At 39.2% G+C, this 144,179-nt stretch overlaps 1 protein-coding gene across 1 annotated transcript; it reads left to right on the forward strand.

Annotated features, from left to right (window-relative positions):
- Nucleotides 1–28,294: 28,294 nt before the first annotated feature.
- Ptchd1 (patched domain containing 1) lies at nt 28,295–82,992 on the forward strand. The gene is made up of 4 exons (XM_005077977.3): nt 28,295–28,957; nt 29,377–29,728; nt 66,122–66,782; nt 77,635–82,992. Exons 2-4 carry the CDS (start codon nt 29,378–29,380, stop codon nt 79,287–79,289), a joined length of 2,667 nt encoding a protein of 888 aa, XP_005078034.1. The 5' UTR covers nt 28,295–28,957; nt 29,377; the 3' UTR covers nt 79,290–82,992.
- The last annotated feature ends 61,187 nt before the right edge of the window (nt 82,993–144,179 follow it).

The raw sequence follows: 144,179 nt of genomic DNA on the forward strand, positions 1-144,179 counted from the left end.
ACCCCTAATTTATAGGACAATTAGTATTTATTATAACCACTCTTTTGTTCTATCCATGAAAAATTGGAAATTCGGGGATACATTTATCAGGCATATATGTGTGCCTGTGTAAATGCAAGTTTTGGTGTGAATTGAACTCAGGGCTTCACAGGTGATAGGCAAGCACTCTACCATGAAACAGTTGAAATTTGCTAGTTTAAATCTTTTCATATTTGCGTTGTCAATGATTGTCTGGTGACATCTTTAACATGTGTTAAACATGTTCGCCAAACACTGAAAGTTTCTCAGTAGACTAGAAAGAGTGCTAGGATTGACTACTACAACCTAACAGTTTGAATACAGAGTGAAAGTCCTCAATCTACTTGTTTGTACTTGAATATATCTGCATATGTACTGAACATTTATTATGCAAGTCCTGTAGATATGTCTTAATTATTATGAATTCAAACTGTAAGAGGTTACTTCCAGGGCTATGTCTCTCTCTTACACACACACACACACACACACACACACACACACACACACACACAGGCGCTGGCATGTGCAGAGAGAGAGTTTGGTAAAGCAGATATTGAAAACGCAATGTCTCAATGTTCATATTCAGACATCTGCACTGGCCTGTCCTTGGGGTTCTAACAGGATACATTCTTAGCTGCATCCACTAAGAGCACGACCTGTGCATATTCACTATGTTCCATTTTAAAGGGGCCCTGACCACCTCCCATTCTTCTCTCTCTCTCTCTCTCTCTCTCTCTCTCTCTCTCTCTCTCTCTCTCTCTCTCTCTCTCTCTCTCTCTCTCTCTCTGTGTGTGTGTGTGTGTGTGTGTGTGTTTATGTGTTATTCTCTCTCCCTCTCTCCCCTCTCTTTCCCCCTCTTTCTCCTCTCTCCCTGTCTGTTCTCTCTCCCTCTCTTTCTCCTTTTTCCTGCTGCTCCTGTCTCTAGAGGTTGGTCCCCCCTTCCCTTTCCCTTTTTATGAACCCTTTCCCTAATAAAAACAAACCTCTGCTTGAACCCTGTCACATGGTGATATTCTCTCGTGTGCCACTTTTCTTAAATTACAACACTAAACCATATCCTTTGCAATACAGTGTTCTCTAATATACCTATGACTATCTAGGAAAATCTCTGTGGCTTTCTCCCTAGGGGTTCTTTCTGGGCCCCAGAACATTCACTGCGTATACAGGGAGAAGCTGCAAAGGCCAATAGTTAATATTTATCCCCACAGTGACTATGAGCCAGTGAAGAATACTGTAATGTTTAATGCTATCAATTCAATATCACCTGAAATCACCTAGAAGATAAATTTCTGAGCATATGCGTAAGAGAATTTCTCTATTAGGTTCATTAAGGTGAGAAAATTCACCCACTTTAACAATGGACACCACCATTCCAGGGGCTTGGATTCAAGATTGGAAAACATGACAGAAAGCAGAGTACCAGTATATATTCTATCCCCCCATGTCTCTCCAGCTACCCTTTCTTTTTTTCTATCCTTCCTGTCTATGGATACAATGTGATCAGCTAACTCAAGCTTCTACCACCATGCCTTCCTAAAATGATAAAGCGTACCCTCCGACTGTGGGTCAAAATAAAAAATAAAGTCTTCCTTCCTTAAGTTGCTTTTATCAAGTATTTTGCTGAATCAATGAAAAAAATAACTAATATAGATACACATCCAGCTTCCTGACTCCTTGGTCAGGGCAACTCTGAGGCTGGTTGCACCCCACATTAGTTGCATTCCCTTCCTTGTATTACTTCCCATCTAACATCCCAAGGTTTCTTAGAATCATTTCCTAAATAAAAAAACTGGCATGAAATTATTTTGTAGTTGTTTTTTATATTGCTGGGGATAAACCCCGGGGCCTGGCAGTTTCTGATCTAATGCTCTGCCCTGAACTACACTTCTGTCTCTCCCATTGTCCCATTCTAATCTCAAGATCACCATATGTGGCACCCAACCAAAAAGGCCAACAAATATTTCAGTGCTATACATAGGTTTTTTTCCACACATAAATTGGGCCAATGAAATATCTCATTTAGGGAATGAAGAAATAAAATTACCTTGGATGTTTGTTAAAATATACTACCATTTCCCCTGTAGGAAACATTAGCAGGTACCAAGATCTACTATTATATCATTAATCATAAAAATACACTTTTGGTCCACAGGCCAGTAAAGTATTTTAATGGGAAAAAACCCTGAATACAATGGAAACTGGGTCAGAGTTAATGAACCTCCACTATCTCCAACCCAGATATCACTCCACTATTACTGCCTGGACAACTGACCCCAGTTCCTAGTTCTGGTAAGAATTGGTAACCAAGAATTTAGACTAGAGCTTAGGAATCTCTTGAGAATAATAACCCAAGATTCTGTAGGTGTGTAGGTCTGAACCCTTTTCAAGTTGGTCCTAGATACATAGATGATGCAGTAAGGTTATGAGTTGGTAGAAAGTGATCACTTGACTAATTTCTGCACCCAATACCCATTTCTGGGAAGCTGATGTCAAAATCTGTTCCTTCCCTAGGGCCTTTCTGATTAAATCTTTCATTGGAAGAACAAACAATCTCTATCAAAGTCCTTCAACAAATATGATGCTAGGTTAAGCACTGAGGACTCAATGGTTAATAAATCAGGCCTTTCTACTCTCTTTTGAAAGCGTACAGTGGAGTACACAGAGAAGCAGGCAAACTGGTAATTACCAGCAAAAACAGGTAATATAATTCAAATAATTCCTGTATCCATCAGTTCTCAGTACACAGTATGTACACAGCGAGCAGACTAGAAGAAATAACATATATAAATATATGGGTAACAAATGTTCAAGGAACAGAAAGGAAGTCCATATGGGTAAAGTTGGGAGGGGACAGTCTAAGAACTTTAAACAGTGATATATATATATTTATTATTCTACTTGTCACGACTACCTCGACCAGCAAGGAAGACGCGACTCAGGAATCCTTCTCACAAGCAGTTTATTCAGGACCTTGAACAAATCTTCTGACCCCAGGGAGTGCCCGCCCACAGCTTAAAAAGGCCCTTGGGCGGCCAACCCCGGTAAGCCATGTGGCAACAGCAGATAGGTCCACATACGAGGAAGCAAGCCTGATATCCAGCCTTGACCAAATAAGGAGTTGTTTATCACAGAGAGCACTTGCTGTCGGGCTAGCAAAAGGCAGAAGCCAGCACCATCTTAAGGGTGCGGCACTTCGCAGCTCTCTACAGTTCCCCCTTTTTTGTTTAAAATGCAACAGGCAAGAGTAGAGGTCTGATCTCTGACAATGACAGGGACATTGTACTGATTTTTGTTTGGCGTCATCCACCCAACAAACATCAGACCCGTCCGATACCCTTTTTTCCAGAGGCGGGACTCTTGGGTACCAACCCGCATGCAATCAGACATGCTCTTCTCTGGGTCACTATTAGCTGACTCAGAGTGCAGTGCTCTGCCTCGCATCCTGAGCGTATTTAATTAGTTCTTAAGGTGGCTAACCATGCCTGTGGGGGACTGTCCTGCTTCAATATCGGTAAAGGCCTGAATGACCATGGCTGCATTGCCTCTTTGTGTGACTCTACTCTTACATAGAAACCACAAGCAAACCAGGGAGACCAACACCAAGAGACCTGTTAATGCTCCTATACCCGCCCACTCCTTAAGATGGTTCATTGTAGAAGTCAGCCAGGATGATAATCCCGATGCAAAGGAAAGGTCCACTCTGGTGGAATTCACATGGACCACTGCCAGCCTCAACTCCTTCAAAGTATCTTCAAATTTAAGTGACCAATTCTGTAAAAGAAAACTGGACAAATACTTGGACAAATTTGTAGCTTTTGTAAAATTGGCATAATCCTTGCATTTTCCACTCGCAGCCTCCAGGTGCCAAGATTGTCACTCACTTCTCCTTAATTTGGCAGTGATTTTCCAAGCCTTAATGGCTATCTGATCCACCTGTTCAAACACCTGTCCTGGATATCCTGTCTGCATGTTTGCAAATCTACCTTTTCATTGCTGAAAGGGGGCACTGTTCATACCATGGGAATCATGACAATAGTTTGGAGTTCCTCCTCCTCCTCCTCGGAGTCCGTAGACTCTGAGTCTTCTAGAGCTGAGTACATCTTTCTTTTCTGTTTTCCTCCCTTTTCACCGTTTGTCTGCTCTGATCTCTCCTCTTGTAATTGTTCTAAAGCATTTCTCCCCTTTTTAACTGCCTCACTACATTTCTGATCCTCAAGGGAACTTTTTACTAGTCTCCAGACAGGCCGAACACCACCTCTGAGCGTTTGAAATAATTCAGCAGCATTTATCATCAAGTGTACTTTAGCAGTTGTTCCTTCCTGAGCAATCAAAAAACTGAAAAACACAATAGTATACAGTATCCAGAATTTTTGTGTATTTTCCATATTGTTCCTCAGTCCCATGTCTCCCTAACTTCCAAAAATCTTAGATTCTTAGAACGAAGCAGCTCATTCAGAGCCAAAAAATTGGGTGCAACTGAGAAGCGCCCATAGCCAAACTAACAATGTTTTTACTTTTGGTTTGCTGCTAGCCAAACTAACAATGTTTCTTTTAAGCTTCTAATGTTTCTTTTTAGCTTTTACTTTGGGTTCCCTGCTAGCCAAGCTAACAATGTTTTTACTTTTGGTTCGCTGCTCCACGAACCATTTGTCCTGCTCTCTTTACCTACAGAGAGGAGCAAACCAACTGCTCTTGTTCCAGTCCTTTTTTTGCCCCGTTCTTGTCGTGGTCCCTTTTTTAGTCTAAGATTCTTTGATGGCAGCAACTCATTGAGTGCCAGAAAAATTGGGCGGGATGTGGAATTACCCATGTTTTAATAACAAACAGTAAAAAGAAAACCCAAAAAATCCTTTGTTTCACTTTTACTCCGTCCGGGCTACTACTTTCCTTTTTGTCCCGTCCGCTTTGACGCGGCTCTACTTTCATTTTTATCCCATCCGCTTTGACGCGGCTCTGCTGCTTTGCTTTCCCGTCCGCTTTGACGCGGCTCTGCTGACCGTTCTCCCCTTCTCTACGGGTGAGAACAATAATCCCGCTCTTTTCGCGGATCCCCGCCTTACCTGGGGACTTACCGGTGCACCCCCTGACTGCTGTGAGTTCTGAATTCCTTTCTTCGTACGAGCATCCCCGTACGGGCCACCAACTGTCACGACCACCTCGACCAGCAAGGAAGACGCGACTCAGGAATCCTTCTCACAAGCAGTTTATTCAGGACCTTGAACAAATCTTCTGACCCCAGGGAGTGCCTGCCCACAGCTTAAAAAGGCCCTTGGGCGGCCAACCCCGGTAAGCCATGTGGCAACAGCAGATAGGTCCACATACGAGGAAGCAAGCCTGATATCCAGCCTTGACCAAATAAGGAGTTGTTTATCACAGAGAGCACTTGCTGTCGGGCTAGCAAAAGGCAGAAGCCAGCACCATCTTAAGGGTGCGGCACTTCGCAGCTCTCTACACTACTAAGGGACTTTGTGGGAAATCCCTCAATTCCTCAAATGAAAACTCTAGTTGAGATAACTCTTTATATGTTTCTAGACATGCTACTGTCTTCTTGATGACCACTGATTAAAATTAACCACAAATTTAACAGCTAGTCATTAGAAATTATAGTTCTAAGCTAACCCCAGAACAATTAAAGAAGTAATACTAGAAGTTGGGGCTTGGATTTGAATGTTTTTAAGTGTTCCTTGCTTGTTCTCATGAGTATCCAGCTTTGAGAAGCATTCCAATGCACATGAGTTAGTTCACTAATGAATAACTAGCCAGTCTGCCACCAAGCCAGGTCTCACATGGAGTATAAAAGAGATGAAGTGAGGGTGGGTTAAGTGAGAGCTTAATCCGGTAGGCATTCTTGTTACTTCTTTGATGTCTAATATCTTAGAGACAAATCCTTCCATCTCTTCTGAAAGAGGAAAAGGCATCACGATTCAGAGAATTTAGTTTCACAGATCATACAAGTGGAATCAGGACTCAAGAACCAGTTCTGTGTGTGCCAAACTCAACTCTCTACATAATCCTGGACTGTTTTCTAAGGAAGCTGCAGCCCTAAAGAAAAAGGAAATTTAGACAGTTAAGAGATGGTGAAATAGAGAAGGGCCACTTGGGGAAAGTATCAGAGGATGTAGGCATATTCACATCAAGCACAGTATACTCCAATAGCCATCATTCAGTCAAAAAACTTCTCCCTGTCCTTTCTGTGCAGAATTTTTAATATCCTTTGCCCCCCTGATACTGCACATCCAATTCATTAAAAAGCAATAATATTGCATGCAGATGCACAATGACTCTAATCTCTACCGACAACATCTACCGGGACAAGTACATCCCTTCTCGAGAAGTAAGTGTTGTTCATGCTTCCTTCCAAAACTCCTACATGAAAGCTCTGATTTCCAATGTGACAGTATTTGGAGGTGGGGCCTCTGGGAAGTAATTAGGCTTTGATGAGATCATAAAGGTGAATATCACAGTGGTAGATTTGTAAGTTTATAAAAAGAGAAGATGCCCCAGGAGCTCACCCTCCTTTTGTCAGGTGAGAGCACAGCAAGGACACCTTCAACTGAACTTTTCATCATTTTGACCTTGCATTTGTGGTCCTCAGAACTATGGGAAGCAAGTGTCTGTTGTTGAACCCACCCAGTCTTTATAATTGTGGTATGGAAACCCAAACTGACTACGAATACTTTAGTCAAAGTCTCCACAGTCCACCCAAAGCAACCCACCTCTGCCACTTACTACTGGCCAGTTTTTCTTCACACAGCAGCCAGAGTGAACAGTGACTTAGATGGCAGATCATATTGATGAAGCAGCTTGCTCCTCTTTTCAAGCCTGGAATAACTTCCCTCTTCAACCAGAATAAATGCTGCTACAAGTCTTCTGAGCTTTGAGTCCACATATTCTTCACGTACTATCCCTTGCCATGCTCTTTCACTCCCTGCCATGCTGACCTTGCCATCTTCGCCATTTGCTGCCAGTTCATGGCATCCTTATTTTCCAGTCCTTTCTGGAGTGCATCTACCCATATCTCTGTACAGCAATCAGCTTCTCATTTAGCTCTCAAGTTTAACTTCCCCTCCACAGAGAGGCTTTACCTGTTATGACTAAGGAGGAACCTTATCCCCACCTTGCTAGTTATTGGCCAGGCATTCATTAATAATTTGGCTACTAGTAGGTATACTTTCATAAATTCAACCTAAACCTATGGCCAGAAAAATTGTGACTCGTCCATTGAAAATGCTATTCACATTGCTTGACATGCTCCCCAGCCATAAATTCACCACTAATTCACATTCCTTGGTTTGCAAAGAAAGGGTAGTGATTAGAACAAGTCATGATGTGACCTTCTGATTGAGAGTTCAATATATACTAGTAATTGCACACCCAGTGTCATATTTAGAAAGATAAGGGACTTTCTAAATCCTTCCCTTGCACTGTTCTTTCTACATTTGATGCTGGGTTTTCATTTGTATTTAGCTTTTTCATAGCAGTGAGGTAGGAAACAAGCACATACTAAACTTGGCATTCTGAGAACAGCTATCGCATTCTTGACAAAACAAGAAAGCTTGAAGCAAATTAGCATGAGAAAGTATCCCAGGCTCAGATTAGACTCTAAATACTCTCATCTTCTGCAAAATTAAAGTCTAATGCCATAAAAATGCAAACATTGGAAGCCTGGAGAGATGTCTCAGTCAGTGAAATGTTTGCTGTGCAAGCATGAGGAACTGGGTTAAGATTCCCAAAACACATGTAAAAGAGTTTCACATGGGGGCATACACCTGTAGCCCCAGCACTGAGATAGGAGAAAAACAGAAAAGAGCAGATACCTGAAACTCATTTGCCAATCAACCTACTTGAGTCAATGAACTTCAGGTTCAATTAGAGACTCTGTCTCAAGATATATACATCAATCAAGGAAAGATGCTATGTCAGACTCAGGCCCTCCGCATGCCCACACACAATACCATGCATACACAAGGAGTTATCAACACCATTGTAAACTTGGCCTTATCTAAGCATTGAAACAAGACACAGTAAATGGAATATAACTTCTACATCAGTTCCCTCAGGAAGTGGTGGGTATTTCCTGGGACCAAGGACAAACCAGTCCCCATGATTAATGTTTGGGCTTTTGCTCATCTTCCTTCATTGCACCATGGTACAGGTCTCTTTTTACCCCTCTATGATAAAAAATTTATGAGTAGAATCCAAGGGGTGCATAACTTGGATGGGAAATTATTACCTTTCTATTTTCTCTATTTTCTATCTACAATTTGGAGTTTGCTTTGATTCGGTATAAGCACCAGGCTGCATCAATGACTATCACAATAAAATAAAAACCTTCCTACTACATTTCAGCGGTTAGAGATGCTCAAATTGAAATCCTGTTAACTGTCATCACTACTTTCAAATTATAACAGTTATTAGACTCATGGCAAAATCTTGTTGTGTAATATGTTAATAAAGAAGCATTTGTATTACTCTATCACAACATGGTTTTTATAAATATATTTTGATGGCTGAATTTCAATATAATTTATTTCCTTTGTTCTCCTGTATATTTGATTTTATACATTTAGAAACATTTTGTGAGCAAGAACTCACAGGCTTTAACAGCCTTACAAAGGTGTTGATGACAAGAGAGAGATTCAAAAGATGTAGCCTAGTTCCAACTACAGATCATACATTCAAACAGCCAGAAAAAGCTCACTGATTCATCAAGGAAGTTTCCAGCCTAAGGAACTTTACAAACAGGTGATATTTACTTATGCATCTTCACAAAATTATCCCTCTGCCCTTTTCACCATGGTTAGTAGTGTTTGTTATCCTTTGGGAGCCAGTGCTACTGTCTCTCTAATAAACACTCAGCCTGCCTTTAATGCTTTCTGATATGCAAAAGAAACACTGATGAAAAATTGCTCCCTGAGGCAAAATAATTCTTTGGTTTAAAGTATCTACTTGTCAGCTTGGCCAAAGGTCTACATACCCCCAGTCTCACCAGCAACCACGGGTGAGAATGCATGCCCCATCCCTACAGAAGAGCACTAGAAATTGCCCTTAGCTATCGTACTCCATATCTTCACCATATATTTTCCTTGCTAATCACACTGTTCCTAGGGGAATCACAAGCTTTGTCAGATTGACTTCTCCTTGCATGGGCAGTAAGAAAGAGTGTCTCCTTGGTATAGTATAGGCAACTTTTTAAAAAATCTTTTAGTTCTGAGAGTTCTGCAAATCAACTTTACCAGGACACTAAATGGAAAGGCAGAAAACATATAGAAGTTTATGCAGAAAAATGCAGAAGTCTAGCATCAAGCTTGTCTTCAGAGACAGATTTTTTCTATTTTAAATTAAAATATAATTACATTATTTCTACCCACTCCTTTCCTCCTTCCAATCACTTACATGCCTTCTCCTCTTGTTTCCACTCAAGTTCATGGACAAAGACATAATTTTCATTCTACAACTAATCCTGTGTGGCTTCACACTGACTCATTTGGGACTGATGGCTGGCTACTGGAGCCCCTTGTTGCTTTCCTCCTCTTTGTCTTACTAGGGCGTGGGACTGGTCATGTTGAACCCTAGATACAGTTACCTAGCTACTGGTTAACACAGCTGCCAGACCTAGTAGTAGCTCAAGGCTTCCTGAGTTTTCTCCAGCTGTGATCAAAGGGAGAAGACGCCAATGGCAGAATCCCAGAGAATACACTGATTCCAAGAAGCTGGAAAAATATAGAGTGCACAGTAGGAGAGAGAGAAGGAATGATGGTGCTGAGTAGCTACTTCAACAGTCTGAAAACGGGTATTTGTGAATCTCCCAGCTGAGTGCCCTTCTCTTTGGTTCCCCCTTGAGGCTATTCCTGGTACTGCGTCTATCCCTAAAACTTGATCACAAGTAATCCCAGAATTCCTACAGGAGCAGAAGCACACACAGATAGACAGACAACCTAGCTCCTTCCTGATCCTCTCAACACTTATTTCCTACCTCCTTTCTAATTTTTTGAGACTCAAAAAATTATTTTCTTTCCCAACCTCTTCAAAATTCATGAGTAGTCATGTACAATTAAGAAATGAGAGCTTGGGATATGGCTATGTCGGTAAACTGCTTGCAGTGCAAGCACCAAGTTTCGATCCCCAGCACCCATGTTAAAAAATACATATATGGTTGTTTCCTCCTATAATCCTAGCATGGGAAGATGAGCTATGGGTTCAGTGAGAGACCATGTATCAAAAAGCAAGATGGAACTCAGTTGAGGAAGACAGTTGATATCAACCACTGGCCTACACATACACATACATATGCATGTGTATACACATATCACATACACAAAAATAAAATAAAAAAGAGAAAATGAAAGGAAATTGCATGAAAGGAAATCTTGGGTGATTATGAAGAAATATAACTCCCCCTTTTTCTGGTATTAAATATGAATCTGATATGTAGAATTGTGACCATATTTTGACTAAAAACAATGAGAATGGTGGGAAATACAAGAAATGAGTGAAAATGCTAACCCTGACAATGTTGAGCCACTAAGGTAATGCCAGGGGCTACTTTTGTGTTGTAGAAGAGGAAAAAGAGATATGTTTGCCCAGTCCACTCTGAGTTAAGTTTTATTATTTGCAGACAAAACTCTTCTTAACTCATAGAAGGATAGCCCCTTCTACCCTGTATGTCTCTATTAATTTAAAATAACCATACAACTCTGTTCTTACCTGCATATTTTGTAAGGCCCCACCCCTCAGCTGTCAACTCTTTACCCCACACATGTACCAAGAACCCAGGTGACACACTTTGCATATCCAAGATAGATGGGCTCAGATTTAATGGCATCCATTCTCTTCTGATTGATGATATTTAATTTCTATCATCCTGGATCACAGGCTTGTTTCATCACCTCAACTCCTTACAGAAAGTCTCCATGGTACACAGACACAAAGTAGTCTGATCTGTACAGATTTGTACATCAAGTTTCTCACTCTAAATATCACAGTCTCTTTCTATAACCAGAACTAGGTATATTCTCCCTCCATCTGTGAACTTCACTTCTATTCTACCACTGTGCTACTGCTAAGCACTTATGGCATTGAGATGCATTGCTGTTAGTGTTCTTTTGCATTCATGTGTTGCACCCTTCCCCCATGGAGGTTTGCTGACCAGCTTGTGACTAGAAGCTTCTAGGAAAATACCTCTTGTCCTCTCCTCCCAGTATAGTCTGAATGCAAGTTCCTGTTTTTCTGCCCATCCTTATTGTCTAATTTCAAGTTCCTGTTGTCCGCCCCTCCTTTGCAGGTGGACCCTGGGAACGTCAGCACCTGATCTTGGTAGACCTTGGTAGCTTCCCACCATGTCTGCTATTGGTATATAACACTCTGCTCTTGTTTCAATAAACACCATTCTCTTTACAAGAATGAGGCACTGTCTTTGTCTTCATTTAAATCCTTAGCCCTTCGCCCGGATTTAAAAAATGTTGTAGTGCCAGGCGGTGGTGGCGCACGCCTTTAATCCCAGCACTTGGGAGGCAGAGGCAGGCGGATCTCTGTGAGTTTGAGGCCGTGCTGTACCGACAGCCTCCAAAACAATACAGAGAAACCCTGTCTCATAAAACCAAAAAAAAGTGTTGTAGCACCATAGCACTAAACCAGCTCACTACATTTAGGAAGCCTCCTTGACTTTCAGTCTGAGGTGGATACACCTAATATCAGCTGTTACGATGCAAGTGAAGACTTCTTTATCATTAATCGTATACTGTCAAATGTTGTGTTTCCAATGAACAATTTTGAGATAGCAAAGGTGGCTTACTTATGCACTGATCAGTTATCAAATAGGCCAAACACATATTAGTTGCTTAATAAACATCTGCTTATGTCCCACCTCACGATAGCAAGCTCCTTGACATCAGGACTTCAGTCTTTCATCACGTTGCAACCACCAACTGATATCCATAGTGAATTTATAACTATTAATGATCTGTATCAATAACAGAATATGTTTTACTTCAAGAAATTCCAACCAGCAATTAAGGAACATAATTTTTGTGTATATGTATGTAAATATCTAAGCATAAATGAAATACCCATGTATAAATTCATACAATATTAAATAAAGTGGTGTCAAATAAAAGCTTGGCCTGACAAATTTTCCTCATAAAACTTCCAGGTAGGAATTCAGCTATCTGATTGTTCCTGAATCATGCAGACATACTTTCAATTGTTTTCCTATGAAAACTTTCTAGAAAGAGATCATTGACAATTAAAAGAAGGTCAGAAGAGATGATTTGTCAATTAAAAGCACTTTCTGCTCTTCTGGAAGACTTGGGTTCTATTCCAGTACCCACATGGCAAGTCACAAGGGTCTGTATCTCCAGTCCCAGGGTATGTTACTCCCTCTTCTGGCCTCCACAGACACTACACAGACATATATGCAAATAAAATTCCCATGTACATACAACAAAATAAACCACTTTTTAAAAAAGAAAGAAAATAAGTCAAGCTGGCAAGATGGCTCAGCAGGTAAATACATTTGTCCTGCAAGATAGGTGAACGGAGTTCAATTCCTGAACCTCCATTAAAGCAAGAGGAGATAACTACTGTAACTACTGTAACTTCCACACATGTACATGGCACAGCCACTTGAACACACACAGAGAGAGAGAGAAAGAGAGAGAGAGAGAGAGAGAGAGAATAAATAAATATTTTCAAAAGAAGCCACTTTTGACGACCCTATTGACTTAATCTGAGAAAGAGGGCAAGACCTTATCACAATTAACAGCAAATAAATTGTCTACAAAGTTCAGGTGTATTTTGATAAACAGATATTATGATGTTATGCACAAAAAGCCTATAGCTAGAAAGACACTGCTAGCACTGACGTTCAAGACAGGAATAGGGGACTAGAGAGATGGTTCAGTGATTAAGACCATTGGCTGCTCCTGAGAGAATCTGGTTCCAGTTCTCATCAGCTGTATGGTGGCTCACAACTGTTTGTTTAACACCAGTTCTGAATAATCTGTTGTCCTCTTCTTGCCCCTGTGAGCACTACATGCATATTATGTACATACATACCCGTACACGTTAATTAAACACATTTTTAAAGAATGGGAATAGGCTTGAAAAACACAATTCATTATTTACAACAAGATGATGTTACAACCCAAGTATTCAAGATATAATTAAGAGGAGGACATCACTCTTCCTTCTTCCAGATAAAATATGGTAACTACATAAAACTCTCAAACCCAAGGAGGAAGTCATGTAATGGAGAAGATAGGGTGGAGATGAATGTAACACACTGGAGAAAATACAGCAAATAAGCCAGACAACTAAAGCAGTGTGTACTTAAATCAAAAGGATGATTCTGAACGAGCTTCTGAAAATTCTTAGAAGTGATTTACATAGTGCCTATGTGAAAGGATAAGAGTGAGAATGAGAATGAGGGGGAGAGGGAGGCAGAGGGGAAAGTGAGAAGAAGAAGAAGAAGAAGAAGAAGAAGAAGAAGAAGAAGAAGAAGAAGAAGAAGAAGAAGAAGAAGAAGAAGAAGAAGAAGAAGAAGAAGAAGAATCTTCAAGGATAGACTGAAAACCATATAAAACATCCAAGAAAACAATTTCCAAATTATAATCTTCAAGCCAAAAGAGACCCAAAGCATCAATATATATATATATATGTATGTATATGTATATATATATATATATATATATTCACCTAGGAACTCATGAATGGTGGTGCACACTTGGAATTTAAGCCCTCTGTAGAGACCCTATACCTCTCCTTCTTCCAAGACAAGAGAGAGGTTTTATTTTTTAACCACAACTCAACATTCCTCTTTGGCCCCAAGTTGTAAAGCAAGTTTTAGTATCTGTTTTCCAAAATGTTAAAAGAAGCGTGAATCAAAAAGGCATTAAATTTTTAAAAATAGGATTATATGCTCCTAGCATCCAGTTGACAGAAATTTATGAAAACTTGATTATTCTTTCTACTTTGATGTATCTCTACCCACAAACACCCAATCCAAAGTGCTTTTCAGCACAGCTTCCAGACTGTGGTAGGTCATATAGATCTCTTTCTAGATATCATAGGTTGAATTATATCCCTGTAGTGAGAGATCTTACGCACCTGTAGCACTGACCACTCCCATTTTGGCATGGTCACAGGTATATGGGAGAAAGAAGGACATAAAGAGTGAGGAGGAATGGACACCCTCCTTTTGGGGTTCCGGTCGAGACTTGGAGACAAGCAGAGAGATGACCTCAGGTTCTCTGCTTCTCATGTAAGTGACTCCCCTCTCAATAAATATTATATGACAACCTACCCTGTGTAGCTCCATATTCCACATTACATCTCCATAACATTCATATGTTAAAGACTCAAATTTCTATATTTCAGAATGTGATATTTGGAAATAGGGTCAATGTAGACATAATTAGATAAGATGAGGTCATATTATAGTTCTGCATCCTCTAGTCCAGTATGACTTATGCCCTTAAATGGAAAATTTGGATATGGATATACACGTGTACATTTATATTCACATGTGGAAAGAAAACACAATGTAAACATCAAAGCCAAGGTCAGCCTGACACACCTATCAGTCAAAGAAAGCCAAAGATTGAAGTTAGTTCATAGTCCAGAAAGATATATCCTCTCAGAGCACTTAAAGGAGGCACCTGATTCAACCCATGTTCCCACTCACATCTCAGACTTCTAACCTGTAAAACTGTGGATGAATGCTACTCAAGCTACCTAAGTTGGGGCTTTGTTATTCAAGTCCTAGGTTTTCAGAACACTAGATGGATAAGCAAAACTTGAAACAGGATCTCTCTCTGACTCTTTTGCCTGTCCTTCGAATCCTTCTCCTCCTATTAGGTTGCCTTGTCCAGTCATGATATGAAGGTTTGTGCCTAGTCTTGTTATACAGTGTTGGGTTAATATCCCTAGGAGACCTGCTCTTTTCTCAAGGGAAATGAAGAAGCAGTGGGTCTGGGGGAGAGGGAAAGTGTGGGAGAGACTGGGAGAAGAGGAGGAAGTAGAAACTGCATTCAGGTTATAATAAATGACAGAATAATAAGTAAAAGTTTTAAAACCAACGATAAAAACGCTTACACATATATTTTCAAGTGCTCTTTCACAGGTAGTTTTAACACCAATAATGAATTACATACTGCCTCAGTTTTCAGCGTTTCTCATATAGGTTGCCTTTTGCCTTTGGCCCCTCTTATGTATTTACTTCCTTTCCACAGTTAGAAAAATCTGTGTTTACTAATTTCTAAGATGATATTGATGTAAAGCCATCTGTTCGATGAAAAATATCCCTGCATATATAAGATAATCAGCAAACATGGTTCCAATTAATGACATTAAATTATTATTTAAATGTTGACTTGGATGGTGCCCATATAATGTCAAAATAGCTGATTTGGATGTGAATATTTGAAACAACTGTCTGTTTTGTTGATACGATAATAAATGTAATGCTGTAGTTGACTGTTGTTCTATGAGCTGACTGACTGAATTGACCACTGAGTTTTGGCATCATAAACATAGCTTGGATTCCTTTATGAATATCAGGAGAGCAAACCAGAGAAATAAAAAGGTCTTTCCTTTTTTTAAGCTCTTATGGCTTATTAATAATAAAATATTATAGTGCAGGAAATGTTCCATTTAGGAAGTATCACTTAATAATATTAGTTAATAGTCCTTCCTGTGGGATTTTTGTCACCACCTTATTTCACCTTTATTGTTCTTTGGGGAAGTTCATTATTGTGACTTAGGTGATGCTGTATTAAAGAGATCAAAGTATTACTATTTTAGATGAAGTAAACTAACTGATACACCTATAGAGAAAAAATAAGTAGGGGGAGTGGGCAAGAAATGGGGGAAGGGAATGAATACATGTGTATGATCTCAGTTTTCACTTTTCCCCATACCCTAATTTTGTTTACTACCCATCAGGCAATTTTATGGAAACTGAATGAAGAGATGTAGGGTAGAATGAGATGGAGTAAGATGAAGAGGAGAGCTTGAAGTGAGGAAAAGGGAAAATGTGAATTTGATATGTTAATTAGCTGCCACTGTAATGAAAAAAACATGAAGTGATTAAGTTACAAGAGGCAGAGTTAATCTGGGCTCACCATTTTGGAAATTCCAGTCCAAGGTTTGGTAGATCTATTTTTGGACCTTTGGTGTGCATGCTAGAATTGCAACAGCATGAAATATAGAGCAGAGCATACTGCCCACCTTTTGACAAGAAAGCAAAAGGTAGTGGGAAAGAGGTTAGGGCACCACAATTCACCTTAAGAACATACTCCTGTGGTTCCCTAAGGACTTCCCACTAGACCTGGACCCTTTAGGTTTTTCTTTGGCTGGCTGGTTGGTTGGTTTGTTGGTTGATTGGTTTGGTTTTTGGCTGTTTGGGACAGGATTTCTCTGTGTGTATTCCTGGATGTCCTGGAACTCACTGCGCAGACCAGGCTGGCCTCAAACTCAAATAAATTCACCTGCCTCTGCCTTCCAACTGCTGGGATAAAGTGTATGCCACCACCACCAGGCTTATTTCTAGCCTCTCAAAGGTCCACCACCTTATAAAGACATATACTGGGGACCAAATCTTTTTTGTTTTTAATTATTTTTGTGTGCATGTGTGTTCTGCCTGCATGTATATCTGAGTACCACTTGTGTGCTTGGCACCCCAAGAAATCCAGAAGAGGCTGTGGCTGTTTCAATAAGAATGGCCCCCATAGGCTCATATATTTGAGTGCTTAGCCATTAGGGAGTGGCACTATTTCAGAAGGTTTAGGGGGTGTAGCTTTGTTGGAGAAAGTTTGTAACCAGGGGTAAGCTTTGAACTTTCAAAAACTCATACCAGGCTCTGTTTTCTTTATTCTTGCTACCTGCAGATTAGGATATAGCTCTCAGTTACTGTTCCAGCAACATGCATGTTTTCATGTTCCTTGGCATGATGATAACTGACCAAGACTCTGAAAGTGTAAGCAAACTCTAATTTAAATGTTTTCTTTTATAAGAGTTGCCTTGGTCATGGTCTGTCTTCACAGCAATAGAACACTGACTAAGGTAGAGAGCATCTGATCTCCCTGTAACTGGAGTTACAGATGGTTGTGAGTCACCAGGTATGTGCTGGGAATCCATCCCAGATCCTGTGGAAGACCTGGCACTGCGCTTAACTATTGAGCCATCTATGCAGTCTTAGGACAAAATCATTAAAACATAGGCCATTTGAGGGCATTTGTCATTCAAGCAGAAGCATTGGACAAGCCTCCAACTGAGTCCAAATCACACCTACTGCTGCTTCTCAAGCATTGTGTTTCTGACTGCTATCAAAACTTGTAAGTAATGACTGTCACCTTCTCATAGATTTCTCTGATTTTTTTCTTTTTCTTCTGATCATTCCCCCTTCTTGATGTAAAATGAGAGGTTGTCATCATGGTCCCCACATTCTACTACTGATGCCCCATGGCCTAAAAGAATGTTTCCAAATTGAAGATTCCATAGAAGGTTTGGTCAGACACAGCAAGATGTGGACATAGCAGTCTGAAATTTAGGATTCTCAGACAAAGGTCTTCATATATCTACATAAGTAATAGATTTCTAAATTTTAATAGAGTTTCTAGATATTCTCCCTTATTTTATGTCATTATGAGATTTTCAAGTAATATTGCAAGATATTAAAAATTCCTTTCCAGCTGTGCGGTGGTGGCGCACACCTTTAATCCCAGCACTCGGGAGTCAGAGGCAGGTGGATCTCTGTGAGTTCCAGGCTAGGCTGGACCGACAGCCTCCAAAACAATACAGAGAAACCCTGTCTCGTAAAACCAAAAAAAAATACTCCTTTCCATCTCTAAAGAGAACTTATAGTACTACATATCAAGAATCAGACTGTAAGCCAGGTGTGGTGGCTCATTCCTGAAATCTCAGTACTGGAAAGGCTGAAGTACAAAGATTTCTCCTATGATTTCGAGGCCAGCAGGAGCCATAATGTGACCCCATCTCCAAAAACAACAAAAAAGGAACAAACAACAACCAGGCCCCGTGTCATATGTCTGTAATCCCAGCACTGAGAAAGTTAAGACTGGATGACCATGAGTTCCAGGACATCCGGGTTGCATTGTTAGTTAAAGGACATCCTAGGCTACATAGCATGATTCTTTCTCAAACCGAACAATCATTTAAAACTTTCGTTGAAACTAACCATGAATATTGCTGGGGTAATGTAAAAATGGTTCAAGCCCTTTATGGAGTTGCTATGTGAACCAAACACTAAAATGAAAACTTGCATCTGCTCAAAAATTAGTACAAAAATACTAACAGAGCTTTACAATGGGAATAAAACTACTTCATTAATGTGGTGTTATATTTACAGTGTTCCATACAGGTGTCAACAAATGTGTCTCACATTATAAATTATTGCTTTTATTTTCTTCAATTTGATTTCTGGATAAATCTAAGTGTGTGTGTGTGTGTGTGTGTGTGTGTGTGTGTGTGTGTGTGTTTCCCAACAGAAATAAAAGCTGCCATTAAGGAATGCAGCTTTATGGCTTTTGTATGTAAGGTATAGTCTTTGTTCACTTTAGGAATAGATTGTTTGAAGTCAACAAAATGAACATTCTCAGGAATGAAGGAAGTTGAGATGAATCAAAAGTAGGACATTTTCAAGAAAATCTCATCCACTAGCATCATATATTCTCCTCATTCTCCCTTGTTTGCTTCATCTGCTGCCTTTCCTTCTCCAAATGAAGTTTCTGAACCCAAGCAACTAGATATAAAGTCTAATGAAATTGCTTTGGAATTAATAAATGTGAATCTCCACATTATGAATTTGACCTGATGGATGTTAGCACAGCTACCGTGTGTGATCCATCAAGCTATTAGCCCCTATGCCTCCTTCTCATATGCACAATATTCCCCTCAGATCACATGTGTCATGCCATAGGTTATAGCTTAACACAGGGAGTCTTTCTTCCTCATCATAACAAGAAATTCAAGAGAGAAATATTGTAAGATTAAACTAGGAACATGGGGTTGGTTATCATATGCCTTGTGTGTCTAAAATGCTAATGTGTCTTCAGAAACTGAAATGCAGTATTTTGCCTTCATTTTTGATCATGTAAGTCCTACTAATGCCATGTCCCTCAAAAACATATGCATTTGTCTTTTTCTCTCCATCTCACTGACTTCTACCTTGCTACAATCCCAATCCCTTTTTCTCATAATTATTGTGTTTTCTATACTTGTTTACTGAGGTATAACTTACGTTGCATTAAGTTCACTAGAGTTGACTAACTGCTAACCTTTGAAACTCTATTTCGATGCCATCTCTTATTTTTTGTTGAGTACCCCCAAGACAGTTCCCAAAACAAAGAGGAGGATGTAGGTGGGTTTTTATTCTCTTCTCTTTGTTGTTTTAGATGTATAATTCCACGAAAAGAGAATGGGAAAGTAAAGGAAACATAAAAGCCAATAAAGGCAGTGAATGTGATAAACATGTGTCTTAATGATATAGGAAGCTAGAGATTCACTCTGCTGAAAATTCTTTAAAGACTTTCAGGAAATGCATCTTTAGATAGTTGAATGCCATCTATGCAACAGGTGATGAATGCTGTCTCTTTATCTGATTTTTCCATGGTTCATTGAGAATTGGTCCTAAGGATAATAGGTTTCTGGCATTTCCTGCCTGTCTCATAGCTGAAGAATATTTCAGACAGAGAGAAGCAAGAATCCACTAACATATATGAGAGTAATCAGAAGTAAACATCTCATGACAGTCCACAAGAATGATAGTGGAAAACAGAAAGCATCTGTTCACACACTCTTTAAAGCCTTCTCAACCCCCTCTCTTGTTTTTCAGGTGGGACTTCTTTAAAGTCCCATAGCACACTGAAGCCAAAGCTTTCTATTCCCCAAAGTTTTCTTGTTTCCCTTGGCCTCACTCTAGTAGTGAATGGATACCTTGAGGGCAAAGTCTTTGCATCTCTTTCCTTCTTTATATTTAATAAGGTGAATTAGATTAATCAGATCCAGGAACACAATCTTCAATTTAATGTCAAAACTCTGAAATATTGTGATGTAGCAGTTAGAAGAACCACATGGGTGGGTGTATCCAGGCTACATTATTTCCTGCAGGTTGGCACACTATAGGGTGTAGTGATAGTCACTTTAGGTTAAACCTTTCAGTGTATAGGAGGATAACAGTTTCCATATCTAGAATAAGCAAGAGCTGTCTGAAGATAGAAGTTAAGTAGATCTGGAATGCCAAGTCTTGTACTTTGTCTGAAATAGAGACTTTGATCTATTTTTTTCTTCCCAAACCTCACCTCTCCTAGTAGCTGCCTCCTGATTTAGCTTTTCTACAATTCTAATATTTTTATTATACAAATCAAATTTTACCATCAATTAATTCTATGGCATAATGCCACTCACTATAAAGAAGTGATCAGCCACTGGTAACAGGATGCTTTGTAATTTTGTCATATTTTTTTAAGTTAAAGCAAGAAGCAGCGCCGTTCTTATACGGAATGGATGAAGTGCTTTGTTCTTAGGTTTTGCTCTAGAGTACAATATTTGAAAGGATTAAATATATGAACATCAAAGGAAGACTGCCCTGAAGCTAAGAGTTGTATCAAAAAATCTCCTGCTTTGTTATGTCCCTTATGTTCAAATGTAAGACAATGGATCTGGTGATTGGAATAGTCTCTGCTTACTTTGTGCAATAAAGCAAAGAAAGAGAAATAAAGAGACATTCCCCTAGAAGTATAATGACTACCAGTAAACCACCAAGAAAAGGAAGAATTTCAACATGCATAAGGTCATAGTCTATTTAGTTGCTTTTTCTGTTATGCATTTTAGAACTATTTGACAGTTTTCCATTTTACCATTTTAAGGGATTTGTCTTGGTAGACTACAGAGAACTGCAGAAGTTTTGCCATCTGCAAACAGTTTAGGTTCCATAACAATATTTTTGTTGGTCCACAGATTCCCTCTAAGGAATAGCAACATCAGAAATGAATCCAAACACTGGAAAATTAATGGGAAGGCGACAATACTACCACTTTGCAATGTTATTACCTGATTAGCAAACAGATAAATAATATTAAATTCTTTATAATATTCATAGCACATTATGTTATCTGACTAAGATGTTTTTGACACATTATAATGGCCAGTCAAGGCATTTTAGAAAAGGAGTCAAAAAATTCTATTTAAAAACAGAATTACAAAACAGGAAAAATGCATGAATTTAAATATCAAGATAGTTCTGGGTTCCATTTATACTTCTATTAGTGTGTAACCCTGGACAAGATAGTTAATCTCCTTAATCCTTAATGTCCTCACTTTAAAATATGTTTGACAATTATTAATAATCCACAGAATAATTTTGCAAATTATATAGGCTGAGAAGATAATTGAAAGTATGTGGGGCTACATTTAGTATATAAAATATTCCTTATCTCTGGGCATTAGTGGCTCATGCCTTTAATCACAGCTCTTGGGAGGCAGAGTCAGGCTGATCTCTATGAGTTCAAGGCCAGCCTGGTTTACAGAGCGAGTGCCAAGATAGGGTCCAAAGCTAAACAGGGAAACCCTGTCTTGAAAAAAACAAAAAAATTCCTTTCCCCCTTTTCTTTTACTCTGATAAATTTTTGCACATTTATTCCTAAAACACAAAAGATTATTCTTTAGTCATTTCAAAAGTTCTTCTTTAAATGTTTTCTTTCTGAGACAAATGCATTCCCAAAGCATAAATTATAAGACATAAGTTGAAATAACATATAAGAAATGAATTAATTTAAATTCATTTCCAATTTAATTGACCTAGCTTACAAAAGGTGATAAGCTACTGAGTTACAGTAATTTACAGGAATCTATAGCTCTAAAGATTCTATGAAAGTAGCTTGGAGGTGATTGAAGTTGAAAAGGGTAAAGGTAGCCAGATCTGAAAGTGAGTAATGCACCTAAATGTTCCTCACTTAGATTCAATGGAAGGAAACAAAGTTGTCATAATAAAAACCCTGAATTACAAATTTTCTGCTATTAAGAAAGTGGTATTATTCTGGTACACCAAGGATAGGGGATGCTCAACCTTTGACCAAGCTCAAAAATTTATAACTATTCCAGAAATGAGAGAGGAGACTTCAAATAGTTCAATCCAATGACCAAAAGGCTATCAAATGCTATGAGCACTAAATTCATTTTCCTGCTCATTCACTTGAGTTCAAGATTAGTTTTGAAATGTGATTAGTTTGGAAATATATGTACACTTTTCTGTTTTCAATATGCCCAGTGCTTCAGACTGCTCTTTGTAAAACGTGACTAAATATTGTCCCATTCACTCATTCACCATAGAATATTTGCCCTACATTCACCAATAATTAGGAAAAAGATGCTCATTTTTTATTGACAACATTTATTTGCATATTAAAATGTATCCATCCAATTTAAGGGGTTTCTTTTAAATCAGCTCTCTTATTCATTTCTCATGCAAATTAACATATTTTGAACACATAAAGTCAGAATTGTTAAATTTTCCTTTTAAAAATCATCTATTGCTCGATCCAGTAAAGAAAGTTCAGAAAGCATTTGTCTAAATGTGACAATATGCTCAAATTATATGGCCAATTCATGTATTTCTCTGCAATAGGACACCTACATGTATTTACTCAAGCATTCTCTGTGCCAAGTCCTTCCACTGAGGATAGGTAAGATTCTGGGAATTAGGAAATTAAAACTATGTTAAGAAGAAAGGAATATCATATAAAAACATTTGTGTCACATTAAATATGCAAGAAACTCAAAATAGCAAGCAAGATGCTAACTCTGAGCTAAAGGTATTCTAATGCCAGAAACAAACCAAGTATCATATATGCCTCTGTGTGTGCAATTGTGCTGAGCTACATATTCAGTCCCACCTATGAGCCCATACACATTAGTGGACGGGAAAGTCTTCTCCAGCATTACTTTATAGCAGTTTATATTTTTAATTATTTGTATTTACTCTACCCAATTAGACTTCAAACTCATCATGAGAAAGGAAGTTCTCTCTGTTGTCCTAATTGCCAATCATAGTAGTGCCTTTCTTGCTGACATAATTTGCATAAAATTATTCAAAAGTTAAATTAATTGAACTTGGTGTGGTGCTCTGAGAAAGCTTACTAGATATATGAACCTAGTTTTTAGGAGAACTTGAAAAATTAGGGGAGTTTGGAAGGTGGAAAGCATATAAGACTACACTCCCTATTAAGCGATAAAAGCTAAAGGTTTTAACCTAGTCACCTAAAACAACTCGTTGAATTTTAAGCACAAATACACAATCAAATATTCTTAGCAACATATTCGTATCATTGAACCAATAGAATAAAGAGACCTCTCCTAACACTGAGTCCTGTGTTTATCTAGGAAAATTATATGATATGAAAGTTTTACTTATGTCATAGTGGGTAACTCTCAATGACTTGTATGATTCTGGAGATCCTACTAAGTTGGCAGAACATCTTTAAAACTTGGATGTATAATCAGCAAACATTTTCACAAGAATCATCTACACATAAAAATGTATATCTTCTGTTATACCCGTAGATCAGTGTCTCACTCAGCTTGATGGGGTTGCTATGCACATTTCTTAAATTTATTGTTTTTCAGTCAGAAAATGACATTGCATCTGAAGGCTGATAGTAATAGTTACAAGACAAGAGTGCACCTTTCTTTCTAACCTCATCAAGTCAAGTAATATATCCTTGTGAAACCCAACTCCACACCATAATCAATTTCTCTGGGCATCTCTGAACAAGCCTGAGGCAAGAGATTGATTTCAACAGATGACAGAATTCTCTGTAATGTTTGATAATTCGCTATTGTATTAAAGACATTTTTTATACATGTGAAGAGATGTCATTGCCTATTCCAACTTTACATTAATTAGAAAGGTATCTGCTTGGCCAGATGTGGTGGTACAGGCCTTTAATCCCAGCATGCAAGAAGCAGAGTCAGGAGGATCTCTGTGAGTCTGACGTCAACCTGGTCTACAGAGCGAGTTCCAGTACAGTCAGAACTATACAGTAAGATCCTGTCTAAGAAAAAGAAAGCTAGAGAGGGGGGAAGGGAGGGAGAAAGGGGAGAGGGACGGAGGGAAGGAAGGAAGGAAGGAAAGAAGGAAGGAAGGAAGGAAGGAAGGAAGGAAGAAAGAGGGAAAGAAGATTTAATCCTAAGAAAACAAATAGAAGTCAGTCAGAGACTATAACTTATACACATAATCTTCAGATCTTCGGTTCAGTATTATTTATAATGCCAGAACTGTTTGTAAAATAATCTGATAAAGGTTTAGTCACATGAAGGCATCTTATAGAGAGAGCCATTAAAATCTTCTTTCTGAATACTAAGTGACATGAGAAAATGTTCATGATTTTAATGAAAAAATGGGACTCATACTTGATATCCTCAAGTTTTGAAAAGGAAAATATAAACATGTGCATATATTTCAATGTCAAATGTCAATACTAGTATAAGCTACATTTTATCATGGAGATCTAAGGGACATTTCAATAAAAGATTATTGCATAGGAAATGGGTTTATTCTGTAGTTTGACGGTTTAAGTCAGACAGCAAGCAGGGATATTCTTATGAGTGGGTATCTTAATAAGTCTTTATCTGAAGAGAGAGAGGTTTAGAACAATGCTTTAACTGGTTTTTTTTTTTGAAAGACCACAATAGTCAATTCGATTAGTTAGGATAGTGACCTTTTTGGTCACTTATTTTGACTTGGACAAGATTCATGTTTTGTCTTGTGTTCAGACATGATTATGGAGCTGTCCACATTTGGTCTTAATCCATTACAATTACACAAAGCTGTTATTTGGCATCAGTGTTTTGGAAAACGGTTTATGTTTTCAAAAGAAACACCACAGCTTAGATGGTAGGTAGCACCAAGCCAGGTCCTAGCATCGCCAAGACCAGCTGACAACACTAGGGCAGATCCTGGATATCAGAGACTGATTCTCTTCTCCCTCTCACACAAAAGACTATAATTATAATTATTATCATTTCTTGGGGGTTTGTGAGATTGTAAGTACTATTTTAAGTGTTTTACATCCTTCCAAACTATTTAAATCATTACAGGAACTCCATGGAGTAGACACTATTATTATTCCCATATCCCAGAAAAAAGAATTAAAGTAAAAGGTAAATTCATTCACTTGACAAATGGTAGGTGGTAAGTAGTGGAGCAGTTATAAATGTTACAGCCTTAGTTCATTATAGTGTTTACACATCCAATAATATTAACAGAGTTGACATTTACAAGGTGGTGGGCAAAAAGAGATACAGGCATCTTCTCTTCTTTTCTAAATTTTACAGTATTAGTATGCATTAATATTTAATCAGATAAAGAAATCATGAATGGACTAATGGAAGCTCTGTTCCCAGTGTTACTGTCCCAAATCCAAACTAAAAGTCTTGGGAAGAAGCAGTGCTTCCCTAGAAGTGTAAAATGAGTAAAACACTGTACAACACACACACACACACACACTCCTCTCTCTGTCTCCTTTCGTCTTTCCCCCTTGCATCTCTTTTAGCTTGATTTAAGAAACACTAACTCTATTGCATATAATAAAATATTGTTGAAATTTTCACTATCAGGTTTTGATTCTGCATCAAAGTGAGCAAAGTAGAAGTCTGCACCCCCCCCCCGACCCGAGATATACAAGGATAGAGCTGGAAGAATGTGAATGCAATGCCTTGGTCTCAAAGAAACTGATCTGTGTGGGAGGGCAACACTCCCACCCAGAACAGCTGGGCAATGCGGTGTCTCCTGCTCTAAGATTCAGCCCTGGAACTGCAGAGAGAGAGAGAGAGAGAGAGAGAGAGAGAGAGAGAGAGAGAGAGAGAGAGAGAGAGAGAGAGAGAGAGAGAGAGAGAGAGAGAGAGAGAGAGAGAGAGAGAGAGAGAGAGAGAGAGAGAGAGAGAGAGAGAGAGAGAGAGAGAGAGAGAGAGAGAGAGAGAGAGAGAGAGAGAGAGAGAGAGAGAGAGAGAGAGAGAGAGAGAGAGAGAGAGAGAGAGAGAGAGAGAGAGAGAGAGAGAGAGAGAGAGAGAGAGAGAGAGAGAGAGAGAGAGAGAGAGAGAGAGAGAGAGAGAGAGAGAGAGAGAGAGAGAGAGAGAGAGAGAGAGAGAGAGAGAGACAGAGACAGAGACAGAGACAGAGACAGAGACAGAGACAGAGACAGAGACAGAGACAGAGACAGAGAGCGCATCCGAATCTTTAGTTTGCATAAAGGCTGACATAAAAAGCAAGGAATTCTAGGGAATTCAAGAGATGAAAGTTAACCAAGGTTGTAAGGAAAAACAAAGATTTCAGAATGAAAAGATCATAGCTCAAATGTTAAAGGTTCCTAAGTAGACCTTCATGTTGATTTCTGTTCTCTTACATTTGTCCCAGGGCTGGCACCAGGATTTGTGAAAGGGAGACAGATGTTAGGCCTCCTGACAGGTGCCCACCCACAACCTGCGAGTAGCTTAGTGGAAATGAGCTGGCTTCGCAATTTTTCCCACTGCCACCCCTACCCTGCGCCCTTCTCTCTTTCTTTGCCGGACTAAGTACTCAGGGCACCCACTCTGACTTTTAGCACCTCGACTGCACAGTGTATATGTGGGGGGGGTCCCAACCCTGGTGCCCTTGCTGCAACTCGTGCTACCTCAGCGCTTGCAGGGGCACAAGTCAATGAGGCTTTTCCCTCCGCGATCATCGTGAATCAGCAAAGCGCTGCAGAGCAGCAGCATCTCAGGGAGCAGAAATTAAGATGCTGGGGGGAAGGGCACAAACGGAATGTAGCAGGGGAATTTCTAGCCAGGCTCTGATGTCCTTCCTAAGAAGGGCAATGTAGTGAGTGTGCAAGGGGGATGTGGGTTGAAAGCTGTGAGACTCCAAGGAGCCTTCGAAAAGCCAGCTGGATTGCTTAAAGCGGGGACCAGCAGACAGAAACCCGCAGTAGACAGGTGGAAGGAGCTAGGAAGCAAGCTCAGGCTGAACTGGACAAGTGTGTCCCCAGGCTGGACAGATCAGCCTTTGCAGTCATTGCTGAAGGATTATGGTTGTGGTATAGGGAAAGGAACGGGAAATTTTAGAAAAGGATTTTCAGGTTCACGACTTCCTGTCTCCAACGTGCAAGTTCTCAAGTTCAGTTTGAGAAGTAGAGGGCTTATTGGTGTTGGAGAATCTAGGAGGATGGGAATATTAGGAAAACGCCTCTTTCAGTTAGTTGTGTTCTCCTACTCCTGCCTAGCTAGCTCGCATGAATGTCTCTGTCTCTGTGTGTCTCTCTGTCTCTCTGTCTCTCTGTCTGTCTCTGTCTGTCTCTGTCTCTCTGTCTCTCTCTGTCTGTCTCTGTCTCTGCCTCTGTCTCTGTCTCTGTCTCTGTCTCTCTCTCTCTTTCTCTCTCTCTCTCTTTCCCTCCTCCCTCCCTCGCCCAATCTCCCTCCTCCTCTTCTTCCCTCAGCTTTGATTAATATGCATGCCCATGCTTAGTAGTATGTGCCATACTCAGGACCGCGCCTCCAGCCACCGACACTTCCCACCTACACTTGGCATTTAGAGGTCAAGCAGACCGACCAGAGGTGTGGGGTGGGCAGACCAAGCTGTTGGAGAACCTGAAGACCCCCTCTTTGTGCTCTGGTTCGCACCCCCAACCCGGCGGGACAGGGCGCCTCAATGACCACGACTCGGTGGATCCCACTCGGTCGCACGGACGGATTCAGGGGCTCAGAGCGCTTAAAGAAACGCGCTAAATTGTACCTGTGCGTGGCTGCTCCCGCTGCCGCCGCAGGTCTATCCCAGGCCGAAGCCGGCGCCCGCCTTCTCGGGGAAATCTCCCAAGGGGAAGTGCGAAGGGAACCACAGTGTCTGCCAGCTAGCTTATGGCTGGCGCGCACACGCAAAAGCCCAACTTTGCCAAGCCTTCAGAGCCCCTCGGGCTCCCCCGCGCCCCCTGTGGCTCGACTTACTCAGAGACCAGAACATCTCCTGGTCTACGATAAGGATCCCCTCCTCTCATATTGTCGGGTGTGGAAGAGGAGCAGGTTGAGTGAGGGAGAAAATGGGCTCAATTACTGACTCCTGACCAGCTTTTCCTAAACAGTCTACACCCTTAGGGGCGCCCGCACCAGCTCCGCCACACCAGATCCCCCAGACCTGCCAGTGACAACAGAAAGAGGAGAGATAAGAGGCAGGATCTCTAAGGGATCCTGGCGACAGACTCCATGGACTGACTGAGCCTCATTATAAGCACTTTTTATTGGGGGACAGGGTGGGGAGGGTGGTGGAGGGTTGTGCAGCAGAACTGTCCAGTTCAATTCACTCTGGAACGACACAATTTGGGTCTCAGGAGAAAGACTGTCCTTGGCCACATTTGGGATGGACTTGCTCCAGACGCACACGGGTCCCCTGTGGTGCCCTAGGAGCTGCAGTGTTGGGGCGATCTTAAATGGCTCTTACTGGGGAGGAGGCGTGATTTCCACGCTTGAGCGTCTCAGTTCCCCACCCCCCTCTCGGCAACAGCCAGTGCGCGCCACCACCTGAGCCTGGCTAGAGCTGGGGCGCACGCAGTCCTCTGCCTGCTTCTTTCCGTGTCTGGAAGAGACTTGGCTCGAAGCGGGTCTGCCCGACGCCCCCATTCTACCCGCTAACGGGAGAACTCTTTTACTTTTTTTGTTTGAAAAATTCGGGCCATCTCTTTATTTATCTCTGAGTCTCCCTGGAGGAGGCGCAACGGGGGGGGGGGAGTGCGCTTGACCCGCCAAGCCGGAGGAGGGGAAGTGCGCTGAGAGGAGGGGACTGGGTGTAGCCTGGAATTCTCCGTCCTCGTGTTCCAGGCTGGCGCACAGAGTCTCCTGGCGATAGCGCCACAGCCGCCGCCGCTCCCCGCGCCATCCCGTCGTTGGCTTCGGGGATCGGGTGAGTGGGGTCATGACGCGCCGCGGGGGCCGCTCCCAGCCCCGCCCGCGCTAAGCAGGGACGCGGCAGTGTCGCGCGTTGCCCCCCGGGCCGGGAGGCGACAGGGGGTGGGGAGGGCGCCCAGGGTAGGGCGGGGTGGGGGCGGCGCGGAGACCGCCAAGCTGGGGGGCTCTCCGGGCAGGCGCGGCTGCGGGCAGGAGGGCGTGTCTCCAGCCGGAGGGGACCCTCCCGAGGCGCGGCGCGGGACTCCCTGATGGTGGTGCCGCGGCTCCAGGAGAGCTCAGGGTCTTGCCTCTGCCGCCGCCGCCGTCGCCGCCGCCGCTGCGGGCGCCACCACCACCGCCGCCGCCGCCGCCGCCGTCGCCCGAGCCCGCGCCGAGCGTGCGCCTCGCCCTCCTCCCGCGCCCGCTCTGCTCTAGGATGCTGCGGCAGGTTCTGCACAGGGGCTTGAGGACGTGTTTCTCCCGGCTTGGCCACTTCATTGCCAGTCACCCGGTCTTCTTCGCTTCGGCGCCGGTGCTCATCTCCATCCTGCTCGGCGCCAGCTTCAGCCGCTACCAGGTCGAAGAGAGCGTGGAGCACCTGCTGGCGCCCCAGCACAGCCTAGCCAAGATCGAGCGCAACCTAGTCAACAGCCTCTTCCCGGTCAACCGCTCCAAGCACCGGCTCTACTCGGACCTGCAGACCCCTGGACGCTACGGCCGGGTCATCGTCACCTCCTTCCAGAAAGCCAACATGCTGGACCAGCATCACACGGACCTGATCTTAAAGGTGAGAGTAGGGCGGGTGCGGGCAGCCCCTGGCGGCTGGGCTGCGGGGGCCGGGCTGGCTCTGCGCGGGGTCCCGGCTGAGAAAGCTGCCTTTGCTATCCCAGGAGGTGGCTGCCACAGAGGTTCCCCTGCACTGTGCGCCCCTGGGCAGCAACGCGGAGTCTCTCAGCCTCCAAAGGAGGGAGCGTCCTGGTCTGGGTCCGGGTCCTGGCCAAGCCCTGCCCTTATTGCCTCTGCTGTCACCCCACAGCTGCTGCAACAGTTGGGGCGGCGGCGGCCACAGTGCTTTAGTCTGTGCGCTTGTTTTGGTCGCAGTGGGCTTGGGGGCAGGGAAGCTTTGGGATAAGTGGGCCAAGAAGAAGCGGAACATGAGAATACATTCAAGAAAGTCCTGCTACTTGAGAACAAAATACTATGCAGGAGGAGGGAGGTGAGGTTCAGAGACACCCCATTTTTCACCTGCCTCCTCTAGTCCCCGTACCCGAAGTGTTTTGGGAAATGTTGGTGTGGGCTGTAGGTAGGGGTAAGAGGAATGTGAGTTCACATGGTAAGGAAAATAACAGCCGCTTACACCCAACCAAGAGGGCAGTCACTGGTGAGGACCGGGCAGCCACCAGCCCTCTCCTCCCGGAGCAAGGTAGCCATGTCTGTATTTGAGAGTAGAAAATGGTGCTTGCAATTCAGTTATTTCATCTTTCCTAGTACTTTCATTCCACTTAAATGCAACTTCTTTGGGAAAAGAGAGAACTAGTGGGTATACTTTCATCGGGGTTTATTAGAATGCATAAGTAAGGGGCAGCTCCAGAGGCAGATCAGGAGCCCAGATGCGGGCCCCGAGAACATCACAGGAACACAGAACAGAAACTGGTTGTCAGCCTGAGGTGGGAATTTGATGTGAAAAGTGGGGTTAATGGTGATAACTTTCATGAAGTTCCCAAGGAAAGCTGAGGAGTGATGACTAAAAATGAAAGAGTGGAGAGACCATGAGAGAAAAAAATAAAATAACACAAAAGTGAGAATGTTCCATCCGAATCTAGGTGGAGACTATGAGGTTTGTTTACTTCAGCTTCTGCTCTGGGGAAGGCAGAAAGGAACCAGTCCCAGCTGAGATGCCTGAGAGCTGATGGAAAGCACTGGTTTCCTGTGGGGTCTCTGGGAATAGTGGAAGGTTAGATCCCTCTTTCTGCCAAAGGGAGTCTGCTGGTGAGCTTGGGGAACTTTTATTCTGTCTCTTCCTCTCCAGGTAACCATGTGTCCCTAGAGACAAGCTCATTTTCCTCTATAATTTCCCTCCCTGTTTGTTGACACACTATCCACCAGCAATTAGTAAAGAGGAAAATCTGGCTGGGAACTAACTGGAATTAGAAGATTCTCACATCGGGCACACAAATCACCCCACATATTCAGTTATTGCAGAATCTTATTAACATTCGTTCTGAGATGTTTGCTTTTCTCTTAGGTTGTTTTTCAACATCAAAGTGGAGTTTCCTTTTTTCAATACTTCAGAGCATATATTGTGATACAGATAGATACTGTTAGGAATGGTTTCTCAAGAACGTATTAGTAGATCTATCACAAGCTTAAAGAAACTAGAATGTAACAAGCCTGGCCAGTTGGAAATGATTCATTTTTTGTAGATGATCTACTAAGTTATGTTTCTCCTTGGATTCCCCCCACACACACCCACACACTGAGATATTTCCATTAGCGTTTTTCTCCCTCTCCAACAAAACACTAATGCCACTGTGACAGGCAGTCACCAGTTACATTCACTCCAAGGTTAATGAGACATCATCAACAGGCACATCAGATATTTTGCAAGTATATTCTTTCTGTTTGCTTTTGATGGGTTCAAAACAACAGCAACAAAAGCATATCATAAGAAGGCTGGGACTGGAAAGAAAGACGTTGGCTTTGCCTACATGTCAATGGACAGTCTTGAAATCAGTGGACTGTTTCTAAAAATTGTGATGATTTTTCATGGTTTAGGTGTCTGGGTAAAATGAAAGCAAAGCCAAATAGTGGTCAGAAACTCATTTCCAGAGGATGGCTCTCTAGTTAAATCAGTTCGTACAGCACATAGCAATGCACACTTGTGAAACATAGGGAACTGCCTTTGATTTTAAATTGGATATCCTTTTTACTCTTTATAAACTCAACCAAACTCCTATTTTTGGTAGGTATGGAGCAGGGGGATAGGTAAATGGTTCTGCAGTAGTCATGGCAATGTAAAGTGTGGGAGTGAGAACTCCCCCCACCCTTTTTTCCCACTTAGAGACATGATGATTCGTCCTTTCCAAAAGGTATTGGGAGTCAAATTGTTACTGTTACTGTCACTGCGAGTGTAATTCTCATATTTTGTTATTAGCATCAAGGACAGCACCACAGACATTTAACATTGTACACTACACCTAACCGTCCCTGTGCATTTTAGAGCAATGCATTTGAAGTGAAATGAGCAGGCAGAGCTTGAGCAGGGCTTGAGTTTTCTGAGTACTGCCAAACTGCAGGAAGCAACTTGTAGGACTGCATAAAGCACTTCAGGCGTAATGTTTTTCTCTGCATAATACTATGCGATGAAGGACATTGTTCTTCATGTATGAGGACACCTACTTGCTGAACAAAAAGAGAGAGAAAAGGAAAGAAAGAATAAAATAAACAGATTGAATGTAGTCATGACAAAAAGGTTGACTTTTAAAAATGTAATTAAGAGAATAACAAGGAAAAGTCTGTTTCAAAATCTCATTGATCCTGGTTCAAAGGTGATTTCTCAAATTTGTGCAAATGATGTGATATGTTATTCTGGCACTGTAGTAAATAATTCAACCCCACACTGTGTAGGAGGTGGCTTTCCCCAGCAATAGTTGACTCTCAAGTCTACAAGGCAAGGTTATGATTTTATGGAGAAGTGGATAGGGTCCAATGATATTAAGGATGCCATAGCAGTTCATTTTCGCACCCCTTTAAATAAACACTAATCTTCAAAAGTCTTTATTTTACTACACAATTAAATTTAACTCTTTATACTTTTAACAGAAAAACAACTAAGATAGTATCAGCCTGTTTTAAAGTAGGGCCCCACGGGCTTCAGGATAAATATTTTCATTATTATATAAGAAGAAATTTAATTTAAGAACACCCCTTTATTAATTAACCCAGGCTATCGTCAACAAAATACTGAATTTATCCTAGAATCATCCATGTAAAGGGAAGACTTGGTATAATTGAGTCCTTAGGATGCTCTTATTATCCTTTCCCTGCTTAAAATGTATAAGCATATCCTGTGTTTACATATACTGAAATAGTGGCACTATTCCATCTTACAGAAAGACAGGGCACTCTTTAGAAGTTAACTGACTTATCCATGGAAAAAAAACCACAAAGACAGAACTAGAATACAGATTTGAACCTATATTCTAATGTTCTTTTCATGATATTGCCTTCCATTCAATTGTCTTTCATATGAAATGCTACTTAAATGATTTTAAATGAACATATTTAAATTATCCAAATGAAATGTATTTGATCAAAGTCTTATTTATATCTCTGCCTATCCTACTGCACTAATTGGATAATAAGGTTATTTCCTTGTCTAATTTTCTCTGATATATATATATATATTGACACCCAAGGCAAAACATTATTTTTAATAATCAATATATTAAAACATGAAAGATAAACATGACTATTTTCCTGATAAAATGTTTATACCCTGTTAGATTCCAGGCACATTCTATCCTAGGTCACCAAAAGCCCCTGTCAAATATTGATATTCAATAAATACTTAGTGAATATACCTTTCCTTGCTCAGTGAATCATTTATGCAACAGGTAAAGAAGAATCCATAAATTCTACCTTGAAATGTAACTTCAAAATGATGTTTCAACATTTTATTATGTTTATAGGCAGTTCCCAAGCAAACAGCAAATTTCCTTCTTTACTAATCTCTGCAGTCATATCAAAACATACTTTGGCTTTCAAGTTGATAGGAGAATTCCTTTGTATTATATATTATGTCCACATCCTCAAAGAAACCCCATAGGGCATTCAATTCCATACCATAAAAAGGACATATTCTCACTAAGGATGTGGTTTTTCATTTACTGGGGAATCTTATTTGGCTGAGATATTGAGTTTCCACTTTATTTAAGCTGTTCGTGTTTAAGTACATTTGATAGAATTAAATTGCAAACAAGATTAACAGAATTTTACTTAGAGGTATTTGATTCGAGCATTCTGAGAAGGGCAACACAACTGGTAGCTTAAAATACTAAAATCCCAGTAGCTAGATGAAGATTCCAGCTTATAGAAACTACCAGAAGAAATGATAATCTATTTTTAGCTAAATATTTTTAACACTTAAAAATGTTTTCAACAAAACAAAGCAAAAATAAACTATGCACCAGGGATTGTTTGAAGTCTGTTATGCTTAAAATATTTACCATCTGATTATTTACATATAAAGTTCCTACATAGTATTCTAAAAGTCCAGTATTGGAATCACTTAATGACATTAGTACTATTAAAATAACTCATAAAGCAGTATTTCTCAACTGGAGATGATTGTCACCCCACCAGTGGACAGCAAAATCTAGTGATATTAGTATTACTATTATTATTACTGTTGGAATAATGATGACGAAAACATCGTGCTACTGATAGTGGGAAGAGGCCAGAGACACTGCTGAGCATTCTAAAATGCACCATGTAATAGCCCTCTAAACATGGTATTATCTAGCTCCAAATGGCAATCAAGTTAGAAAAAACCTCCCATTTCTGTGTTTGTATTTATTGGGACATTTTTAGCTATACTACTTAGTGTGGAAAAATATCAAATAGAAGTTCATACCCAAAATTGTTACTTAACATTGGGGACTAATATTTTGATGTGTGAGATGGGCAGATACCAAATTTTCCAGTGTAAACTTCCTAAGATATGGCTATCCTGCCCTCTCCCATAACTTTATCCCTTTGTGTCTAACCATATCTGATGAAGGAGAACCAAGAAAGTGAATTTAATCTAACTTCTTGAATGGCAAAGCTGCTGACTTGATACCAGTCTTTGAGACTTGGCTGATAGTAAAGTGCCTATTATCAGTGTGCCCACTTAGAACAGGATTTTTCTGACTGTGCATAAGACCCCACTGTGAGTGTTAATCTGCCGAGAAGACAAGAAGGCAGCACTTTGCTACCTATTCCAGCTGTTCGGCAAAAACTACAAAAGCAGAGCTTCATCCAAGGAGCACACAATCAAAGAACCTTGAGTTTGGAAAGCACTGTAAAGGTCATCTCAAAAGACTCTGATTCAGGGATCTGCTTTTTAGCATCTCCGGGGGTCTTGTTTGTGTGACAGGTACTGTGACACCCTGGGTAGTACAGTTCCTACTGTCAGTTATACAGGTGGCAGACATTCTAAGAAATATAATTGCCCAAAGCCTTAAAGAGCAGCATTTTACATATTCTAAGGAAAAATTGAGTCCAAGCCTGAAAGAGCAGCATTTTTGCATTTGTCCAGTCAGTAAATTGCCTTCTGCATGTTATTTTTGTACTAGAGGAAATTAAGGGACCAAAGGCACTTGATTCTCATTTCATGGGAGGTACACTCAAAAAGCTGGAGTACAGTCTCATTCTGTGTTGTCTGACTTTTTAGTAAACTGCATTTGAATAGTTAGTGCGTCAAGTACCCATCCTACTTTTTTCATTTTAATTTGAGGAACATAAGAAGACAAGGTGGTACATGCCTGCAATTCTAAGACATGGGAGGTGGAGGCTGGAGGTTGAGGAATTGAAGGTCATTCTCCGTCTCGTGGTGAGTTAGTTGAAGGCCAGTCCAGTGTACATGAGACCCTGTCTCTAGAAACCAACAGAGATTTTAAGAGCAGTCATTTGCTCTCCTCTTGCAGGTAATCATTTTGAACCAACTTCGGTTATTATATGAACTTAAATTGACATTTCAATATAAATCCCTAATGGAAAGCCTAATTGTTTTAATGACTCCTAGAATCTTAGTAAATTCCACAAAGAAGGATGAATATTTTTTCAATAGCTCCCTAAACTGAACCTTTAAAGATTCACAAAGTAGACTGTAATCTTCACAGAACTATTAAGCGGTCAACTGGCGAGCCCTTATGATAATAAGAAGGGAGCCAAATGAAACAATTTATTTTCTTATTGAGGTTGCAGTATTCCTTGGAACAGAAGCTAGGGAAATCTGAGCTGATAAACTTTGACTGGGTGGGATGTGCCATCTGTTACCTGATTTGGGGGCTCAGTATGAGCCCTGACTGAAAACTGAGATAGGCTTAAAGTAGACCTCTGATGTCACCTGCTTGGTAGTATATCACAGCAAGCAGGCTTGTCTGCAGCACTGCCTGTGTCTCTGCCACGCACCCGGGAAGGCCACAGAACTACGGAGGTATCCTGCCAGATTGATTTAATGACCAGCAAGGGAGGTGAGTAATTTCTAACCTTTAAAAACCAAAACAAAACAAAACAAAATGGAAACCAACACAGTTGTTATTTCATGTGATATGCCCTGAATAACATCATAAATGTTGGGCCTTCAAGTCCACAATTCATATTTTGAACAAAAGGGGGCAATGAGGGACTAGAGAAGCTAATTTGTATATTACTGTTCTCTACGGAATCTTCTAGCAAAGGTTGTTTTTGTATTTTAAAAAATACAATTGCTCATCCAGGCGTGTTGGCCTATGCCTTTAAACCCCAACATTCAGAGGCAGAGGACAGCCAGTTTTACATAGTGAGTTCCAGGATATCCAGGGCTACACAGAGAAACCCTATCTCAAAACAAAACAAAACAAAAATCTAATTATTCAGTTGTCTACTTTAGATTTAAACTGTGGGCTCTAACAATAGTCAAGATGAAAATTTATTTTAGTTTAAAGCTACTTATCTTGGGAAGTGAAATTAGGAAATGTCAATGGGGAGTAGCAGGAAGGCAGCCAGGAAGACATTATCAAACAAGTGTCCACTGTGGGCACACAGATCAAATTCTCACTAGCAAAGTCAGGGAGACACTGGAAAATAAGTGTATGAGAAACAGACTTTTTATCCTCCAGTTCCAGCTGCTGCACCTGTGTATAGGAATAGTAGGTTATATGTATTTCTACATGCACAATTTGTCCCCACTTTTATATATTTTAAAGCCTCAATAAAGCACCACAGATGATTGCACTAATTGACTTTGGTAGGTGGAAACAAGTGTAAGCCTGGAGAACATGGCTGGGGCCACAAGAACATCTGTCTTAAGGTCTTATATCTAGCCAGAGTTATGCATTTAGGGATTTAGGGTTCAGTTCCTATGTGATACCTGTTCTTTCTCTCAACTAGATGGCTGTGACCTCATCTTCATGAAGCTTAAAGTCTTGAGACAGCATCTATGTTTATTCTTCAGTTTTCCAAGAACCAACAGATTTTGAATAGATGATTTCAGACAGGGCTGAGACACAACCAGATAATGTGGTTTTAGTTGCTGAGTCTCCACATCTAAGTGGCTCATGTCCAATCACTCATTATGAACTCTAAAGTCTGCAGGCCTCCATCTCATATTCAACATCTTAACACATCTATTATTGTTCTCTCTAGAATTTCCCCACTCCTTTTAAGACCCAGTTCCCATACCTTCTATTTATGAGGCTTTCTCAGATTTATGGTTCCTTCTTGTCCTTAAATCTGCTTGATATGGAATGGTATCCACATGTCATCAATGCTAAGTAGAGAATATTACATTTTTTTGTTTTCATGATACTTTCTCTAGGATGCTGATAAATATCTCCAAGATCCTGGCAAAATGTGTCATGTCAATCAAATACTTAGAAATTAAGTTATTGGCAATTGTTAACTTAGAGGATAGAAAACATACTCTTCTTCCCTCTTTTGTTCAGGTCAAAGAGTTTTTTCACATGATTTCTTCATTTTCATATTTGACAAAACTTGATCATAAGCATCCATTCCAATTCCTGAATGATGAGGAGAAATCCTGAGAAAAATTAAACAACATATCAACCTCCTCTGATTTGTGTTCAGCTTGGAAAGGTATAAACTTCCACACTGAACAATTTATCCCCATGAGGAGGTAGAACACTCTACAGTTCTCATCAAGTATCCTGCAAGTAAACTCTTCGCTCTTCACATGTCCTGTTTTTGTTTGGAGTAAGTCTCAAAATACTGGTCACTCCCGTACTCAAATGCAAACATGAGATAGTTTTTTCTCAAAATATGAGGCAAGTGATTTTCCTAGTTATAAAATTGCTATTATAGAGATCTGCATTTCTATGTTCCTTCTTCCTATCCTCTTAAAAGCAAATCAGGACAAGAGAAAACATTAGTCATAGAGATGAACTGGAAAGAAATGATAGTTACAAAAATCAACATGTATTCTGTGAATTGAATAAAATCTATAGGACTTTCAATTTTTCATGCCTAATCCATGCTGCTGTCTTGCAATCACTACTGCAAAAGCTTTGTCAGTTCTCTCCAAATGACTCAATAAAAACAAACAAACAACCCCTTTTATGTTCTATGGCTATCAGTTTAAGCATTCAAAAAAACTGATATTTATTCCCTTAATTTTGCAAGGTTTGAATTGTTGGCCTTTGGTTTTTCTCTTGTGCTTGTATTGCATATGGGTAAGTTACACACATACTTTTTAACTGGCATACACACATCACCTAGGACTATTGTTAAACTATAGGTTTAAACTATTCTGATTCAGTGATTTCTGGAGTGGGACTAGCCAATCTGCATTTCTTTTTTTTTGTTGTTTTCTTTCTTCTGGGAGATTTTATTTTTAAGAGAAGTTCTCTGACTTTATCCCAGGTTACTTCAGACCCTAGGCAATGATTCTACCACAGCCTGTCATCACAGGTCTGAGCCACCTTGTTGAGCTTAGTCAATATCTCTGTTAAGCTCTCAGGCAATGCTGATGCTGTTGGTTAGCAGACCATATTTTGAGGAACAAGGCTTTAATTTAGCTTTTGAATCAAGAAAGCAAAGTTCAAGCTCTCATTCTTCTAACGAAGTGTGTTTGTATGTGGGGGGGCAGAGACTTTGGACAAGCCACTGAACTTCCTTTCATTTGCACTGGGTGCAATGGCATCTTTTTTACCCATTTCAGGTAAGGTTACAATGAAATAAATAAACGAAAACATTATGTAACCATATCCCCCTACAGGTTGTGTGATTTTATTACTATTCGCTTTTAAAATGACTGTTATTTCTTCACATGATTATTGCCTGTTGAGTAAATGCACATTGCATAGTTTTTCTTTCATCCAATAAGCAATAACTGGTGCTAGATCTACATCCTCAATAGTCAGATTGACAATGTATTGGTCTTTCATGACTCCCTCTGGGTCATTACAGATGATTCGATTCATACTATCACCGAGCAAGTAGCAGCTTCTGCCCAAAGTCCTTAAGCAGGCAGGCTTGTAGATGGGATTGGGTGCTTGGAATTCCAAGTTATCTAGGTAGTTTCTCTGGGCTCAGAAGTCCCATCTTCAGGTTTGATGGAAGCTTTGCACACAAAGCCTTCAGTTCCTACCCAGGTAGATACCATTGACATTACAGTCTATGGGAGGCACTGGGTTCTGTTTTCAAGCCTTTCTTTCCAATTCTGAGCAGCCTGCCAAGAAAAGGGATTCTCCAGTAATTTATATGAAGGAGAACCTAACTCTTTTCTCTCGAATAATTTACATGTCTACAGTGCTTCCCTGGAAATCTTGCCCACAAAAGTAGGTCTGCAAACACTTCAAAAGGAAGAGAGTTTTCAGAATTGCCCTAGATCAGGAGAATCAGGCAAGTGATGATTAGACATTCTTTTGAAACTAAACTGTTGTAAAATTTTGCTGACTGGAGACTTTTATCATTTAGGTCCATGTACTTTCCCATCCACTCCTTTTTAAGATCCATTTTTATAGGTTCTAAAGGAAATCAATAATTAGGTTCAAAACAAATCCACCAGTGAAGATTAATTTGTTTACCTAGTTTTGTGTGCCTAACGATCTGAAACAAAATAATCTTCATAGTTAAATGAGGGTTAATGGTATTTCTGAAGTTTGAATGTGTTTCTTGAAGTCCTTGTGAATCTGTAGTTGCATAAACTCCCAGGGATGCTTATGCTGATCTACTGGCAACACGGTGGGCCAGAGGCAACTTGCTGTGTCTTTGTGTGTGCTTTTTAACTGCTCCTGTATGCTAAAGTGGTAGTTCTCTAATTTGTGCCTAGAAGGCTTGTCCACCATGATTTTGTGAGTCTGTACTACTGAAGTAGAACCTAAGACTATATTTCTACCAGTTCTCCAAAGTGGCACTATGTCTCTTAGACCAGGGACCATATTTTGAAACTTCTGATATAAAGCATCCCAGCCATTAGCTGCCATAATTAATTCCAAAATGATATTTTTGTCTTGTAGAAACTGGACAATAATACAAGTAGGATGTAAGTATTATTGTTCAGTAGTGAATTCTGAAAGATATTGAAATAACTGTTGTACAAAAAGTTCTACCTGAGTATAAATATTTGGGATTTGTAGCATACACCAACATGTATCATCAGTTGCCTGTCTCCAGGTGATATAACTTGACTCAAGTTACTGAATAGTATTAAGAAAACACCTAGACAAAGCAAGAAATTACAAACACACACACACACACAGAAGCAGACAGACAGACAGACAGACAGAGAATCTTATTACTACCAGTATCACATTTACAGCTACCAAAGCTTCCTCCCGCCCCCCCCGACTTTAAATGCTGTATTAGAAGACATTTGCCTTTATAGAAAGTTTCATCAAAGCAAATCAGTCCAGAGTAAGCACAGATAGTAATAACTGCATGCTATGTTTCTGAAACAGAACCTTAGCTATATAGTTGTGATGAAGAAATATTACTCATAGCATTTGTTAAAGGATATTAAAGCAGATAAAGACAAATGAAATTATTTCATTTGCAGGAAAGTGGATAGAACTGGAAATAATCATATTAGGTAAAATAAAATAGACTGGGAAAGACAAAATTGCATATTTTCACTCAGGATATAAATTTTATATATGAACTACATGAAACTAAACTGGGAACCAACATTTGATGGAAAGAAAGGAGACCATGAGAAGGTGGTAGTAACATAACATAAGTGTTATACAGGTTATGACCAAAATGAATATGTATATTATATATTATGAAATGTCATAATGAAACTGCTCATTTTGTATGAAAACCAAGAAACATTTGCTAGCTTAAATAACTGATAAAACAGACCTTAGTTAGAACCATTGAAATAGGTATAGGATTACTATAGTATTCTGTGGCAAAAGAGAGAGATCAGCATAGATTATTAGTACAAAGGAAAGTGGTAATTTATAGTCAAGGAACCAGGTGGGGAATGGTGGATGGAAACTTATTAAGAAGCATGAGGGAAGAAGAGGAGATTCTAGCTACATCAACCTGACACGATTCTTGATGGACACAGGTCAGAGTGATTAGATATTACCTGGAGCATTCAAGAAATGAAGAATTTAGACAGATGACTAGTGTAATACAGAGGAGGGAAGTGGGTTCTGGTTAGGCAGAACTCTTGCTCAAATTATCTGATGCACAGACAGATGAAGTCTCAAAGCCATAGTCTACTTGGGAAGAAACCCAGCTTGGCTGGAGTTTGGTAAAGGAGACAGTCTTGGTCAGGTTCCAGAAGTAAATTGTCCACATGGAGAACTCTGACAAAGAATGTTCAGTCTTAACTGCTATTGGAGTTTGGTGCAATTAGAGACAGATGGAATTAAGTAAGCTCCAATTTGGGCAGAGTAGAATAAGCAGTATTTCAAAACCCTATAGGTCTGTGTTTTAATGCTGTGAGGTGTTGAAGGGTTCTTGATCAAGTTGCTTAATATTTCTGGGAGTTGCCATTTTGTTTCCTGTAAAATTGGATCAAGACATATATTTACTCTTGGCCTTAGCAAAGGCCTCTTTCCCAAGGCAAAAAATGAGAACGCACACTTCCCCTTCAAAGCCTTTACTTAGTCTACTTAACAGAATGATGGAAATCAATATAAAGACGTCTATACCACTGGAGAAATACCAGTTATGGTCACAGGCACAAGTCCACCGAAAGACTGAGATCTCTATGGATGATCATAAAACATTTCTCCTCATATTTTACCAGTATATGACAATGCTCCAGTATAATAGCAATATATTGTAGTTAAAATATCAACAAGACAGAAAATGTCTTGGCTCATGTATGTAAGAAAGGCGAAAGTCAACAAACAGACAAAAACAAAGACATTCATCAGAGAATTTAAAAATTTGGGGGGAAAAGAATAATGAACATTAAAATGACTCCTGGCAACTAGGTTAATATAAAGTCTCACTATGGAGGCCTATTATCTCAGATACTATTAGTTGATAATGTCCAGCAGTGAAAAAAGTTTCACTCTGAGGAGATAAAGGAAACATCAGAACCAAACTAGTATAACACATAAGTTAGAATTATCATACAAAAATTACAGTGACTATGATAACTATGTTAACGATTTTAGTAGAAAAAGACAAAGTCAAGAAAGATGGGTAATATGATCAAAGGTGGAAATTCTCTACATGAATCAAAAAATGCTAGTTGGGGACTCTGTATGAGTAAAAAAGAAACTTGAATTCTCTCAGTAGAAACACCACAAATTGAAACACAAAGAATTAAAGAAGAAAGAAAAAAGCTCCTAACAGAATATCCAACTGCAGAACAGTGTGAAAAGCTTTAATATATACAAATGTGGAATGCCAGTATAGAGAGTAGAATGAAGCAGTAGCTGGAATGAATTAGCCATGGCTAAAAGCCCTGCCAAAGTTAATGTCATACACTAAACCACTGATCCATACAGCTCAGAGAACACCAAGAAGAATAACTGTTCATTAAATCACACTTAGCAAAACTGTACCAAACCAAAGACAAAGAGGAACAAAAAGAATGGTACTAATTATCATAAAAAAGATACAAGCAACATGAGACCAGAGTAAACTATTTAAAATACTGATAGGAAAAATAAAAGCCCACCTGCTTAAAATTCTATGTCCAGCAATATTATACTTCAAGGTGAAAGAGGCTTTCTCAGAGAAAACCTGAGCAAATTCAGTGCCTGCAAACCTGTCCTACAAGAAGTTAAAAGTTGTTCACATTGAAGGAAAATATTATACATACGAAACTCAAATTCTCATATAGAAAAAGAGTTAAGGAATACATGAAATTTATTTCGGTTTTCTTAGTATTATGGATCTTTAATTTTTTCATTTAAAACAATGTTTTGAGTAATTATAATAGATAAGTGAAATGAAAGGCAACTGTGTCACAGAAAGATGAAGGAGGAAAAGGGAGCACCTGGTGTTAATTGCAGTACATGTGAGTCAGTGTAGTTTTATTTAAGGGTGAACTTAGGTTAGGTGTAAATGTGCATTGTAAATGTTAGAGTAACTACTGTATGTTCATTTAAAACCAAAGAGGTAGAAAAAAAGAAAAGCAAACTGTAATAAAACAATTGTAATTCCTGTAGATATTAGTAAAACAATGTCAATAATCAGCATAAATGTGACATGCAAATGTAAATACACACATATACATACATACACACCCATATATATGAATATATATATATATATGTAGAGAGAGAGAGAGAATCAGTCAAGCAGAAGACAGTGATTATCAGGCTATCAGGGAATTACGAAAAAGAAAGAACCAACTCTATGTAGTCTATAGTACACCTGCCTTAAACATAAAGATTCATAAAGGGTAGAAGTAAATAGGTGGAAAGAAATATATGATGTCAGTACTAATCTAAAGAGAGCTCAATTACATTTATGAATTTCAGACACAAGTAACTTCGGAACTAGAAAAATTACCAAAGATAAAGAGGGGCAATGCATAGTGAACAAGGGATCAGTTCTAAAAAAAACCGCTAAACGCATACACATGTATACACCCAACAACAGGGCTTCAAAATACATATCGCAAGAAATTATAGAACTGAAAAAGAGAAGCACTTAATTCATTATTATACATAGAAACCACAACTTCAGTCTGTAAGTGATAGATAGAATAAGCAAGTAGTAAACATGGATATAAATGACCTGGACAAAGTAAGGGTCATTATGTCTACAGATCTGGGAAGTACAGGATCAGACTTTTATAAAGACAGCTTTTATATAGGGGTACAGGTTAAGCTGGATAATCAAAATATTGGACATAAGGAGAACCATTCTTCCACCCTTGGTTTATAAATCTATAAACCAAGGGGTTTAGACTAAGGAAGAAATAAGATTAGACTAGCATTTTCTAAAATGTGCTCTAGGAAAGTTTCCTTTGGTGTTGTAATAAAACCAAGCTCTGCAGCCCAGTAACTTAGGAAAACAACAAGCAGGGTTTCCATAATAAAAGCACATGGCCATATTAAAGACTCTAGAAAAAAGTTCTTCTGTTAAAAAAATAAAGCAAAGCAACAATAAAATAAATTCAACAACAACAAAACCATTTAAATCTCTTCCTCTGAGCATTTCTAAAACTTGCTTCATATTGACACTTTCTGGTCTTATTTTTGTTGCTGTTTTGTTTTTGTTTTTGCCTTTTGTGATGCTTTTTGTTATACTATTGACATCACTGGGAACTAATGGCCTTCAGAATAGACTCTACAGATACTAGTCCCATAATAGGCAGATAGAATCAATGAGTCTTACAGATCACTGGATCTTCAAGAGAAAGGGATGATTTAAGTTGGCAAGTATCCTGCTAGGGTGAATAGAAAGAGGGAAGGAGCTGGTCTGTGGTGGCACAAGCCTTTAATCCCAGCATTCTGGAGGCAGAGGCTGGTGAATATATGTGAGTTCGAGGCCAGCCTGGTCCACAAGATAGTTGCAGGACAGCCAGGGATACACAGAGAAACCCTGCCTCAAAAAAAACAAAAGCAAAAACAAAACCAAGAAAAGAGGGAAAGGAGGCTGTGCTACTAGCAACAGCACAACAGCTGTTATAACCAATTTAGAGGGAACAATGAAGTTGTTGGGTATGGTCCAGTTAAAATATTGCCATAGCCTGATCTTCAAATTTTCAAGAGATTGATGGAAATTTAGGCTCAGATTGGAAGACAGGTATTGATGTGAACTGGAGGCTGGTTAGCCTAAATGTGAGAAGTCAAACTGTGGAAATCAAATTTATTATCATAAGGAAGTTAGTGGGCAATAACAAGATCAGAGGTTACAGAGTCGGTGTTTTCAATAAAACCAAATCTGTAAATCAACAAATGTGGATTTACTTAGAGGGAAACAAAAAGCTAGGTGGACAGGTAAGAGGAGGGGAAGTGTTGAGGCACAGAATTCATTATAGAAGTGAGGGAGTTTAAGTGACATCTCAGAGAAGTCTACTGAATGCAATTGTTGGCCTAGAACATAGTAGGGAGTATGGGCAGTGAAAAACTATGATTAGACCTTGACAGAATCTATAGAAGCTCTATGGAACTTTCTATATGCTGAACCATTTCAGATATTTGAAGTCCTTTTTTGACTTTGCATTAATATTATTAAACTATGGATATATGCTAAGAGTTTAAGAAGATGAAGACTGAAAATTAGCCATAAATTTGTGTCCTTAGAAATCATTGTTGAGTTTTAGATAAGTATATGGATAGAATATACCCTGGTATGGCTTTATAAGGGAGTGGGAAGGGCAGAGGAGAAGGTAGCAAGCATCAATTACTTTCTGGGGTCAACCTGACCTCACTTGCTGTGTAGTCCAGACTGGCTTCAAACTCACAGCCTCCCCAGTATTAAAAACATGTGCTGCCATGTCCAGCATGAGTTACTTTTCCAACTGTTTCTTGGGGAGAAGAAATTAAAAAAACTATTTATAAATTAGCATGTGGCTGAAGTTAGAACGCACATGAGATTAATGTGGCCTTTTTTTTCATTTTTTTCCTTTATATCACCCAGTCTTCACTCTGATCCCCAGGGAGGGTGAGGCCCTCCATGGTAGATCTCCAGTGACTGTCATTTCATCCAGGGCAGGTCCTAGGCCCTCCCCCAAGAGTCCCGGCTGAGAGAGCATCCCATATTGTGGCATGGGTGCTCAAAGTCTATTTGTACGCCAGGGATAAATACTACCCAAGAGCCCATAGATTACCTAGGCCCCCTCACTGACACCCACATTCAGGGGGTCTGGGTCAGTCCCATGCTTTCCACACAGCCATCAATCTGGAGTCCAAGAGCTCCCCCTTGTTCAGGTCAACTGCTTCTCTGGGTTAAACCAGCCCACTCATAACTCCTTTGCCCATCAGTTCTCTCTTTCTGACACTGGATTCCAGGAGTTCAGTTCAGTGTTTGTCTGTGGGTATCTGCCTGTTTTCATCAGTCGCTGGATGAAGGTTGAAGACTGTTTCACATATCAATCACAACTCCCTCTCCCTCCCCTCACCCCCATCCCTCCCCACCAGACCCCCCAGGCCTACACCCAATCCCCAGGAAGGGAGACGCCCTCCATGGTGGATCTTTGTGAGACTGGGTTTCTCTGTGTATCTTTGGAGCCTGACCTGGCACTCACTCTGTAGACCAGCGTGACCTAAAACTCACATTGATCCACCTGCCTCTGCCTCCCAAGTGCTGGGATTAAAGGTTTGCATCACCACCGCCCAGCTAGAGTAGGCATTTTAACAAGCCCCTAATACACATTGATTTGTACATACACTAAACCCTAAAGTGCTGAACTTAGAAAGCTGTCTAGAGTGGGGCCCACACATGCCCACTTTTTTGAAGCACACCTGTAAGTTTCTAATGTTCAGTTAGAGTTGAGACCATTCCCTTCTAGAGAGAAAAGATAATGCTAAAATTTCCTTAAACTCTTGTGATAAAAGTTCCTATCATTTCACATACAACCCAACAAAGTATATGTAAAAACTGGTTAACACCCAAATGATGACTGGAGTTAATACCATCATACTAAAGAAAGTGCCATGGTTTTGATAGTATACTGTAGTTATAGAAGATATTATCATTACAGGAATCTGGGTAAGCTATACGTGGGAACTCTGACCATTTCTTGTGATTCTTGTTAGTTTCTCCTTGCTTGAAAGGAAAGAAAGAATTTTAAGTGAGGAAAGATCATGTATAGCATGAGACAAACTGTTATCATTATCTAAGAAGTGAATAGGCTCCATCATTCATTGGAAGAGACACTGGAGGACATCCAGCTCATAGGTTTTCTAAGCGTCCACCCAGTAAAGGAGGATGCATCAGGAAAGGTAAAGCCAAGAAATGTTAGGAGGACTGCTTTGCACTTTTATTAAAAGAGTAAACCATTTGGGGGAGGGAGAATGGCTAGGCAAGTGCTCCACCACTGGACTATATCCCCAGTTGTATCTTCATTTTTTTTTAATTTAGAGAGATGGTCTCATTGCATGGTCTCAAGCTGGCCTTGAAATTGCTCTGTAGCCCATGTTGCCCTTAAATTACTGATCCTCCTGCTTTAGCTTCCCTAGTAGTTGTTATTGCAATTCTGCACCATCAGACCCAGAAATAAAAGGTCAAACTTTGACCTAGACTGGGAAGATGGCTCAGTGGGTAACAGCACTTGCTGTGCAAACATGAATGCTTTGAGTTTGAATTCCCCAACACCCTTGTAAAAAGCTGAGTATGGCCACATACACACCTATGAGCCCAGAACTGTAAGGGGCAGTAACAGAAGAATCAGTAGGACTTTCTGACTGCCAGCCTAGTTCCAGGTTCAGTGAGAAACTCTTTATCAAAGGCACAAGGCAGAGAATGATAGAGCACAACACCTGACATCTTTGCTTCCCACTGGGAGTCTCCCTTTCAAAAGGTATTTGCAAAACACGTGAAAATGTCTCCAATTCAGAATGGTTGGCTCTTTAGCATTTCAGTTTTGCTGTCTTGTTCCTTAAAAAGAAAAGTTACAAAGCCTGCTACTGTTTACTATAACAATACAGAAGCACTCTGTAATATGCACTAAATACATTACAGAATTTAGCAGTTGTTGAAGTGGCTAACTTGACATGGAAAAAATTGTAAAAATATGGTGTTGTCTTCTCAGTTTCTCTATTACGTGATGTCTCAGCATTAGCAAGAATAGCACCTAAACTCACACACTTCTTAAATGAACTGAAAGCTTATTTGAGGTTTGTAGGCTGCTTTATCGATTCTGGGAAAATTACTTCTACCTGGAAAGAAAAAAATGACAACGTTTAAACTTCTTTGTTCTTCATTTCTGTGTGCTATTTTATTTAGAAATATGTATATTAATATCTTCCTGTATATTCTCTTGAGCACTGAGCTAGAAAAAGTAGTAGTATACTTGTTTATTCCTTTTTAAACTGGCACAATATCTTGTACAAACATATGAGAACATGTACTCAATTTAATTTATGTTCTGGTTCTTTTTAGCTTGTTGCTTGCAATTCTACTCATTTGGCCTTTTATTCTCCTTAGCCTTTGAGAACTAGGCAGTGCTTTTTATTTAATCACCTCTCAGTACTTAAGTAGATTTCAGGAGAGGCTGCTTAATGGATATCTGCTGGTGATGCCAAGGAGAACATATAAGAATGTGCCTAGTTGCCTGGAATGCTTGTCTTAACTATCATATACCTTCACTTTCACACAGTGTGCTGGGAGAGGGAATATAATAAAGACTGAATCTATTTCTTAGAAAGATAAGGCCTTGGGCAGTAGATCAGTATTTTTTCCAAGCATACAAATGGACTTTGGGTGCTCATCCATCCATGAGAGATGCACTCTCACCCTGGACTCTTGGGTGAGGGTCTAGTCCCTGCCCTGGATGAAATGACAGACTATGGATGCCCCCATGCTGGGCTTAGTGGGAGGAGGGGAGGAAAGAGAGAGGGACTTGGGGTTGACATGTGAAGCAACCTTGTTTCTAATTTAAATTTAAAAATAAAAATAAAAAGAGAATATGACCATTAAAATATGGCAAGTGATAAAATAGATGTGTCTATACACAGAGTATCGAGAAGGACCTAATTCGCATTCTCAATGCAGCCTTCCTGGAGGAGATAATATCTAAGCTGAGGCTTCTCACAAACCCAAACTAGAAAGACAACTTGTCTAGAAAGATAACTAGTCTATTCACTGTGCCACCATTCAAAAATAGTCCCAGATTCTTAATAATGCTGATTCATGGAAGCATTTCCTCCTAAATAGAAGATAGAGGACTATAAAAATGCTATATAGATACTTTCTGAACCATATCAAATATATTCCTAAAGAATACCATGTTACTAAACTTTGCCACAAAATAACTTTTTTCCTTACAAAATAATATAACCATCACACTATGAGAAATGCAGTTGCTCTATGACAATAACATCACTAGACAGCCAAGACTATGAAATTTCTGTGCATTCAATTAGGTTATCATCTGCCTCATAAATAGCACTGCTAGCAAAGGTGCCAGCTCCTTTTCTGATTGAGATAAGGGAAGGTTTCTCAGGCTACAAATGAATAATTTGGCATCTCTGATGTATATTTCTGATGGGTGTCTTATATTGTCTCATTCAGGAACCAGCAACACTACATGATAGTAATCCTGTTTTGACAATAAGGAAACTGAAGGCCCAGATGGATCATTTTCTCAAGGTCATCAAAAAGTTATTTAGCTGGCTATGAACATAAGTCTGTATGAATTCTATGTCAGATTATTGTTTCTAGAATGCCATGCTCCCTCTGAAGCTATCCTTTCTTTCACTGTATCTCACAATACTCACTAATCTTAAATCTCGATTTTTCTCCTGCAAATCAATAAAGAAAAGACATAACAACCCAATAACCCAAAAGGCAAAAGACTTGAATGGGCATTTTGGACAAGAACATAGTCACATAGATAATGAGCACATGGAAAGGTGCCAAGTTAGCTTCAGTCACCATAGTGATAAAAATTAAAGCCAAATACTAGTGAACACCCACCAGAATGGTAAAAGTCATAAATAATGTTAACTATTACTGAAAATATGGGGCAAACCCAATTCTAAAATATTGTTCATATGCATGTAAATGGACCTAATCACTTTAGAAAACAACATAAATATATGCTTGCTCTACATGTCCAGTAGTTATGCAGGCATTGGCTCCTGAATTCTCATTGGTCACATATTTTTCCTACTTTGCTTGCCCTGAATAACTTACAATTGGAAATTGTGGACATGTTTACAAATCTCAGATAGAGATATTTTTATTAGGGAATTACCAACACATCACTATATACCTGAAAGCAATAATTACATATGTCCTCCAAAGCCCTTGTCCATTCATGTTTTACTTATAAAAACAACAAAATGGAAATTACCTGAAAGTTCCACCAACGTAGAATGCAACAATAAAATGCAGTATCTTCTCACAACATATTACTAATTCATTAAATACAAAAATCTACTTAAAAATCATAAGACAGATGGATCATAAAGGCTATTTCATGAGTAACAAATGCACTACACATGCATGTACATACTATACTGTTCTATTTATAGGAAGCTCAAGACAAAACAAAATTAATAGATATTAGAACAGTTTTTCTTTGGAACTAGTGGCAGTATTAACTGGGAAAGGGCATACAGAGTCATTTTGGTTCTATAGATATTCTTTCTTGATCTGAACAACACTGTTATGGGTATGTGAGTAGATAATACGTAAACTGTACATTCAAGATATGTGTACTTTACCATGTACAAGTCATAGCTCAGTATAGAAGAGTGTGTGCACATGCACATACCACTAGTCAGTGACCCTGTCAGTGAGATGGAAGAGTACAGATCATCCAACGATGGTGAATAACAACAAGAAGAAAGGCAGCCCAAATCTTGGCAGACAAACCCAGTCAGTTTTACTGAAGTCCAACACACTGCCACCATGGAGGCTTTCAACACCTGTACTGGCAGCACAACTGATGATGCATGGAGAATTTGTATCCACCAGCACATACTCCCCAGGCACATCAATGCCTGGGAAAGAATCCAGTGAACACATCAGCTGTCTCTCCCACACACCTACTGCCATAACAGTAGAAATGTAAAGATAGGGACTCCTATCCAACTTGGGCAACATGCCAGCATTTTCTGTCAACAGAGAACACTGAAACCTGAGACCTTACCTACAGAGATGTTCTAGAATGGTGCAAAGAAGCTTCTAACTATACTACTAAGCGTGAAGGTTTTACTTCTTCAAATTAAGTAAAATTCAAAGAGATGGCCCCTTCCTTTATCGTGAGCAAGAAGAAAATGAGAGCCATGTCATTCTACTGTTCTCTACTCCCGATAGGATGCAAATCTAAGCCCTTCTTGAGGATTTATGGTACAGCCATGACAACTATATACCTTAGCCCTATTGTATTATTTCCTTTGATCCTAAATGAAAGAAATCAGAGTATTCCCCAAATGAGGAAGGAAGATGTATATACACTTGGTAGCATCCTGATATATATATATCCATGAACTTCTTAATGCTACTTGGAGAAGTATTAATCCCATATCTAATATGTGTATCATCAGAGGAAAAACGAGTTCCCATAGGAAGATTGGAAATGAGCAGCTCACGTGATTTTAACTTTCCTCTCAGTGCCGAGTTTCTTTACTACATAACCATATTTGAATATCCAAGACTTGGGGTAGTGGTTGTGGAATAGTAGTGTTTTGAGGACACTAACAACCACATTCCAGAGGCATTAGGCACTACTGAACATTGTTTGAGTTTATATTCCCCTACAAGCCAACCCTGAAACAAGAAATCAGATAAAGACAGTTTATTTGAAAGGTCATTAGAGGAGTAACAGAGAAGTAAGCCAGAAATGGGGGAAAGCCTAAAAGGATGAGCAATTCAGCAGGCGATTGCTTCAGGCATCTGGATCATAACATCACTAGGGAAGATCTGGGAACCCAGTTTAAAACACACCACAGAGTTAGCCCTCCCATGGAAAGAGAGCTAGATTTTAAAACATCAACTCCCATCTGTCTGTCATTGGTTGAGTACTGATCCCAAAGAATGTTAATTTCCCAGCACTTCTGACTTGCCAAGCAGATGGCAAAGTGGGCTCTTTGACAAAGAAGTGTGTATGCTGGCATCTGAAGTTGGGCAGGTGTGCTCTCAAGAGATAAGGGCTAGAGAGGATTTTAACAGGGTACCAAACACATCTGCTACCAAATAATTTCAAACAATTGGCCAGGAATTTCTGTGCTTGTGTGATCTAGCCTGCCATTTAGAAGTGCACAGAAAACTTAAAGGCCACACCAACTAAATCTGCACATTTGTAAATCTTTAATTACTAGGTGGCTCATTAACACATAAACCAGAGAAATGCAATACAAATAGTTCATCAGTACCTTAGGCTGTGAGTTGTTTTCTAGTTTTACTACCTAGTTTACTTCTTGGCATAAGCTGTCCAGGTCTATAAAATCACAGAGACAACTTCTTCAAGGCAGTATGAGCACTGGGATTCTGACCTTTCAGAATTGTAGAAGATACTACATTACTGTTTTACAATTTCTGTTTGCCTCAAGGTTCCAGTACCTAGATACCACATTTCAGGCAGAGTGAAACTATTCTGATCAGCTAGTCCTCTGTTTGAGACCATTCCTTTGTTTCCAGTTGTCTTCAGGAAAAGGTTATCTTTTAACTTCAGCAGAAAAGACCCTGTGGTATTTTCTTGGCACTTTAATTTTCCACCATGGTTTCCCAACAGCTTGAGACTCTTTCATTCCCCCACATTCTTTAACAGAAAGTAAGAAGAACAAAATAGGAAAAAAGAAACAATTTGTATGCAAAATTTATGGTCACAATTCCCACCTGCTATGCTCTCATCACTAGTTCCAAACTCGTGACAAGCCTCTGCCCATGATGACCTCTTTAACATTCTGAACCTCTAGTTTAGAGGTTAACTCCTCCAAGAAGTCTTCCTTTGGTACCTCATACTTCTGTATTCTTAGAAATCCAACATTTTGTAATTGTGTCACTTGCCTTTTTCTTCTGAATGCTCTAGCAGGGAAGAACTGTACTGGTTATGTTCACGTGACCCGAGTTTACTCAAAGTTGCATTTTTTCTTTTACTACATTAATGAAAAGATCATCCTTCATCTAGCCTGTTTCCTCTCCAATTCTGCATTGTATTGCACCCTACTATCATACACATGTTCACCTATCTGACCTTGACTGTCCCCTACACACCAACATAGTAGCCCTATTCCCTGTATCCCACTGTACTGTTTTGCCTCCTCATGTCACAGCAACATGACACTTCACTTTGTGATTTACCTGTGCCAACCAATACAGAGAATAAAGTCATGATTTAATGTTCTTTATCTCCGCAGGGTTTGCATAATTCCCAACATAGTATAGTCACTTAATACCAATTGAACAAATGTGTTTTTGCTATAATTGATGATAAGATATAACATAAATTCTCTGCATGACCTCTACTCCTCAACAAAGCAAAGAGACACTGCCAGACCACCTGTCCAGTATCAAAAAGCCATCAAAAGATTCACATCTGTGGGCCTGAAAATCAGCGAGCATTGTAAGCCTTAAAGATGTAATCACATAGAGTGATACCTTTGGGCATTAAAGGAACTTGTCTCTCCTGGCAAGGTAAACAACCTCCAAAATCCCTCTGTCAGTGAGATGGCTCAGTAGAAGTCATTTGTCAATTACAAGAGAGTAGGTGTGCTCAGGAAATGGAGCTTGAATGTTTTAAGGGTTCTGGGGATGCCCACCATCTCTGGGGTAGCAAGAAACACTGACCTGCTGAATCTCACATGTCACAGCGTTATGTCGGAAATTGCAATAGAAAAATTGTGGGTTTGGTTAGAGATGGAAGGACTTTTCTTTCCAAATTTCCTTCCTTAATTCCTTTCCTGTGGTAGTATAGCATTACATGAAATACTTTAGGTTCCCAACAATAGTGGGACATTGAAAGACAGACTAAGTTAACTCTGATGTCCTCTCTTTTGAGTTTTTGTTCCTATGAGATGAACAGTGCATTTTTGTACTTGCAATAGTTTTACTTGTGTATTGTACCTCACATGTTTTTGAAATATAGAAATCTGACTGTAGAAAAAGTCACAGAAAAGTAAGTAAAATGGTTTGTTCTAAACTTTATCATCCATGTCCAGCTTGGTCAGCTTGTTATGCAATATAAGTAAACTTTCAGATTTTTACTCCTGTGCCCTTTTTATCTTTACAAGTAGCACAAAATATGAAAACAATGTTCCTGTTTGTATTATAAATTTCATAATCACAATATCCATCAAAATTATTAATAGTATCAGCACAATCTTCAGGTAGGCATGACTTTTTAGGTAATAGGCACAAAGTTTTCTGTGAGTATCCGGATTTTTGTATTTTTATTCTTCTTCTAAGACAACCAAATATACATGAGAAAGTAAAACTGTCCTATAAAATTAAGCATAGTACAATTATGTCAAATTTGGTGTGTGTGTGTGTGTGTGTGTGTGTGTGTGTGTGTGTGTGTGTGTGTGGGGATATAGTCTAAGGCTAGCTATTGATCTAATGAGATCAACGACTTGTTCTCCAGCATGTAAGCAATAGGTTCAAATTCAATGTCATCTGTTTATTTAAGATGTAAATAATGTACGTATAGCACAGTAAGTGTCTACTGATAAAAATGAGTTATCATTCACTGTCATTAGAAGAAGTTTGAATCAGCAAGAAAGAATAAACTCTGAAGGTTCAATAAACACATCTTTGGGTTCTTGTGTGCCAGGCACTATTCTATATTTCTAGAATATACAGGATTAAATGAACCAAATTTCCCTACCTCAGAAAGCACATACATCCTGTTGGTATACTGTTTTGGGGGAAAGAATGATACTCAAGTACCCTAACACCTATAACTTCATATGATGTTTTACAGTAAATCTAAAACTACTATCAATAAAGGTTTTCTTCTTTTGTTTGTAGGGCTGCCCTCCCCACCAGTTGTTGGTAACATAGTGTTAATCTCACAGATGCAAGGAGAAAGACCACTGACCAAAATCCTGACAAAATTAATTAAAGTCAGTTTTATTTGAAATAGAAGCATTATATTTATGGGGGTGTCTCCCCCTAAAGCAATGTTCAAGAGATCAACGCTGGACATGGGGAAGATAGGGTTTTGTTATGCCTCAATTATCCAAATGGGGGGTCTGGTAGACAAATAAGAAGGGGTCAAACAAGCAGAACATAAGCACACCAAGTTGGTCATAACAACCTTATGAAACAAAGGCATGATTTGCAAGGTAGTCATAACTAGGTGGTCATAACAACCTTTTGAAATATAGGCATGGTTGGAGTTTCCTGGAAGAGGCAGTATAGAGCTATTTGTAGCTAAGGTTACAGGTGGGTATGTTTAGAAACAAGTTTAATCATAAAGAGGATTGAACCTAGTTTGGCTTTCAAGTCCAAGGTGGAGACAGGCTGGTTTATCAATAGGAAATAAGCATGATGCAAAAGATATATTTTAAACCATGGAAAGTATCTTCTCTTCCCACATTTTCTTTTCTCTGGTTAGGTAAACATACTTGTCACTGGTAATGGAGTTATGTGTCCTCTTTGAAGTTCCCCTTGGAGTATCTAGTGTTTACAGGGCTTCAGCATTCAATGTAAGACAGAATGTGGTTGCTTCTGTTGTGCTGCTTTTTCATGTTTGACCCTTTGACTTTGCTATGCCAGTGTCCTCAATATTGTGATCAACTATGATTAAGTCTAATGCAGAAAAGAAATTAATCAATATCCAAATATTAAAAAACAGAGATAGCAAGAGATAAAGTATTTACATTGCTAAAGAGACTCCCACTAGAAGGCGATAGTCTGAGCCCAATATTTATTTACTTTATATTTATTTAATTTTAAATTTTTTATTCATTTTACAAATCAACGCCAGTTCCCTCTCCTCCCTCCTCCTTCCTTCTCCAACCCCAGAAAGGGTAAGGTCTCTCATGAGGAATCAACAAAGTCTAGCCATCAAGTTGAGGCGGGATCAAGTCGCTACCCCCTGCATCAAGGCTAAGCAAGGCATCCCACCATAGGGAATGGTGAGCCCAATATTTAAATCTGGGCTGGTCTACATCCTAAATTTGAGATCTGAAGCAAACTGTTTAAATTTCTTGAGACACGGTTTCCTCACCTGCAAGTGGATATTGTAGTCTCTACTCTGGTGTGAGTATTAAATGAGGTAATATATGTAGCATTTTTTACACTATGACAGTAGTAATTGGTATCATTTACATTGCTTCCTTTACACCTACCTACTACCTTTCCCTGACTGATGTATATTTCTTTAGTCGATGTGCATAATTATCTCACTAGGGAGCTAATGTAAAAACCTGGGATCATTTTTAGACTGGGAGCCTGTGCTGCACTTAACAAGTGCCAAGTTTCTTTTATTCTTTAATGTTTTATGCATATGGATATTTTGCCTGCACACATATTTGTGTACTATGTGCATGCCTAGTGCCCACAGAGGCCAGAAGATGCATTGAATTCCCTGGAACTGGTGATACAGATAGTTAGGAACTGCTATGTGGGTACTGGGATTAGAACCTGAGTCCTCTAGAAGAGTAGCCAGTGATTTTGACTGCTGAGCCATCTCTCCAGTCCCAGGTGCCAACTTTCAAACACATGCTGTCCATATATTGTCTTAAAATATTTATACTGGCACATACTAACAACTCCACTTGCCCCATAATCTACTGAAAGAAATTTGTCACCTTTTCATTTCATTGAATATACTTTTAAAAAACAACTGAGGAAGATGCTCTTTTAAAGGAAAAATGAGAGCAGCAAGGCAAAACAGACGATGCAGATGGAGTACTCTGCTTGTTCATTTTGTTTTGGTTCTCAGACATTTTCTGGATTACACTAGTGTGTCAGAAATTGTTCACAAGCTGATAATTGACTTCTAATTTATTCTCTAACAGTCCTAATGAGATAGGAATCATTATCATCATCATCATCATCATCATCCTTATGTTACAGTTGAAGAATTGAGGCGTACATGTACCAATGACAACACTGAGACTTGAAGCCAGGCAGCATGTTTCCACCAAGATACACTATGCCACCAATATCAATACCTTTCAGAATAGTCAAGGCCTTAGCAATCCCAGTCACAGAAATAGTCATAGCCTTAGCAAATTGCTGCCAGATCAGGAAAACAACAGCAGTATCTGAGACACAATGAGTTTTAAGAGTATTAGCTTTGGGTGAACACCTTAAGAGAAAAATTATTTCCAGTGAAAATGTATTATCTGGTAAGACTCTTCTATGCTGTGCATCAGGTATTCACTCTAAGGTTCATGGTCCATCATCCAGGAAAGGTGTTAACAGGTCATCAGGTAGAACACTCTGTTTTCATTGTTTCCTCAGTAATCACCCTTAATTTTCATTGTTCTCATCCTTAACGCCAATTTGAAGAAAAAAATGTAAGATGACAAAGAACTCATCTGATGGAGACATTTTTTCCATGAAGTACAAATTAAGGTTATTATTTTTTATTTCAAATATTTTATGGATGTGGATTATATAGTGCTTTGAGCTTTTGTCATGGGCTAAAATTACTGAAAGTATGGATTCTGCTGGAATTCAGAGGTTTATGCTCAGAATGTGTGCATCTTTGCTTTGGGGGGAAACAGAAAAATTAAATGAATAAATGTGTAATAACATTCCTAATATAGTTGCTTTTTCCCTAAAATCCTGACTTAGTACCATTAAACTACGAACAAATTTTCATAAGTTTTATGTCTGATAGCACCTTGGTAGAGAGGAAGGCACTAGAAGGGGGAAAGCAAATACTCACTGAAGCTCAGACCCAGTGTCACATTGTAATTCTTTCCTGGGGTTGTCTTCCAAATGTCTTACATGCATGGTGCCCTGACCTCTAAACAAGCAACTCTGGGAAGCAAACAGAAACAATGACTTTAGGCATCTAATTTAATTCAGATTCATTATCTGAAAGATAGAGATAATCATTCTCTCATAGGGTCATGGTTATACCATGCAAAAGGCGCTCGGCCTGGAATTCAGTATCCACACACTTAGAAATTGTACTTCCTAGGCTGGTGACATGTCTCAGTGGTTGCTAGCATAGGCTGTTCTTCTGGAGGATTCAGATTCAATTTTGGAGCCAATTTAACCTAATCAAGTGTGCTGTAAGCCACTGATAGCTTTTTGTTTTGTTTTGCTTTTGCATATTTGTTTGTTTTTTTTTGTTTGTTTGAAACAGGGTCTTTCTACATAGCTCAAGCTGTCCTGGAACTCATAGAGATCCACCTGCCTCTGCCTCCTGAGTGAGTGCTGGGACTAAAGGTGTGCACCAGGAAATCCAGCAATACATTGTTTCAAAAGACAAGATGACTTTTAATCGCAGTACCTAGAAGTCAGATGCGTTGGAACTCTGTGAGTTGCAGGACAAACAGAGGTTTACAACCAGACCCTGTCTCAAAAATGGGTAGATGACTGCTGAGGAATGACATCCAAGTTTAGCCTCTGGCTTCCACATAATGTGCAAATATGCACACACACACACACACACACACACACACACGTGTTTATCCTGTCTCTAGATTCTTCTATGTGGTTTTTTTTCACATCTATGCATTATATGCTCCAGGCACCCTTCTAAGTATAAAGAATGTAGTAGTAAACCATACATGCACACTAGCATGACAGAATTTGTATTCCCATGGGGACAGCAGAATATGGAAACAAAGATGATGGTATATCATAATCAGTGCTATGACAAAATGAGATGTTGATGATGGTGATTGTTCTTCTATTGAAGATTTTATGAGGGCATATGATTAAAGTGAAGTGAAAGAAGTGAGCACACAAATTTAGTAGGTCCCAGAAGTAGTACCTTCCAGTGAGACTCAAAAGTAAAAAGAACAAGTGTAGTAGGAGCACAGCAAAATATGAGTCTAGAAAAGCCAGCATGGACAAAGCCCCATGTAGTTGTTCACAATCAGAACTTGGAGTTTTACTCTGAACATGATGGGAAAACCTAGGGGGATTTCAAACAAGGATGGTAGCATTTTCATAAGTTCCTTTTTTTTTCATCTTAAATTGCCAGCAAAATCAGGAATAGCAGCCATCTGACTCTTAATGAAGTGGTCTTCCTACTTGGGTCCACATTCTCTAAACCTAAATGTCCTTGCCTCCTGGATTTTACTATCCTTTGCCTTATTGGGTATGGTCCCCTTCTTAAATCTTAAAACAATTGTTTCTTGTTCTATGCATTTGACCCTTTTGTCATTTGGCCAACCAGCTTTAACAGTCTCCTATTTCTATGAGAATTGTTCCTGTTACAGCTATTAAACAAGATTCATTACCCATGAACTTGCTCAGCAAGCATTTAAGCTTGGCTATGAAAGCAAAGTCAGGATAAAGGGAATGAAAAATAGTAGCTCTGATTAGAAAGTTTAGTTTCACAGATTTCTAGGAATCTTCAGATATTGTGATTCTTTTTTAATTAAATAAGTGAAAATTTCTCCACATTATGGAAATAATTACATTATCTTCTCATCCTGATCAACATGAAATTAGGCAAAAGTTGCAATGGTATGCTGCATCCTCTTTTTCCCCTCACCAAGACTATTTTTGTTTGTTTTGTTTCTCAAACATCAGGTTCAGTACTTTCAAATTGAAAGTGGATCTGTTTACCTAGATAAGACTTGGAAGACAAACTTAGCTTGTTTGGGAAATTCATAAAATGGAGTTGTTTAGGCTGCTTTTCAATATCAACACCCACAGTCTGAGAATTAACCCCAGAGAAGTAAAGTTCAAAACAGGCATGATAGGCTCTCCCAGAACCGTACTGCCACTGCATATCAAACGGCAACAAACCGTTTGATATGCATGATTCCAGGCATGCATGTGCAAAAGGAAATGTGTGAATAGATAGTCACTTGTTTGGCTTCATCCAGAGCTTAAATATGGTGTCCTCTGAAAAATGTAATGTTTCAAAGGCAGAATGATTATTTCTGTTCACTTATTCAGGGATGACTAACTTGCTTTTGGCTGCTCTACAAATGAATCACAGTAACAGTCCCCAAGTTTGAACTTCTGGTGTTCTGATGTAATGCATAGCTATTAAAAGAAGAGGAAAAAGAGTGGGTGAGAGTGAGCTCATGCAAAGACAGAACGTAACAAACAGTGAGCTAGTGTAATGTATGAACTACAGAGACTAGATCCATCTACTTCAAGGTGTTTTCATGTGACATGGGTGAGGATATCATGCCAGTTACTAGCTAGTCACCTATCATGGCAGAACATAGAACGTAAATAAGACCTGGGATTTGGAGAGATTTACTGCAGAAGTCATTTGTTGTAGGGGAAAAACAACCTATTCCTTGAAAGTATTTCTAAGCAAATTTGATTTAATGTCATTTGAATGGTAATATCTGAGGGCAAACCATGAAGGTTAGGAAAACAAACCAATGATTTCTCTTGTTTTTTTAATGTGTGCATCTTTTTCTGCAGTAGCAGAAAAAAATGGGGTAGGGACATGAGACAAGGAAGAGAAGGCAGCTGAAAAACGAGATGCTGTGCCAATTCCTACTGGAGTGACTTGAAATGCATCATGCCAGAGACCAGGGAATACACCACATCTCCTGCAAGTGTTTACTCACAGTTGGGATTGCTAGGTGACAACATGCTTACAAAGCATGTTAAGGGCCCTATATTGTCAGAGTCAACATCCTTCTTTTCCTTCCCTCTTCATAGCAAAACCATATATAATTAATATATACGTGTTTGTGTGTTTGTGTGTGTGTTTTGTGTGTGTGTGTGTGTGTGTGTGTGTGTGTGTACTCTCATATCCCACAGGTGTTTTTCCTGTACAAATTAGCAGTCAGAAGCAGATACTTCCTTCCCCATCCTTTCTGTACCCTCCTCTACAAGGTGCCCCTACTGTCTTCTGAGGAAGGTGCGAGTGTGCCAAGGGAAGGCAGAAAGGAAATTAGACTCTGGCCTGTGGTGACCAGCAGCCCATCCTGGCTTTGTCCCAGACTCTGGCAGAAGGGAATTAGAAAGGCCAATTCTTCCCCAGAATGAGAAATCACTCACAGAAGAGAATCTTTTAAATATATCCATTTTCTTTGTCCAGTTTTCTTCCTGTGCTTCGTCTAGTTTCAGATCTGTCATTACCTTAAAAGGAGCTTCAGTGTGTTGGAAAGTGTACCTCAAATAGTTCGAATAAATCTCAATTGTTATTTATGATATTAACTTTCTTTCATCTAGTATCTGATTGTATCGTTTACAGATGTCATTTATCTTAGGATAATATGACATTACAAGTACAATGGTGGGTTCTCAAGAGAAACTACGTCAGGTCCTCTGTGTATATGTTATGGCTGTTAGCTTGATGTTCTTGTGATGTTCTTGTGATACTTCTCAAAGTGGGAGCAATTGTGTCTCTGACTCTGTTTCCTGCTCTTGGGACTCTTTTCCTCCTATTGGGTTGCATTGTCCAGCCTCAATATGATGGCTTTGGCCTTCTCTTATTGTGTCTTATTTTGTTCTATTTGGATGTCCACTCTTGGAATCCTACTCTTTCCTGAAAGGAAAAGGAGGGCCAATGGATCTGGGGGTAAAGAGGTGATGGGGGTAGCCAGCAGAAGTGAAGGGAGAAAAACTTGTCGTTGGGATGTACTTATGAGAGAAGAGTCTATTTTCAATAATAATAAGAAAACAAATCAGCTAAACCAATACCCTTCTTATTACTGATAATGTGAAATATGAAGTCTGGGACCTAAAGAAGTAGAGTGACATCTCTAGGAACTCCAGCATCTCTGAGGTAAGCAGAGAAGCTATGTTGGAAGCCCACACATTTTATTACCAGATTCCCTTGTGCCTTCTGGCTGAAAGAAGGAATTCTAAGTAAGGTCTTCTCCAAGAAGCTTTATCTGACAATGCTAGACACTATAGGAAGAACAGAAAAGTATGAGCTCAAAACCCACCCCCTTCATTATTTGTTCATATTGTCATGTGATGTTAATGTCTAAAGATGAGTTTTAGCTGTCCACATCATCTTTGGTCTCCGTTACTGAACCTCCAAGTATGGCTGTTCCACAGCTCAATTTCACTGGCAGCTCTCTGAACTAGGTGGCATGACACTTCTCTATCTTTGATTCTTTTCTGTCCTTTCTGTTGAACTTGTGTTGGTCTCAGGCTGTGTTCTGCTATCTGTATCTGTGCTTTACTCTGCAAGTCATCTTAGGTGATTCATTGTGCCTCAGTTGCTCTAACTGCAAAATGGGGATAATAATTTAAGCATTTCTACAGTCTTTACCTTGAATAAGGGTTTTTAATGTTTTGAAAATGTTTAGCAGACTAGTCACTAGTACTGATATCATTATTAACATGAATATTGGAAAGAGCAAAGAAGCTGATAGTTTAAATGATATGTTCAGAGACTTGGAATGAATTTCAGTTTAACATCCAATCCTAATGTCTTTAGGAGCAAATATATAATAATCAAAATATCATGATCAATATTTATATAGACTTGGGCTTTACTAATACAAAGTACTTGGTGTTGTTTGTTGTTAGAATCCTTTCATTTTGTATACTGCATTTCATGTAATTTTGCATGTATGAATACAAGCACACTAAATTCAAGAAAATTATATTACTGACAACATAGTAGATTTTATGAATATTTACTGGATGTGTGTTGGTTTAATGGCATCTATATATAGCCATATAAACACAGATTTTCCACTGACCCATGTGACAGATTCAGACTATGTTCAAGGTCAGGGCTACTAATTTGCCTTATTTTCTCTTCCTTTTCTTTTCTTAAAGCTGTTAAACTAATTTATTACTACACTCATGTGGGTTGCTGCTGTTTCTCTTGTAGACTAGCTGAAGCAGAGTCCATCTCTCTGGTTTTTTCCTTTTTCTGTTTCTAAATCTTGCAAATATACTTTGTACCACAACTTAGAATGTCATGGTTCTACTTCTCTACTTGGGGCTCCTTCAGAAAAATAAATCAGAGCATTCTAAAGCCAAGAGTGCATGTAGATACTTAAGTATTATGTGCAAGATGTCTGACCATGACTATGTGAGTGTCCAAAAGTGAAATGTGTTTGTTCTTGACATGTAGTCATTAGAATCGATGATGAGAGATGAATTGTTTCAAAAGTTACAAAGAGGAGTCTCAACGTTCAGTTTTTATTCTATCTTCTCACCTCTTATTCCACAGCACAATCCCACAGATTCTCCCTGCCAAGTGGGTGGCCTCAGGCACCACCTCACTGCTTTGTCATTCATTCTATGTCACCATACCACTCAGAAACAAGAGTGACACATGTGCTACCCACCACTCCACCAGAAATTCAAGGCACTGCATCTCATAGCATCTCTACTGCTGAGTTAAGAAATCTTCTGGTCTCAAGCCAGTAATGTTCCTTCCCATTTTCCAAGAATCTCAGTAATTGTCTGCTAGTACAAGGGTTAATATAGTATCTCCTTCCTTCCATGTGCTATCCTAGAGGTCATAGCCATAGATCTGAAAAGTTGGCAGATTGCTTAATAGTTTATACCTCCCCAACTAGCAGGGCATGTTCTTTGCAGGGAAAGGATGGAAAAATATCCCCTGCTATAATTGGGTTCAGCCCTGTGGCTTAACACCATCTTATTTGGCAATCTTTTCCTCTTGACATATTTGGTAACCACTCTAAGGGAGATTTATTGCACTCCTTATGGTAACAAACAATGCACTAAATATTACATGCATACATGCTTCCAATATCACCTCTTTGGTCTATTCTGATTTTTTTTCCTGAAAAGTCTTTGACTTCATCAAAATTCTCTCATATTTATATTCTTCTTTATTTTTCATCTTCAAAAATAATGTTTTACATTTGGAAACTTTTGTTGATTAGGAATAATCCTAACCATGACTTTCTGGTCCGTGTTTAGACAGGAGTGGACAGAAAGATACTTTCAGAGCTTAAAACCATGTGGTTCAAACTATAAAAATAACCTCCTAGGTATATCTGGAAGACTCTATGTGTATGCAAAAGAGATGAAAATATTTTAGCCAAACATAACACAACAAAGTATTTTCTGAGCCTAAGGGTTGGTGTTCATGAAGAGATGTGGGGGAAGGGGACACTGGAAGTTTGGATGAACAACTCTACCTCTGGGCTAAGTAAAGTACTTTAACAGCTGGTGCTCTCAGACATTTTCAAAAAAGCAGACTATCCCACTCCATCAGAAACATGCACGGCAAAACATCCTAACCAATAATCCATTTAGCACAGATTGAGAGAAGATATAGCAGGGTCACGTGGACACTAGGGAGAGTCTACTCTGTGTTAGGCACAGCCATACATACCCTTTTTTATTTAACACACCAACACATGTCTCTCACTGGCCTTATTTTTCAAACCAGCTACATTTACACATATAAGACATCATGACAATAACTGACTGTGGAGTTAAAATAGTTAAATTGGGGGCCTGTATATCGATAGTTGAAACAGAAAATGATGTCATTTGAAAATGCCAATTAACCCTATATGCAAGGCTTCCCTACGCCTTTGTATTCTCATTATAAACTTATTTGCTGAGAAGAGGCAAAGTGTGATAACCTGGCACAAGTTAGTAGTTCAGTTAAATCCCATAATCCCTTCAAAAACTTACTGCCTGCTTTCTTACTTTGGATATTAGATTGTATGAACACCTACATGCGAATTTTAGGAGCAGGGTAAAAAACAAAGCACAAACTCAGAAATCAGCTGCTGGTAGGAATCCTCATTGCAGTTCTGGTATCTAGATGTATATAGGATGAAAGCCTAAGAACCTAAGCCCTGTTTCAGAATGCTAGGTATAACCCCATTCTGCCTTTTATGATGCACATGATCTTGCACAAATGATTTAAGTTCTCTACGACTCAGTTGCCTCACTTGAGAAATAAAGCTACCTACTTTATGATCCTATGTAAGTTCTAAGTCAACTAATCTGTGCTAATGCCTAGAATTGTCCTTGGCATGGAATGGTAGATGTTATCTTCTTGTGTGCAATTTGATGATACTTGATGACAAGTATAAAGTAACTTGACACAATCACAATCTGACACTAGTTAAGGTGTGTAGAATGATTCTTGTAGTACTGGGGATAGAAACCATGGTCTTGTACATAATAGGCAAGTACTCTAACAATGATCACACTCCAGGCCTTAAAGTGTATAAAAGTCACATTGTGCTCCTTTAGTTTGATTTTAATTTGTCTTAACTAGACTCTTATCATTTAGTGTCTTTCCTCTCTATTCAGACAAGGAATAACTAAGAAGACAAGGGAGAGTGTCTTAGTTTTAGGGTTGCTATTGCTGTGTTAAAGCACCATGACTTAAACACATTTGGGAGGAAACAGTTCATTTGGTTTATACTTCCACATCACTGTTCATCATTGAAGGAAATCAAGGCAGGAACTCAAACAGGGCAGAAACTTGGAGGAAGGAGCTGATGTAGAGGCCATGGAATTGTGCTGCTTAGTGGATTGCTCCTCGTGGCTTGCTCAGCCTGCTTTCTTATAAAACTCAGGGCCATCAGCCCAGGCATAGCACCACCTACAACCAGCAAGGCCCTCCCATATTGATCGCTAATTAAGAAAATGTCCTCTAGGCTTGTCTGACTACAATCTGCGCTTATGGAGGCATTTTCTCAATTGAGGTTCCCTCCTCTCTGACAATCCTCACTTATGTCATGTTGACAGAAAGCTAGTCAACACAGCTGTCAAGGTAAACTTCTTAACTTTTATAGTGGAGCAATTAGATAAGCTTATTAAGCTGCCCTGCAAGTCGGCAATGAGGGACTAGCCTTCAGAGTACCTCTGCATTCAGAAAGGCATCATATTTCCAAGAAAAATAATAAAAAATAGACCTATATATGATTTGCAATCATTATAGAGTATTTTGGTCACAAATAAAGAAGCATACAAATAATAATAGTGGTACTTGAATGTAATGTCTTCTCAAATGTTAGCATCATCAGAATCCCCCAGAAGGTCTATATAGGTTGTACTCCCTCTGATTTTTTGGGTCTGGAATGGGACCAAAGAATTTGCATTTCTGACATTCTTTTGCATTGATACTGCTAGAATTGGAGCCACACACTGTGAAAACTACTTATCTAATATATGTCTTGCATCTCTACTACATATTTGTGATCTATGTACAAAACTTTTCATTTAAACCCTCTGTCTTAAAGATGGAACTAATGATTTTCTCTCCCCCCAACCCCCCAAAAAAAGAGGAAATATTTCAATCTCTGGAGCTAATGTTTCTACTTGTTTATTAAAAATAACTAACTGTTGTTTTTCTCCCCCATAGTTGCATACTGCTGTAACCAAGATCCAGGTTCCAAGGCCTGGCTTTAACTATACGTTTGCCCACATATGTGTCCTGAATAATGATAAGACTTGCATTGTGGATGACATAGTACACGTTCTGGAAGAGCTAAAGAATGCCCGGGCTGCAAATCGGACCAATTTCGCTATCACATATCCTATCACTCACTTAAAGGATGGAAGGGCTGTCTATAATGGGCACCAACTTGGAGGTGTCACTGTACACAGCAAGGACCGGGTGAAATCTGCAGAAGCCATTCAGCTCACTTATTATCTGCAGTCAATCAACAGTCTCAATGACATGGTAGCTGAGAGGTGGGAGTCCAGCTTCTGCGACACTGTCAAACTATTCCAGAAATCCAACAGCAAAGTCAAAATATACCCGTACACATCCTCCTCACTGAGGGAAGATTTCCAGAAGACCAGCCGTGTATCAGAACGTTACCTGGTTACCAGCCTGATCCTGGTAGTCACCATGGCCATTCTCTGTTGCTCTATGCAGGACTGTGTCCGCAGCAAACCCTGGTTAGGCCTGCTTGGGCTGGTGACCATAAGCCTAGCTACTCTCACTGCAGCTGGAATCATCAATCTTACTGGTGGGAAATACAATTCCACCTTCCTGGGAGTCCCTTTCGTCATGCTAGGTAATTACTGCCTTTCATTTTCCTTGTTTTTGTTGTTTATTTCCTGTTGATGACAGTAACTAGTTTTCTCAAAGAGCCATTTAACAATTTTTTCAGTTATAGTGTTTTCACTTATCTGAGAAGGCCTGGAAGGAGGTCTGTCAATTAGTAGTCATCACTAAGGAGCAACTTAAGTGATACAAATGCTGGAAAGTCAAAGGCTGAGACTCTAGCCATGTTTCTATATTTAATAATTCTGTAGTATTTGAAAAATATCAGTCTTGTCTGTGCTCTAGTGTGTTTCCTCAAATCAGACCTAAGTAGGGGACTCAGATGCAAGTAGTTTATTTAGGAGAAAAACTCTAGTAGCCCCAGTATGGGAATGAAAGAGGTGAGCCAGAAAAGCAGGCAGCCCTGAGTATGGTAGGGTACTGCTATTGGTACTGGTAGATCAGTCCCCCTGGAGACCTTTAAAAGATTAGTTAGACCACTCCTCAGAAAAGTCCTCCTGGAAGGATGAAGAAGCTGGGGTATTTACACAGAAGTTCTGTGTGAGATTCATGGAGGAATGGTCCCCTGCATAGTTAACTCCTCTGCACGTTCCCCCTGCAGCTGTAGAAACTCCCAACATGACCCAGGTGAGAAGCCTTCCGGGAGTTTTAGAATTGCAAATGGAAGGGCAAACTGGTTCTGCTACCTTGCTTCCTTTCTCTATTGATTAATGAATAGAGTAGATGTGAGCATCACACAAAAGGATGTGATAAGTAAACAAGAACTTGGAAAGCATCCTGTGAAATATCAGTACCACAGTATCTTTTTCATTATTCTTGATATAAACATCTTAGAGCGATGGTCCTGGGGTTCTTCTGGAGTTTTTAACTGGGGAAATCATCAGGAATTCCTTAATAGAAACAAAGTCACAGTGTTCATATCATTAGCTGTTCTGCCTGCCTGCTATTGAAGATGATATGTCTAGTACATTTGGAGATAAAGTCCCTGTGAGCTAAAGATTCAATAAGGTTAGGTTAGCTTCCCTGGCCCCCTTTTATGTGGCAACTGCCCATCAATTCCTCTAGCAAAATAAAAATGTCACCTGGCATCAGATACCAAAGATACAAGACAGTTGTGATTTTCTGTTGTTCTTGACTGGGAAGTCACCACAATTTATTTCATTGGTAGGCTTTATGCCATGTTTTAGAGTAGCAGTAAGATCAGAATTTTCTTAAAAAATCGCTGCTGAATTACAGTTAAATGATAAGCAGGGCTGATGGAGCTACATTATGCCCTCAATGCTTTGTGACCTATGTGAATTGTGACCTAGTCGATAAACATATACTTTTGTGGAAAGCAAGGCACTGTGGAGAGACTGAGCAGTCAGAGAATCTGCTAGATCAATTTAGTTGTCACTCTTGAAAACAACTTGGGACAGTCTGCCTCCAGTCTGATAAGAAGGCAGCGAAAGCCCAACCTCCCCCTTTAAACTGACTCCAAGAATCCTCAAAGAGTAGGGAGAATTGAGGATTAGTAACTTCCTCAGAGAGTTGAGTCAAGGTTTAAATTAAGATGTGTTGCTCATGATTAGTCACGTGCTTGAGCACTTGCATTATTTTAACTTTGCATTTTAAAAATAGTGGTTCTGTTGTTGCTTTCGCAAGACAAAGATAAACAAGAATAAAAAATTGGTTGGGAACTAAAGGGATATACAAAGGTTCTTAAAGTGACATAAAAGGATGTGAAAGCTTGGGAAACTACTGACAGTTTGGCTTTATGGCACTCCAGACTATTTCCAATGGTCACAAAGAACATTACAATATTTAAAGCTTCTTAGAATTAATCTTAAAGTAGCAATTTTCAAACCTGATTTCCCTAAATACAATGAACGGAAAATATTCAAAACCTCTTAAAACTTTGCAAAATAAAATTAATTAGAATCTTTAATATTTTCCCCAAATTTATCTTGTACTTTTAAAGATAGTTTAGGTATTTATTCTAAGTAAATATAATACATATTACACACACACATAGGTATGTACACATATGTATAAACACCAGAATGTAATGAATCAGGCAGTGTTGGTCAGTGGGGGATGTGAGTGATGTTAGGACACAATGATGCCCTTACAGAGTAGTGTCTTTAAAAAGTGATTCCAGAAATGGTTAAGTAGTTACACAGCTCCCATAGAGACTAAGTATCAGTGAACTTTACCTCAGAATTTAATTCAGAAAACAAAACAAAACAAGCACCACGAAGGTAAACAAACAAGTATTTGCAGTAAAAGAGAACAAGCAAGACAGGGGCCCAGTTCTGCCTTCCTTGTTTGGGATTCGTGAAGAATGTTCCCTGCATTGATTTGATGGTGGCTTTTCCTGTTGACCATCAGCCTGCAACCTTTCTGTACATTTTCAGCCCATACGGTTTTCAAATTACTTAGTCACAACATGAAAGGAAACTACACATTTTAGTAGCGAAGGCCCATTTGCAATAAAGACTTTGCACAATGTAATTTGTGTTTAATATGCTCATAAAGCTAACAATGCCTGAATTTAGGATGCTTGCCCTTCTGGATTTCTCAGACAAACTCTTAATCCTTAGAGTATGATTGTAAAATGAAATATAAGCAAGAGAAGATTCATGAATGTATTCAAGGTCAATGTTTAGTTCTGTTTATTGATGACTAGTCCTAAATTAACAGTAAACATTTCAGATGACCAAGAAGCTTTGTAATACACATAAATTAGCTGTCTAGTAATTTGTTATCTATAAAAATATGTATTTATACTTAACCAAAACAAGTTATTAAAAATCTTCTTGATTTAGTTTGGCATGTAAAACTGTATCAAATCAATATATATGTCATAAAAATCTCTAATGTGTCAAGTATTATAAATGCCAAATTCAACTATCTCAGTTGAATTCTTAGTGTGACTGTAGTCATGTAAGGCTGGATCCAATCAAATGCTAGAATGGCAGTTGATTTATAATGGAAAATTTTAAGGCTACATGTGTTAAGCAGTAATAACTTGACAAGATTCCACAAGAGGAAGGAATTTGAATAAACCCTGAGAGTTCATCATAATGTGATATGAATGTGTGTTTCTAGCTAAGATGATACATGATATCTCTGGCAAAAAGAATGTATCCTACACAGATGAATCAGCTTGGCAATGATGTAAGCATAAATAGCTCATGATTTAGAATGTTTTTCATCAGCGTCTGCATATGAGATACTTTCAGTTCTGCCATAACCCTATCAGATGAGTCAGGTTAGTTTATCTAGAGCTGAAATCCTTAAAAGTCCACAGTATCATAAATGTCTATTGATATTTTCAGTTGCTAGAATTTAAATAACTTAGTTGGTTATACTGATGTCATGTAATGAGGTACTAATATATGTAAGTATCATTATTTTAGTCTATTATAAAATGACCTCTATAGAATGAAGATTTGCAACATGGTTGTCCAATTGAGTATGATTTAGGAAATTGGCATCAGGTTTGCACGTGTGAATTCTCCTTAAAGATGTGGTATTTATTTATGCAGCTTCGTTTATCATACCTAAGTCAGGAAAGGAGTAAAATATTGGAGAATATGGAAGGAGCAGAGGACGGTTTTATTCCTTATCCAAATGAGAAGTTTGTTTCTCATATATATTCCATGCACATAAAAGAGAGAATTGAAGTCATTGTGGAAGATAGTTTGGATATCAGTTTCTGTGTGGCATTTTAACTTGAAGGGTCGCTTTGCCTTTGTGGAGATTCAAGAGCCCTGGAGATGGGATGAGATGAAAAATACTCTTCAATTTTGAAGAGGTCAGATGTCAAGTTCGGGCTGTTTAGTTCTGAATTGTCTAACCTGTGGAACACACAACAATTTTATAACTTATGTAACCAGACATCACAGTTTAGGGGATATGAATGAGAAACAGAATGTATATTAGGTTCTAGGAAGGGAATAATATCAGAAAAGCTGCCTTCTTACAGTGGTATATTCTAGGATTATCTAAATTTTTACCAGGAACCAAAACTTAACTTTAGTTCGTTAAGGGTTTGTTCTCATTGATACCACTTGAAGTGTGATAACAATGTATGTGGCTCATCCAAAGGGTTACACTAAAAAGGAAATTTACAAATGAATAATGTATTCCTTAATTATTCTCACTCTCATTTTAAACAAACTTGAAAATAGTTTTATATTCTAATAGATTCCTAAATAATTAGAAACATGATGGAAAAAATCATCCATATAGTAAGAAAGGTTTAGCTGAAATTATCAATATCCAACCATCTTTTACCTAGAAAATTGATACCAATACCCAATGATATCTGAATGATAAAAATGATAATTTCATATTGCTCAACCTAACACATTACGGTAGCAATATGCCATTTGCAGCAATATGGCAATCAACATGATAGACTAGAAATATAGAGTAATATGGAAATACTTAGTTTAGATATAAAACAGTTAATAATTTTAATAGTTCCTAAAACAAATCGCTTGTTAAGATTTTGTATCTCATATTTCTTTTGTACATCTGATTTTAAATAAGAGTAATTCTAGGCATGAAGAAATGAAATAGTTAAGAGCTCTTGATGTTCTTGCAGAGGTCAGAAATTCAGCTCTCAGTACACAAATTGGGCAGCTACAACCACTGGTGCTTTCTTCTTACTTTTTCAGAAACACACACAAACACACACACACACACACACACACACACACACACACTAATAATAATGAAACTTTTTAAAAATAAGAGAGTAATTCCATACAATATTTTCAAGATTCATTTTTACCTTTTAAATAATGGTCTATAGTTGTATAATTTATAAAGAGACATGGAATCTAATTTTGTGATTAGTTCTTACCAGTTATAACATTGTAAAGGGAAGGTAGAAAAATAGCTTAAAGTAGAAGTAGAACAAATTTATTGACATACTCCTCGCCATAAACTAAAACGTGACCATGACTAGGGGCACAGATTGGAGAACGCTGAACTCACTTGAGTGAGGGTGCTGCACCTTTGATACAGGTCTCCTAGGTAACCTCTAAGTAGTTTGCTGACTTAGTCTCATCCCAGGAATAGGAGAGTAGCCAACATTGAGCTTGGAAAACCACACCATAAGGAAAAACACCTAGTATCTATTTGGACTAGAATATCATAAAATTGCAAAGTGACCCAGATAGGTCTAAAGAAGTTCACTGTGCAAGTTGAGTCACAGCCATTATGAAAGAACTCTTGCTGTTCACTTAAACTTTACTACATTATTAGCTAACAACAAAATGTAACTATCTTTCTAGCCTATTCTCTTCATTGACAATATAGCAACACTAACATTTCTCTGCCTCATTGGTAAATAAATTCTTCATCAGCTACTGTTTACCTTATATGTATATGAAGGTGTAATTTGTGTGCATAATATAACCAGCATTAGCTTTAGCAGATATCATTGTATTATAACATTAGTTTATGTTATACATATTAGAATTAATTGACATTAATATTATTTAAGAGGACTTATTTTTGAATATTTAAACACAGATTTGTTGCTTTGCATATATTCAAATACTTTATATATAGATATATAAAATATGCTTGAATAGGATATACCATAAATACTTGTGTTTATATATTACATATGTCTTCATGTGAAAAGTTATTACACAATGGCCACACTATACATTATGGATCTTATTTTTATATACTGGCTTTATGTAATATATTTACATATAATATCTAAATTCTCTAGTATGTTTACATATAATATCGAAATACTCTATCTTTAAATAAAAATCTATTAGAAAATAATTTATTGGACATTCATATGTGGTAACTAGCAAAGGAAAATAATTTTTCAGATTCAATCCCTATGTTGTGATTAGAATAACCAGTATGTGTCAAGTCTATAGAAGAAAGACTAAGATGCTTATATACCTCCCTGATATAAGCATCTGTCTTTACTTAAGTAGAGTACACTTTTACTCTTACTCTTAAATGTGAGACAAAACAGACTGGAACAAGCTAAACAATTCATACTGTAAAGTAAATGTTTATAACTGACAAAGTTTAAATGCAACCCCATTAGTGAACTTCTCCCTGAAAATAGGTGTTACTCAATCCAGAAATATATATGCTTGAAATTTCTTTTTGATACAACAAAATAATGAATTTATGCAGATACCATTGAAGAAAGGCATTTTATAAACACAACACACTTAGTGAAATTCATCTAAGATTAAAATATGTTTAAATAGAATTTCTTCATCCATTGTAACCTACAGATTTTTTACGTGACTGTACTTGTTCTGTTTCCATACATGAAATTAGGCACTACACAGGTGCATTATAAATGACTTAATTTTCTCCTGATACTACATGTTTTCATACTAGAACTTTAAGATGATCTATAAGTAAGCCACCTCAGGTAACTTATCTTCTCAGTAATTCCTCAAGGAACCCAAGCTGAGGAAATGCTACTAATAGGAAAGGGATTAAAACATGGGGAACATCCAAATTATCAGTCAATGCCTCTGCTGTGTCTGTGAGCACTGGGGAAAGTAGGGAAATCTGGGATTGGTGAAAAACTAAACTTACTAAATCCAGCAATAAAAAGGAATCAGTTCTATGGTTAGTCTTTGACAAAGCAAGAAGAAAGCAAAACCAAATCTCCTAAAAGGTCTCTCATAGAAAACCATTAAATAAATTCAAAACATGATTCACTTTATGAACAAGTTTCTAGAAGTGTATCTACTGGGTAGAGTTAACTCTCAACTATTTGCTAGTGAATTCCTTCCTTGGTAGATTATAAACAACCCTGAAGGCTTTGGCTGTCCCCCAGAAAAGAGCTTGGGTGAAAGTGCGATTTAATCTGTGAGTATGCCTGAAAGTCATCCTAAGTGACTGGAGGATTAGCTAGCTGAATTTCTTCTACCATTAGTGTTATTTATCATCTGTGCTGCTGTTTCTCTTCATTACTTCCAAATCTCTGTCTCTGTCTCTCTGTCTCTCTCCCTCCTCCCTCCCTCCCTCCCTTCCTCCCTCTCTCCCTCTCTCCCTCTCTCCCTCTCTCCCTCTCTCTCTCTTTCTCTCTCTCTGTCTCTGTTCTTGCCTCTCTGTCTCTGTCCCTGTTTCTCTCTCTCTCTCTCTGTCTCTCTGTCTCTGTCTCTCTCTCTCTGTCTCTCTCTCTCTCTCTCTCTCTCTCTCTCTCACACACACACACACACACACACACACACACATGCACACACACACAAATCTTCCAGTCACTTAAGGTGACTTTCAGGCATTCTCACAAATCAAATCCCACCTTCACCCAAGCTTTTGTCTGGGCTCTCCCCAAAGCCTTCAAGGTTGTTTGCAATCTCTAAGGCAGCTATAACAAGCATGTGTAAGTCTGAAGACGACTTGTGTCACTCAGTTCTCTTTTTCTATCACATGAGTTCTAGAGACTGAACTCTGTCATCAGGCTTGCTGGTGGACATCGTTACTAACTAGCCACCTTGCCAGCCCCAAACACTGCTTTAAATTAGACACAAAGCAAACAACCATACCATTTACTCTTAAAATATCATTTTTAAAAGAAGAAAATAATTCTCAAACCTCAAAAAATGTCTTCAGTCCATAGGCAGTACATTAGACTCCACCCTATAAGATTTGACCTCCAAGTTTCCTAAGAGAGATAAAGAAGGCACTCACCCTGTGTGAGAGGAAAGTGGAGTGGAAGGGATCCTATGAAAAGCTTCCCTGACCCCTCCACAGTGCCCTAACTGCAACTTGCACAATTTACTGCTAGAGTAGCAGTAAAAGATAAAGCCAGAGCTTACTGGCAGAGGAAGGAAAAGATGATACTGTGTGGTAAAATGCTCCTAATTACTCTTCAGACAGCCCCATTTTCTGTCCTACTTTCCCCAATCTAAGGGAAGCTGTTTTCATAGACCATTGTCCATTGTCCCAAAGCAGTTTGTAATTAAAACTATACCTTTAAATGTCAAAACTAAAGGAAATTCAACTGTAAATTCAGGACATAGAAGGAATTTGGAGGGGGGTGTTTTATGGGCTCTTAGAGTGTGTTTCTCCTTGAGTACAAGCCAGGAAACAGGATTCCCACAATTTGTCTTCCCTTTAAGATAATAGGCCAACCTCTTAAGCATAAACATGAAGCTGTAACCCAAATCTAGTGCCAACCAGGCACTCCAGGCTGCTAACAAATCCCTAAGAGGTGCCTGTAACTCTCTTGGCACTCATCTCTCCCTTGACTGACTGAGGTATAAAAGAGTTATGGCACCAGCAATTATCACAGAAATTCAAGGACTCTCTTAAGATATTATACAATTACAATTTGTAGGTGATTGTCCAGGAATCTGATTCGCAGGTGTGGGTGGAGAAACAAGGTTCTAGCCTACCAGGAGTAGTGACAGAAAGGCCATTGATAACTAATAACAAATGAGTGATCTGATAGAATAGATTACTTCACACTGACTCTTCTAACCTCTGTGAGGACCTTCATACACACAGAAAGGAGGGGAGAGGAGGAGGAAGGGGAAAAGGGGGGAGGGTTTCCAAGAGCCCTTGAGAATAAAATTAAAATTTTCTTTGGAAGTGCCCCTTGAGACAATACCATATGCAAAATGACTAAGAAGTTAATGCAAAGGATCAAACTATATACACAAAGTGTATTTTAAACAAAGCAAAGGAACTCATGCATTTTCATCCTAGAAGCTTACTTACCGTCTTTTTGTTCTGTTAATTCAAAGTGCTTTTCTCATTCAGCTCCTATGAATATTCAACAGCACACTAAGCAATGGGTTCATATTGCATTGTCCAACAAGTATTAGTGTCAGATAATATCATTATAAAATTACACACTAATTTTATTTTTAAATTTCAATTTAATTTCATATTCAGTTTCATATTTAATTTTCACTAAAATCCTATTGTAGAAGTAACTCTAATTCTGCTATATGATTTCTATTTTCCTGATATATTTAAATACTCAATACTAAAGTCTTATTCTGAAGTAGTTTTGCTTGCAGCAAGTAAATACTCTAGAAAACTATTTGCACTTTCCAGCAATTCTTGAGATGTGCTTACCTTCCAAAGCTTACTTGTTCTTCTTGGTCACAGACAAAATGGTCAGTATTATTTCCCCAGGGCACTGATATCTCCTAGGCATTAGTCTTCTTATTACCCACTGACAAAGATTAGTTTACTTTTAATCAAAGGTTGGTCAGTTCATCCAGAGAAAACTGGAAACAGATTTAATAACTAGTTTTCCCTCTTGAGACTAGACATTGTTAACTGCCTAAAATATAATTAACAGCAGAATGCCAGTCAACAATTCACTTTCGCTTCGTATGTGGGGAGTTTAGGTGCTCCAATTTAATAGGGGCCATGGTACTAGTAATCAAATCGAAAGTCTTGGCCTGACCTCTAAAAGAAGCTATAAAATGATGTCTAATAAATTAAGATGAATGCCAAATCCTTCAGAGGAAACAGGCATGTATCATAACCATGTAATCTGTATTCAGGTTTGAGGTCAGGACTTTACAATAAGGATATAATACCAGCCTGAGTGCAAGGTGCGATATATGCTCAGTTATTCTGCATAGAAGATAATGGTGACTCTCTTCACTAATGTTAAACACAGCTGCATATTTTAAATTCCTTTTTTCAAAACAAGTATATCATACCAGAATAAAGTATTATCCTGTATAATGGAACTGAATTTGCCAAGGTGTATAAATAGACAATTAGATGTTCTACCCCAGTGCCAAGACAGGAGTTATCAGAAGCCACCGTAGGTCACTTTGGTAAGGATTTTTTAATGTGACTTGGAAGTTCGGGGAAGTACAGCAAGGAAGTGTCTGGTTCCACCCAGGAGAGGTGAAGAAGGAATGCTCAAACTTCCAAGAAGAAGAATGCAAATACAACATGGGCAGTCACTGTATCTATGCCACCCCGATGTTGCTGGAATCTTAAGCAGGGAGCCAAGATTCCTGATCTGTTAAGAGAAGTTGTTACTAAAATGCCACTGCCGGCTAGTATCACGAAGTTGAAAGAATCACTGTATACTTGATATGTTATCTGTGAGCAACTAGAATTGGTGAAAAAAAATTCCTAAAGACAAATTAATCAGTTCGTAAACCTTGAATTCAATGTCACTTTTAGCAATTATCAGTGAGGGCTCACATGGATCTTGTTTTGTTTTGTCTTTATTTTTCTTCTTTATTCTCTACTCAAACGTGTTCTTACTTATTTTGCTTTCCTCTGTTTCTCAGATTTATTGTTTTCTGCTCTGATATTTAGTAAAGAAAAAAAGAGGCTGTGAATTAATTTCCTGTCAATACTCAAAACAATTACAGTATCTCTTTATCACTAAAGCCCTCTGCTTGACCAATTTTGAAAGGATGTACTGGACACTGATTGGGAATATTCTACCCATTGCTTTCCTCTTGAGCCTATGGGAATATAAAGCAAAAACGATCAGTGTGTGCAATATTCTCTGGAGTGTTCTACCAACCAAACTGTACCAACAGCCACAAACTATTGATGTATATAATTTTTAAAAGGTATAGGCCCAAATCTACTCAGATTTTTGCTGGCAAAAGTTCATCCAGCTTTCTTAGGCTACCGGAAACTAGGGAGACCTCTGCTCTTCTAGCTATTCTAGAAGAGACTATGCGTGAACACTTATGATTCTCTAAAACACAGGTCTCCTTCCCACAGGAAAAATTCCTTGCATTTCCAAAGCTGTTAACCACTAAAGCTGGTTATATACACTATGATCCATTAAGCCCTCATGATCAAATTGGTAGCACTCTTTACAAAGATGTGTTCCTTATAACTTTTGCTCTCATCTTTTTCTGCCTCTTCAGGTCATGGATTATACGGGACTTTTGAAATGTTATCCTCGTGGAGAAAAACTAGAGAGGACCAACATGTTAAAGAGCGAACTGCAGAAGTCTATGCAGACTCCATGCTCTCCTTCTCTCTCACCACTGCCATGTACTTGGTTACCTTTGGCATAGGTGCCAGCCCTTTCACGAACATCGAGGCAGCCAGGATTTTCTGCTGCAATTCCTGTATTGCAATCCTCTTCAACTACCTCTATGTACTCTCATTTTATGGTTCCAGCCTTGTGTTCACTGGCTACATAGAAAACAATTACCAGCATAGTATATTCTGTAGAAAAGTTCCAAAGCCTGAGGTATTGCAGGAGAAGCCAGCATGGTATAGGTTTCTTCTGACAGCTAGATTCAGTGAGGAGACAGCTGAAGGAGAGGAAGCAAACACTTATGAGAGTCACCTATTGGTGTGTTTCCTCAAGCGCTATTACTGTGACTGGATAACTAACACCTATGTCAAGCCTTTTGTAGTCCTCTTTTACCTTATTTATATTTCCTTTGCCTTAATGGGCTATCTGCAGGTCAGTGAAGGGTCAGACCTTAGTAACATCGTAGCAACTGCAACACAAACCATTGATTACACTACTGCCCAGCAAAAGTACTTTAGCAACTACAGTCCTGTTATTGGGTTTTACATATATGAGTCGATAGAATATTGGAACTCTAGTGTCCAAGAAGATGTTCTAGAATACACCAAGGGGTTTGTGCGGATATCCTGGTTTGAAAGCTACTTAAATTATCTTCGGAAACTCAATATATCCACTGACTTGCCGAAGAAAAATTTCACAGACATGTTGAGGAATTCCTTCCTGAAAGCTCCTCAGTTTTCACATTTTCAAGAGGACATAATCTTCTCTAAAAAGTACAATGATGAGTTTGAGGTAGTAGCCTCTAGAATGTATTTGGTGGCCAAGACCATGGAAACAAACAGAGAAGAACTCTATGATCTCTTGGAGACCCTGAGGAGGCTTTCAGTCACCTCCAAGGTGAAGTTCATTGTCTTTAATCCGTCTTTTGTGTATATGGATCGATATGCCTCCTCGCTGGGAGCCCCCCTGCACAACTCCTGCATCAGTGCTTTGTTCCTGCTCTTCTTCTCGGCATTCCTAGTGGCAGATTCAATGATTAATGTCTGGATCACTCTAACAGTTGTGTCTGTGGAGTTTGGAGTGATAGGCTTCATGACATTATGGAAAGTAGAACTGGACTGCATCTCTGTGCTATGCTTAATCTATGGAATTAACTACACAATTGACAATTGTGCTCCACTGTTATCCACATTTGTCCTGGGCAAGGACTTTACAAGAACTAAATGGGTAAAAAATGCCCTGGAAGTGCATGGGGTAGCTATTTTACAGAGTTACCTCTGTTATATTGTTGGTCTATTTCCTCTCGCAGCTGTGCCTTCAAATCTGACCTGTACACTGTTCAGGTGCTTGTTTTTAATAGCATTTGTCACCTTCTTTCACTGCTTTGCCATTTTACCTGTGATTCTGACTTTCCTGCCACCCTCTAAGAAAAAAAGGAAAGAGAAGAAAAATCCTGAAAACCGGGAGGAAATTGAGTGTGTCGAAATGGTGGATATTGATAGTACCAGAGTCGTTGACCAGATTACCACAGTGTGATAGTATCTGCTTCATGTATTTTCACCCTAGGTCTTACCAAGAACAAAAAGCTTATGTTGGTGAAACATGGTCAAAGTTGCTTTTTTCAAAAAGATAAGAAACAGACACTGAAATAAAAGTATAAAAGTAAAAGAAGAGTATAACAGGAACGGCATCTTTAAAATCATTAAAGCAAAAGGATGCCATTAAAAGAATTTACTTACACACATACACACATGCATAGGACTCAGTGTTTTAAATAAGATCTAACAGAGGAAGGCTTATTAATAAGCAGGATCTCATTTTACCAACACTGTACATATTACTGGTATTGTAATAAAATGCAACTGATTGCACTGTCAGTGGCCATGACAAAAATATCTTTAAGCATTGTTCAAAAGAACAAAGCTACCTACACTTCTTCAGAACTGTAACTCTTAGGTTCTGTGCTTTGAGGTCTTCATTGTCTGATCTAGTACCTCAACAATTAAGGAGATTCTGTAAAAGTTCTCATCAGCAAAATGAAGCCAGGACTTCTGAAGCAGATGTAGTAGACTGAACATCATTCACAAATTAAAATTGATTCACCCCAAAATTCAAGTATTTTTTCCATTAATTAACTTGTTATATTCCTCCACTGATACACTTTTAACACCTGTATGGTTTAGTCAGTGCACCCAGGGATCAATGACAGCTCCAGCACTACAGAATTGAGGCAATTCTATTTTAGAGTACCTTGTTACTTGTCATCAGATGGGTCTACTTTATAAGTTATAGCTCTTGTCAGGAACCTTTAGGGGTGCAAAGCCACAGAGTCAAGTCCAAATGGCTGGTGTGTTGGAGGAAAAGCAGGTGTCTTTTTAAAACTACAGAGTGTTTCAATATTAACACAAAAAGAAAAGCCAACCGGTACAGATGTTTGTGGCTTAGCCCCATGTGCATTTTTGCATGGATGCCCAGAAACAGCATCTGCCCATGTATCTGAGGAAAGGAAAATAAACACTAAAATCATTATTGGTTAAAAAGTGGCAGAATGATGACTTCTACTTACCTTAGTGGAGAAAAGGAATATCTTTGGTAAGTCTAAGTCCTGACAATGAGCCACTTTATAAAAGTACTGGGACATAAAGGGCTCAAAAGCAAGTAGCTGGAAATTCCTAGATAACAGTAGTCACCAGTACAAACCTATCCAGAAGAGCAGCCAATCTTCCCTGCTAAACTGGCTGTACCTCACTTTCCTGGTTCCTAAAATGCCCTTTTGCTATCTCTCTATTTCATCCTAAGACCCTCTGTACATTGACATGCCCAGATATTTATACAGTCCAACAGATGTATCTACAAGGGCAATGATCCATAGATCCAAACAAAGACAGTTTGATCTGAAGGGATATGTATGCTGCCCTTAGAACCCTGTATTTATTTAAATCCATAAAATAAAGCCAAACCCTGGGTTACATTTGAAGCAAGCAGTTATAATGTCTTTCCTTTTTAGAGATGTAGTGTCCTTGCCATCTATAATAGTAAGCATTTCCAAAAGGAATGTTACTTTTCAGGACCTTAGCAGATATATTATACCACTTCCCCATCCTCCACAGAGGGGGAAGCAGGCCTTGAAGAATGAAGTAACTTACTGAGGTTGCCCTACTAGTGGAGTTCCATCATTTCAGCATGGCTAAGACGGGGGAAGGCAATTGTAGATTTTTCTCATAAGGCAGCTACTATCCTTTCCAAATACATATGTAAGGTAGGAACATAAGTCTTCATTGGGCATGGAACAAACATATTTTTAATGTCGGGAATGAAAACACTTTGGATTTAGGTTGGTCAATATCGTTCTAAACAGCAAAAAAGCCCAAATGATTGTGATGTAACTACACTAAATGAAAATCTGTGCTTTTGCTTTCATGTGCTTTTGTCTTTTTCTAACAGATATGCTGGGGATTGTAGCTAGTGCATCACACAAAAGCTCAGTCTCCCCTGCAGACACACTAATCAGTCATACCAGTGTGTTATTCACTGAACAAGAAGATGGGGAGCTTACATCTAAACACAAGTATATTCTTCACAAAAGGATAAGTTTGCATATTAGATTTTCTCTCAATCAATTTTCTCGCTTATGGGCCTGCAACTAGGCTATTACTTATAAAATGCAACCGAAGAAGGGATTGGTATTATTCTTAAATTATATGCTGCTAAACTGTTTTCTGAACAATGTGTTCTAATTTTGCAATTGATTTAGTGTCAGCCACATGAAACACCTCAGCTTAGTGAATTCACAAATCTGACACAACACGTGCACCAATTAAATGGATTTTGTTGAGAATGTAATCATCAATTTGGTCAAGCAGAATGACTTACTGTGGCATTTTGTTTTATGAGAGATAGTAGTTTTCCAACTTGAGTCTCTGTGTATGTTGAGATGGTGTATTTTTAAATGAAGGGCACTTTCAAACTTGTCAGCTTCTCTTTTCAGCACTTGAAATCAAGGTTTATGAAATTCTGACTGTGAAATGAACTTTTCTATTGGAGAACTGCATGCCAAGATTTATTTATTGTTAGGCAACGATTATGTATTTGTTGATATTTATTATTGATTATGCTCTGACAACATTGGTCTAACCCCACCATGGAGAAGATACTTTAGAAATATCTCAAACTTTTTATGTCTTCATAAAGTTTTGCTTTTGAATTGCTAAAAGTGAAGGAATGATCTCCGCCAAAAAATTAATTTTTACTTTTAATTAATTCCAGCCAAGACATTAATGTTCTCTTTACCAAAGAAACTTATTTGGCTAATTTTAAGTTGATGTTTGCTGTCCATTTACCAAAGAAAAATGTTCCATTCATCAGAAATATTTCTCCTGGTCAACTAAAATACTGTGATACTTGGGCCTTCAGAAGGAAAATAAGAAAAACCAAAGTAAGAGGAATGATATTCTCTCATTCAGTGGAGTTCAGCAGAAGATGAGAACTTACAAGGAAAATGAGGTTTGCAAGAAAAAATGATAATTGAAATTGGACATTATTATTTGGACATACAGTAATGATCCAACAAGTACCATGAGGAATACACAGGCTAACAGTACAATTTGTTCCAGAGAAGCTGTAGAACAAACCCTCATGAAAATTCCTGTCCATTGTTCTTGCTAGTAACTCTTTTTTTGTTTGTTTGTTTGTTGTGGGTCAGGTTGGTTTTGACTGTTTGATTAATGGGTTGGCTGGGTTTTATTTTGACTGGGAAAGGGGTTGTCTTCATTTTGCTTTTGTTTAGTTTGTGGTTTTTGTTCGTGTAGCTTCTGCTTCTCCTACCCCTTTGACCATTTTCAGTTAGAAATGAGATAATTAGAGGCCTCCTCCATGGCCACAGTTATTCATGCAACCTACTGCTCTAAAAAGACCCTTGACAAACTGTCTATTTTGAATAACCACTGCCCAATTGTCTGTGGCATTCTAAGACTATGACACTACCTTCCTTCAGCCCCAGCAACAGACCTTGGCTGTGTCCCTCATGAGAACAGGTCTAATGGAGAGTCGCCTTCTGGGTGTAGTATGGTATGAGGCAAAGCCTCTTGAACACAAATGGTACCCTCTTCATAATGGCTTTATTCCTTTGGATCCTATTAAAGTATCCTGCAGCTTGTAGCAGTGTTTGACCTCTGTGAATCTCTGTTTCTTCATCTGTACAATGGGCGTTACAACAGTAAATATCTTTCAATTAAGCAAACTTTGAGTGCATAATGTTACCCATACATTGCTCTAAAGACTGACCTCACACAAGTAAACAAATCAGATAAAGCATGATCTTGCCTTGGAAAGCTGAAATTTGAGTGGTGTTGTGAGTTGGCTGTGAAGATAGAGATGGTGTTTGGGAAGCACTTGGGGCAAAAGAAAGAACTCAAGGCATTATATTTGACTAACCAACTTCACCACAGTAGCACTACGGCTCAGGATATAAGCCTCCAAAGTATAACTTTGCCTAAGATTAAAGCTATGTAAAATGCCATGGGTTACCACAGAAGGATATTAATTATTAGTTTTTGAGGTCACATTAAAACTAAGCTCAATTAACACATGGTGGGACAACTATAAATAAAGTAAAATCCTGGATATTGGGATATAGATAATTGGTGGGAATGGAGAGAGTAACATCTCTTACTCTCTATGTCTGGCTTGTCTGATGACATTTGATCATTGCTTTGGGGTGATTTGCTTTCAAGTTAGTGCTAACTGAAAAGTACCAGGTATTATAAAATAAAACTATTTTTCACAGCATGTGTTGTACAAGGTAAAATATATTGGTACTACACTGACAAAAAAACCTGATAATGCTAGAGCCAACACATGGCAGAGTCCCTCCCTGTGGTGGCCACAACTGTTTATTTTTGTTTCATGCCAGTCCAGGAGAAAACAAAATGGGAAGCAAATGAACTAGAATCTGCTCACCTGAACAGTCAGTGTTAATATGTTCCCCAGCCTGCCTCTCATCTGTCCCCTCCCTTTCCCAAGTGATCTATTAAAGTCCCCTTTGTGTCTATGAGAGTGCTGTACAAGAAAAAGGAAATGAGATGCCAGAGAACTGTAGCCACCACATAGAACGTTTTGCATTAGAATTAAATTAGCAACACACCGTTTAAGAGAAACCTACTTAGTAGAGAACAGAGATTTCTTTTCAGAGTAAAAATAAAACATGAGAAAACCAAGACCTAGAGAAATACTCACAAAGAAGATGCAGAGCTAAAATTGCAGTATACTTTCTAGCTTCAGTTTACTCTGCATTCTGCCAATTTACTGCCAAACACTGTGTATCTAAATTATGGGTTCTCAATGCAGGGATCATGGATGAGCTGGAGAAGGAAAAAAAACTCTTGACCTCTCTAAAATTAAATTGCATGCAAAATCATGTGTATGTTCAATATTTACATTTTACTAAAGAGAGGGTTCATAGTTGTCACCAGATTCTGAAAAAATTCTCCATGGTTCATAGTTGTCACCAGATTCTAAAAAAATTCTTCATGTCCCACTGCACTGTCCTAAATTAATAAATATCTCAGTGGGAGTGAGATCCTGGTGTCCTCATTTGGACTAATTTTGTCAAGAACTTCTTAATCATTTTTTCTGTAAAGGGTCAAAGATGCCTTCAAAGACTTATTTCTTGATGCAAAGCCCAGTACCTAATTCTATTCATTTATTCTTTATTCATCTGTTCACTCATTAATTTTTATCCTGGAAACATATTTTCACTGTTAATTTATGTTCTATTACCAGTTAAACATAGCCCCCAAAGAAGAACCAGGAAGAATCTCTCTGCACTGTGCCCTTATTGCCAGAAGGAACACCAAAATACTACAGTACTTTCGCTGTTGCGGCAGTCTCTATCAGTGGTTCTCAATCTTCCTAATGCTGTGGCCTTTTAATGCAGTTCGTCATGTTGTGGTGACTTCCAACCACAAAATTATTTTCATTGCTACTTCATAACTTTAATCTTGCTACTGTTATGAATTGGAATGTGCATATCTGTGTTTTCTGATGGTCTTAGACAACTCCTGTGAAAGGTCATTTGTCCCCTGGAGGGACTGCAACTCACAGTTTGAGAACCACTGGTCTATATAGTCTCAAAATTAGAGTAAACAGCACTGGTAGACATACACAGAGTGAAAAGCCGACAAAGCATGCCTGTAAATGTGTGCCCCATCATGCAGAAAAGAGCAGCCCATTTCCAGGCTATTTGGTTATACATTCCTTGGCAAAAGCATATTAAATCCCAGAAGAGCCTGCTCCCAAGCAAGTCCTATCTCAAAATGTATACCAAGCTTATTTGCATAATTGTGGAAGATGACCTGACAACGAAAATAAAAAAGGAGACTTGATCATCTTGAAAATACTGAGAGTAGAAAATCAGAAATTATTACCATGGACAGAAAAGCACATTTAAATATAGGTGTCTTGCAAAGAAAATAAAACTCTAAATCTCTTGACTACTAGACAGAAGGTAGACATAGTATAGGTTGATTGAGGAAGCACCTGTTGGCTCTCTTTCTAGTACAAACTTTAGGCATATGGAATCCATCTGTGTTTCCCTAAGGTAAGGTTGAGAGAATCACAGGTTAACCTTCACTGAACATAAACCACTGAAAACTCATCCATGCACATTCTGTCAAGTCATGGTAAGGTATGACTTCTGAGGTGGAGGAAGTCCTCCATTGTAGCATCTACTACGAGGTTCAAGGGCTATATATTTGTTGGGATCTAAAAGTGCTTTGTCTAATTCCTACAGAAATGGCTCTAGCAGCCCAATTCCTAAACCCATTCCAGGCTCATTCCTGAGAGACACTCATAGAAATTTTCTTGGTCAAAAACAATGTTCGTGATTTCTCTGCTATGACTCCTGCAATGCGTTTCTCTTAGCTTTTTCCAATATTCTCTCAATTAACATGCCTGTTTCAAATTGCCTGTGCTTGCTCTACCAGAGTCACCAAGAAAACTGCCATGATGCCTCCAAAGAAGTGTGGATGACTAAGCAAAACTGGCAATAACCCTTTGATTCTCCTCCGCATACATACAGACAGGCATGCTACATACGCAGATTTTATATATATATATATATATATATATATATTTATATATATATATATCACAGAACATGAGTACATACACATGTATAGAATACCCTATAGCAAATATTTAAGTGTACATGACTGTACTATACATATGGACTATACAAAATTAGTGCATGTATATACATACATACATTTACCTACCACTTTTTACAATATGCTTAGCAAATGTGAGGGTATTAAAATACCTTGGCAGCCTGGCCCTTTGTGTTTTATGAAGGTAGGCCAAGAGCTATAGCTGTACATAGAAAACCATACAATATATTATTTTCACCTTCTATGTGCTCCCTATATATTAACACATCTGAGAGCAGCCAGACAATACACTTTAAAGACAAGAAATCTGAACATGTAATTTACAAATTACTAATGAATAGTTCCATGGTTGAAAACTGCATTTGATGAAATTTTCCAAGTTATCAGTAATAATAGCAGAGACTCAAAACGACAGAAATTTCTACCAAGGTCTAAAATTTTAAAATTTGTCTACGGTCACAGATTAGTGGTCCAGAGAATGGGAAAAGAGGAGAGAAATAAAATAAGAACATGGGGAGGTGGGTGCTCACTCCATCTTGCCAATTTACAGTCTTGGAAAGGAGGGAATATTTTCCATTTATCTGTAACATTATTGGTGGAAAAAAATCAGTGAATGTCATATTCTTCAAGGAAAGGAGACATCATCACAGAAGCTGGTAATTAAAAAAAAGTTATATGTCTCTAACACAGCTTCTACACCTAAGGCTCAGGGGGCATCATGGAAGAGGGGGTCAAGAGATTGTAAGAGCTAGAGGACCTGGAGAACTGCTGCAAGACAGTGTCTTCTGGACAGGACTGGGTTGCTGCACCCATGGAATCTCAATATTGTTGCCTGCATAAGACTGCACAAACCATACCAGTTGACATGCCAAACATGGATTTAAGAATATTTTTCAAGGTCATCCCCTAGATGAAGAGTCATAGGCAATCAATGACTGCGGAGGAGAACCAGTTTTATTCAGGATCAAACACTCAATCCTAGATGGCCAGTCTTAAACACATGCACAAATGGGAAGCAATAATTGGGCATGATATTATGGATATATATATATGTAAGTATGTATGCATATGTATATATATATATGTTGTCTTCTGACCTCCACACATGCATATATATATATGTGTATATATATATATATATATATATATATATATATATGAAGAGAAGAATTCGAGAAGACCTAAGAGGAGTTGAGGAGGAAGAGAGACAGGGAGAAATTATGCAAATATAGAGTACACATGTATAAAATTCTCAAAAATATATAAAATGCAATAAATATAAAAATTGAAGGTGAAAAAAATTTCATTTAAGAGAAACAGCACACATGCAACAAAGCTATCTATGACTAGAAAATTCTAACTAACTCACCAAGACATTTGGGGAAGTGGACATTAAGAGGGTCCCTGGTGTAGTATCTCCCTCACAAAACACATACACAGACAGCATTTTGAAGTATATCTCTACTATGTAGCTTAGGCTAACCCCAAAGTCACAGCAGCCTTTCTACTTCACCCTCTTGAGTTATAGACTTACAATGTGGGAGGGTGTGTAGCACCTTTTTATTTCCCTATAGCAGGGAAAAAGGCAACTATTGGGAAGCTGAACTCAATCATATTTGTAGGCATTGACAGATTATGAGACCTAACAGTAGTGAAATTTTCATGCTTCACTACTGGATAGATAGAATCAAACTGTCAAGTCAGTTCAGTGGGTAAAGTTGCTTGCTGCAAGACTGAGCTTGATCTTCAAGGACCTACATCATGTAAGGAGATAACCAACTCCAAAAAGTTGTCTTCTGACCACCGCACATGCACCATGGCATGTGTGCTGCCCCAAACAGGACAAATAGATGAAAAACAAATTTAGAAAATTATTAAGGCCTAAATCTGTACTTTTAAATATTTTTTACTGAGAATAGGTTTTTTTTCACACAATATATTCTGATTATGGTTTCACCTTCTCCTTCTCTCAGTTCCTCCACAATTCTACTCCCATCCAGACCCACGACACTTTTGTCTTTCCTTAGAAAATAAACAGGCAACTAAGGAATAATAAAATAAGATAAAATAAAATTGAATGACATAGTCTGTGCTTTTTTAATGAACTAAAAGGACCCTGCATTTTCTTTAAGTTATTTATTGACAAATAATTCTTCTTCAATAACTTAACACAGAATACAGTCAGGTTCTTGCCTTATGGTAACTGATCCTATAATTTACTCATTATCCTGGATTCATTCCAGAACTTAAAATATGCGAATTGAATTACTTAATGGATAGGTTAGACAAGAAAAATATCACCTCTGTATTAGTCCTTATTTCATCAATTTTCTCTTTTTCATTATTAATTAAATTTATTATTTTATTTTACATCCTGACCTCAGTTTCCTCTCCCTCCTCTCCTCCTATTTCTTCCCCACCCCACCACCAATCCACTCCTTCTCTGTTTCTGTTCAGAAAGGGGTAGGCCTCCCATGGGTGTCAAACAACCATGGCATATCAAGTTGAGAGGTAGGACTAAGCTCCTCCTCTAACCCAGTATGAGGAATAGGTTCCCAAGTACCAACGGAAGTGCTAGGCACAGGCCCTGCTTCTGCCACTAGAAATCCGACAAGTAAACCAAGCTACACACTGTCACACATACTTTAAATTTCTCTTATTCATTTAAACATACCAACGTTTCAAAGCTTTAAAAAACTATCTCTACATGGTACATTTATTTTTTAACATTGAAGGTAACATTTGTGATAATTATAAACAACAAAAAACCCATAATTATTATATGTTTCTTTGGCAGAATAATTTTTTCATTTTTCAGTAATGAAGCATTTTGTTATATTTTATTATTTAAAGTAATTTTAAACTTAAATATATTTTAAACATATTCTTCCCCTCCCCCAAGTTCTTCAGATCCTCTCCCCCTCCTTACCCACCCTCCATTAAGGGTTTTTTTCAAAACAAACAAACAAACAAAAATCCAATACAATTTTAATATGTGAAAAACAAAACAGAAGAAACCATACCAAATATTTTGTTATGTTTAAAAAGATTTCCACCCAAGATATAAAATTTTTAAATACCAAAATATGTCTCTTTTTCTACTATCATCCCTTAGGAAAGAAGCTCCTGAAATTGCATATTACTTTATAAAGTTTGGGGTTAGAGCATGCTTTTTAAGTTGTATCCACACCAGCAGATCATGAGATCATTTGTCTCAAAGTAGCCACATATGAACTGCTCAGAAAACTTCTTATTTATGTTTTCTGGAAACACCACAGGTTTGTCAAATTTCCAGTTACATTTCTTTACACTAGCAAATAGAGGATTCTGTTGGCAATAAATTATTTTTTAACCAGGAAAATATATCCAAACACTAGAAAACATAATTAGGTAATCTTGGTCAGTTCAGAGACAGATAAGCACCAAACCATGCTGGAGCAAACAGTGCAGTTGCCCCTCCAGTTTACATCACTTTTATCTATGGCAGACAGCACTTGCTTAGATGACATTTAGCAGACAACTTACCTAGAACAATTTCCCACAAGAAGTTGAAACACTTTCTAGAAACGAGCCTTAATAAACTCCTTACTAAGAAGTTGTTTATTGACAGTTGATAACTGCTGAGGAGAAGGGATAGTTCTTTATCGAGGATGTAATCACTGACAGGAATAAAAGTGATGCTCCACGTAAATGCTCCACGACCATGTACATATGGGCAGGACAAATTGAATTTAGTGGGTTATAAAAAAGTTACAATATGTTGGGGGCTGTGTGTTGGAGCAATAGTGAGGACCTGGAATGGAAAACAGAGGCGAGTATGATCATATTCTATAGTATATAGGTATTAAATTCTCAGCGAGGACAAATATAATAAAAATAGAGACTGATAGGAAGATAGACAGACAGACAGATAGATAGAAAAACACCTATCATCGTTTTTATTTAAAATATTCATATGTTGAAGCATATTACATAATAAGATATATCATTTTAATAGACAATAACTATTCTGTAACTATATAACCTCCTTTTAAAAATTTATTTTATTTAAATTAGAAACAAGCCTGTTTCACATGTTAATCTCAGCTTCCTCTCCCTCCCCTCCTCCCCTCCTCCCCTGTCCCCCACCAACACCCCACTCCATCCTCCCTCTGCTCCCCAGGGAGGGTGAGGCGCTCCATGAGGGATCCCCAAAATCTGTCATATCATCCAGGGCAGGGCCTAGGCCTTCCCCCATGTGTCCATGCTGAGAGAGCATCCCTCCACATGGAATGGGCTTACAAAGTCCATTCATTCATGAGGGATAAATGCTGATCTACCACCAGAGGCCCCATATATTTCCAAGGCCTCTTCACTGACCCCCACATTCAGAGGATCTGAATCACTCCCATGCTGACCTCCCAGTCATCAGTCTGGGGTCCATGAGCTCTCCCTTATTCAGGTCAGCTGTTTCTGTGGATTTCACCAGCCCGGTCTTGACCCCTTTGCTAATCACTTTCTCTCTCTCTCTGGAATTGGGTTCCAGGAGTTCAGTTCAGTTTTTAACTGTGGGTGTGTGCCTCTGCTTGCATCAGCCACTGGATGAAGGCTCTAGGATGGCATATAAGGCAGTCATCAATGTCATTTTCACGGATGGGTATTTAAGGTAGCCTCTCCACTATTGCTTAGATTGCCAGTTTGAGTTATCCTTGTAGATCTCTGGAAATCTCACTAGTTCCAGATATCTCCTCAAACCTATAATGGCTCCCGCTATTATGGTATCTCTAATCCTGCTCTCCTCTATTCTTCTCCTGACACATCCTTCCTGCTCCCCATTTCCACCTCTGCCCTCTTTTTCCCCTCCTCTCTTTCTCCCATCTCCCTCTCCCCTCCCCTCATGCTCCTAATCCGATCAGGAGATCCTCTCCCTTTCCACTTCTCCAGGGTACTCTCTTAGGGTACTCCCTGTTTCCCAGCCCCTCTGGCAGTGTGGATTGTACGCTGGCAATCCCCTGCTCCTTGTCTAAAATTTATATATGAGTGCGTACATACCATGTTTGTCTTTTTGTGACTGGGTTACCTCACTCAGGATGGTTTCTTCTAATGTCATCCATTTGACTGCGAATTTCAAGATTCCATTGATTTTTTCTGCTTAGTAGTACTCCATTGTGTAAATGTACTACATTTTCTCTATCCATTCTTCAGTTGTGGGACATCTAGATTGCTTCCAGGTTCTGGCTATTACAAATAATGCTACTATGAACATAGTTGAACAAATGTCCTTGTTGCATGAATGTGCATCTTTTGGTATATGCCTAAGAGTGGAACACCTATCATTTTACCCAGGTATAGTGGCACACACTGATAATTTCAGCATTAGGGAGCTTGAGGATCCTTGTGAATTCAAGGTCACTCTGGGCTATATGGATAGAGTTTAGTTTGTCTTGAAAATCAAAACAAAATATATTTCATTTTGGTACAAGGAGTATGTGAGTGGTGTGTGTGTGTGTGTGTGTGTGTGTGTGTCCTGCTGCTTCATGATGGCTAAAACCTTCTATCCATCAACATGCCTAGATGTTTCTGCTGCTAATTTGTCTATACATAGATCAACAACTCCTAGATTTAAAGAGAAATAGTTATTCTAAAGAAACCATGCACTTATACCAGTGAGGCTGAAACACATGAGGACAACATCAGCAATATTTTCTCTTTTGAATAATTTCAATAGGAATCAGTGTAATAAAAATAGCCCATTATTTTCAGAAGTAATTGTCCCATATTTATACTACTTGAATTTTTTTGATGCCTAAACACATGTATTTACATTATTCCACACCTACTAACACAGAAATAAAATCAACAGGGAAAACCATCCCACTGATGACTGTCAATCTCACAGTTCCTCTCCACCTGACTAGCTTTCAGCAAACAGCCATATTTTATGCTTGCACATAGAGTTTATAGACTGTAGATGCCTCCAAACCATTTAGCACACAAACCTTAGGAAATGACTCATGCAAAGCACAGTGAGTCTTTCATTGACAATCTATTCATATTAAAATTATATTTCTCATTTACATTTTCAACCTAGGTATGAAATCCAAGTGTAGGGACTAGGCTCAGTGGATAAAGTGCTTGTTACACAAGCATATGGCTGTTTGTTTGGTGGATTCCTAACAGTGGGAGCAGGTGTGTCTCTCTTTTGTCCGTTCTTTTCCTCTTTTTCGATTGCCTTGTCCTGCCATAATGTGAGAGTTTTTGCCTTGTCTTATTGTATCTTGTTTTGTTGTGTTTGGTTGTTGTCTCGTGGAAGCCACTCTTTTCTGAGGGGAAACAGAGTGAGGTAGACCTGGGGGAGAGGGAAGGTCAGAGGGAGCTTGGAGGAGAGGAGGGAGGGGAAACTGTGGTAGGGATATTATGAGAGAAGAATCTATCTTCAATAAAAAATAGAAAAAGAAGTTGAGTTCAGATCCCCAGAAGCCAGGTGAAACTGGACAAAGCGTCATGCATTTTTATTCCTATGGCAAGATGGAAGGTAGAGACAAGAAAATCGTCAGGCTTACTGCTCCGTTAGTCTGTCATATCCAGCAGTATTTAAAAAGAGACTGTCTCAAGCAAGGCAGAAGGGTGGAAGGTGAGAACAGACATTTTAGGTTGTCTTCCATCCCTCACATGCATAGACATCTAAGACACACCTTCTCTGTCTTCTACAAGCACCACTGTGCATATACGTACATACAGAAACATAATTTTTTAAATTTCAAGTGCAAAAGGTTTTAATCTTTCTCCTTTCACCCTTCTTTATAGCTATTTTATTGACATTTCAGAATCATATATGTTTGTGAAATGAAATGTGATGCTTCAATATCTGTATGCATTGTGGAATGATGAAATCAAACAAAATTGTGTATCCAAAGCCTCACACACTTATACTTTTTATTCATTTTGCTTTCACATTTTTATGCACGTGTCAAATCTCCTTATAGATTCACACCAAAGACTGAAATGGCAGCAGGCCAGAAAAATGAGTTGGAATCTTTATTCTCTTTCTTTCTCCACATGCAGATATTTAAATGCTCTTTGACAGAAATTAGTATGTATTTTTGCTGCTGCTTTATTTTATGTTCACCAAATGAGCCACCAAAAATGCATATGACTCAAAATCCTACAGACTGCAGTTTGGGGTTTTTGTTTGTTTAACAGATAATATCTTTTTTTAAAAAAATAAAACTTTCATACGGTCCTTCTTTAGCTTAATGGTCACAATAGTATATTTCTATCTCTAAAGAAAGAAAATCCATTTTGTGACTTTATTTTAATGCACTAAAGCAAGAGGACCAGTAAAACTAGAGCATCAAGCACACAAACTCACAGACCCTTTCAGTATAAGCCTAGGAAATATTTCACCTTTCTTTTCTGTAGAAATTTCCTTGACATTTAGATGGTGGGAGAGAAGAATCTGAGTGTATTTGTTTACAGGTAAAAATTTACATAAAGTGACGGTATAAAAAATCCTATAAAAGCAATATATGGGGTAAAAGAAGCAATTGTGTTGGGTGAGTTTTATGTTTGAGTTATTTTCACAAGGCTAACTGAATGAATGAGTGATTATAACTGTCACAAAAAGTTTGTATTCAAAATAATATGTTCCAGGTACCAAATTATAATATTGATCCTGTAATAGAAAGGATTGGGATGAATTCAGATTTTGTCTCAATAGTTCTTTGCTAAAACTCAGCAGCTGGGAACTGCCATACTCCTGTCTGTTAAAGTCCTTATTTAGCCTATTTCCATGGAAACTAAAATCAGATTCCCCTCTCTCTCCCTTTTTATCCCTCCCTCTCCTTCTCCCTCACCCCCCTCTCCGCCCCACACATGAGGGAAACTGTATAGAGTCTGAGGTTGAACTTACATGTGTAAGCATCTGCACGATCATTTCTGCATGGACATTCACTTACCAGTTGTAACTCTCCAGCAAACGGAAAAAGGTACACCAGACTGGTTTCCTTTTTTTTTTTATTTTATTTTCCAGTTTAAATTTAGATAAGAAACAAGGTTGCTTCACAAGTCAGTTCCAGGTCCCTCTCCCATTCCCTCCCTTCCTCCCGTGCCCTCCCCCCCCCGTTATCCCCTCATTTCTCCAGGGAGGGTGAGGCCCTCCATGTGGGTGTGCATAGTGTGTCATTTCAAATAGGGCAGGGCCTAGACCCTTCCCCAAGAGTTCAGGGTGAGAGTGCACCTCACATTGTTCTATGGGAGTCCAAAGTCCATGTGTATACTTGGGATGGGTACTGATCTGCTGCCCAATGCTCAATAGATTCCCTAGGCCTCTTCACTGACACCCAGATTCAGGGGGTCTTGATCAGTGGTTTCCTTTTAAAGAAGCCAAACTTGTAGCAATAATTTTTTTTAAAAAATCCAAGTTAGTAAAATTATATATTGGTCTTTAAAAAATCCAAGTTAGAAAGCTATTTCACACTAAGCATCTACTACCAATTGCTGGGGGCATTTCATAGTTGTACACTCAACTAGTTGACTAACTTGGAAATATTTTATGGTGGGAAGACATTCACAAGAACTAAATTTAACCTCTTGGATTTTTGCCTATTTTGTTTTACTCTGAAGGACTGACATTTCTCTAAATAGTCTGGAAAATAAGAGATAAAGGAAAAGAGAAAATGAATGAATTCACTTTAAACTTTGATCACATACTTGGTTGGATTTCCATCCTAAATGACAAAATAATTCATGTGACCCAGATTTATAAACAGGACAGTAATTAGGTTGCTACCTTAAAAGGGGACACTTTAAAAACACAATCATGTTGGAATGAATACCAGCTTTTGGCATGTATCTACAATGAGGTCATCAGGCAAACTGGATGCCTTCTGTACATGGACAGTTCTTGGTAATGGGTAATATTTTATTTCTCATTTCTGTCTCCCTTTATCTGTGAGTACTGACAAAAATCAACATTTCTTTTAAAATAATCTTCTTCCTCAAAATGGATCGTAGGTGATTTGAGTATTGAATGAGGTTCTTTTTAATCACACTCCTTTATAAAATTGTGACTGTTGCAACGCATGAAGTATTTAGCTCTGGCTGGAACACAAGCCAGAATGAAGGGCTGCAAATAATGGGCACTGATCAACAAGACAACAGGGCTTGATCTTAAGCATGGAACAGTTTTTCAGTTTGATTGTAGGATATTTTCATTTGGCCTTGACACATAGCGGTTAGTCTTATAAAGGAATGACAATGCTGATAGTATTATTCAATCAGAAAATTGAGAAAGGATACAATCTGTATTCAAAGCCATTGGATATGGGGAGTGAATGATCTTTGTAAAAATTTAAAAGTCACTTCTTAGGATTAAAATTAATAAACAGTCTCAGAGCTGTCCGTCAAGAGTTCATGAATTTCCACAAGCTTGGTGCAGCTGTCGCTGTAGATTTCTCCATCATGATCTTGACCTCTCTGGTTCATATATTCCTCCTCCCTCTCTTTGACTGGATTCTGGGAGCTCAGCCTGGTCCTTGGTTGTGGATCTCTGCATCTGGTTCCAGTAATTACTGGATAACTGCTCTATGATGATAGTTGGGGTATTCAGGAATCTGATTACAGGGAAAGGCCAGTTCAGGTACCCTCTCCACTATTGCTGTGATCATATTTTGGATTCTTGAGAATTTCCCTAGCATCAGGCTTCTCTCTAACCCCATAGTGGCTCTATCATGATATCTCTTTCTTTGCTCTCCCTCTCCATCCCAACCCCCCAGCACTATCCAGTTCCCTCATGTTCTCATCCCCATCCCCTCCCTTTCATTGAACCCCTTGCCCCTGGTTTATTCTGCAGGTCTCATCTAATTCCTCTCCATGGGACCAAACTAGACCCTCCGTATGTGAGAGACAGTTGTGAAGCTTGGGTTATCTGAGGGACTCCTAGCTGTAGGACCAGGATCTAGCCCTGGCGCATGAGCTAGCTTGTTGGAGCCCACTTCCTATGAGGGGATACCATGATTAGCCTTAATGAGGGGGAGGGGCTTGGTCCTGCCCCAACTTAATGCACCAGACTTTGTCAACTCCCCATGGAAGCTCTTACCCATGGGGAGGAGTGGTTGGTGGGTGGGACAGAGGGGAGGGGTATGGGAGGAGTGTTGGGAGGGAGAACTTTGATTGAATGTAAAATGAAATTAAAAAATAAATTTAATAAAAATTATAAATAGCAGTGGGTGAAGAAAAAGAAAACTAAAAATTTCAAACTAATTCATGAGCCAAGATGCCAGTCATACCCACTTGGCAGTGGATATCAACAGAGACCCCAGCTAAGGTTGGACCATGGACCCAGACATGGTCCTTGGCAGGAGCTTAGGTCTGGGCAACATCCTGGCTTTGAGTGAATGGAATGGCCACTTAGGTGAGAATGGTTCTAGAAGCCATGTGTTCTTTCGACACCACCAAGGCCTCAGGTTGTGGCCCCAACCTTGGGCCTCTATGTGACCATTGGTAGCAATGCAGGACCCTACTTCAGCTCAAACCCCAGCTGTGGCAGGACCATGGATCACAACATTAGCCTTGGTAACAGCTGGGTCTGGATATCACCACTGCCCCCAGTGACAGTATAGCCTTAAGACACCAGCATGGCCTTTCATCTTGGGTGTCTGCACAGCCTTCAGTGGTAGCCGGAGCATCAGATATCAACACAGACGCTGGCTGCAGTGAGATCCATGGACCTTGACATAGCTCTCAGCCCAGAAATTACCATGTCATTGAGTGGCAGTGTCAACCACTCAGATATTGATGCACCCTGGACCTCAGTCACCAACCCAAACTCTGGTTGCTGGTTTGCCCCTGGGCTTCGTCATGGCATTCGGTGGCAATGGGAGTCACATATGTCAATCTGGACCCTGACCACTACAGGGCCACAGACCCAGACATGACCCTAGGTGGCAGCCTGGGTCCAGATGACACTCTGGTCCTGGGTGGTAGCACAGACCACCCATGTCTGTTTGGCCCCTGCTGTGGCATGGCTGTCTGACTCCATCCAAGTCGCAAGCTCCCGCCCAGATCCCAGGTCTCAGTATGGGCCCTAGTGGCAACCTGTGACACAGAGTTCAACACAGACTCCAGCTGCAGCTGAGCCATGACCCAGACCTGGCCTTAGGCAAAAGCTCAGCCTGGTCGACATGCTGGCTCTGATGGCAGTACGGCTCCTGGACACCAATAAGACCACAGGATGTAGCCCAGATGCCATGTTTCATGTGGTCTTTGCTGGCAACATGGGGACATGGATATCAACATAGACTTCAGCTGTGGTAGTACCACAGGAACAGACATGTTCCTTGGGAGCAGTGAAGCCCTGGCTGTCACCATGTCCCCAGGTGACAGCAAAGGGCAAGCCAGACCGTAGGGCTCCAGCAGCAGCATGGATTTTGGATCATAACTCATCCCAGGAGGTGGCCCAGCCCACTGAAGTCAGCATGGCACTTGATGACAACAGGGGCCATGGATATCAACACAGACCCTAGCTACTCTAAGACCAGAGACACAAAAAAGGTCCTTTGTAGCAGCTTGATCTGGACATAGCCATGGACTCAGGTGGCAAGCTGGCCTTCAACATCTGCCCACTCTTCTTCATCTACAATTCTTCCTTTATGTGTTTTTCCATGGCCTTTGAACCATTCCAATTCACTAACTCTCCAATTTCTCCATATTTCCTTAAAATGAGAGGGCCCATATGACACCAGGAGAGCCCCTGGCTGTCTTCCTGCTTGTCTGAGCCTAAAGACCTGAGCTGGTTTTCTTCTTGCCTGCTGGGAAGGCCCCAGCAGGCTGAACCCCATCTGAGCGAACCTGCATTTGTAAACATTTCTGGGCCACAGTAAATGGTGGTTGATGCATCTTCTAGATGAATTCTATTCCAAAATTATAGAAGTATGTATCTACAGATACACACTACAAGTCATATTATCAAGTGTCCTGTCGTTTTGTGTTTATTGAGAGATTTCCAACTCAAATAAAGTACGTAAGTGTCACTTATACCTTACTGTGACATGGCAACGAGAAAACACAAGAACCACTGCAAGATATTTGGCCACCATACAGCATTAAAAATAAAGCAGTCACTGAGTTGAACAATTACAAATGTGTGATCTTCTAGCCAAGAATCTTCTTACCTGGGTATTACAACTCAAGTGCTTTTCAGAATTTACTTCATAATGCTTTTCCAGTCTGTTACTGACAAACTGACGAGAGAATGAGTGTCTCGGGTTGAGTCTTTCCCAGAATCAGACTCAGAAGCAAGACACATATGCCAATGGTTAATTTAGAAGGGGATTTCCAGAAGTACCTGCAGAAGAGACAAAAAGTGATTCAGCGAAGAGGCTGAAAACAATCAAATACTGTGTTCATGGGTAAGTATTGCCATACAGACACTGAACAAATCTGTGATTATCTCTCTGGATCTGTAAGTATTTTTTTGTTGTACCTAGCAAGGGCCAGTAATAAAACCAGACAAATTAAACCTAGTTAAGGTCTCCATCAGAATAAGACCACCAAAAGAAGAATTCATCAAAGATACCAAATAATTAAAGACTACATATATTGTCAACACAAAGAAAGACTTTGGTTTCTCTGGCACTCAGTAATGAACGTAATTTTGAGGTAAGAATAAGATGAAGTAATCAGATGACTGAAGAAATTCAGAATAGTATCTGTGTCAGGATGAAGAAGAATTCTAATTGTAAGTTTACCTTTGCATGTACAAGAAACTTCATGCCCAAGGGTATGGTGACAAAGTTTGTCAAGTAGCTCTCTGGAAGCAGGGAGGCACAGTCTTATTCCAAGTTACTCATAGCTTAATGACAGATTTTGAGATTCCTGAAAATTAAACAACTAGCGTTCACAAATGTGAGTTGGCTATGTTTCTAGCCACTGTTTCAGGTTTAAAGGGCTAATGACAAAGCACTAAAATACATCCAATCCATGAATTTTTAGGTTATGCCTATAAATAAGTCAGATTATGGATGGATGGAGGACATGCTGATGTGGATCTCAGGATCCAGTTCAGTGGAGGCTGGTCACTTCATACCCTCTGCCCCACCCCACTCCTCACAGCCATTTATGTACCTTGACTATCGAATTATAATTCTGACAGAAGTTCCTCTGAGTCAGGTTTTAGCAGTTATTTACCTCAGTTCCACTTTGGCATCTATAATGTGTGAATTCCAATGACTTATCTACTAATATTTGTTCAAGGTGTTTATAAGGAAAAACAAACTACATTCATATCCACAATAAAAAAGCCCATAGCTGTCATGAATATATCAGCTAATATATTCATTATGGCACAGCCCTATACTAAACTTTCTTTCCAATATTATATTTAATTAATAATGTCTTCTTGCACCATGAATAAAAATCACATGCAATTCAGCAAACAGTTATATTCAGTTTACACATTTGCATTCCTCCTCACTCAGAGTTCAGAAATGCCTGTATTTCTCCTATAGAATCTAAAGAGAGGTCCCTGTTAACCTAGTTACAATAAGCCAATCTGTGACACCAATAAACAGGCCATAATAGACAGAGAAAAGCCCACAAGGCCTCAACCTTACGAACTATAGGCAACTAATGAAAGACAGGAACAGGAGAAGAGTCCTTCACCAAGGAGAACTCCACCAGTTAATTGTCCAATGCCAAGCAGTCAGCCCCCAAAACATACACACTGGTGACATTATATGGACTTATCAGATTATATTTAGAAATATATATATACATATAAACAATTTGTTTATATATATTAACAATTTTTTGTTTTAAAATGGGACCTAAATTTGGTGGAGAGTGGAGAAGAGGTGTATGGGAAAATTTGGAAGGAAGAAAAGAAAGCAAGAAATGTTACAATAAAATTATAATCTCAAAAGTTAAAAAGTAAAGATAAAAAGGAAGCTACATTTTTTCCATAAGCATGTGCCCAAACCATGAATTGATATTTGCTATGACCTTCATATTTAAAAAACATTATTGCTTCCCAGTAAGAGGGATTTGAATCACCTAAAACTTGTGATGCTTTAATTATTGAGTGCTACACACAAGTCTACTTCATCTTTCTTTAGTCTTGCATAAATTTAAAGTTACCAAGGCACTGTGCCATTGAGATGTCTCAGTGAGTTAGCAGGTTTGCTGCTAAGTCTGACAACCTGAGCTCCATGCCTGGGATGCACATGGTAAAAGGAGATAACCAACTCCTACCAATTATCCTCTGACCTACACTTGTGTGTTGTAGCATGAGTGCTCACATGCTTGTATGTGTGTGTGTGTATTTGTACATCGACACAATAAATATAATAATTTCAAAGACAGACTTCATGTACTCATTAGATTTCATTTCGTATACACTTTACTGCCTTCTTTTCTACAAAGGTGGCATATTTGAACTTAGTTTTCTGTACCCATATTTTATGACAAAGAATTTCTTAATGATGTTGATTGAAGAATGCAAGTGAAAAAGAATATAAGATTCTAATTATTTGTCCATGAACAAAAGCTCTCCTATTCAGAAAGCATCTCAAGGAAGGTTTGACAAAAGAAACTACCCAGTAGCTTGCAATTCACTGCATTTTTAGGGCTTCTTTTCATAATAACCATCCTTTGGCTCTGATAAAAGCTGTGATTTCAAACTCCTTTGTAAAACTTCATACTCTCATCTGAAGACTAGTAGCAGAAAATAACAGCATGGCTAGCAAGAACTTTTCAATGCATTTCTTAGGTTTCTTCAAGAGCTATTGAAATGAAAACATATCTTTGCCATTTCCTGATGGATTTTTCTTGGAGAAATTGTAATCTATACAGTATTTGGATTTACACTATAGCCCATCCCACAGTAGCCAAACAGTAATTTTACTAACTGAAGAGATAATCAGACAGGTGAAACTAACTAGCCAAGGAACAATTTAAAATTACCTCTTGATGCATTTTTTCCCAGGAATGCACTCTTTTCTGGGTAGCAAGAATATGTCACCTTTAACTTATCCCAGGATTTCATGTCCTAAGGACATATTTCTAAGCCCCATTAAGGTAAGATAGAGATTGGGAAAGAAAGCAAAAAGTGGAATTCCTAATATGTCTCCCAATTCAAGTACTAACCAGGTCCAACTCTGCTTGGCTTACAAGATCAGAACAGATCAGGAACATTCAGGATGGTATTATCATAGACTAGAATTTCTAATCTCTATTTAATTAAACTTTATTTCTTTAACAGTATTTTTCTTAGAAGAAATTTGGCAACTGGGAGTTTTCATTTATAGCTATGCAAGAATTTGTAAATGATGAAATATACCTCTTTCTAAAAATATCAGATTTATTTTTCTGTTAAAACTTTCCTGATTTATGTTGTCTTCCCAGAAAATATTTCCTGATTTCTAATCAATTTCCAATTAAGTTACACTTCAGCGTCAATTGTTTTGATGACAAATATTTAAACTAATAATTGCCGAATAAATTCCTTAATGTGAAAAGAAAACAAAAAATTGAAAATACCACTTGGCTAAATGGTATCTCAATGAATATCACCAAAATAAAGTTCAATATGCAAAATTATTTCTTTGCTTGGAAGAAAATGAAGAGCAATAACTTAATCAGACTTGTGAGGAAAGGAATGTGATACTGGGCAGGGTTTTAATAGTTCTTCTGCCCATAGTGACTTATAAATGAGACACAATTTATGAACTTGAAGAAATTTTGATATCTTGCAGAGAAGGATATCTTCAAACTATGGCCACTCTTTGGAAATGTCTCTCGATTTTTAGTTTATTTGATTGTTATCATTTCTTATACCTCTATACATAGCTACTGAGTATAAATGAGAACAAATAAAACATTCAAATTTTCATTTAAATATTCTGTTAATGCTTTATTTATTTGTTGTATTCCACATATAATATATCTTGTGGATAGGTAAATTTATCAAAAATTTGAGGCACACAGATTTGATGAATGCCCTATATATTAAAACTCACCTGATGGCTTCATAAAATAGTTTATATTCACTGCAGCATTCACTGAGTATCTACTGTAAAATATGTTCTAAAACCAGATGCTACATTCCGTTGTGGGAGGTATGAATTATGACCAGATTCACTGAAGGGACAATAAGGTATGAAGGGTAATACAGGACTTCATTCCCCAAGAGAAATAAATCCCAGTCACTACACATCAGCAAGTATGCTACCAACTTCTTATTTTTTGTTTCTTCTCAACAAGTCTGGTAGACTTTCCTTGGCACACACACTCATTGTGAAATAATAAATATATAATAAAAATGACAATGAAAAATACAGAGTTCAGTGCAGCTTGCAAATAAACTAAGGAGGGTAAGAGAGTGCCACAACATTGCAGAGGAAACTGCATCAAAAATGAGTCTTATTTTATGCTGCTTGCCTTTCTTCTGCTCAACAACAGTGTTTCCAGTATCCACCACAGGTCATCACCCATCATTATCCTCAAGATCTCCTCTCCATAAAAAATTCTAAATGCTCAGTATGGAAATTGGACTTCTTCATGACACTAACAAATCAACCAGAAAGAAAATAGCAGTAGTACACCTGCTTTCTAAGTAGTATGTCATTGGTTTCATATACATGATAGCTATTTCATACCTATGAAGTTTTAACCAAATATGGCAGAAAGTTAGCTTACTGAGAGCCCTGTAGACAGTCAGAAAAAGACTCTAAGGGCAGCATTATTGTTATTCAAAAGACTCCCTTTTGCCTGAAAGCTCTTCTACACATTTTGAAACTTCATCACTTCTGAAAGGTCAGCTAAGCTAGTTAGGATATGTGATGAAAATGGTTGGTAGTTAACCACCATTTCAAATCATATTTAATTCATTGTAGTATTAGGATCAATTAAATTTCAAGTAACAAAAATAGTTTAAACAAAAGACTTATGAAGTCAAAGTCCAGTGTTCAGGCATGCAGGTTTTAAGGTAGATGAAACTCAGTCTAGCAGTCAGATAACATTCCCAAATTCTCTTCCCTATCTGACAACGTTATCTTCAGTCGTTTGTTCTTTTCAGTACTGTGGTAGTTCTTGTGATTCTTCAAAGGAGAGAAAAAATCATTCAAGTGCTAAAATGCATCAGCATAGAATTTAGAGTCCCCAGGAATTAATGTTCCCCATACATTGTGAAAAAGGATCCAATAGTTCTGTTCATAAACTGAAGTCCTTTGCTTTTGGGATATCTTCCCCCAAAATATTGCAATCTCTGCCAATGTTCATTTTCTGTCTAAAATGAGGAAATTTCAGCACTTGTAAAAGGTATCACAATTTCTTCTGGGTTTATTCCTGCTAATTTGTCCTGGTGGCATTGGGAACAGTGTGACACATAGCATACCCTTTTGTCCAATGAGCTTTACTAGCAGATGTTCATTGCGATGAGTCACTGGAGTGGTTCAAGGCTTCTGGTTTCTGGTACACCATCATCACTGGATCTTCACCAAAATTCCTCCGGAAAATCCCAGGTGTCTCCGGTGTCACGAATATTCTGCCTGTAGCATTCCACAGGACCAGTCCCTTTATGAGTTCCAGCAAGTCCTAGATGGGGTCGATGTTAGCTGTGGGCCTTGGTGGTAGCTAAACTGGTTTGTTGGGGCCAGTGAGGCCTCCCATCTCAAGCAAAGTGTGGACTTAGCTCCTCTATGCCAACGTGGTAAGGGGACAACCATCTCTCCTGAGTGTTGGGGATGGGGAGCCAGATCTCCTGTGAGGGTCAGTATCAGTTCTCTTGATGCAGTGTCCAGTGATAGGTCCAGCTTTCCCAGGGTCAGAGAAGTGCATCTATTACTCAGTATGGCCCTTTGATTTCATCACACATGGTTCCTATGGCCACCTGAGATGACACAGGCCACATACTGAATTAACACAGTACCCAGTTGCAGCTAGACCAGGGCCCAGACATGGCCCATGTCAGGAGCTTGGTCCCAGATGATCTCCTGGTTCCAGGTAGAAGCCCTGTCCATTGAGATCAGGTTAGCTCTGTCTAGCAGAGGAATGACATCCAGATGCCAACAATGACACAGGTTGCAACCCAAAGCCCAGGGTTCTGTTTGAACTTTGGTGGCAACATGGGCCTTCAACTTCAATACAGATACCAGCCAAGGTAGGACCACAGACCCAGACAAGGTCATCAGTAGCAGCTGGTCTCTATGTTACCATTGCATTGGGTGGCAGTGTAAGCCTCTCAGATCAGCTAAACCCCAGTGGCATCATGGCCTTTGAACACTAACATGACCCAAGATTTCAGGCATCCACATGAACTTGGATGGTAACAGGAGCCTTGGAAATCAACACAGATCCTTACTGCAGTAGGGCCACAGACCCAGACACAGGCCTTGGCTACATCTCTGGCCCAGATATCACCATGACATTGAGTAGCAGTTCAGGCCACTCAGATCTATATGACCCAGGATGAAGCATTACTCCCAGAATCTAACAAGGCCACAAGTTGCTGTAGACACTAGACATCCTCCTTGTGAGCCATGGTGACTACATGAGCCAAGAACTTCAACACAGATCCTAGCTAAGGTAGAACCATTAATCTAGACATGATCCTCAGCAGCAACTCAGGTCTAGATGTCACCATAGTACAAGGTAGTGGGGAAAGCCACCCAGATCAGCATGGCCCCAGTGGCAGAGTTACCATCAGTCACCAACACAGCTCTAGGTGGTGTCTCAGACTCTGGGAAACACCTGTGACCCTCAAGGGCAATAGAAGCCACAGACATCCACACAGACTGTGCCTGCAGTAGACCCATAGGCCAAGATATGGCCCTTAGCCCTCACTCAGACGTTACCATGACATCGGATATGTATCATTCAGGTCTTCATGGCCTGGCTGCAGCCGCTCGATAAATGAAGTGGCTCATGTTCAAAATAGTTATTTGTCCTTAGCAGAATTTAATACCATTTAATTAGTTTATAGAAAACAGACTTCATTAAATGCCTTAATCAGTCACATCAACCAGAAAGAAGTGCTTAGGATTTTTAGGTTTTCTATACTGTAGTAGGTTGTTCTGACATTGTATATTCCACCAAGATAGTGGAAGTTCATTTGAAAAATATCTATACTATGGAAATCTGGAGTACTGTGCTTATTTAGTCTTTCTTAGACTATCACTTCTGATATATGAAGGAATATTTTCATATTAAGAACTACAATTCTACTGTCGCACCTGCTGTGCGGCCTGCATCCGAGAATGTAGCGAGGTGGTCGGGATAGATGACACAGAGACCGGTTAGTTGCTTTAAGAAAACTTTATCTTCCCAAGTCAGCTTAGGAGGAGACCCCAGTCCACTTAGGAGAGAGCTCTCAGGAGAAGTCTCTCTAAGAAAAAGGAGCTTCCCTTTTTAAGGACTTCTGCCATTCATCTACATACCATTCTTTCCAGACTTCTCACCCTCCTGGCTGGTGGTTAATCTCCGGCCCCAGAATTGGGGAGACACCGCAGGGGGGGACAGGAAGAGGCATCTAGCCATAGGGGGTGTGAAAGTCATGGTATCTCAGTGAGCTAGCCCTTATCTGAGCCCTATCAAGAGCTTTAAAGCACTGAATTGTTTTCAGTAAACATCACACAGCTGCCTGCTCCCAGGCTGAAGGGGAAGTGGGTTTCTGCTCAAGGTCTGGTGTCCCCACAATTCACCCCTTTTTATTTTTAAATGAGGCACTCCTGGCTTAGGTCAAGTAGGGTCACCCTCCCTGGCCCGTCTTTGGGGGACCTTGAACCCCTGTCTTAGGTGGGAGAGGGTCTTCCCCACAGGTTGCCCGTCTTTGGAGTCACCCCAACCTTAGAATCATCTGTAATAAGGCTTTATGGCTATCAGGATTGCCATGGGCTAAGGCACTTTGAACTCAGCATGAACCCAGAATGCCTACTGTCACTGTTACAATTCCTAGGACCCCCACTGACATAGTGCCTCTCTGTCACCTGCCCATCCCCCGATCTGGGCCTTAGCATTCTACCACCAGCCTTTCTTTGCTACAAGGGTGATTTATAGTTACAATTTGACGGTTAAAACAGTGATAGAGTTTACAATCATTTTAAGATCTACTTAGGAAAGCATTAGATAGTGCACTTGCACAGATACATTAGGTACAATCATTGATGTTACACATGTAGCATTATAAAAAATATGAACAAGAGGCTTGTAGCACTATTTACAGAGTACCAATTTGTTCCTGTGGTGATGTAGTCTGTCGATTTAATGTCAGTAGTATCAGCCGAACATGTAACCCGAGTCAAAGTCTTTTTGTCCCACCAGGACAAACCACATTTCTCCAGAAAAACACACTGGCATAGGTGTGATTCCAGAAACAGGAAGTACCAAGTCTGATATTTCAAGTGACCATGTCCTGTTCAAATACTGAAAAGAGGCTTTTGCCATTCGTTACAGTCCATACCAATGTCCAAATGTTTTAAATGGGTCTTTTTTCCCCCAAAGGGAAAAGCTGGGAAAATGAATTCTGTTGTTTTAAGGTGTATCAAAGGCTAGCTGCTAATCTTCCAGTTTTGTTGGCTTTGGGATGAAAACTCACGGGTCCAGGAGGTTGATGTAGCAAGCCTGATGAGAAACTGGAAATCTCGAACTGACTGTTTTATTTCTTTCTCGGGCTGTAGATTTGATGACACCAAGGGTTAGGAACACCGACTTAGGAGATCTCGAACTGGCTTGGGCAGGCTCACACGGTCTCAGGTCCAGTTTTCTCTGCTCCATACATCTCACCAAATGTTGTGACAGCTACTGAAGCTTTATTCTTTTCCTGTAAGAAAACACAAACATGCCCTCGACCCCAAATTAGGTTCTTCTCTACTGTCTAGTGTATGGATGTTTCCATTTGACCTGAGTAACAGTTGTTTAACTTTCATTATGTCAGAATCTGTCTGAAGCAGATTCCTCACTAGCATTTACATTTTAAAAATTTTTAAATGAGGAGTGGATTATTTAATGAATCATGTGGGGATGGTTTTTGAATGAGGAGTGGATTATTTAATGAATCATGTGGGGACTGGGGACATTACTCCCCTTTTTATTTTTAAATTTTGTTTGAACTGTTGGACCATAACAGTAGAAGGATTTGTCTACCCTCCTTAGTCAACTATCTAGGTGAATTGGGATCACTATTTAAAGTATTAGTAGATGTCCTTTAAAAGGGACATAACCATTAAGTACCTTTGAGAATCATTTAAGGATTGTAAACTATATTATGTCCCAAATAGTCCCTTTTTTTAACCTGTAGCTCTCACTAGCTGACAAGGCCTCATTTGCATCTGAACTGACAAGGCCTAATTTGCATCTACACAGACTCCTTTGGGGGTGGGGGCCTGCCAAAGCGGCAGGACAGTTCCCTGAAAAAACCTCTCTCTCTCTCTCTCTCTCTCTCTCTCTCTCTCTCTCTCTCTCTCTCTCTCTCTGACTGGCTCTGAGGGCTTAACTTGAATTTTTTGTTAAAATATTAACCGACTGACTGGATGTTTCTTTTGGCTATATCTAAATCGATTTAGGTAGTTTTTAACTGTTTGAAGGGATTTAAGTATCCCTTTAATCATATCCAAGGCAATTAGAACAGTTGCTTTTGTCAACATTCACGCATTTACATTTCACACTTCATACATACTAAGGTGGCCACGTCCATACACACAGACCATGCATACATATCTCTCCTTGCCTAGGTTATGATTAGTTTGTTGAACTGAAACTTCTTTAACAGAACAACTCCAGTCAATCTTTGAATTAAAACAAAAGGTTGAAAAAGTTCTGTATGTCCCTTGTCATTTCTTCATTAGAGAAGTTTTGAGCTACACTCAGGGGCTACAGCCATACCCACTCCTTGTAATTCTGTAGATGCAAAGTGGAAAGGCCAGGCTTTTGCCAAAAGTTTTTAGAGATGACTCACAAAATTCAATAACCTACCCTATATAAATGTAACCAAACATTTTTATTTTATATACCTTTGTCTTTTTCTTTACTGAATACTAATACCTCATTTATTAACTGTTACCAGTTTATTTAATTTACCCATCTTAATCTATCTTTCCATTGAGGATGATCCTCCAATCTACCCTCCAACCGAGGGCAACTTCTTATCTTAGGTTCCCTTTCTTTTTTGACCTTTGTTAGGTAAGGGCCTAGACATTTAATCCAATCCACCCTTCAACTGAGGGTTTAATCATGGAGATATTAAATATTTTTAATAAAGCAGAGATTCCCCTTTTAGGAGGGAAACTCAGACTCTCGTGTTGGCAGCAGCCACTCCCAATGTATTTATTAGTGCTATAAAGGCGATGAATGGGGAGCTGCAGTGACTAACTGGCATCAAAACGGTGGGAGGGGATTTCCTCACCAGTGCCCATACTTCCCTTACCTGAGTTTGGCAATGTTTGGATCATTTTTATCATGGCGAGCATTCCTAGTGTCGGGAGCAGAGTCGGGGTCAACATGCCTGATGCACCATTCGGGGACCCAAATAGGCTTCTCACTTCCTGGAGGGAAAACACAAACAGCCCCTCGGACCCTAGCTAGTAGGGGAGTGGGTGGCTGCCATTTTCCTGTAATCAAATCCTTCCATCTGACCCATCCCAAAGACTGGGAGGGTTTGTTCCTATGTCTCTCCATAGCAGACAAATTATTACTGTCTATGGTCAAAAAATTTAAAATATAAAGTATGGTGGATAACTGAATATTGGGGGAGGTGACATATTCCCCCTTTTTTTAATTTTTTAAAATACTGTTTGAGAGTGGCATGGGTGCGCTCCACAATGGCCTGTCCGGTGGGGTTATGAGGAATACCAAAAGAATGGACAATGTGATGATCCCTGCAAAAGGCAGCAAAGTGATTGCTGGCATAGGCAGGGCCATTGTCCGTTTTTAGGGCATCAGGAACGCCCATGTAGGCAAAAGCCTGCAGGCAATGGGAAATAACATCTTTAATCTTCTCTCCTGAGTGGAGAGAGGCAAAAATCAGTTTAGAATACGTATCCACCGAAACATGCATGTATTTTAATTTCCCTGCCTGTGGCAGGTGAGTTATATCCATTTGCCAAAGATGGTTGGCCCTGAGGCCCCGGGGATTTACCCCCTCATTGGGAGAATTATGATAAGGGGCACAGTCAGGGCACTGAGAGGTAATCTGTGTAGCCATGGATAGGGGGCACCCAGTATGAAATTTAATGGAGCAGGCATTTAGATGATATCGCTCATGGAGCTGATGGGCAAGCTGCTCCTGAGTGTATAAGACCCTAGGGCGGGTCAAGGAGTCAGCAAATTGATTGCCCTGGGCAAGGGGTCCTGGAAGGTTAGTATGTGCACGAATAAATCCCACATAAGCAGGGTGGATGCGCTGCCAAATAAGATGTTGGAGCTGAACTAATAAGGAACGGATCTGAGGGGTTGGAAGAACATATGGAGAGGTTTCTAAAGGTCTGACAATGTTGGCAACATAGACACTATCAGTATATAAATTAAAGGGCTCCCCCTCAAACATTTGGAAGGCCATCAAACAGGCAAACAACTCCGCAGCTTGTGCTGACATTTTCCCTATGGGTACCCTCTTCTGCACCTGAGAAGAAACCACCACCGCGAAACCTTTGGAGGAACCATCTGTAAAGACTGAGCGAGCTCCAACTAGGGGGCTCTCCTTTAAAACCTTGGGAAAAATCACAGGATGTTGTTTAAAAAAAGACATCAAAGGGCTATTGGGATAAAGGTTATCAAACTTGGCACCTGTAGATGTAATAAACAGGGTCCACCCATCATGGAAGGTCTGTAGATATTCCATTTTCTCTTTATCATAAGGAAGAATAATTTTATCAGGACTCTTTCCAAAGGTTTGGATGCTAAACTTGTGTGCCTTCCATAACAATTGTAAAATCAGATTATAGTAGGGGCCACTACCTTCTTAGGGGAGGCTGACAAATGTATCCAATAAATGGGGCCAGTCTGCCAAAACAAAGCAGTGGGCGAAAAGCTAGATGAAAGTACAACCAGAACAAGAGGCTGTCCATAATCTATACGCCAAAGGTGGGCTTGCTCTATACTTTTTAACAACAATTGTAGGGCATTCCTGGCCTCTGGGGTAATCTGTCTAGGGGAAGTTGGAGCGGGATCCCCAGGAAGAATATCATAAAGGGGTTTAAGAGCTGCTGCTTCAATAGAAAGAGAAGGGCAAATCCACTGCACCTTTCCCAAAAATCTCTGCCAGTCATGAAGCGTTTATAAATTTGAACAATCAATTTGGAGTCTTTGGGGCCGGAGACCAGTTTGTTGAATTTGATGACCCAAGTAAGTATAAGGGGGTCTCTTTTGGATCTTTTCTGGAGCCAAAATAAATCTGCGGGCCTCCAGGAGCTCTTGTAGCTCTGCAAAGGCTCTCCTCGGCTGCAGCCAAAAGAACATCATCCATGTAGTGGATGATGTAAAGATCAGGGAACTTACGCCTGAGGGGATCTAAACAGGCAGCTACATAAATCTGGCATATAGTTGGACTGTTAGCCATCCCTTGGGGGAGCACCACACATTGGAAGCGAAGTGCAGGCTCCCTAAAGTTAATTGCAGGAAGGCTAAATGCAAACCGAGGACTATCTTGAGAATGTAGGGGAATGGAAAAGAAGCAATCTTATAAATCAATGACAATCAAATGCCAGTCTTTAGGAATGACCACAGGTGAGGGCAAGCCAGGCTGGAGAGCCCCCATGGGCTGCATGGTCGCATTTACATCCCTCAGGTCTTGTAGTAACCTCCACTTTCCTGATGGTTTTTTAATTACAAATATGGGGGTATTCCAGGGGGACGTGGAGGGGACCAGATGGCCCGCCTCCAATTGTTCTTGAACTAGCTGATGAGCTGCCTGGAATTTTTCTGCTGGTAAGGGCCACTGTTCCACCCATATGGGATCATCTGATAGCCATGTGATAGGTATGGGGGCTGGCGGCGCAACAGTGACCCTCATTAAAAATGGTTAAAATCCTTCCTGTTCCCTGGGGCCCTGGTATTCAAGGGGGGGGGATGCCACCGGGCAAGCCTCTCCCTGTTCTAGTTTATCTAGTCTCTTCCCCTGACTCCAGCCCATCCCTTGCTGGGGGGCCCCGCTTTTGGACTTGGGTGCCTGGGTGGTGAGGACCACTCCCATTTCTCATAGGAGGTCTCGTCCCCAGAGGTTGATAGGGAGGCCAGACAAAACATATGGTTGAAAAAACCCTGTGTGGCCCTCAGAATCTTGCCACTTTAGCATTCTGAGGCTCTTTTGTGGCACAGCCTGTCCTATTCCCTGGAGGGTCACCTTCCTTTCCTGCTTGGCCCAGGCAGGGGGCCAGAATTTATCTGAGAGGACAGAAATGTCCGCGCCAGAATCTAAAACGCCTTTGAAGGACTTGCCTTCTATCTTTAATGTAAGCTGGGGGCGGTTCTCCATGGTGGCTACCCAAAATGCTGCTGGGCCAGTACTTCCAAAACCTTGGTTATCCCTTTTCTCTTTAATTTTTTGAGCCTCACAAGGAGCTGTAGGGAGGAGGAATAACTGAGCAATCCGTTCTCCTGCTGGGATGGCAACAACCCCACTGTCCACTGATGTCATTATTTTAATCTCTCCCTCACTATCCTGGTCTATAACACCAGGGTGTACCTGGATGCCTCGAAGGATAGTACTGGACCGTCCCAAGAGTAGTCCAACTGTGCCTGGGGGCAATGGCCCATGTACCCCAGTAGGGAGGGCCTGGATCCCCATGTCGGGTGTTAGGACTGCCCGGGTGGAGGGACCGATGTCCAGTCCTGTACTGCCTGAAGTGGCTCTAAGGAGGTCTGAGATATGAAGGGGTTGCTCTGGGGGAGTAAACGAATCTTGCTGCTGTCCACAGCGGGGGTCATTGCCCCATATACATTGGTTTTGGGGCACTGGGGCGGGGCCCTCTTCCAGTTTTTTTGATTATTATTAGTAGGAAGGAAATTGCCCCCCAAGTCAGTTCTAGAGTAACAGTCAGTGGCCCAATGATATCCCCTTTGGCAGCGGGGGCATAAACCAGGTCTCTTGAGACTAGTAGTACTATTTTGAGGGAACTCTCTATGGAAGTGTCCCTCCCTACCGCAGCTGAAACATGTTTTTCTCCCTCCCTGACTAGATCTTTTTTTTCCCCCTTGGGGTCGAATAGTAGTAGCTAACACTTGGCCCGGGATGAAATTACCATTAATGTCTCTACAGATCCAGATGTAGTCATTTAGACTTTTGTTGAGGTGGGAGCGAAGAGCCTCCTTACAGTACTTATTTGCATTTTCAAAAGCCATCTGTTTGATAATGGGCATCGCAGGCCCAATGCCCCCAAATATTCTCTCTGTTACCTGACTGAGGCGGTCTACAAAGTCTTGGAAAGGTTCGGAGGGTCCTTGAAGGACTTTGGACAGGTGATCCCCTCCTTCCTTTGAAGGCAATGCTTTCCAAGCACCTTGGGCTGCTGCCGCCACTTGGGCATAGACAGCAATGTCATATTGCATTTGTTGTTGAGCGGTGGCATACTGACCACTCCCAGTAAGCATCTCCACATTTCTCTGGGGCTGTCCGGCCTGTGCATTCCTTTGGGCTATCTGGCTGCATCTTTCTTGAAACTCACCTCTCCAAATCAAATAATCTCCCCCGGACAAAGCTGCTCTGCAAAGCTGCTGCCAATCGCCAGGTGTCAAATTAAGAGGCACAAAAGATTCCATTAAGGAAAGTGTAAAGGGAGCCTGTGCTCCATAATTTAGAGTTGCCTCTTTCAGTTGTTTCATATTTTTGAAACTTAAAGGGTTATGGCGCCTAATGACCCGCTCAGGGTTGTTTGGGTCTGGAACTTCCATTACTGGGGCCACCACCGGATAGCATTGGACCCCTCCTCTGGGTCTTCCCTCCAGGTCTGAGAAGGAGGAGTCCCTCATTTTAGAGTATGGAGGGTTTCTCTCCCTGTCCTGTCTTTTTTTAATTCGAGTCCTTTTTAGTGCCTTTTTAAGGGCCGAGACCTCAACAAGTAACCGTTCCTTCTGGGTCTGAGCTATTTTCATTTTCTAGGTCTGACAGAGTAGGATATACCCGATTGTGACTGAAGTCCCTCCTTTTGGGTCGTGCCCCGAGATTTCTATTAACTCTTTTGTTGTTGCTAAGAGGCTCCTCCTCATCCTCACTAACAATGGAGCCTCTAGTTTCAGTCAGGGTTTCTCCAGATGATTCACTGTCACTCTCTGCCTCAGAACTCAGGGAGGCTTGAGTCTCAATCTCTTGTAACTCTGAAAAAGCCTCTTTTGTGGCCTGGACTACCTGGCGGTGGCTAGCCTTATCTGTCAAGAGTGCGCCCTTCACTAATCTCCATAAGGAGAATGTAGATGGGGGCAGGGACTCAGGTCCCTCTTTTCGTAAAAGTTGATGAAGATCACGGCGAACCTCCTCCCAATCTGGGATATTTAAGCTCCCCCCAGGTAATGAACCATGGACTGGCTCGTTCGATCGACTTTAGAAAGCCTTCTAAGGTCTTAGACTTTACTGTAGTCCCATGTCCTTCAAGTAACTTTTTAACTTGATACTGTAATTTAAGCTTCCCAGAACTATTCCCCATGGTTTCTTTTCTTTTTTCCCCAATCTGTCCCTGGCCAGAAAAAAGAGACGAACCCGCTCACTTACCTCGCTTTCACGATCTCGGTGGGATCCTCCAATTGTCGCACCTGCTGTGAGGCCTGCATCCGAGAATGTAGCGAGGTGGTCGGGATAGATGACACAGAGACCGGTTAGTTGCTTTAAGAAAACTTTATCTTCCCAAGTCAGCTTAGGAGGAGACCCCAGTCCACTTAGGAGAGAGCTCTCAGGAGAAGTCTCTCTAAGAAAAAGGAGCTTCCCTTTTAAAGGACTTCTGCCATTCATCTACATACCATTCTTTCCAGACTTCTCACCCTCCTGGCTGGTGGTTAATCTCCCCAGAATCGGGGAGACACCGCAGGGGGGGACAGGAAGAGGCATCTAGCCATAGGGGGTGTGAAAGTCATGGTATCTCAGTGAGCTAGCCCTTATCTGAGCCCTATCAAGAGCTTTAAAGCACTGAATTGTTTTCAGTAAACATTACAAAGCTGCCTGCTCCCAGGCTGAAGGGGAAGTGGGTTTCTGCTCAAGGTCTGGTGTCCCCACACTACAGATTTAAATTGACTGGGTTTAAAGAGATGACAATAGTAGGAGTCATGTTTATGTGCATAATTAGTGAGGAGATAATAAAATTCCTCTGGCCAATGTCAAAGACAAACATAACTCTATATTCTGGGCTAGAATGGCAGGAGGTTTTACAAAAAAGCCTTTGACAAAATCCAATACCCCTTCATAATAAAGGCCTTGGAGAGATCACGGATAACAGAAACATATCTAAACATAATAAAGGCAAAATACAGTAAACCAGCAGACAACACCAAACTACATGGAGACAAACTCAATGGGATTCTTCTAAAACCAGGAACAAGACAAGGCTGTCCACTCTCTCCATATCTCTTCAATATTGTACTTGAAGTTCTAGTAACAGCAATAAGAGAACAAATGGAGATCAAGCGGATACAAATTGGAAAGGATAAAGTCAAACTTTCACTCCTTGTAAATGACATGATTGTCTATAAAGTAACCCAAAGAATTATGCCAGGGAACTCCTAGAGCTGATAAACTTCTTTAGCAAACCGGCAGGATACAAGATTAACTTTTTTTTTGCCACTTGTTCCTTTATTTCCTCTTAGCTATTTTACTTTTTTATTATTTATTTTAAATTTAAATTTAAATTAGAAACAAGGTTGCTTCACAAGTCAGTTCCAGGTCCCTTTCCATTTCCCTCCCCTCCTCCCGTACCCCCCCCCCCCCAACCTCCCTAATATCCCCTCATTTCCCCAGGGAGGGTGAGGCCCTCCATGGGGGGGTGTCCATAGTCTGTTATTTCATCCAGGGCAGTGACTAGACCCTCCCCCAAGAGTTCAGGGTGAGAGTGCATCTCACATTGTTGGATGGGAGTCCAAAGTCCATTTGTATACCTGGGATAAATACTAATCTACTGCCCAAGGCTCAATAGATTGCCTAGGCCTCTTCACTGACACTTTTACAACTCATTCCTTTGGCTATTTTGATTTCATCTTTACTCACTGTATATTAACTAGTAAAAATATATAATTGCTGTTTATTGCATTCATTCTTTAAACCAGGTAGGAGAAATAAACAGCAATTATAACCTCAAACCCAAGCTACTGGTTTCTCAACTTACCTAAGTAGCTACTTTTTATTTTTTTAATATTTTTATAGTCTTATGTTTCTATCTAGTCTTTTTATTTGAACTTTTATTTTTTAAGTGATTTTTTTATTTTATCATTTTTTATTTTAAATAGCTTGTTTTACATGTCAATCCCAGTTCCCTCTCCCTCCCCTCCTCCCGCACTCCCCTTCCTCCCCACCCTCCCACCCTATTGCCAAATCCTTCCACATAGGGGATATCAGAGTCTGTCATTTTACTCTGGGTAGGGTCCAGGCACTCCCCTAAGAGTCCAGGCTGAGAGAGCATCTCTCTTTGTGCTATAGGCACACGAAGACAGTTTGTATACCAGGGATAGACACTGATCCACTGCTCAGGGCCCCATAGGTTGCCCAGACCTTCTCACTGACACTCACATTTGGGGGGTCCAGATCAGTCCCATGCTGGCCTCCCCACTGTCAGTCTGGGGTCCAAGAGCTCTCCCCTGTTCAGATCAGCTGTCTCTGAACTTTTAATGAATCCATTAGCAATCATTTTAGGCTAGCTCTGTTAGTGATAAACTTCATCCATGTTTGTTTATCTGAAAATTTCTTAAATTCTAATTCTTTGCAAAAGGATAGTTTTACCAGATAGAGATTAATGGTTATCTTTTATTTTCAACAGGACAAGTGTGTGTGTGTGTGTGTGTGTTGTGTGTGTGTGTGTTGTGTGTGTGTGTGTGTGTTGTGTGTGTTTTGTGTGTGTGTGTTGTGTGTGTGTGTGTGTGTGAGTGCGTGTGTGTGTTGTGTGTGTGTGTGTGTGTTGTGTGTGTGTGTGTGTGTGTGTGTTGGTTCTCACATTAGCTCATTATTTTCTGGTCTCTACAATACAGATTTAAAAGTAATAGCTGTCTATCTTATGATAACAACATGAGAAAAGCAAGTTGATTTTTTTCAAGACAGGGTTTCTCTGTGTAGCTCTGGCTGTCCTGGCACTCACTCTGTAGACCATGCTGACCTCAAACTCAGCGATCTGCCTCCAGCTGCCTCTGGAGTACAGGGGTTAAAGGCATGCACCTCAACTTCCCTACTAAAAGTTTTTTGTAGACTAGTTGCTTGTTCCTTGCTTCTTCCAAGATTCTCCCCTGCTTTTTAAATTTTGTTTTGCTGCAGTTTAATGATGATGGGTCTCAGTGTGGCTTTCTGAGATATCTTTATTGGAATCCATTATGCTTCTTTGATGATTTTAGTCTGTATTTCATCAACTTTGTTAACTTTTGGTCATTATTTCTTCAAATAGTTTTCTTACCATTCTCTCTGTCTCTCTGTCTCTCTCTCTGTCTCTCTCTCTCACACACATATATATATATATATATATATACAGAGAGAGAGAAAGAAAGACTCCTTCAGCTTTGCTCACTGTTCTGTTTTCTTTTATCTGGTCAAATTTTGTCAGATTCCCTTAGCAAATTTTCATTTCAGTTATTTTACTTTTCACAACTTGAATTTTTATTTGTTTTTTTGGGGGGGGTGAATTTTTCTACTAGTTTGTATTCTCTATTTTGCAAAGTAATGTTCTTTTGTTTTTCTTTAGTTCTTTACCTGAGGTTTCCTTTAACACCTAAATCATGTTTAGGGCACTTTAAAGTTTCCATATAGAAAAAAGTCTCTTGGCTATGTCAATTAAAGTTTATATAATAAGTCCTATGTTCTTCTGCTTTTACAGATATGATATATTTTACTGAATATAGAATATGCTGGATGTTGTTATATATCAACTCCAGACATCAAATTCTCATCCCTCCACAGTATTCATCATTACTATTGTGTATTTTTCATTAACCACTTTTATAAATATTTTCCTTTATATTCTATATTTTTGTCAAATTCAGCCACTGAAGTATAAGTTCTATAACTTAGTATTCAGCTTTTAAAAAATGATTTCCCCAAATGCCTGAAGCTAAAACAGAGACCTCCCATGGAGACTAGCTAGGCTGTCTTTCTCATGCTATAAATAATAAACACACTGATGTTTCTGGTTGCTATATAGTTGATGCCATTCCATCAGAATTAGCATTTGTCCACCTGATCCCCTATTCTGTACTTGTATCCATGTATCTGTCCTTTTTCATCCCATCATTCATTTCATTTCATGTCCTTGGTCCTATCAAGTTCCTAGGACCAAGTCATGCTGGGTACAGCATATTCCCATTCTAAACAGGAGGAATGTGGACATAAAAATGAGAAATGGAACCAAAGAAATACTAAAACCCACCAAGAGAAATCTTAAATGTTATACCTTTGTGTACCATATCTGGGGTACATGGTGGAATGGTAAAACTTCCAATGGATATGGAAGCCCTGCTCCTGTGATATTCCCAGGTGTGTTGTACATCATCTCTTTCTTGAGCTATCTCTTTTCACTACCTGTGGCTTTCCTCAGTAATCGTACCGCATTTCTATCATCTCTAACTTCTTTGAATCTTCTCTATAGCTTAGACTTCATTCACCAATCTTTCAGAAGTTTCCTACAAGGAATCTGACCCTGTTGCACATTTCCCAGCTTTGCAGGCTTTCTTTGAAATTTGGTTGGGATGATCTGACTTGCATTTTTCAAGCCTGCAAAACTAGCACAACCTGATCACTAAATGCCAAGTTTTACTGCAAATTAAAGCAATACCTGGGCCACTTTAGACTAAACTGATGTGGTGTCTGAGTGCTGGGTATTTAAATACAGGGAAACATCCTCTTAGTGGACTTGTATGAGCAGGGTTTTCTAATGACACTCAATCTCAAGAGAAAAGCATATGAGCTGACACTTGTATGCTTTTGACGCTGAAATGGGTTGATGCTCACCAATTCCTGAAGTGTTTTTAAAGCATCTTTTTTCCTTTCCTTCTTTTTTCTTGAGACAGTGTCTCACTATTTAGCCTTTAATGGCCTAGACTCACTATGTAGACCAGACTGTCCTCAGACTCACATATATCCCCTGTCTGTTTCTCAGGTACTGGTATTACATATATATATGCCACCACAAAGAGCTAAAGCATTTTTCTTATTACAGCAATGTGAAATGCTTTGGTTTGTTTTTAACAGTGCTAGTCTCTATTAACTATGCTTTCCTCAACTCCAAATTTATATGTATGTCTATTCTGGTTGATTTGTGAGTTTATAATTTTTTTCTGTTCTGCTTTTGGTTCACAAGCCTCAATGTGATCTGACTAAAAACCATGCCACAACCTGAATTCTGGACTGTCTTGAAATTTTCTCCACCAGTTTAACTAATGTATCACCTTTGTGGTGGTTTGAAGGAAAATGGTCCCCTATATAGGCCATAGGAAGTGACACTATTATAATGTGTAACCTGAGTAGGTGTAAGAGGAATGACCTTGTAAGAGGAATGGTGTCACTGGGGGCAGACTTGGAGACATCAGATGCCCAAGTCAGGCACACTTTCTCTTCCTACTCCTTGTAGATCCAGATGTGGATCTCTCAGCTACCACTCAAGCACCGTGTCTGCCTGCATGCCATCATGCTTATGAACATGAAAATAAAGAACTTAATTTCCTAATTGTAAGCTAGTTTCAATTAAATTGTTTATTTTATAAGAGGTGATGTGATCATGTTGTCTCTTCAGAGTAATAGAAACACTAAGGCAACATTTAAACTAGGTCTCATAGAAAGTCTCAGACCATGGGCAATACATGAGCAAATTCTTTGCCAAAATACAGCATGCAAGTAACAAATATCAAATAAAGTCCTTATTTCCACCTGACACCTACAGTCTATTTCCACCTGTAGTCTTACTCAGTCAGCTTCTCCGATTTTCTCCAAATTCCTCCCATAAACAAGTTCCAATGGCATCTAAACCACATGGTCAGTTTCTGTCACAAGATGAAACTAATGCTTATTACCCTTTTTATTTGTCAGATATTCATAGCTATGGTAAAAGATATGCTATGAACAACTTAAGTGATGACTGTTATTTTTTTACTCAGTTTGAGAGGTTTAGTCTATTGTCATTTGGAATCACGTTTCTAGTCCTATGGTGAAGTAGAATATTGTGCAAGAGATGTGCACAAGGACATATCTGCTCACCTTATAGAGGCAAGAAGCAGACAGATATATGAAGGAGCTAAAGGCAAATTTTGTCTTTCTATGACCTGCCCCCTCTGACATATTCCTTTTAACTAGATCCATCTCCCCAAAAGTCATCATATTAGTCATCAACTGGTGTGATATAATCTTTTATTTTTTATTTAAATTTGAAACCAGTAGCTTCACATGTCAATGCCAGCTCCCATTCCCTCCCCTCCTACCCCACTCTGCACCAACCTCCCCAACTCCCCACCCAACCCCCCTCTGCCCCCCAGAGAGGGTGAGGCCTTCCATGGAGGATCCTCAAAGTCTTTCATATCATCCTGGGCAGGGCTCAGGCCCTCCCCAATGTGTCCAGGCTGAGAGAGCATCTCTCCACTTGGAATTGGCTCCCAATGTCCATTTGTACACCAGGGTTAAATGCTGATGTACTATCTGAGGCCCCATAGATTGCTGAGGCCTCCTCAATGATACCCTCATTCAGGGGGTCTAGATCAGTCCCATGCTGGCCTCTCAGTCACCAGTATGGGGGCCATGAGCTCCTCCTTGTTCAGGTTAGTTGCCTCTGTGGATATCATCAGCCAGGACATGGCTCCTTTGTTAATCACTCGGCCCTCTTTGCAAATGGGTTCCATGAGTTCAGTGAAGTGTTTAGCTGTGTATGTCTAACTTGGCTTCCATCAGCCACTGAATGAAGGCTCTAGGATGGCATATAAGGTAGTCATCAATTTAATTATGGCAGAGAGCACTTAAGGTAGCCTTGATGCCAGTTGGTGTCATCCTTGTATATCTCTAAAAATCTCACCAGTGCCAGATCTTACCTCAAACCTATAATGGCTCCCTCTAATATGGCAACTTTGATACTGCTCTCCTCTATTCTTCCCCTGACTCAAACTTCCTGCTCCCCCATGTCCTCCTCTCCCCTTCTCTCCCCACCCCATGCTCCCCATTCACCTCAGGAGACCCCATCCTATTCCCCTTCTCCGTGGTACCATGCATATTACTCTTAGGGTCCTCCCTGTTTCCCAGACTTTCTGGAGAGGATATGTAGACTGGCAATATCCTGCTCCATCTCTAAAATCCATATATAAGTGAGTACATACTATGTTTGTCTTTTTGTGACTGGGTTACCTCACTCAAGATGGTTTCTTCTTGTACCATCCATTTGCCTAGATTCCATTGTTTTTTTTTCACTAAGTAGTACTCCATTGTGTAAATGTACCACATTTTTTTCTATCCATTCTTCAGTTGAGGGGCATCTAGGTTGCCTCCAGGTTCTGGCGATAATGAATAATGCTGCTATGAACATAGCTGAACAGATGTCCTTATTGTATGAATGTGCATTATAGGGTATATGCCTAAGAGTGGAATTACAGGATCTTGTGGTAGACTGAATTCCAATTTCCTGAGGAATCTCCATACTGATCTCCAAAGTGGCTGAACAAGTTGGTACTCCCACCAGCAATAGAGGACTATTCCCTCTCTCCTTATCCTCTCCAACATAAACTGTCATTGGTGTTTTTCATTTTAACTATTCCGACAGGAGTGAAATGGTATTTCAGAGTTGTTTTGATTTGCATTTCCCAGATGGCTAAGGATGCTGAGCACTTTCTCAAGAGTCCATCATCCATTTTAGACTCCGCTCTTGAGAATTCTCTTTTTAGGTTTGTACCCCACATTTTTATTGGATCCTTTGGTGTTTTGGAGACTAGCTTCTTGAGTTCTTTGTAAATTTTGGAGATTAGCCCTCTATCAGATGTGGGATTGGTGGATATCTTTCCCATTCTAACGGGTGAGGTTTTGTCTTGTTGACTGTGTCCTCGCCTTACAGAAGCTTCTCAGTTTCAGGAGGTCCCATTTATTAATTGTTGATCTCATTGTCTATGCCACTGGTGTTATGTTCAGGAAGTGGTCTCCTGTACCAATTCCTTCAAGGGTACCTCAAACATTCACTTCTAAGAGGTTCAGTGTAGCTGGATTTATGTTGAGGTTTCTGATACATTTTGACTTAAGTTTTGTGCATGGCGATAGATACGGATCTATCTGCAGTCTTCTACATGCCAGCATCCAGTTATGCCAGCACCATTTGTTGAAGATGCTTTCTATTTTCCATTGTATATGTTTAGCTTTTTTTCAAAAATCAGGTGTCCATAGGTGTGTGGGTTAATATCAGATTCTTCAATTTGATTCCGTTGGTCTACCTGTCTATTTTTGTGCCAATACCAAGCAGTTTTTAAGACTATAGCTCTAAAATAGGGCTTGAAGTCAGGGATGGATGCCTCCTGGGGTTCCTTTATTGTACACAGTTGTTTTGGCTGCCCTAGGTTTTTTATTTTTCCATATAAAGTTAATAACTGTCCTTTAAAGGTCTGTGAAGAATTTTGCTGCGATTTGGATGGGTATTGCATTGAATGTTTTGATTGTTTTTCGTAAGATTGCCATTTTTATTGTGTTGATCCTACCTATCCAAGACCATGGGAGATCTTTCCATTTTCTGGTATCTTCTTTAATTTCTTTCTTTCAAGACTCAAATTTCTTGTCATACAGGTCTTTCACCTGTTTGGTTAGAGTTACAACAAGATATTTTTTGTTGTTTGTGGCTACTATAAAGGGTGAGTTTTTCTGCTTTCTTTCTCAGCCCTGTTATTGTCTATATATAGTAGACCTACTGATTTTTTTGAGTTAATCTTGTATCTTGCCACTTTTCAGAAGGTGTTTATCAGTTGTAGGAGATCCCTATTAGAATTCTTTGGGTAACTTATGTAGATGATCAAGTCATCTGCAAATAGTGAAGTTTGACTCCTTCCTTTCCAGTTTGTATTCCCTTGATCTCCTTTTGGTGTCTTGTTGCTCTAAGAAGAACTACTAGTACAATATTGAACAGATATGGAAAGAGTAGACAACCTTGTCTTGTTCCTGATTTTAGAGGAATCACTTTCGGTTTCTCTCCATCATGTTTGATGTTGGCTCTCTGTTCATGTATATTACCTTTATTATCTTTAGGCATATTCCTGTTAGCCCTGGCCACACCAAGAAGTTTATCATGAAGGGGTCTTGGATTTTGTCAAAGGGTTTTTCAGCATCTAGTCACATGATCATGTTGTTGTTTTTTTCAGATTGTTTCTATCATGTGATTGATTTTCTTATATTGAACCTTTCCTGTATCCCTGGGATGAAGCCCAGTTGATCATGGTGGATGATTTTTCTGATGTGTTCTTGGATTTGATCTGCCCCTATTTTTTTGAGTATTTTTGCATCAATGTTCATGAGGGAGATTGGTTTGTATTTCCCTGTCTTAGCTGTGTCTTTGTGTGGTTTGGCTACTAAGATAATGGTAACCTCATAATAAGAGTTTGGCAGTGATCCTTCTGCTTCTGTTGTGTGGAACACTTTAAAGAGTATTGGTATTAGATCGTCTTAACTTTCTGGTAGAATTCTGCATTGAAACTGTCTGCACCTGCATTTTCTTTGATTGGAAGACTTCTGATGGATGTTTCTATTCCTTTAGGGGTTATAGTCATTTGAATTGTTTTTCTGTTCTTGATTTAATTTGATAAGCTATATCTATCCATAAAATTGTCCATTTCCTTTAAATTTTCCAATTTGGTGCAGTACAGGTTTTCAAAGTATGACCTGATGATTCTCTGGATTTCTCCAGTGTCTGTTGTTATGCCCCCCTTTTCATTTCTGATTTTGTTAATTAGCATGTTCGATCTCTACCTTTTAGGTAGGTTGGATGAAGGTTTGCCTAACTTTGTTTCATTGAATATTGGTATTGTTTTCTTCGTTTCTACTTTATTGATTTAGCTCAATTTGATTATTTCCTGGCTCACCTATGGGGTGAGTTTGCTTTATTTTGTTCTAGACCTTTCAGGTGTTCTGTTAATTCTCTTGTGTGGCTATTCTCTAGTTTCTTCATGTGGGCACTTAGTGCTATGAACTTTCCTTACAACTGCTTTCAGAGTATTCCATAGTTTTGGGCATGTTGTGCCTTCATTTTCATTGAATTCTAGGAAGTCCTTTTTTCTCTCTCCTTTCTTTCTTTCTTTCTTTCTTTCTTCCCCTTCCTTCCTTCCTTTCTTTCTTCCTTTACCCAGGAGGGAAGCAACTGAGCATTGTTCAATTTCCATGAGTTTGTGGGGTTTCTGCAATTTGTGTTGCTGTTGAATTCTTATTTTAAGCAATAGTGGTCCAATAAGGTACAGGAGATTATTCCAATCTTTTGTTGAGGTTTGTTTTATTGCCAAGTATGTGGTCAATTTTAGAGAAGGTTCCATGTGGTGCTGAGGAAAACATATTCTTTTGTGTTTGTATGGAATGTTCTATAGATGTCTGTTAAACCCAATTGGGTTATAACTTCTGTTAGTTCTTTTTTTTTCTTTGTTAAATTTCTCCCTGGTGGTCCTGTCCAGTGGTGAGATTGGGGTGTTGAAGTCTTCAACTATAATTGTGTGGGGTTTAATGTGTGGTTTGAGTTTCAGTAGTGTTTCTTTTATGAATGTGGGTGCCTTTATATTTGGGCATAGATGTTCAGTATTGAGACTTCATTGTGATTGATTTTTCCTGTGATGAATATTAAATGTCCTTCTTCATCTCTTTTGATTAATTTTAATTTAAAATCTAATTTGTTAGATATTAGGATAGCTACACCTGCTTGCTTCTTAGGTCCATTTGATTAGAAAATCTTTTCCCAACCCTTAACTCTGTAACATCTATCTTTGAAGTTGAGGTGTGTTTATTTTATGCAGCAGAAGGAAGGATTTTGTCTTCATATTCATTCTTTTAGCATGTGTCTTTTTATAGGTGAGTTAAGACCATTGATATTGAGGGATATTAATGACCATTAATTGTTGATTCTTGTTTGTTTTGGATATGTTTTTGGTGGTGCTATTTTGTGTGAGTTTTTCCTCTATTTGTGGCTTTTGGAGAAGTGAGATTATCAACTGCCTATGTTATTGTGAGTGTAGTTAACTTCCTTGGGTTGGAGTTTTCCTTCTAGAACTTTCTGTAGGGCTGGATTTGTGGATATGTATTGTGTAAATATGGTTTTGTCATGGAATATCTTATTTTATCAATCTATAGTGATTGAGAGTTTTGATGTCTATAGTAGTCTGGGCTGGCATCTCTGGTCTCTCACTGTTTGTAGAACATCTACTCAGGACCCTTTGGCTTTTAGCTTTTCTGTGGAGAAGTCAGGGGTAATTCTGATAGTCTGCCTTTACATGTTACTTGGCCTTTTTCCTTTGCTGCTCTTAATATTGTTTTTTATTCTGTATGTTTGTGTTTGGATTATTTTGTGGAGAGGGAACTTTTTTATCTAGTCTATTTGGTGTTCGGTAAGCTTCCTGTACTTTCATAGGCATGTCCTTCTTAAGGTTAGGAAAGTTTTCTTCCATGATTTTGTTGAATATGTTTTCTGTGCCTTTGTACTGGACTTCTTCTTCTTCTTCTTCTTCTTCTTCTTCTTCTTCTTCTTCTTCTTCTTCTTCTTCTTCTTCTTTTTCTTCTTCTTCTTCTTCTATACCAATTATTCTTATGTTTGGTCTTTCCACAGTGTCTTATATTTTCAGGATATTTTCTGTTAAGTTTTGTTGGAGTTAAGATTTTCTTTGGTCAATGACTAGAAGAGTCCCTGGGACTCACCTCTCTACTGGTGGTTGGAGGGACAAGCCCCAGAATAATCTTTTGGTACACTGTGTAGATGTATCTCTCAGCTTGATTTAATAAAAAAGCTGAACAACCAATAGATTGTCAGGATTTTCAGGGCAGAAAGAATGCTGGAAAAAGGCAGAGACACCAGAGGATGCAAAGCAAGCAGGATGGACACTACAAAGATGAGGACATATAGCCATGAGGCAGAAAGTAAATTAATAAAAACATGATAATTTGATTTATAAAAGTTAGTTAAAAACAAGCCTAAGATATTGGCTGAGCTTTCACAATTAATAATAATTCTTTGAGTCATGATTTGTGAGCTGGCTAGTGGGACAGAGAAAGACTCACTATGATCAATCAAGGGATAAATCCATCTATTAAGTTCAGAGGTGTCATCTCTTAATGACTTATTTGCCATCTGAGGACAAAGTTTTCAGTACATGTGCCATTCCTAAGTTATGTTCTATATCCAAACAGTAACACTATAAATGAAATAAACTTAAGAAACTGAGACTTAGAAATCACTTGCTACTTGAGGTGATTATAAGTAAGATAATATACAATTTCAAGTTATAGAGGATGTAAAGTATTGAGTCACAACTTGAAAGTTAAATAAGAGTATATAAGGAAATAGTTTTCATAGCAGAAGTTCTAGTATGAGCAAAGACCTGATGGTTATAGATGTATGTATAGTTCCTCATCCATATCTATAAACATGCTCTATATCCATGAACTCAAATAACACTAGGTTAAAATATTGGAGGAAATTGTGTATGTTCTGAACACTTACATATTGTTTTTCTTGGTGTTATCCCATAAGTAGTATAGTATATTTCCATAGCATTTGTACTGTATTCAGGTATTACAATGTTGAGATAATTTAAAATATATTGAAGAGGCTGAAAAGAAGATTCAGTGATTAAGCATGCATATTGCTCTTTCAGAGAACACAAATTCAATTCCTAGTACACAGCTTCAGGATATCTAATACCTCTGTCTTCCATTGGCACCAGTTCTCAATTGCCCTCCCATATATTCACATGTGTGTGTGTGTGTGTGTGTGTGTGTGTGTGTGTGTGTGTCTGGAGAGAGAGAGAGAGAGAGAGAGAGAGAGAGAGAGAGAGAGAGAGAGAGAAAATGAAGTAATTCTTGTGTATTGTATATGTGTATATATGTGTATGAATCTCATATACATGTGTGTGGTGTATTCACATTAGTAGGGATGCAAAAGTATGTTCATGTGTGGAGAGACTAGAGTAGGATACTGAATCTGTTTTTCTAGTATACTCCATATCATTCTTTTGAGGTAGGGTGTCTCTCTGAATCTGGAGGAAATGTGTTTTCCCAGCTAGAATAGCAGTAAGCTAAATGCATAAATCTTCTTTTCTCTGTCTCTCCACAGTGCTTATGAAGCCACATGCAGCTTGCTAAGTGGTGCTGGGATCCAAACTCAGGCCCTCATAATTGTGCATTAAGCCCTTTTAATCAGTAAACTATCCTTCAAGTTTTTGTACCTTTTCATATAGGGCATTTGAGCATCTGCAGATTTGGGTATCTGTGGGGAGTCCTGAAGCCTATTTCTTATTTCTATGGAGAGATGGCTGTTACTGTGCAGAAAAGTAACCTATGACATTATACTGTAAAAATCACACTAGGGCCATAAACTACAGACTTACTTGCCACACAAAGGAATATATTTTATCTTACTGTTATTCAGGAGCACAATAAAAACTTTAGTATTACAAGTATAAGACCTTGGCTATTTTTCACTGCTCCTAATACACACACTGAAATACTCTACACAAAAACTGGTATGGAAAAAAATAACTCTGTGGAGAAGTATGACTAGAAACAGGACAAGAAGTAGAGCAATGGAAAATCCCAACTCTGATGATGATTTAATGATTTGGTCTGCTGCCAAAATCACATTGAAAGCAACTGGGTAGAAAGAAAACATCTAAAGGGTCCTTTGTTCTTATACTCATAGAAACTCTCTAAATGGAAAAAAGCTAAAAAGAATGCACCCACAGAATAATGGATGTTGAAATGTAACCCAAACAGACTTGTGAAATACTTGACTCAGTTCAAAACAGAACAACAGTAAAGGGGAAAATATTCTGTGGCTAGTGCTGTACTATTTCCAGGAAAAAGAACCTCAGAGCACATGGTGATCTTTTGAAACACCCAAAACTTGGCTCTCAATGCAAACACAGTGAATCAAATAAAAACAGAGCAGGTTATGAAGAAGGGGGTGTTGGTAATTGATCTGTCTATATATCTATCTATCTATCTACCTATCTATCTATCTGGGAAGAATCTGATGTCTCAGTAAGACAGATACTATAATCCAATTTAGAAGAAACATGGCATAGGTTCCCAAATAAAAAGAACCACAAGAATTCAAAAGAGCCACACAATTTCAATTAACAGCACTTAATGGAGATTCACCACAGACTAATTACTATGTTTCTAGACATATTTTTCCATCTTTGAAATTATCTCATTATCTCATTTCTTGTCAGTTTCTTCACATTCTTTTTAATAACTAACAACTGGTCTTTGGCCTAACCCCAATAATTAGTTCCCTCTCATGAATTTTAGGAACTACTGACATTGAAAATAGAATATGATAGAGTGACACAAAAAGACTCCCAATGTCAACTTTAGGTTGCCACATATTTGCACCACATATTCAGTAATAACTGCATACATACATGAGAACATACATATTTCATATATTTATGTGATAAATTTAAAAAGGGGACTATAGTACAGTTTTGAAAGCTTAATGCTAGTATTAGAAGCAGCTCAGCATAGGATCTTCAGATTTAGGGCATACCATGTAATTTATTACTATTAACATATAATTATATTGCATATTATTACTGAAAGATAAAAACTCCAATGTCATTCTCATGAACTTAGTTAACTTCCACTTTTTTGGCTTTACATTTGCATTCATATTTTATTTGAAATGTGGACTTATGTATCCCTAGTTGAATTTGCACTCACTATGTAGGCAAGAATGGCCTTCAACTCCCAATCATTTTGTCTGTAGCATGAATAATAAAATCCCAGAGACAGATATTTGGGTTCAAGCTAAAGATCAGAGAAGCAAATCATCCAGCAACTAGAGAATTCTTACCTCTACTAATGCTTACACTTAAGGGGCAATCCACTGAACTTCAAATTGCATTTCCAGACTATACTGCTCTCCACCAAGCCTCAGAATCCTAGACTTCTCTCGGAGACTGCACTGAGCACCTTATATATCTCTAGTGCTGGGATCAAAGGAGTGAGCTCTGTTTCTGTTTTAGACTGACTCACTGTCATGTAGCCCTGGGTGACCTTGAACTCAGAGAGATCCATCTGCCTCTGTCTCCTGAGTCCTTGAATTAAAGGAGTATGCCACCACTGCCCAACTTCTATGGCTGTGGCTAGTTTTACATTCTGATCCTTCAGCCAAGCTTTATTAAATCATAATATATTACCACAATTCCTCTTTATTGTCTAATATAAAAAGAATGCTGTAATTAGAATAAGAAAAATCATATACAATATGTACAATAAATATATGCAATATAAACAGGCAATAAGTACATCAACAATGTCTAGTCCATTTGGAATTGACAAATTCAAAGAAAACACTCCATATCCACCCTATAATGGTGAGTCCAAAAGGTTGTACCTAATTCAACTTCTATTCAAATTTATATTATCAAAATATCTTTTAATGTGTCTCACACTATTACACTTTATACCTCTTTAGTGATTTTTTCTGAGCTTAGAAAACAAGAAAAACTATAACTATCTAGTTTTCAATTCCATCAGAGATCAGAGAAGGAAATATTAACTAAGTAAGCAGGATGTGCAAGCAAATTGCAAAAATGTGAGAAATGGCAAAACCATCTGGCTGCCTGTACAGTCACCCAAATTTCTTGTGCAGTGTTGTGGCATCCATCTATGAACTATAGGCCTAGCATATCTGACAAATTTTTCTATGAAGCAGGATTTTTTGAAGTACATCTGCCCTGTCTTGGCAGGATTTTTCAGTCACTCTCTTTTGTATTCTGCTTGTCAGCTGTTGAGCTAAGGGCATTTTCTTTTCTTGCCCAGTGGCTATGGCTATCTTTGCATTCTGATCCTCCAGGTAAGCTTTATTAAATCATGAATAGTATATTTCCACATCTATCTCTACCTATTAAGCACTGGGAATAGAAATATGCATCACTACACTAGCCTATATTTTTATTAAATTATATTGTAGTAAGAATATTTATTATAAGAACTCTGAATAAACTTTTAAGGATGGAACACCATGGAAATATTGCGCAGCAAAACTCTACTTTTATATATTGCATTAACTTGTTAATTAGTGACTTCCCAGTATCCTCTTCTCCTCAACCCTAGAAACCACCAATATTCTCTACAGCTTATGAGTTTGACTATTTTTAGAAACCTCATCTAAGTAGAACCACAGAGAAATATTGTAGTGGGAAGTTTAGTAGAGCCATTGTACCTGCCATAAACTCTGGAATGATGTTATATCTAGGCCTTGAAGTAATCTTTGGAAATAATCAGTAATTGTTATCTGAGTTTTGGGGAGTTGCTTTCCCATACCAGCTTCAGAATATTTGCATGATTTTAGTCACAAGACATTCCTGGCAAACTAGGAAATCTTGTAATGACTGAGAATTGTTTGGTAATGTGTTCCTATAAACAACTCCTATATTAGACCAAAGGTTCTGGTATGCCAAAATTGACTTGATAAAAAACACCTTTTGCTAAACAACCAATAAAAACACTTACGCTAATCTGCTTAGGGTTCAGTTCACAGGGATTGCTCCTCTCTGATCTTTGAAAGCTTCGTTTGATCATCCAGTATCTCTCTACTTGATTGTCCCATATGACTCAATTTACTGACACAATAAATTTTAATGAATGAAATAAATTATTATATTAGGTGATATATTCACATTTCATCCTTACTGTAAAATGTTTCAGGTTTTCTTTACTAAGCTGAGATAATGATCTAATGAATCTTTATTCTACATTATTTGTCATACAATTGTTATTGGAGATTTAGATTATTTCCATTCTTTTTGTTATATTACCTTGTTTGGGCTTTTTTTAACCTTTCTTGTCTTTTGCTTATGTAGTATGGTTTTGATTTTGGGCTTTTATAGGTTTCATCTGTCTTGGAATGTGTATGTACTTTTCAAGATTTTTTTGCCCCTTGTTTGTTTGTTTTGTTTTTATTCTGATTTGATTGTATTTTATTTGTCTCTTTTATTTTTTAAAGAGAAAAAGAAAGAAGGTATAGAGTTGAATGTGTTAGGGAGATGGGGAGAATCTGGAATGATATAAGAAAGGGGAAAAGAACAATGATAAAAATATTTTCACAAAAAATTCACATAAAAAGATTAAAAATAAAAAAAATAGTTCTGCTCCACAATAAGATATAACCCTCTTTGATTCCTGTTTTATATATTATTGCCTATTTATATACATATAAACAAAGCAACAAAATAGGAAACCATTAAAAATGTGCAAACGTTTGAATAGAGATTTCAGTAAAAGCAGTATACAGTGTATCATAGATGTATGAAATTGTGGTCAGCATCGCCAAGAATTAGAAGAAAAATTCACAGCACAATGAAATGCTAATATGTAGCCATCAGAATATCTATTATAAGGACAGTTTAAAACAAGTTTTCTTTATTCAAAGACAAAGTTCAAAAACAAGAAAGTATATAGAGAACAGGAATCCTTAGACATTGCTCATGGAAATGTAACATGATGTAGCACTGCCATAAAATAAGATAGTGGCGTCTTAAAAACACTGAACATGAAATCATTATATGATGGATGCAGATTAGTATTTCATTGTCCTTTGAATCATTTTTTCCTCATTATTGGTAATGTTGAACATCTTTTCATGCACCTATTGTCCATTTGCATACTACCTTCAGAGAAATATTTATTTAAACTTCTTTTGCAAAACTTTAATAAATTGAATGAGAAAAAATAAAGTTCTAAAAGGAAATCAAGTACTCAGGCAATAGCCTGTATTGTTTTGGAAGTGTCTTGACCTCCCCTGAACAATTTAAAAGGATGTTTCTCATGTCAGACACTAGTATTTTTCAGTTTTATAATTAAAAAGTATTTTTATAATTTTTTATTTAGAAGCGATCTATTTTACATATCAACCCCACCCCATTCCCTCTCCTTCCCATTCTCCCATGGCCCCCACCGATCCCCCAACCCACCCCCACCCAATCCCCAGGGAGAGTGAGGTATTCCATGTGGGATCATCAAAGTCTGTCATACCATTTGGAGCAGGGCTTCCAAAGTCCATTCCTGTACCAGGGATAAATACTAATCTACTACCTAAGGCCCTATGTATTTCCCAGGCCTCCTAACTGACACCCACATTCAAGGAATCTGGGTCCGTCCTATGCTGGTTTCCCAGTTATCAGTCTGGAGGCCATGAGCTCCCAATTGTTCAGTTCAACTATTTCTTATGTTTTTGGTTGTGAGCCTAGCCTTTAACGGCTGAGCCATCTCTCCAGCCCCAGTTCAACTATTTCTGTAGATTACTCCAGAACAGTGTTGACCCTTTTGCTTATCACTCTTACCTCTCTGAAGCTCAGTAGTACTTAGCTGTGGGTTTCTGCTTCTGCTTCCATTAGCTACAGAATGAAGGCTCTAGGATGGCATAAAAAGTATAATCAATCTCATTATCAGAGAAGGGCATTTAAGGTAGCCTCTCCACTATTGCTTAGATTCCTAGTTGGTGTCATCCTTGTAAACCTCTGGACATTTCCCTAGTGCTAGATTTCTCTTTAAACCAATAGTGGCTCCCTCTATTATGGTACCTCTTTTCTTGCTTTCAACTATTCCTCCCCCAACTCAATCTTCCTGCACCCTCACGGCCTCCTCTCCCCTCCTCTTCTCTCTTTCTCTTTCTCCTAACACCTTGTCACCTCCCCCCGTGCTCTGAATATACTCAGAAGATTGTGTCCCTTTCCCCTTCTCCAGATGACTGTGTTTGTCTCACTTAGGATACTCCTTATTTCCTAGCTTCTCTGGTGGTATGAATTGTAGGTTGGTAATTCGTTGCTGTATGTCTAATAGACATATATGAGTGAGTACATATGTTGTTTGTCTTTTGTAGCTGGGTTACCTCACTCAGGATGGTTTCTTCTTCTAGAGCCAGCCATTTGCCAGCGAATTTCAACATTCCATTGTTTTTTTCAGCTGAGTAGTATTCCATTGTGTAAATGTACCACATTTTCTTTATCCATTCATTAGTTGAGGGCCATCTAGGTTGCTTCCAGGTTCTGGCTATTACAAATAATGCTGCTAGGAACATGCTTGAACAGATGTCCTTGTTGTATGAACATGCATCTTTTGGGTATATGCCTAAGAGTGGAATTGCTGGATCTTGAGGCAGACTGATGCCTATTTTTCTGAGAAAAACAATACTGATTTCCTAAGTAGTTCTATGAGTTTGCACTCCCATCATCAGTGGATGAGAGTTCCCCTGTCTCTACAACCTCTCCAGCATAAACTGTCCCTGATGTTTTTTATTTTAGCCATTCTGACAGGAGTAAGATGGTATCTCAGAGTTATATTGATCTCCGTTTCCATGAGGGCTAAGGATGTTGAGCACTTTTTTTTGTTTTAGATTTTTTCTTATTTTAAATTTAAATAGCTTGTTTTACATGTCAATCCCAGTTCACTCTCCATCCTCTCCTCCCGCTCCCCACCACTATCCCCTCCAGCCTCCCACCTTATTGTCATTTCCTGCCACATAGGGGATATCTAGAGTCTGTCATTTCACCCAGGGCAGGGTCCAGCCATTCCCCTAAGTGTCCAGGCTAAGAGAACATCCCTGTTTGTGTTATGGACACACGATGTCTGTTTCTATTCCAGGGATAAACACTAATCAACTACTCAGGGCCCCATAGGTTGCCCAGGCCTAATCACTGACTCTAACATTTGGGGGATCTGGATCAAACCCATGCTGGCCTACCAGCTGTCAGTCTGGGGTCCAAGAGCTCTCCCTTATTCAGATCAGCTTTCTCTGCTGGTTTAGCCAGCCCATTCTTTGCCAATTTGCTCATCACTCCTCTCTCTCTGTCACTGGGTTCCTGGGGTACAGTTCAATGTTTAACAGTGGGTGCTTGTGTCTGCTTCCATCAGTCACTGGATGAATGCTCCAGGATGGTTATAGACATCAAGTTCATTATCAGGAATGGGCATTCGAGGTGGCCTCTCCACTATTGCTTAGCTTGACAATTGGTGTCATCCCTTTAGATCACTAGAGGTCTCACTGGTGCCTGATCTGTCTTCTAACCTATGATTCACTCTTCCCCCTATCCTATCCCCCATTCAACCTTCCTGTTCCCCCATGACCTACTCTCTCTTCCTCTTCTCCCCCTCTCTTCTTCCCATCTCCCACTCCCCCCAACCTTTCGCCATGTTCCCCATCTGTTCAGAGGATCTTGCCTCATTCCTCTTCTCTTGAGTACCATGCATATCTCTTAGGTTCTTTCCTGTTTCCCAGACTCTCTGTCAGTGGAAGTACAGACTGGCACTATCCTGATCCATGTCTAAAATCCATATATGAGCGAGTACATACCATGTTTGTCTTTTTGCGACTGGGTTACCTCACTCAGGATGGTTTCTTCCAGTGCTATCCATTCACCTTCCAATTTCAAGATTCCATTGTTTTTTTTCTGCTGAGTAATACTCCATTGTGTAAATGTACCACATTTTCCCTATCCACTCTTCAGTTGAGGGGCATCTAGGTTGCTTCCAGGTTCTGGCTATTACAAATAATGCTGCTATGAACATAGTGGAGCAGATGCCCTTGTTGTATGAATTTGCCTCTTTTGGATATATGCCTAAGAGTGGAATTGCTGGGTTTTGTGGTAGATTGATTCCCATTTTCCTGAGGAATCTCCATACTGATTTCCAAATCGTTGAAGAGTATCTCCCATTTTCTCTTCTAAAAGTTTCAGTGTGGTTGGATTTATGTTGAGATCTTTGATCCATTTGGACTTAAGGTTTGTACAAGGCGATAAACATGGATCTATCTGCATTCTTCTGCATACCAGTACCCAGTTATGCCAGCACCATTTGCTGAAGATGCTTTCTTCTTTCCATTATTTTGAGCTTCTTTGTCAAAAATCAGGTGTTGGTAGGTGTGTGTGCTTAAATCAGGGTTTTCAATTCGGTTCCATTGGTCTACCTGTCTATTTTTGTGCCAATACCAAGCTGTTTTCAGGACTATAGCTCTATAATAGAGCTTGAAGTTAGGTAAGGTGATGCTTCCTGAAGTTCCTTTATTATATAGAGTTGTTTTGCCTATCCTGGGCCTTTTGTTTTTCCATATAAAGTTGATTAATGTTCTTTCCTGGTCTGTGAAGAATTGTGCTGGAATTTTGATAGGGATTGCATTGAATCTGTAGACTGCTTTTGGGAAGATTGCCATTTTTATTATGTTGATCCTACCAATCCAAGACCATGGGAGATCTTTCCATTTTCTGATATCCTCTTTGATTTCTTTCTTTAAAGTCTCAAAGTTCTTGATATACATGTCTTTCACTTCCTTGGTTAACATTAAGCCCAAATATTTGATGCTGTTTATGGCTATTGTAAAGGGTAATGTTTCCCTGATTTCTTTCTCAGTCACTTCATCATCTGTATATAATAGGGCCACTGATTTTTTTGAGTTTACATTGTATCCTGCCACTTTGCTGAAGGTGTTTATCAGCTCTAGGAATTCCCTTGCAGAGTTTTTCGGGTCACTTATGTAAACTATCATATGATCTGCAAATAGTGAAAGCTTGACTTCTTCTTTTCCTATTTGTATCCCCTTTATCTCCTTTTGTTGTCTTATTGCTGTAACTAGAACTTCAAGGAAAATATTGAAGACATATGGAGAGAGTGGACAGCTTTGTCTTGTTCCTGATTTTAGAGGAATTGCGTTGAGTTTCTCCCCATTTAGTTTGAGGTTAGCTGTTGGTTTACTGTATATTGCTTTTATTATATTCAGGTAAGTTCCTGTTATCTCTGATCTCTCTAGGACCTTTATCATGAAGGGGTGCTGGATTTTGTCAAAGGCATTTCCAACATCTAGTGAGATGATCATGTAGTTTTGCTTTCGCAGTTTGTTTATATGGTGGATTACATTGATAGATTTTCTAATGTTGAACCATCCCTGCATTCCTGGGATGAAGCCTACTTGATCATGGTGGATGATTTTTCTGATGTGTTCTTGAATCCAGTTTGCTAGTATTTTATTGGGTATTTTTGCATCAATGTTCATGAGGGAAATTGGTCTATAGTTCTCTTTCTTAGTTGTGTCTTTGTGTGGCCTGCGTATCAAGGTAATTGCAGCTTCGTAAAAAGAGTTTTGCAGTAAGCCTCCTGCTTCTATTGTGTGGAATACTTTGAGGAGTATTGAAATTAGGTCTTCTTTGAATTTCTGGTAGAATTCTACACTCAAGCCATCTGGGCCTGGCCTTTTTTTGTTTGGGAGACTTTTGATGACTGCTTTTATTTCATTAATGGTTATAGTTCTGTTTAAATTGTTTATCTGCTCTTGATTTAGTTTTGGCAAGTGATATCTACCCAGGAAATTGTCGATTTCTTTTAAATTTTAGAATTTTGTGGACTACAGATTTTCAATGTATGCCTTGATTATTGTCTGAATTTCCTCAGAGTTCATTGTTATGTCCCCCTTTTCATTTATGATTTTGTTAATTAGCAGGCTCTCTCTCTGTCTTTTGGTTAGTTTGGACAGAGGTTTGTCTATTTTGATTTTCTCAAATAACCAACTCTTTGTTTCATTGATTCTTCTCAATGTTTTCCTGGTTTCTACTTGATTGATTTCAGCCCTCAGTTTGATTATTTCCTGGTGTCTGGTACTTCTGGGTGAGTTTGCTTCTTTTTGTTCTAGAACATTCAGCTGTGCTATTAATTCTCTACTATGACTGTTCTCCAGTTTCTTCATGTGGGCACTTAGTGCTATGAACTTTCCTCTCAGCACTGCTCCCAAAGTGTCCCATATGTTTGTGTATGTTGTGTCTTCATTCTCATGGAATTCCAGGAAGTATTTAATTTCTTTTTTTATTTCTTCCTTTACCCAGGGATGGTGCAATGAAACTCAATTTCCATGAGTTTGTAGGGATTCTGCTATTTGTGTTATTGTTGAATTCTAATTTTAATGCATGGTGGCCTGATAAGATACAGGGGGTTATTCCAATTTTTTTGTATCTGTGGAGATTTGCTATGTTTCCTATTATGTGGTCAATTTTAGAGAAGGTTCCATGCGGCGCTGAGAAGAAGGTATATCCTTCTGTGTTTGGGTGGAATGTTCTATAGATGTCTGCTAAAACCAGTTGGGTCATAACTTCTGTTAGTTTATTTGTTTCTTTCTTAAGTTTCTGTCCGGAGGTCCTGTCTAGTGGTGAGAGCTGAGTGTTAAAGTCTCCTACTATCAGTGTGTGAGATTTTATGTGCAATTTGAGATTTACTAATGTTTCCTTCATGAATGTAGGTGCCTTTGTATTTGGGGCATAGATGTTTAAAATTGAGACTTCATCTTGATAGACTTTTCCTTTGATGAATACGAAATGTCCTTCTTCATCTCTTTTGATTGATTTTAATTTGAAGTCTAGTTTGTTAGATGTTAGGATTGCTACACCCGCTTGTTTCTTGGGTCCATTTGGTTGGAAAATCTTTTCCAAATCCTTTACTCTGAGATACCGTCTGTCTTTGATGTTGAAATGTGTTTCTTGTATTCAGCAGAAGGATGAGTTCTGTCTTCATATCCATTCTGCTAGTCTGTATCTTTTCATAGGCACGTTGAGGCTGTTGAGGGATATTAATGACCATTGATTGATGATTCTTGTTTGTGCTTGATTTATTGGTACTGAAGTTATTTTTTGTAGTTTCTCCTCCCTTTTTCTTTTGGTGTTTCGTAAAGTGGGATTATATATTGCCTGTGTCTTTGTGAGTGTAGTTATATTTCTTGGATCTAGGTTTTCCTACTAGCACTTTCTGTAGAGGTGGATTCATGGATACGTGTTGTTTAAATCTGGCTTTGTCACAGAATATTTTGTTTTCTCCATCTATGGTAATTGAACGTTTTGCTGGATATAGTAGTCTAGGCTGGCATCCTTGTTCCCTTAGCATTTGTAGGACATCTGGCTTTCATCATTTCCATTGAGAAGTCAGGTGTAATTCGCATATGTCTGCCTTTATATGTTACTTGGCCTTTTTCTTTAGCGGCTCTTAATATTTTCTCTTTATTCTATAGTTTTCATGTTTTGATTATTATATGGCGAGGTGACTTCTTTTTCTGGTCCAGCCTATTTGGTGTTCTGTAAGATTCTTGTATTTTCATAGGCATATCCTTCTTTAGGTTAGGGAAGTTTTCTTCTTTGATTTTGTTGAATATGCTTTCTGTACCTTTGAGCTGTATTTCTTCACCTTCTTCTATTCCTATTATTCTCAGGTTTGGCTTCTTCAAGATGTCCCATATTTCCTGGATATTTTCTGTTAGGGATTTGTTGCTTTTGAGCTTTTTCTTTGGTTGACGACTGTATATCCTCTAATGAGTCTTCAACACCTGAGATTCTCTCTTCTATCTTTTGTATTCTATTGGTTATACTTCTCTGTAGTTCCTGGTCGTTTACCCAGCTTTTCTATTTCCAGCATCCCCTCATTCTGTGTTTTCTTTATTGTTTCTATTTCAGCTTTCAATCCTTCAACTGTTTGAGTTGTCTCCTTCATTTGTTTGTTTGTTTTGTTCTTGGTACTCTTTAGATTCTCTGAGAGATTTGCTTATTTCTTGAAATTTTCCCCCATTTCATGGAATTTTTGTTTGTTTTTTCTTCTATTTCTTTAAGGGATTTCCTCGTTTCTTCTTTGAGGGTCTCTATCATCTTCATAAAATAATTTTTAAGTTCTGTTTCCTCTGCTTCGTCTATGTAGTGCTTTTCAGGTCTTGCTCGCATTGGTTCTCTAGATTCTGGTGGATTCATTTTGGTATTTCTATTGCTGAATGAGCTCTTATTCTGTTTTCTTCCCATCTCTTCTTCCAGTGGGTGCTGTTGGGGTCTTTCTGTCTCCACTGGTCTCCTTCCTTCCTGAAGCTGAAGCTGGGGTCGCCGGAGGTTGGGGCCTGGAAGGGCTGATGTCTTTCCTGTGTGTGCAGGTCTTCTGGATGCTAGGAGTGGCCCCTGGAAGCTCGAGACGATGGGTGTTAGGTGGAGGATGGGGAGTGTCCCCCCCTCCCCCTTGTTACCCAAGCTCACCAGAAGCTGGTATCTCTTTAAGTTTGGGGCCTGGAAGGGCTGATGTCTTTCCTGTGTGGGCAGGTCTTCTGGATGCCAGGAGTGGCCCCCAGAAGCTCGAGGGGATGAGTGTTGGGCAGGGGATGGGGAGTGTCCCCCTGGAGGCCCAAGTTCACCTGAAGCTGGGATCGCTGGAGTTTGGGGCCTGGAAGGGCTGATGTCTTTCCCTTGAGCACTTTCTTATGTGTCTCTCAGTCATTTTAGATTCCTCTATTGAGAATTCTCTATTTAGTTCTGTATCTCACTTTTTAATTGGATTATTTGGTGTTTTGGTGACTAGCTTCTTGAGTTATTCGAATATTTTGGAAACCAGGTAATCATCAAATGTGGGGTTGACGAAGATCCTTTCCAATTCAGTAGGCTACCATTTTATTTTGTTGACTGTGTCCTCAGTTTCAGGAGGTCCCATTTATTAATTGTCGATCCCAGTATATGTGCTGCTGGTGTTATGGTCAGGAAACAGTCTGCTGTACCAATATATTAAATGGTACCCCCCACTGTGTCATCTAAGAGGTTCAGTGTGGCTGAATTTTTGTTGAGATATTTGATCAATTTGGGCTTAAGTTTTGTGCCTCGTGATAAGTATGGATCTCTCTGCAGTCTTTTACATGCCAGCAACCAGTTATGCCAGCACCATTATTAAAGATGCTTTCTTTTTTCCATTACATAATTTTAGCTTCTTTGTCAAAAATCATGTGTTCATAGGTGTTTGGTTTAATATAATAACGGATCTTCAGTTGGATTTCCATTAGACTACCAGTCTATTTTTGTGACACAACCAAGCAGTTTTCATGACTATGGCTATATAATAGAGATTGAAGAAAGGGATGGTGATGCCCCCAGAGTTTCCTTATAGTCCAGGTTCGTATTAGCTATCCTGGGTCTTTGTTTTTTCATATGAAGTTGAGAATTGTTTTGTCAAGGTCTGTGAAGAATTGTTCTGGGATTTTGATGGGGAGTACATTGCTATTGGCAAGATAGCCAATTTTACTATGTTGATTCTACTATTCAAGAGCATATGAGATCTTTCCATTTTCTGGTATCTTCTTCAATTTCTTTCTTTAAAGTCTCAAAGTTCTTGTTATACAGGTCTTTAACCTATTTAGTTAGAGTTATCCCAAGATGTTTTATGTTGTTTGGGACTACTTTAAAGGGTGATGTTTCTCTGATTTCTTTCTCTACCTATTTATCATCTTTATGTACTAGGGATACTGATTTTTTTGAGTTAACCTTGTATCCTGTTCCTTTTTAGGGAGTTTATCAGCTGTTAGTGTTGCCTGGTATTGTTTTTGGGTCACTTATATAAACAATAATATCATCTGCAAATAGTGAAAGTTTGACTTCTTCCTTTCCAATTTGTATCCCCTTGATCTCCTTTTGTTGTCTTATTACTGTAGATAGAACTTGAAGAACAATATTGAAGACATATGGAGAGAGTGGACAGCCTTGTCTTGTTCATGATCTTAGAAGAATTGCATTAAGTTTCCCTCCATTTAGTTTAATGATGGCTGTTGGTTTGCTGTATATTGCTTTTATTATGTTGTGAGGCTCCAAATGACGCTGTAACGATAAGCGACACACTCACTGAAATTAAAACTAAGTATTTATTGTAGAAATTACTCACAAGATACCAAACAAGTAACCCAGATGAGCCAAGTAGTTTTCTGCTGCCGAAGCGGAAGCCGAACTCTGGGAAAAGAGACCAAGACTTCCTGTGTGCTGTCTTTTATGCCTTCCCCCGTAACGCCCCCTAGCCATGCCCAAAAGTGGGCCTGGCTAGTGATGTCGTTCACCGCCTACGTACGTATACGTCTTTACGTCCGGCCGTATACGTCTTTAGTCATGCCTAAAGTGGGTTTGGTTAGCGGTGTGGTAAACCGCCCTTTTATTACCTCATCTGTATTCACCTCTAGTAAGTCACATGGTTAATGGCGGCATACAGGCTTTCTCCTACAATGTTGTACCTGATTTCTCCAAGACCTTTATCATGAAGGGGTGTTGGAATTTGTCAAAGGCTTTTTGGGCATCTAATGAGATGATCGTGTGGTTTTTCTTTTGCAGTTTGTTTATATGGTGGATTACATTGACAGATTTTTGTATGTTGAACCATTCGTGAATCCCCCTGGGATGAAGCCTACTTGATCATGGTGGATGATTGTTCTGATGTGTTCTTGGATTTGATTTGCCAGTATATTATTGACTATTTTTGCATCAATGTTAATGAGGGATATTGATTTCCAGGTCTCTTTCTTAGTTGTGTCTTTGTGTGGTTTGGGTACCAAGGTAATTTTAGCCTCTTTAAAAGAGTTTGGCAGTGATTCCTCTGCTTCTAATGTGTGGACCACTTTTAGAAGTATTGGTATTAGCTCTTCTTTGAATTTCTGGTAGAATTCTGCAGTGAAGATATCTGGAGCTTTTGATGACTGCTTCTATTTCATTAGCAGTTATATTATATTTAAATTGCTTATCTATTCTTGATTTAATTATGGTAAGTGATATCTATCCAGAAAATTGTACATTTCTGGGGATTTTCGAATTTTGCGGAGTCCAGGTTTTCAACATCTGACCTAAAGATTCTCTGGAGTTCCTCAGTTTCCATTGTTATTTCCCACTTCTCAATTTTTATTTTGTTAATTTGTATGTTCTGTCTCTGCCTTTTTTTAGTTTGATTAAAGACTTGTCCATGTTGTTGATTTTCTCAAAGAACCAACTCTTTGTTTTATTTATTCTTTGTATTGTTTTATTTATTCTTATTTTAATGATTTCAGTCCTCAATTTAAGTATTTCCTTGTGTCTACTCCTCCAAGGTGAGTTTGATTCTTTTTGTTCTAGAGATTTCAGTTGTGCTGTTAATTCTTTAGTGTGACTATTCTCCAGTTTCTTCATGTGGGCAATTAGTGCTAAGAACTTTCCTATTAGCACTGCTTTCAAAGTATCCCATAAATTTGGGTATGTCCTGTCTTCATTCTCATTGAATTCTAGGAAGTCTTCAATTTCTTTTTTATTTCTTCTTTGATCCAGGAATGGTGCAATAGCACATTGTTCAATTTCCATGAGTTTGTAGGGTTTCTACAGTATGTGTTGTTGAATTTTAACTTAAAACATGGTGGTCTGATAGGATTCAAAGGGCTATTCTAATTTCTTGTAAATGTAGAGTTTTGCTATGTTGCCAAGTATGTGTTCAATTTTGTAGAATGTCCCATGTGGCACTGACAAGAAGGTATATTCTTTTGCATTTGGATGGAATCTTCTATAGATGTCTGTTAAACGCAATTGGCTCATAACTTCTGTTTCTTCCTTTGTTTCTTTGTGAAGTTTCTGACTGGTGGTCCTATCTAATGGTGAGAATGGGATGTTGCAGTCTCACACTATAAATGTGTGAGGTTTTATGTGTGATTTGAGGCTTAGTAATGTTTCTTTTAGAACTGTGGATGCCTTTGTATTTGGGGTATAGCTTTGAGATTTGTAGTCTAATGAATATGAAATTACCTTCCTCATTTCTTTCGATTGAATTTAATTTGAAAACTAATTTGTTGCATATTAGGATCGCTGCACCAGCTTGTTTCTTGGGACCATTTGATTGGAAAATCATTTCCCAACCATTAACTCTGAGGTACCATCTGCCTTTGAAGATGAGGTGTGCTTCTTGTATGCAGCAGAAGGATGGATTCTGTCTTCCTATCAATTCTATTAGCCTGTGTCTTTTTGTAGGCAATTTAAGAACATTAATATTGAGACATGGTGTCAGGAGTGGGGTTGTAAGGTAGACCAGTTACATGGTTTATATTATAATATTTGAAAAATTGTTCCAATTTACTGGAGACATATGCTGGAGCATTGTCAGTTTTTATTGTTTTAGGTATACCCATAACAGCCATCACCTCTAAGAGGTGTGTAATAACAGAATCAGCTTTTTCAGAGCTGAGGGCAGTAGCCAATTGAAAGCTTGAGAACGTGTCTATGGTATGGTGTACATATTTCATACTTCCAAATTCTGGGAAATGAAATACATCCATTTGCAAAAGTTCATTTCTGTGAATGCCTTTAAGATTACAACCTGCTGGTAATGGATTTTGTAGAATGATCAACTTGGGCAATTTCTTACTATTTCTTTGTCTTGTTGCCAGGTGATAGAAAAATCCTTCTTTAAACCTTTGCTGTTAACATGGTGTTTCTTATGAAATTCTGAAGCTTCCAACACATTACCTATTAATAAACGATCAATTTCATCATTGCCTTGTGCCAGAGGACCTGGCAGACCTGTATGGGATCTGATGTGTGTTATATATATAGGATGAGTCCTGTTTCTGATGGTTTTCTGTAATTGTAAAATCAATGAGGTTAATTCTGTACTATCAGGAACAAATTCTGCAGTCTAAATGTGCAAGACAACTCTCTCTACATACTGAGAATCCAGGACTATATTGAGAGGCTCTGTAAAGTCTTTAAGTACCATGAGAATGGCATATATCTCTGCCTATTGTACGGAGTTGTAAGGGCTTTGAAGTACTTTAATTATATTTCCTGATTTATACCCTGCCTTACCTGATTTGTTTGCATCCGTGTAGAAGGTAAGAACTCCAGAAATAGGAGTTTGCCTCACGATACTTGGAAGAATCCAAATTGTTTTATTTATGAATTTGATTCTCTCTGTTTTGGGATAATTATTACTAATAGTTCCCAAAAAGTCACTGCAAGCTATTTGCCAATACTCATTATCCTTCCATAAGGAGGAAATTTCCTCATTCATTAAAGGTACAATAATTTCAGCTGGGTCTTTCGCAGTCACTTGATGAAGCCTTAATGTACCTTTTAATATCAAATAGGAGATCTTTTCTATATATGTTTTCAATTTTTTATTCTGCTTATGTGGCAGAAATACCCATTCTAGTATGATGTCTTTTCTCTGCATTAATATTACTGAGGGGTATTCTCTAGATGGTAAAATAACCAGAATACAGTCCAGCTTTGCATCCACATGGTCCACATGTGCTTCTAATATTCTCTTTTCTATCCATTCTAATTATTTTTCAGCCTCAGCTGATAGTACTCATGGGCTGGTTCTGTCTTTATCTCCTTTTATAGCCATTTGCAGATGTTTTAAATCATGCCCTTCTACACCGATAATTATCTGTAATTGAGAGATTTCTCCTAATAGTTTTTGAAGATCATTAAGAGTCTGGTAATGATCTCTTCTGATCTGTTCTTTCTGCGGTCTAATTTTCTGAGTGTCTATTTTATAACCTAAATAGTTAATATATTCTCCTCTTTGTATATTTTCTGGGGAAATTTGTAATCCCCAGCGAGGCAAAGTTTCCTTTACTGCTTCAAACATCTTTTCCAAAGTATCCTTATTTGAATCAGACAGTAATATGTCATCCATATAATGGTATATTAACAAATGTGGAAAATTTTTACAAATTATTTCTAGAGATTTAAGCACAAAATATTGACACAAAGTTGAGCTATTTAACATACCTTGAGGTAGTACTTTCCACTGGAATCTCTATACTGGTCGGGACTTATATGTAGGTACTGTGAAGGAGAACTTTTTTCTGTCTGTTTTTTGTAACAGTATGGTGAAGAAGCAATCTTTTAAGTCTATAACTATAATTGGTCAATCCTTAGGTATTAGAGAAGGTAATGGCATCCCAGGTTGTAGAGATCACATAGGCTGAATTTCCTTGTTGATGACTCTAAGATCAGTAGCCATTCTCCACTTACCAGACTTCTTCTTGATAACAAAAACAGGTGAATTCCATGCACTAGTTGATTCCTAAATATGTCCAGCATCTAGCTGTTCCTGAACTAACTTCTCCAAAGCGTCTAACTTCTCAGATGTCATAGGCCATTGACCCAACCAGACAGGTTCATCTGTCAGCCATTTTAAGGGTAGAGCTTT

The sequence above is a fragment of the Mesocricetus auratus genome, unplaced genomic scaffold (assembly GCF_017639785.1).
Source record: "Mesocricetus auratus isolate SY011 unplaced genomic scaffold, BCM_Maur_2.0 Super-Scaffold_100003, whole genome shotgun sequence".
In the NCBI taxonomy this organism is placed as follows: domain Eukaryota; kingdom Metazoa; phylum Chordata; class Mammalia; order Rodentia; family Cricetidae; genus Mesocricetus; species Mesocricetus auratus.

What these genes read in the sequence shown, in the direction of transcription:
- Ptchd1 (XM_005077977.3), top strand. Translation starts at nt 29,378, where the DNA reads ATGCTGCGGCAGGTTCTGCACAGGGGCTTGAGGACGTGTTTCTCCCGG. An exon ending in ACACGGACCTGATCTTAAAG is followed by an intron (nt 29,729 to 66,121) that starts GTGAGAGTAGGG and finishes TCTCCCCCATAG; the next exon opens with TTGCATACTGCTGTAACCAA. An exon ending in AGTCCCTTTCGTCATGCTAG is followed by an intron (nt 66,783 to 77,634) that starts GTAATTACTGCC and finishes CTGCCTCTTCAG; the next exon opens with GTCATGGATTATACGGGACT.